At 39.9% G+C, this 121,896-nt stretch overlaps 1 protein-coding gene across 1 annotated transcript; it reads left to right on the top strand.

Annotated features, from left to right (window-relative positions):
* The first annotated feature begins 3,915 nt into the window (after window positions 1-3,915).
* LOC140725572 (solute carrier family 12 member 9) lies at window positions 3,916-116,079 on the top strand. Its single transcript, XM_073041191.1, has 13 exons — window positions 3,916-4,273; window positions 6,368-6,502; window positions 7,939-8,076; window positions 15,320-15,619; window positions 16,295-16,402; window positions 16,792-16,903; window positions 36,005-36,162; window positions 38,775-38,857; window positions 61,631-61,755; window positions 89,972-90,164; window positions 91,654-91,828; window positions 107,921-108,067; window positions 108,212-116,079. The coding sequence occupies exons 1-13, from the start codon at window positions 4,099-4,101 to the stop codon at window positions 109,048-109,050; spliced, it is 2,688 nt and encodes an 895-aa protein (XP_072897292.1). The 5' UTR covers window positions 3,916-4,098; the 3' UTR covers window positions 109,051-116,079.
* Window positions 116,080-121,896: the final 5,817 nt, after the last annotated feature.

Here is a 121,896-nt window from a genome sequence, read left to right as displayed (position 1 = left end):
ATTACTCTTTTTCCCTGCAGCCGTAATACTATCCCTGATTAGCATTGTCACTCCCCCACCTCTTTTGCCTCCCTTCCTGTGGCCCTTTTGAAACATTTGGCATATTCAGCAGCCATTCTTTCCCGAGTCTCCATAATGGCCACATTACTTCTATATATTGAAAATACTCATCCTATCAACAAAATCCTGTGTAAGAGAAACAAAGTTATCTCAGATCAGTGATTCTTTATCAGAACATACAAATGAAAAAATGCTGTTGACGTGCTCCATTAACCTTTTCTTTGACTTGATATGATGACTGCTGCAAAAGAGTTTCCAGTGTTCTTACTTTGCGTTCTGAACATTCACATCATTTTTCATTTTGTATTCCTGAACATCGGGTATTATTAAAATGACGGCTGGAAATTTCTAGATATAAGATTATGAAATCACTTAATACATCACTTAAAAGTTTTAGGAGATGATTAACTCAATTCAGCATTAATGTACAAACAAATTAGATTCTGAAGAAATATAACAGATTTTGATATTGGTCTGAAATATGTGAATAAAAGTAGGTGTAATAATGGCACACAGCTTTCAATGAGGAACTTGATAATATACCAATTACAAACTTGGTAATCTAAAACAATTGCAGTATTGTAAACAGAATATCATTCTCTGCTATGGTGTATTAAAGGAAACTTTTATCTCTAACATTGCATTGTTAGCTTCTGATAGATGTGACAATCAAAAGACAATCTGATCTGAGTATTTTACAGTTTCCAGTGTTGCTTTATGGACCTCTGCAGAAACCTGTGCATTGTATTGGAGAGATGTCCAGTCTGTAACGTATTGCCTGGAAGTTGTCTCTCATTCCCAGTTAAGACATCCATTTTGTTCTACTTGTGCATATAATATCTACTGTGGCTGTCCTATACTGGAAAGGGTTACCTCCAATAGAAATGGAAGCATGAAAGCTTGCAATCAAATTTTCATTTGAAATGTGGTTCATATATAGGTAACCCCTCAATAAACCCATATTTAACTTTACAAATCATGCCAACTAATATGAGATACAGATTAAAATTGAACTGTCATGGAATTTGTGTCAATATTTGCTTTAGTTCCAGCTTTCATTTCTTGACATGCACATCTATGTTTTTTTGTGCTCTGGAAAAATCTTGATTCGGATGATGTTTTGGACCCCCCCCCCCTTCAGTAATGTAGGGTTTTCCCTGTATTGCCACCACCATTTTCCTCTCCGGTTTAAATTTCCAACCATCAATTTTTGAGCCACTTCCTATCCAACCCGACTGACACTAGCTTAGAGTAAGCACTTTGTTTCGGCACATGTATATTGCATCCACATGAGGCTTTGAGCACATTTCTCTGTCTGCCTGGTATTCCCTTCCCATGACCAAACTTGGAATGGTACATCTGCTTTGGGAATCTGGTGTCTGGCCTGCAAGCAATGTGGCCTGTCTAACGTAGCCACTTGAGAGTAACTGGGTCCTGGGGATTTTGGACTGGGAGAGGTTACTGATGTTGCTTCTCTTATGCTTTTAATGAATTTGGAGGATTTTACGGAGGCTATAAAGATCTATAGCAAGACTCTGGAAATGTTGACCTCTTCCTGTAAGTTGGTACCTCATGGCGAAGGCAAACATCACTGCTTTCCGATGAGTAAAATGTGATTTGAAAATCAAGAACTTACGGGTATCATGGCAGCAGTGATCTGTGCCCTTTTGAGACCTGGATTACTTTCAGTATGTACTTCAATGAACTGGAAAAATATTATAAATCTGGGTCTACAAAACCCTCCTGAACTACAGGAAGGATAAGCAAACTAAGAGTCCTCAATCAGCAAATATTCCCAATAAAAAGACACAGTTACAGCTGTACAATGACAAGTAAACTATGAGGCAAAGTAAATTGTAAAGTACTTTATTAAAACTGTTATAGCACAGGAGTATTTAAAGTTTTACTGCAGGCATTCTGAGTTGGATGGATCTGTGCCTAATTTTTAAAAAAATTGTTATGTTAGCTCATACTACTACATATTCGACAGATAAAATGGCCTTTTTTGTTGATTTTAGCAAAAATTCCTTTCCAACCAGAGATCTACATGGGCCATATATAAGTGGCAATGCAGTGTGATGGAGTGGTAGCTCTGTGTGACTGCCCTTGCACCAATCTAAAATGCTTTACTACATCAGTGGTGAGAATAAAGCATGTATGCAGATCTTGCAAGTGTTTGATCAAGAGTTTAAAACTACAAATGCTATAAAAGTCTGCAGTAAGTAAGCAATGTGGACTTCGCCTGTATGGAAGGAAGCAACATTTTAAATTTACTGATTTGCTCAAATGTAGATTAGTAGATGCTTCTAGTGAGTTAATGTCAGAAACGAGTCACGCTCCCAAATAATGGCTTCAAGACAAATTCAAGGAAACAAAGTTTATTAACAGTTCTGCAGAGCTGGCCCCCCTCAGAGAAGGGAACTCTGAACCTTACAGGGCAGCAGGTTTTATCCTTCTTCCTTATCACCCCCCCTCCCTGACTCGGGAGGTACACAGTGTTTTCCCATTCCATATTTGGAGTTGTTTTTTTACACATTTCTGTAAAACAATAGTCCATATCTCAGGACTTCAATGATTCCACAAACAGTTAATCTTGTCAGGGCTTCTACATTCATAATTAAATCACATTTGTTTACAGACTTTAACCCAGACATAATTAAATCACATTTGTCCTTTGACTTTAACCCAGACCTCTTTCAGAAACGCACATCTTAATTTTGAATCTTACAGTTAACAAATGAAACATTTTGCTGATGTATAGATTAGCAAAAACTTCAGTTGAGGAACTCAAAAATGTTTTTGAATATTGATTTTTTAAGGAAGAATTAGCTACATCCAACAGAGTATGCAGTAACAGATAGGCTGTAAATATTTAAAGTCATCCACTGTGATATGAATAACCTCTGCATGCTAATAATAACAAAACCTGAGAGTAGAAGTATATGGAAGAGCTGCAAAAGTCTTCCCACAGTCCTCATGCATGATGAATGCTGATGCAGCTCGATACACCTTCCTTCCATCAAGTGGTCCGAAGTAGCTGATGATTGCACAATTTTAAGACCATTAAGACATAGGAACATCTTAAATTCCAGTTGCAACATAACATGAAGCAGTCATAATAATCTAGATATAGGATGATTTAGTAATTAACATTTGCTCTACAAAGTTGACAGGAAATAACCTTTTCTAGCAAAAGAACATCTAACCACCTCGTTTAGTACCATAACTGAGTTGCCAATCATTAATATCCTGAGGTTTACTGTTGACCATAACTTCAAGTTTATCGTCAGCACAGGTAATATATGTACATCGAAACATACAGTGAAATGTGTTGTTTGCATCAAAAACCAACTCACTCAAGGATGTGCTAGGGGAAGCCCACAAGTGTCACCTCACATTCCAGCCCCAACATAGCATGCCTACAACGCTCGGCAGAACACAACAGTAACTTGTTTGGACAAAGAAGCCGACTGGATTGACACACTATATCCCGACGCCAAACGTACAATCTGTGTACTCCTTGTACACTAAGATTGACGTCTCTACCTAAAGCAAAATTCACTTTAAGAACTCGCCGAAGGCACTCCAATGGAACCTCCATGGCATCAATCGCTAGACCAAAATAACAGGTGCATTAACATTGAACGAGAAGTGTTTTGTGCAGAACTGCTGCAAAACCCCAAAACCTGAACCTCTTTACGAGACGTCCTGCTTGTTAACTAACTGAAAACCAAAGTGGTTTAGGTGCATAATTACTTTTTAATACATTTGAAAGTGTTATTGCAATCGCTAAATCTACTAGTTGTTTAAAAACTACGCATCAAGTAGGAAGTAATGGAGCAATAGTGAAACTGAATGTGGCTGACGTGACGTTTCCTTCAAATACCGAAGCCGTTCTTTGCACTCCTCACAACAGCAACGAGAGCGGCGGAGCAGCAGGCGGCGGCTGTCATGTGACTGGTCACATGAGTGGCGACTGAGCCGGAGTGGAGTGCGGTTCCGGCGTGGGTTTTGTGAGTTTGTCGGCTGTTTGCAGCCATGGCTGAACGGACTCCCCTGCTCAATTACAGGTTGTACGTGGCTCCCGATGCTGGCAGCCCCCGTGGGCGGAGGGACGGCCAGCAGGCGTCGGCTAAGAAGCTGTCCACTTTCTTTGGGGTGGTGATACCCACCCTGCTTTCCATGTTCAGTGTGGTGGTTTTTCTGCGAATAGGTAAGTGCTGGCCCCAAAGTTTCTGCCCGACCCCGAACTTGCTGCTGTCCGGTTGATTGTTGTTTAGCTCGGTCACAAAATGGAAATTCCCTTCTTGCCGTCAACCACAGTCGGATGAGACCCGAGGTGGCTCTGTTGATGCCCGACTATCTTACTATTTCTATCACTGTTTTTATTCTCCAGTTTAAAAATACTAATTCAAATAATCTCTAACTTAATACATATTATTTAGGGTAAATTTTACCTTGACAAAACTAAATTAGCATGCCCTAAACGTAAACAGTTAGGGCGACTACTTAATAGCCTTTTTGAACTAGCCGAGTTCATATGTACGGTAGCTCACAGTCCTGCCTTCCTCAACTTTTGTGGGTATTGTACTGTTGTTCAGCTCCTTCCTGGTTCTACCTACCCACCTTTGTAAGTTCTCTCAGCCTCGCAGACTTTTGGGAATTCATTGTTGCACCTCTAGCTTCTTTGACCTGTAGTTTGTGACAGCATTGAGTTGTTCAGGCGACGAGCTTTGAAATTATGTCCCTAAAATTTGCCATCACCATGAGTCTTGTTATTTATCTGCCCATTAGTCATACGGCGTGTGATATGAAGTCACTTTCTAGGAGGGGTGTGGGAACTATTACATTGTGTTTGTATCACTAACACTCTACTGACGTTCTCTTTCAGTAATTCAGCCTCCAAAAGCATAGTTTATATTTAAAAAAAAGTATCCTCCTGAACTAGCTCGCTGATATTGACTAATGTAATGAAAAATTGCTTACAGGTGTCCCATACAAACAAAAAAGATAAATCAAAATGTGTAAGGGTTGGAGTGGGAAGTTTTTGCTTGAATGTGATTATGAATGGCCGACTTTGTTCTACTGCTTTAATGACGTCACTCTATTAAAAATACTGGTCAATGTCTTGATTGATTTCAATCTTTGTTTCTGTTGCCTTGGAAATAGACTAATGATGTGCCCTTGAGTAACTGCAAACCATAACAGACTCAGAATTATTTGGATGAGCGTCCATTTTGGCAATCCGTGTATTGAAATTTCACTTTGACTTCTTGCCTTAGTTCCTTATTTTCTCCTGAACAATGTCTGGCACAAGTGAATAAAAACTGACCAAATAGAAGATTTGATTTGTGCTTTGTGGTACTTTTTAATCTCTAAAAGGTCATGATCCCAATTTTACATATGAATTTTTGTAGAAAAGGGAATTAATGCAGATTTTTATCATTGACCAAATTTTTGCTATTTTAAAATTCAGCTTTAACTTGTAGCACTTCCCTTTTGGTAATAAAGTTGTGGGTTGGATTCCTACACGACACAAGCTAGAATTTCATTGCAGAACTGTGGGATCATTACTTTGTCATCTTTGGATGTAACATTAAGCTGAAGTCACGTTGGTTCTCAGTAATTCTACAAAACAAAACATCTACCAGCACCTGAATGATCTTCTGTTTCTGCATTCCAAACATCCATGTGAGGTGAAGATCCTGAGGTACTCAAATTTCCCCATTCAACAAAGCAGGAGACTTACCTAGTATGCTGTTTATGGACCTCTTTGCATTAGCAATATTATTTGGTTGCACAGTGATCTGCTTTTGAAACTAGTTTGCCTTGTTCTATGGACAATCTTAACAAACATCTCAAAATAAAGTACTCACATTTGCAAAGGCTCACTTTCCTACAGTGAAACTTATTTTTGCTTCTTTCTTGTTCATGGCTCTGGATTATAAAGAGCCTTGAACAAGAAAGAAGAAAAAAGAGCATTTAATAGTATTGAAGGTTATAATCTTAAATCAAATCTTACCAAAATCTGTTGATGACATTGGATGTAATTGGAATTATTAATTGATATTTTTTCTCCCAGAGACTTTTGATATCCTAATGGAGATCAGTGGGATGAATTTAACTCCCTTTGAAAAGAATTTTTCCCCTAGAAATCTATGATCAATTCAACAATTCACCGAACAGTTTGTAATATAATGTTAATGCAGAATGGATATTAATACTTTTTTCCCCCAACCAGGTTCATCATGATGCATAGCAAATGTATTTTCTTGTTTAATAACAGCCTCTATTTTTTTAATTAAAGGTTTTGTTGTTGGTCAAGCAGGACTGTACCAAACTATCCTTATGTTTGTTGTGGCATATCTCATCATAAGCATGACTGTGTTATCAGTGTGTGCTATCTCCACAAATGGTGCATTGGATGCTGGAGGTGCCTACTGTATCCTTTGGTGTGATATTTATAAAATCATTAGCTTTAAATACTGTTGTTTAGTAATTTACCAAATTAACTTTTTGCAGCTTCTAGATTTAAGAGTTTCAGTTGTACTAATATTTAGAAATAGCAATGTCAATATTTAAAAATGGCGATGATTAACAATTCTGAAAATTATTTAATATGTCAAAGGTAATTAAATTCACACCAATGACTTTTTTCAGGTTAACAAAATTCTTTGTTGAGATTAATTTTTGAACCCTTCTACTTTCCTGTTTTTTTTTTTTTGCTTGCAATCATTTGCAGCCTGTCTACATGACGAAGTGAAATTGAAACCATAGAATTTGTAGAAAATGGAATGATTATTACTGAGATTAGTGTTTTTTTTTATCAAAATAAGAACTGGCTGTTTTGTAATTTAAATCTATACCTGTCTTGAAAACAGCAATTGGGCAAAAAAAAATCTCATAGATGAGGATTCCTTATTTCCCTTATCCTTTGCATGGAAAATGTTCCTTGATTTTTCCTCCCAAATAGACTGGCTCCAGTTTTGACATTGTTCCTCGAGAAGAAGTAGCTTCTTCATGACTACCCAATGAAGTTTTATTGAATGGTGTGACAACAATTTTATCAATACAACATTGAGATTGCCGACTCCATTGCATCCCACTATAAGTTTAAAACTTTAGCTGGTTAGCCATCCCTCTAAATGGAACAGAAGCCAACCTATTGAGAGTTATCTTCATGTTTCAACCCTTGAAGCCCTCATATTGTGAATGCAGTGTCCCAAACAAGATCAGTTATTTGTACAGAAGCTTATGCCTTGTTGAGTTTAGTTACTTTCATGAGGTTTGCTTACTTAAATCAATGCTGTCTACCAGTCTGTTTATATATATATATATATATGCCACTTACCCCAAGTGGCAGAGACCAAGAGAAATAGGAGAAATTAAATTGTATTTCTCAACAAAAGGCATATTAACTGCACTCAACTTCCACAAACAAATCAGAATATTTTTTTTCCTTTATCTCTTCTGCACTCTAATGCGACAGTGAACCCATCCTTTTAGCCTGAGAATCCAGGTAATGCTTATAAATGATGTGCTGCTGTGTGCACTTTTAAAACTTCACTAACATGGCTCTCATTTTTAGATTCAATATTTCTGAATTTTCCTCACTGTGCAAGCCAACGTTGTACCTATCTGTGGTCTGTTTTGACTCCTTCCTTTATGCACTAGTGTCAAGTCAATACACCAATTTCATATGGGGCAGAATATAAATTAAATATACCAGCATTATTGTGCATTGCACTTGCAAGAAGGTAATCACACCTGACTTCATTAAACGAGCCTTGTTTTAATATCAAATACAGACTGTATTGATTGCAAATAATCATAGGGTTTTCAAAAGATATTGCTGTTTTTCCTTAATGCTGTGGCCAGATATGATCAGTCGAGCTTTGGGCCCAGAGTTTGGGGGCAGCATTGGAGTCATGTTCTTCTTGGCAAATGTATGCGGGAGTGCTCTTTACATCCTGGGTCTTGTTGAATCTATTGTTGATGTTTTTGGTTTGCCAGTCGGTAAGCAATTTGGATTAATTCAACATTATTATTTGTTTCTGCCAATGCTATTGACTTAATTTTAGGGGATTATTTACACATTTGTTAGCAAAAAAAGCACAGGGATTAATGAACTGTAATAGAAAATGGACAACATGAGCCTTGAACTAGGAAGTCATAGTGATGTAAGCCAAACAGGCCCTTCAGCCCATCATGGCAGTACTAACTATAAAGTACCTACATGTGCTAATCCCATTTACTACACTTGGTGTGGAAACGGATCTTTGTGATAAGGATATCAAGTAGCTTTGTCATATTGCGAGAGCGTGTGTGGAATCTTTAAGGAAGTGAAAAATGATTGATACAAGAGACACTACAGGTGCTGGATATCTGGAGCAACATGCACAAAAAAGAGGAACTCAACAGATCAGGCAGCATCTATGAAGGCAAATAAATAGTTGGTGTTTCAGACAGAGACCTTCATCAGGACTGGAAGGGAATGGGGCAGAATAAAAGGGTGGAAGGAGGAGGAATACAAGCTGGTTGGTGATGTGTAAATCCAAGTAAGGCAGGAGGGTAGGGATTGAGAAGAAAAGGGAGAAGCTGGGAGGTTACAGATTCAGATTTGTGTGTCACCTGTACGTTGAAAAGTACAGTGAAATGCATCATTTGTGTTGACAGTCGGCAACTAAGGATGTGCTGGGGACAGCCCGCAAGTGTTGCTACATATTCTGGTGCCATCATAACGTGCCCAGAAGGCTCGTCGGAACAATATAACACAACAAAACCAAATGCAACAAGCAGTAAAACAAATCCCTTTTTTCCTTCCAAATGACACATACTGACAGCCCTCCATCTTCAGGATGGGTCTCCAGGTTTTGACTTCCAGACTTCTGATTGACCTTAGGACTTCGATCTTTGGTATTGACAACTGTACTAGCCAATGGCAGGACCGCGAAGTCCAGGCTCGTCCACTAAGTTACCCTCATGTCTACTGGTTAGTTGAATGTCCAATCCTGGAACAGCCCGTCATCCACGGCTGTGCTTCATTACCTCTCCATGCCGCTGGCCTTCAAGTGCAGAGCGCAGGTCTAGATTCCAGGGATCCCTTGGCTCCATGTTCACATCGCTCACCTTCAAGGGCAGAGTGGAGGCCTGGATTTCAGATGTCCATCATCACCCATCCATGTCACTGGACTTCAAATGCAGAGTAGATGCTGACCTGTAACTCCTCCACATCCCTGTTCCAAAACCCTAATCTGACCTATAACTCCCTGAGCCCCTAAACCATCCCTATGAACAAAAAAAAAACTGCGTCTAAGCCTCGGCCGTGACAGAGGCTGCAGCCCGGTGTCACCTTGACCAGAAGAAAACGGCAAAGGGCTAAAGGAGGGATCTGATTGGAGAGGACCATAGGCCATGGAGGTCACAAACTAGAGGGAAGAAGGTGAAAGTGATGGGCAGGTCATGGGGGAAGAGGAAGGATAAAGAGGCCACAGGGAAAACGGGATGTGGGAAATGGCAGTGGTTACTGGAAATTAGAGCAATAATGGAGAGATGTTACCTTGCATTCCACAAAGGAGAAGCTTTTGTTTTCAGTTTAACATTCATTTGAAACAAGCAATTGATTTCAAAAATTTCCCTGCATATTGTGAGCAAGTGAATCCTTACTCTTCTGAAAGCAAAACTGCAACCTTTAGTGTGAGCCTCTTTGAAATGGTCTCAAATCAGTACAGCAGTTGTGAGAATTTCCTCTACCTTCTCTTTCTAATATCTGGAAAAAGTACATAAGTTACTTCCTGATCCTGAGATTAAATATGCAACTTGTGTATGTACTTGTGTTGCTTTTTTGAGTCCAGCTAATGTCCTAACAAACCCATGGGGAACTTCCATCCAGGACTTCTAACTTTGATCCTGCTGTGTTATGAGGGGGATTGAACCCATCAGTATTACAGCAAGTTGCTTAAGAATACAGTACAGTGAATTCTGGTTCATCGGACTGTTGGTTAATCAGGACAAACACTTATTTAGGACAACTCTCAAAGAACAAAAACTAACGAGAAAATAGTCAGGATTCACTTCATTTATTTGGGACAAAATGCTGTTTAATTGGTACAGGCGACTGTTGCAGAACAGTTTCTAACTGTGTGCACTTGTGTGGCCGTTAGATAATGCACCTTGTTTCTAGAGCAAATAGTTTTTAAATAGCGTCAGTTGCTTGTGTTATGTTATCCATTTGGGCCAATAGCTGATTCAAAAAAAGCAGTAATTTTTTTGATAATTTTGTTTTTGACATTAAAAGATTACAGCACCACTTCCTGCAGAAAGGCAACGCAGGCAATCCATTATCTGCACGAGGAGTCTGCACTGATTTTGTTCATTTACAGTGAAAGTAACACGTCAGCATTCGGAAGAATTCCTCCATGAATAACTATTAGAAACTAATACAATTTTATAGTACTGTAGTATTGGTAATGTTTTTTATATATATAAAAACACTATCTAGTGGTGTGTGTGTGTGTATACACACACTCACTCACTCACACAAACACTATCCTTGTTATATGCGGGGGATACGTTCCTCGCAGTCAATGCATAATGTGAATAATCATTTAAATGGAGAAAATAGGGATGTGTTCTGGAGGGCTTCCTAAGTATATCTTATCCGTAGTTTATTCACATTTCCATACCAATACGAAAAAAAAAAGCAGTACTACAAGGCAACTTCCATATTATATTTCATCAATTTAAGGTAATATTCAACATAATAAATCATAGAAAGTTAATATACTAGGGTGTACAGTACTTAGGTTAGGATGAATGCTGTCCAAATGTTTAGGATGGGCTGGCGCATTGTCAAGCAACAAAAGAACTTTAAAGGCAAGATTCTGTTCCCAGCAGTAGCGTTCAGCCTCAACAGCAAAATGATTATCAAACCAATCTTCAAAGATTTGACCAGTGACCCACGCTTCCTTGTTAGCTGCCCAGTGGACAGGAAGCATACTCTTACTCAAGCCCTTAAGAGCACGGGGGTTTAGTGAATGGTAAACTAAGAGAGGCTTCATCTCGCAGCCTGCTTTGGCATTGGAACACAGAATCAGAGTCAACCTATCTTTTGCTGCCTTGAAACCTGAGGCAGTTTTTTCATCCTTACTTATGTAAGTGCGTTTTGGCATACGCTCCCAAAAAAGCCTGGTCTTGTCTGCATTAAACACCTGCTTTGGTGTGACGCCTAACTCAGCGATCATGGCCCACAACTGCAAAGAGTTCAGCAGCTTCGTGGTCAGCACTAGCTTGCTCACCACGCACAGCTAAGTTGTGAACCCTGTGATGATTAACAAACTTAGAAAACAATCCCATACTTGCATTAAAGCTAACATCATCGTTTGACACTTCCTCACTAGCCTCTGAACAAAGGCGACCATAAATTTCCAAAGCTTTCACATGAAGATTATCGGAACTGAGTGTTGTTTTTTTTCTTTGTTTCACGCTCAATGTACAAACTCAACATTTTCTCCATTTTTGTCATAATCGGGTTACGCACTTTGGTAACAATCTTTGAAGACACTTGTGATGAATCAATCACTGCACTTTTTGTTACCTTTACCTGACGCAGCCCTGTTTATAATTTCCAACTTTTTTTCAACTGTTAAAGCGGTTCTCTGCCGCTTGGCTGATGGCCCAGGACTTAACATAGGACGCTTAGGAGGCATAGGTAATAACAACAACAAAAGTTTGAGTGCAAGATGCCAAAACCAATGTGAGACTGGCAGGAGTGAGACCGAGGCGTGCGCTCGTGACTTGTATTAGTGGGAAAGCGGTGCTTCTCGTCCCAACAGCCTCGCATAACTGAGTTTTGGACGCATATAAAGAGAAGTTACTAGAAATAGGTTCGATGCGGATTCACAATTATGCATTGTTCGAAGATGCATATAACCAGGACGGCATGCGTGCTCGCAGGCACGCACACACCTTTTTAACTATTTCCATGAAACTTAAAATGTACTAATCCTGATCTGTCCCAATCAACCAGAATCCACTGTATCAGTTTTCCAGTAACCTCTGGAATTTGAATAAGTTACTTACTCAACACTGTTTTCAAAGATGTTGTTCAAAGACGAGATGGATTCTTAGAACAGCTTGTACTGGAGCCTACCAGGGAGAGGGCAATTCTAGATTTAGTGTTGTGCAATGAACCGGATTTGATCAGGGACCTCGAGGTAAAGGAACCATTAGGAGGTAGTGACCATAATATGATATGTTTTAACCTACAATTTGAGAAGGAGAAGGGAAAATCGGATGTGTCAGTATTACAGTTGAACAAAGGGAACTATGGAGCTATGAGGGAGGAGCTGGCCAAAGTTCAATGGAACAATACCCTAGCAGGGAAGACAGTGGAACAAAAATGGCAGGTATTTCTGGGAATAATGCAGAAGGTGCAGGATCGGTTCATTCCAAAGAGGAAAGATCCTAAGGGGAGTAAGAGGTGGCCGTGGCTGACGAGGGAAGAAAAGGGCAGTATAAAAATAAAAGAGAAGCATAACATAGCAAAGATGAGCGTGAAACCGGAGGACTGGGAAGCTTTTAAAGAGCAACAGAAGATAACAAAAAAGGCAATACGCCAAGAAAAGATGAGGTACGAAGGTAAACTAGCCAAGAATATAATGGAGGATAGTAAAAGCTTCTTTAGGTATGTGAATAGCAAAAAAATAGTTAAGACCAAAATTGGGCCATTGAAGACAGAAACGGGTGAATTTATTATGGGGAACAAGGAAATGGCATATGAGTTGAACAGGTACTTTGGATCTGTCTTCACTAGGGAAGACACAAACAATCTCCCAGATGTAATAGTGGCCAAAGGAACTAGGGTAAAGGATGAACTGAAGGAAATTTATATTAGGCAAGAAACGGTGTTGGATAGACTGTTGGGTCTGAAGGCTGATAAGTCCCCGGGACCTGATGGTCTGCATCCCAGGGTACTTAAAGAGGTGACTCTAGAAATCGTGGATGCATTGGTAATCATTTTCCAATGTTCTATAGATTCAGGAACAGTTCCTGCTGATTGGAGGGTGGCTAATGTTGTCCCACTTTTCAAGAAAGGAGGGAGAGAGAAAACAGGGAATTATAGACTGGTTAGCCTGACTTCAGTGGTGGGAAAGATGCTGGAGTCAATTATAAAAGAGGAAATTACGACACATTTGGATAGCAGTAGAAGGATCAGTCTGAGTCAGCATGGATTTATGAAGGGAAAATCCTGCTTGACTAATCTTCTGGAGTTTTTTGAGGATGTAACTATGAAAATGGACAAGGGAGAGCCAGTGGATGTAGTGTACCTGGACTTCCAGAAAGCTTTTGATAAAGTCCCACATAGGAGATTAGTGGGCAAAATTAGGGCACATGGTATTGGGGGCAGAGTACTGACATGGATTGAAAATTGGCTGGCGGACAGGAAACAAAGAGTAGCGATTAACGGGTCCCTTTCGGAATGGCAGGCTGTGATCAGTGGGGTACTGCAAGGTTCGGTGCTGGGACCGCAGCTGTTTACGATATACATTAATGATTTAGATGAGGGGATTAAAAGTAACATTAGCAAATTTGCTGATGACACAAAGCTGGGTGGCAGTGTGAAATGTCAGGAGGATGTTAATAAGAATGCAGGGTGACTTGGACAGGTTGGGTGAGTGGGCAAATGTATGGCGGATGCAGTTTAATGTGGATAAATGTGACGTTATCCACTTTGGTGGCAAGAACAGGAAGGCAGATTACTATCTAAATGGAGTCAAGTTAGGAAAAGGGGAAGTACAACGAGATCTAGGTGTTCTTGTACATCAGTCAATGAAGGCAAGCATGTAGGTGCAGCAGGCAGTGAAGAAAGCTAATGGCATGCTGGCTTTTATAACAAGAGGAATTGAGTATACGAGTAAAGAGGTCCTTCTGCAGCTGTACAGGGCCCTGGTGAGACCCCACCTGGAGTATTGTGTGCAGTTTTGGTCTCCAAATTTGAGGAAGGACATTCTTGCTATTGAGGGAGTGCAGTGTAGGTTCACAAGGTTAATTCCCGGAATGGCAGGACTGTCATATGTTGAAAGTTTGGAGCGACTGGGCTTGTATACACTGGAATTTAGAAGGGTGAGAGGGGATCTGATTGAAACATATAAGATTATTAAGGGATTGGACACACTGGAGGCAGGAAGCATGTTCCCGCTGATGGGTGAGTCCAGAACTAGAGGCCACAGTTTAAGAATAAGAGGTAGGCCATTTAGAACAGAGATGCAGAAAAACTTTTTCACCCAGAGAGTGGTGGATATGTGGAATGCTCTGCCCCAGAAGGCAGTGGAGGCCAAGTCTCTGGATGCATTCAAGAAAGAGTTAGATAGAGCTCTTATAGATAACGGGGTCAAGGGATATAGGGAGAGGGCAGGAACGGGGTACTGATTGTGTATGATCAGCCATGATCACAGTGAATGGCGGTGCTGGCTAGAAGGGCCAAATGGCCTACTCGTGCACCTACTGTCTATTGTTTCCAGATGTTTAATGGAGTTGCCAGTGGTCACACCATTTAAACTTCTTTTTCATGTGGGAAGAACAACTCTAATTGTTTAATTCCAATGTGGTAATGAGCCAAAGTGTCTGCTCTATAATTTACTGCTGTGAAGCGTAGTGACTTTTCCTGTACAGAACATGTGTGAATTACATGACCTAATGAGAGATGTCCCATGCATTCATAGTAGGTGCCAGCACTAACTAGACGATATTCCTGTGGACCCCTGCATTCACATGCATTGCTCCTGCCACTGTTTGTCCCACTCCCATCAGGGAGGAGGTGACATAGCATCCATGCCAGGACCACCAGACTCAAAATAGTTACTTCCCCAAGCATTAAATCTGTTCAATACCTTCACCGTTCTTTTATTATTTCCCCTCATTCTGTTTATGTACAGCCTAGTGTTACTTTATGGACATACAATCAATCTATGTATACAAGCTGTTGTGTTGGTGTACTTATTGTTTATTTTAAAATTATTCTTGTATTTTTTTTGTGCTGCATCAGATCTAGAGTAACAATGATTTTGTTCTCCTTGTGCTTGGGTACAGGAAATGGCATTAAGCATCCTTAATCTGAAATAGCATTGACACAGAAACTTGTATAGAAACAATATTTAATGGAACTAAGGAATTCTGCAGTTGTCGGTATCATATGTTAAGATGTAGTTCCTTTTATGCGAAAGCAGGTTGCTAATTGAACCATTTTGGTTTTTAACAGGGCAAACCACAAGAAGTGGCATTCAGGTTCTTCCTCATTCGTACTGGTATGAACTTCTCTATGGCACAGTGATTCTCCTCTTATGCCTTCTTGTGTGTTTGGTTGGAGCTGATATCTATGCCAAAGCTACCTTCATCATTTTCATCATTGTTATAGTGGTGCTCAGCACAATATTTATTAGCTTCTTTGCAGTGTCACCTAGATCTATTAATATTACAGTGACATCAGGGAATAACACAGAATTTCGAGAGGGTTTATTTACTGGATTTAATCTGTCAACTCTAAAGAGCAACCTTCCACGTAAGTTGATGCAAAAATTACTTGTAATGAAAATTGATGAATTCTAAAGGCCATTGTTGACTTAATTGCATTTATTTCAGTTTATTAATTGCCAGAATTTTAAAATTAATCTTGCATGTAAATATGCATTTATTCTAATGTAGGCAATTAATTTACATTTGCTTAACTATTTCTATATTTTGATAGAATTTTGCTCAGAACCTTACTGGTTTTTAAGTGAATCACTTGTCACAAGGTTTTTGGAGAGAGTTGGATTTGTATATGCTTTCTGGATTTTGCTTTTCTGTGGTCAGCTATTCATTGAGCAACGACTAATTTTACTTAAGATTGTTTCCGTAAGATTGGATGCTATCTACATTAGAAAGTTAGGGATGCAAGCTCATTCCAATTTGCTATTAATCTGATGTTGACTGACATTATGTTTTTGTTATTGCTCAGTCATGAAATCACTTTACATAGAGTTGGATCAATTCCGTGAGCAGGAAGCTCAAGAAATGCTCTACTTTTATTCTTGAGATTTTTTTCTGATTATGCCGAAATGGTGTGGGAAGATTGCCATAAAATGAAAAACAAACAGCTACTTCCTTTTTCCATGTATCATGGACTCCAATTGCTCTAAATTGTTTAGGCCTGCACTATTATTCACATTTTTAAAATCTTCATTTTTCTTTGCAGCTAAGTATGTAGCTGACTACACAACTGGTACGAAGATGACTTTTGCTGCTGTATTTGCTGTTATGTTCAATGGATGCACCGGTATTATGGCTGGATCCAATATGTCAGGTAAGGCTCAAACCAATATTTGAAGTGTAAATTATTTCCATAAAATTAATAGTACATTGTTTGCAATCAAATTATTATATGCAATCTCTGTTATGAAAGAGCAGCTTGATACAGAGCATTATTAACTAATAAATTTGAACTGTAAAGCAAACTATTTGCCTGCATTATGGTATCAGCAAGATTTATTGCCTGATAAACATGTTTATGACTGTACTTTATCAGTGTCTGTTGATTGGAATTAAAAATGTAATGAACAAAATGGCACTTTGCTGAATTGTTGGTTGTAAGTGTAATTTTATCTCTGCATCAAGCAGCATTCAATAAAGTTTGGGTTGTTAAAAAAAAAAGTTAACTAAAATCATAAATCCTTGTCTTGCTGTCATTACCAGGTGATTTAAAGAATCCCAGCTATTCTATTCCCAGAGGCACAATAACAGCTGTAATTTTTACATACATTGTGTACAATATTTTATCTGTCATGGTCAGCTGCACATGTGACAGGTGAGTCTATATTTCTTAAGACTGATTTTGTTTCATGCTGGACAACTCCCAAGTGGTCAGCCCTTTGTAATACAATTACAAAGTGAACTTGATAATTATATATTCATTCAGTTTTGCTTGTAGAATTGCCATTACAATTTTGAAAATACTGAAGAAACTTTTGATTCAAGAAGACAGTGATGTATCAATTACCCAAGGTTTTATGTGTGACCTTTGTCATTTTAACTGTTTGCTCATTCCATGTTTGAGTTGGAATTACTGCCAGCAATTTCAGTAACAATCCAACATTACACTTAAAAATAAAATATTGCTGAACATAAGAGTTGGATGCTTGTCAACAATGGTTGTGTTTTAAAAGTTTTGTGGTTAGAGTACTCAATAACGTCGATGCTCCTATTAATATTGTCAATGGTTTAATATATATTGTTACCAAAGGCACTGTCTTGTTAGTGTTAACTGATAATGCTATTGCATTCGGAAACTGCTGTGCAGTAAGTATTTATCGATGACTTAAAATGAAAACGCTTCACAGCAAGTTCAAAGTTGGATTTTGTACTCAGACGACAAAGCAATGCAGTTTTATAACTAGTTGGTTTTCATTTGAAGTTTAACTTTTGAGATAAACATTGAAAGTATTCCTTATTAGTTTCTTACTGCTACAATAATTTACCTTTTTAAATAAGCATTTCTTAATGTAAGGTGCATTCAAAAGCACTTTTCAGATAGAAAGTAAATCTTCCAGAGGAACTCAGCAGGTCAAACAGCATCCGTTGGGGGGAATGGTGGGAGATTGTCTGCATCAGGATTACCCTGAAATGGCAGCATTTCCCTTTCCCCTCTGAAGTGCTGTTTGATCTGAGTTTCTTCATCAGTTTTCTCTCTTCTCCCAGGTACCATGGTCTTCAGCCTTTTGTTCTTAGAAAGAAAATTTCCTTAGTTTCATATCCAGGAAAGACTGAGTTTGAATTTAAAGGAGAGGAAGATCTTTTAAACGAGAGAAATAAAAATGAGAAATTGTTTTCTCTAATGAAAGCGATCTAACTGAGTTCCATTGGGTTAAATTTTATTATATACAAATCATATTACATGGACAAATATTTGGTGCACAATTTGCTAGTCTTTGACAGCAACTCTGAGCATAATTTCCAAACTTGTGGCCAAGAAATGGAATTAAGACAGGAGAAGAGCTGTGTTTTTTTGATATTGCAGACGTATTGCTTAGGGACGATGTACTTAGTGGTGGCAAGGGGATGAGAGAGAGTCATCTACTGATGGTACATGGACGGAACTTCAAAATAAGAGGATGAATGAGGGATTCTGCAGATGACGGAAATCCAGAGCAACACGCAGACAATGCTAGAGGAGCTCAGCTGGTCATGTAGCATCTATGGAGAGGAATAAACAGTTGACATTTATTGAGACAAGACTTTTCATAAGGACTGGAAAGGAAGGAAGGAAGAAGCCAGATTAAGGGGGGAAAGGGAAAGGTGAATAAGTTGGCAGGTGACAGTGAAGCTAGGTGGGGGAGGGAAATGAAGTGAGAAGCTTGGATAAGTGGAAGAGGTAACATGCTGAAGCAGGAACCTGATAGGAGGGGATAGTGGACCATAGGAGAAAAGGAAGGAGGGAGGTGATGGGCAGGTAAGGAGAAGAGAAGGAGTAAGAGGATGATTACTTTGCTGGGACTATTATAGACCAACCAATAATCCTTGGGACTAAAGAGGAGCATGTACCTGTATGTATATAGCTGTAAGAATATTAGGTTGTAATGGTAAATGACTTCAATTTCCTCCAATGACTAGCACTGTTATTGCAGAAAGCATTTAGGTAGGACAGAAATTGTTCAAGAAAGTTTTCTCACACAATATATGGCTTTACTTAGGGAGGGGCAACATTAGATTTTCTAGGGAAGTGAGGTAGATCAAGTTACTGAGAAGCACTTTGGGGCCAGTGGCCATAACTCTATTCACTGAAATGAATTGTTAAAAAATGTAGGGCTGGTCTACAAGTTGAAGCTTTAGATAGGGGAAAGGTAAATTTTAAAGGCATTAGACAGGGTCTTGCAAGGGATGACTGGAAGATACTGTTGGCAAGTAATCGGACATCTGGCAAGTTTGGCTTTGAAAAGTGTGGTGTAGAGAGTTGGGAGTAAGCATGTTCTGGTTAGACAGCAAAGGACAAGGCTGACAGGATTAGAAAACTCTGAGGAAGGATATTGAGGATCTGGTCAAATTATAGCTGCATACAGGCTTCAGTGAGACCACACTTGGAGTATTGCATGCGGTTCTGGTTGCCTGGGTCTTGGAATGTGTCGATAAAGGTGCAGGAGAGATACACGGGGACATTACCAGGACTGGAGGACTTGAGTTGCAGGGGGAGGCTGGGTAGTTTAGAGCTCTATTTTTATATTGATTCTCCTTGGAGTGTAGGTGGCTGATGGATGACATTACTGTGCTTTATGGAATCACGAGGGTCCTAGATGAGGTGAATAGTTGGTCATTTTCTAGGATGGTGGACATAGATTTAAGGTGAAAGGAGACAACTGGCCAGACAATTTTAGAAGTAGTAATTTCTACTACATTATTGAAAAGTTTATTCAGATGCGAGCTTCATTGAATGTTAGGTCTTTCAGTAGAACCAGTGCTTTGGCCAATTTTGACTGCTACCAGCCCAGACTTACTTTGCAGAGCCTGGGAGTAATTTAACAGCATCTCTTTTCCCTCTGACTCTGCAGTATTCTAGAACAGCTGAGGTCAGTTTGACTGAGATTGACAATTCATTTTGACCATAGAGCATAAGATGTAGAAGAAATAGGCCCATTGAGTCTGCTCCGCCATTTCATTATGGCTGATTTAATTTTCCTCTCAGCCCCATTCTCTCACCTTCTCCCTGTCTCCCTTCATGCCCTGACCAATCAATCTACCCCTCAACATCAGCAAGACAAAGGAATTGGTTGTTGACTTCAGAAGGTGTAGCGGACCGCATGACCCCCATCTACATTGGTGGTGCACAGGTGGAACAGGTCAAAATCTTTAAGTTCCTCAGTGTGAATATCACAAATGACCTGACTTGGTCTAACCAAGCAGAGTCCACTGCCAAGAAGGCCCACCAGCGCCTTTACTTTCTGAGGAAGCTGAAGAAATTTGGCCTGTCCCCTAAAACCCTCACTAATTTTTATAGGTGCGCCATAGAAAGCATTCTTCTAGGGTGCATCACAACCTGGTATGGAAGTTGTCCTGTCCAAGACCGGAAGAAGCTGCAGAAGATCGTGAACATAGCCCAACACATCACACAAACCAATCTTCCATCCTTGGACTCACTTTACACCGCACGCTGTCGGAGCAGTGCTGCCAGGATAATCAAGGACACGACCCACCCAGCCAACACACCTTTTGTCCCTCTTCCCTCTGGGAGAAGGTTCAGGAGCTTGAAGATTAGTATGGCCAGATTTGGGAACAGCTTCTTTCCAACTGTGATAAGACTGCTGAATGGATCCTGACCCGGATCTGGGCCGTACCTTCCAAATATCCGGACCTGACTTACACTACCTTACTTTCACTTTTCTATTTTTCTAATCATGATTTATAATTTAGATTTTTTATTATATTTACTTGGATTTGTACTTCAGGGAGCACGAAGTGCAGAATCAAATATTGCTGTGATGGTTGTACTCTCTAGTATCAATTGTTTGTTGACAATAAAGTAAAGTAAATCCATCAACCTCTGCTTTAAATCTGGATAAGGACTTGGCCTCCACAGCTGCCCATGGCAAAGAAATCCACAGATTCATCACCCTCTGCCTAGAGAAATTCCTCCTCATCTCCATTTGAAAAGGATGCCCCTCTATTCTGAGGCTTCTGGTCTTGGACTTTCCCACCGTAGGAAACATCCTCTCCACATCTACTCTATCAAGGCCTTTCACCATTCAGTAGGTTTCAATGAGATCATCCCTCATTCTTCTGAACTCTAGTGAATACAGGCCCAGAGCTATCAAACAATTTTCATATGACAAGCAATTTAATCCTGGAATCATTTTAGCAAGCCTCCTTTAAACTCTCTTCAGTTTCAGCACATCCTTTCTAAGATAAGGGGCCCAAATCTGCTCACAATACTCCAAGTGAGGCCTCACCAGTGCTTTGTAAAGCTTCAACATTACATCATTGCTGTTATATTCTGGTCCTCTTGAAATGAATGCTAACATCACATTTGCCTTTTTTACTACAGACTCAACCTGCAAATTAAATTAATCTGTAGGGAATCCTGCACAAGGGTTTTTGTATTTTCTTTCCATTTAGAAAATAGTCAACCATTTCTTCTGCCAAAGTGCAAGACTATACAGCCACTTCTTTCCCCATTATCCTAATCTAAGTCCTTCTGTAGCCTGCTTCCTCAAAACTACCTGCCCCTCCACCTGTCTTCATATCGTCTACAAACTTTGCAACAAAGCCATCAATTCCATCAACCAGATCATTGACATATAACATAAAAAGAATCGGTCCCAGCGCAGACCCCTGTGGAACACCTCTAATCATTGGCAGCCAACCAGAAAAGGCAGCCTTTATTCCCTTTTTTTTGCTTCCTGCCAATCAGCCACTGCTCTATCCATGTGGGAATCTTTCCTGTAATTACATCCTTCTTCATGTAATACCATGGGTTTGTACCTTATTAAAATCCTCATGTGGCACCTTGTCAAAGGCCTTCTGAAAATTCAAGTACACAACATCAACCGATTCTCCATTGTCTATCTTGCTTGTTACTAGTTCAAAGAACTCCAAAAGATCTGTCAGGTAAGATTTTCTTTTGACTATGGCCTACTTTATCATGTTCCTCTAGGTACCCTGAGGACAAATTCCTTAATATTAGACTCCAACATCTTCCCAACTACTAAGGTCAGACTAGCTGGTCTATAGTTTCCTTTCTTCTGCCTCTCTCCTTTCTTGAAGAGTGAAGTGACATTTTCTACTCTTCCAGATCCATTCCAGAATCTAGTGATTCATTAATAATGCCTCCACGATCTCTTCAGCCACCTTTTTCCGAACTCTGGAGTGTACACTAGCGAGTCCAGGTGACTTATCTACCTTCAGACCTTTCAGTTTCCCAAGAACATCGTCTCTAGTTATGGTAACTTCACACACTTCATGACCCCTGACACCTGGAACTTCTACTGTATTGCTAGTGTCTTCCACAGTGAAGACTGATGCAAAATTCTTATTCAGTTCACCTGCCATTTTGTTATCCCCCATTACCACATCTCCAGCATAGTTTTCCAGTGGTCCGATATCCACTCTCGTCTCTCTTTTACACCTTATGTATCTGAAGAGACTTTTGGAATCATCTTTAATATTGGCTAGTTTCCTCTCATGCTCCGTCTTTACCATAATGAATTTTTAAGTTGCCTTCTGTTGGTATTTGTAAGTTCCCCAACTTCCCACTGATTTGTGCTCTATTTATTTCCTTTCTGTGACTTTTATGTTGGCTTTGACTTATCTTGTTAGCCATTGTTTTGGCATCTTTCCTTTAGGATACTTTCTCTTTGGGATGTATATATCCTGAGCCTTCCTAATTGCTTCCAGAAATTCCAGCCATTGCTGCTCTGCTGTCATCCAAGCCAGCTGGCCAACTCCCCTCTCATGCCTCTGTAATTCCCTTTACTCCTTTGTAATACTGATATATCAACATTAGCTTCTCCTTCTCAAATTTCAGGGTGAATTTGATCATATTATAGTCACTTCCCCCTAATGGTTCTTTTACCTTAAGGTCTCTGATCAGTTCTGGTTCATTGCACAACGCCCAATCCAGAATAGCTGATCCTCTAGTGGGCTCAACCACGAGCTGCTCTAAAAAGCCATCTTATAGGTACTCTAGAAATTCCCCCTCCTCAAATCCAGCACCAACCTGATTTTCCCAATCTACCTGCATATTGAAGTCACCCATGACTGTTGTAACTCTGCCCTTTTGGCATGCATTTTCTGTCTTGTTGTAATTTGTAGACAACATTCCTTACTATTGTTTGGAGGTCTGTATGTAACTCCCATCGAAGCATTTTTATCCTTGCAGTTCCTTGGCTCTAACCACACCAATTCAACACCTTCTGACCCAATGTCACCTCTTTCTAATGGTTTGACTTCATTTTTTTTTACCAACAGCAACACTGCCCCCTCTGCCTCAGCTGGAGTGAATGCTGCTGCAAAATGTGCTGAAACAATTGAGATAGTTAATAAGCTATCTAATTTATGCTCCCCCCCCCACCCGAGTTCCTTAGCCCCGATTGCAACATTCCTGCTCCTATTTCTTTCCCGTTATCGTTAAAGACCGTTGCTTGATTACACCAACGTTTAATCTATGAAGTATGCTTGAAAATATCATTGTGAATGTAATTTGTTCTTGGAAGTTAGAACCAGAATTTTCTGATCAATTTGACTTAATGCTGCTGCAAAGTGTGCTGAAACAATTGGAGCCAAATCATGTGTGTCCACAAATAAGCAGACACTTTCACACGATTGCATCAATCCTAATGGGCAAAGTAATAGATGTAACATTCAATCATTTTGCATTTTGCGACTTTATATGTTCTTCTATTAATGAAACTGAATTGAAATGCATTCCTTCTGTTGAATTGATTTAAAATGTGTGACAAAGCCATGTAATTTTAGCCAAGCTTGTGCCATTAGCGAGAAATGTTATTCTGACCACACATTATTCATTTTCACACAATGCAGTCAGGTCGTTATGCTCCCTTAAAAGAAAGCATTTAACCTCCTGTGCTTTTATACGCCACCTTTCAGTGCAATTACATTCTGCTGTAGCAATGCAGCATTCTTGAAATGATGAATGCATTTTCAGTTTTTATCTACTCTCTCATGTAGGTCACCTTCAGTTGTTCTGGGATTAAATTCTGTTAATTAATTATTGCTCTGTTTACTGAATATGGTTATAAATCAGAAATAGTGGAAGAAAGCAGCTAATAAATCAGCATCTGTGGAAAGAGAAATCGGTTAATGTTTTAAGTGTTGCTTTGTTTTCACTTTCCACAGGTGCTGTTTGACAGGCTGAGTTCTTACATTTGTTTTTGTTCCAGATTCCAGCACCTGCATTTTTAATTTGTTACTCATTTCTGAACTAGCTGGTAGGTTTGAAAGAAGAATGAATGTTATGCCGATTTTAAACAACATCCTTAAAATGTTGTGAGACATTCATCTAATTTTAAGTGGGCAATACTTGAGTGGCTTGTAGCTTAATTGCTTTAAATTGCACCAAGGTGATCCTGATTGCGAATCTGAACCAACTTTGTGCTATCTTTGGAGGTTTTGTAGGTGGTTAAATAAGTTTTGATTTCAAGTACTGACTGACCTAATGTGTAGATTTTTCCATTGTTTCTCCTGAGCATATGACAGGGATGTATCTTATTCCTTTCTGTTGCTAAAACTTAGAAGAAATTAAATGCAATATGCTTCAATTCTCCAGTGATACACTAAAGGCAAATTTTGTGCAAAATGTAGTGTGGCAATCTGATTTTTTTACACTGCATTTTTCTTGCCATGCTGAGTAAATTGCTAAATTAGTCATGAATTTATGGATGGTTTTGCATCTGAGATGAAACTAAAGGCAAACAAAATGCAGACTGACATCTCCATCCTTATTAATGACAAATAGAAGGAGCTGGTAGATTTCTTCATTAAGGTAGAATTCTTTCTTTCCTTTCTCCCCTTTGCCTGTCTTAATTTCCTGAGCCAATTCTGTTTCTCATATTTTTCCTGGTTTGTCAGATTCATCTTATTCAAAAGCGTTCTTCTGTTGTCTTGATCCCACTCAAATTCTTACTGGCTTCCTTGTTGCCCAGCATTAGAATTGGTACCCTTGCATCAGCTGCTGTTCAATGGTTCCTGAAAAAAAATTTGCTCAAGCTGCAGTACATCTAAGTTTACCATCACTACATCACCAAGCTTATTGAAAGTATTGTCATAAATTACACTCACTGGCCACTTTATTAGGTACCCCACTTAATGGTGGCCACTGAGTGTATGGTCAACATCTTCCACTGCTGCAGTCCATCAACTTCAGGGTTCGTGTTGTAGGTATGTTAGGTGATGCTGTTCTGCACACCACTGTTGTAACACGTGGCTATTTGAGTTACTGTCGCCTTCCTGTCAGCTTGAACCAGATTTGGCCATTCTCCTCTGACCTCTAACAAAGTGTTTTCAACCACAGACCTGCAGCTTGCTGGATGGTTTATGTTTTTCGTGCAATTCTCTAAGTTCTAGAGACTGTTGTGCATGAAAATCCCAGGACAGTAGCAGTGTCTCAAATCACCCTGTCAAGTCAATGACCCAGATAACTTGCAGCAAAACAGAGGAAGTTTTATTTCTCTTTTTCATGAAATGTAAAAAAAAAACCACACAAAATATATTTCCTAAAATACCTGGAAATTGGCAATTTGGAGCTTAGTCTCTGCTCAAGTTATAAATGCTCAACAAATACAATGAGCAGTATAACTCTCAGACACTTCTTACCTACCCCTTGAAAAGAATCCCACTCAGGACCATCAGAAGATTGTCATCACTAACCTCTTCAACTCCGGAGAACTCCCATCCACTGCTAAACTCAGTTAGTTCCCTGTCCTGCACTGCTCGTTTCTACCTCCTACCCAAGATTTACAAACCTGACTGTCCGGCTAGGCCCATGGTCTCTGCCTGCTCCTGCCCCACAGAACTCGTGCCAACATACCTCAACTCCATTCTATTCACCTTATTCAGTTCCTCATCTGCATCTCCTCCATTTCCCACACCTGCACTCACCCCAACTTCCCACTGCCTTAAAAAAGGCAACTCACAGGATGTTTGGAAGCAATACTCTGGAGACTAACAATTGCAGATTCTGAGTGAGGTGCCCAGTCATATGGATCTAATCAGTTTCTTCTACAGCGGTCAAAATCTGATTACAAGCAGTGAGCTCTGGAAGAAACTAATCACCAGAGTTAAAGTACAAAGTGAGTCTTTGAGATGTTTGAAGCAGTGGCAACTAATAAAGTGTAGTTATTGGGTAAAGTCATTTCGTGTGTTTTATCATTTCGCTGATAGGGCAGCAGAAGAGGGGAAAGCCTCTGTTAATGAGGAAGAAAATTTCAAAGCGAATACCAGAGAGATGAAGGATCTCAAAATGGAGAGGGCATATAGTCAAGATAACAGTGTAAATCTGTTGGTTTGCAATCAATGAATGTTCAATGGATTTTCAGACATTGAGGGAGTCAATACTGACTGAATCAAAGGATATTGGGTAATACTAGAGCATAATACCAAGGTGAAAGATCAGCCCAGATTTTAATGAATGCAAAGCAAACAGGGTCAGATGATCAACTGTTACTCTTACACTGTTGCCATTTTAGTAGGTTCATTAATGCAAATATTTAATCAGTCAATCACAGGCAGTAATTCAGTGCATTAAAGCATGCAGACATGATCACTAGGTTCAGTTGTTGCTCAAACCAAACACGAGAGTGGGGTAAAAATGTGATCTTTGACCATGAAACAGAAATGAAACTTCTGTTTTATTGCAAGTTATCTTGGTCATTGAATTTTCTGGAAGGAATTGTATTCAGAATTACTTGGACTAACCAGCAGAGGGCACACAGAATAAGTGTTTCTCAGCTAAGGCAGCAAAAATTTGTTCAAGTTGTAGAAAAATTAATTTTAAAAATGTGAAGGATAAAACATTACCATTTTATTTTTTTCAAACTCTGTACCCCTTGCACACTGGATGGCTTTCTTTTCCTCAATAATTGTTTCCAACTCTTGCCATTCCAGCTTCCTATATTTTCTGTGAAGTTCTGGAAACCTCCCGATTAAATTCAGATTGAGGCTTCACTTGCTGTTTTATTCCAACATTCTATACACAGTATAATAATAAGTTGCAGCAGCAGTAGAATTTAACAATCTTGTTTAAATTATGCATCGAGACTTCCACCTGTTTCATTTATTGTCAATATATGCTCATTTTACAAATCTTAAGTACATATTTGAAACTTACAAGTGGGATTAATATTGAAAGTAGTAATACATAACAGGCAAACTGGTGTTTGAATTAAGTATGTAAGAACCTTAGTTATGATTGGAATCAGTGGTGTAATAAGACTAGATGTTAAGTAAAACTCTTGGGTGCTTGGCACCTCACCACACCTTCCGTGAACACTCCAACCCTCCCCTCTCCAGGGGCACCACCAGCTCTTCCTTCCCCCACACTGCCACCCCAATCCCAGCTGTAATCCTTGCCGTGTTTTCGCCATTCCCTCTGACCTTCCCCTCTCTGAGACGGAATGTTCTGTCCTCAGTAAGGGCCTCGCCTTTGTCCCGCTTTGCCCGCACCTTAGTGAGTTCTGTGCCCGCCACAACACCCTTCTCTTCCTCCATCGCCTCTGTTTCCAAAAGAATTCCATTGATGACCCCTCCCCCATCTCCAACCTTCCTCCTGTTGGGCACCCTGACCTGATCTTTTCGTCTCGAATTGCCAAAGGGGATCAACTGGTTCAACTTCAGCACTCCTCACTCCTCCTTGAACCTTGCTCCCTCTGAACACAGTTCTCTCCACTCTCTGTCAATCTCAACTTTACCAGCGAACCCACAGATAAAGTGAGCACTGTTTTAGTGTGGTGAACTAACCTCTACCAGGCTGCAACTCTCGGGCACCTCTTCATACTGATCATCATTCCTCATTCCTGACCATCAGAAAACTGCCTCCAACACTGTCATTGACCTCATCAACTCTGGAGATCTCCATCTACTGCCACCAAACCTTAGTTCTCTTACCCCGTACTGCTTGCTTCTACCTCTTTCGATCTGTAGGCCTACTGTCTTTAACTGCTTCTACCCCACTGATTCATGTCCTCATAACTCAACTCCATTCTATCTCTCGGTTCAGTCCCTTGTCACCTACATCTGTGACACTTCTTAGGCTCTCGGTCTCCTCACTAACTTTCAATTCTTAGCCCTGATTGCCTCACTTTCACCATGGATGTCCAAACCCTATGCACTTCCATACCCCATTAAGGCCTTAATGCTCTCCGCTTCTTTCTCAATAAAAGAATCAGCCAGTTCCCCTCCACCACCACCCTCCACAGTCTGGCAGACCTGCTCCTCCCCCTCAGATTTTTCCTTCAGCTCCTCCCTCTTTCTCCAGACTTGAGGGGTGGCTATGGGCACCTGAATGGGCCCCAGTTATGCCTGCCATTCTCCAGGTCTTCGCCAGGTGATGCTCCCCAATTCTTCTTCTGCTACTTCTTCCCACCATCTCCTGTAAAAATGCTGTTCCTTTTCCCCAGTTCCTTAGTCTCCACTGCATCTGTTCCCAGAATGTGGCATTCCTTTCCAGGACATCAGAGATATCCTTCTCCTTCAAAGAACAGTTTCTCTTCCTCCACCATTGACGCTGCCCTCACCCACATCTCCTCCATTTCTTGAGCACCTGCGCTCAGCCCATCTTCCGACTGCATCTAACAGTGATACAGATCCTCTTGTCATTATTTACCACTTCATGAGCCTCCACGTCCAACACATCATACTCTACAGCTTCCGCCATCTCCAAAGGGATCATACCACCAAACATATCTTTACCTCTCCGCCTGGTTTATATAAAAAAAAAATTGCCCCTCCCCATTCCTCACTCTGGCCCCTTTCCTCTTCTCACCTTCCTCTGGGTTCCCCCCTCCCCTTTCTGCTATGTTCCACTCTTCTCTCGAAATCAAGTTTAATATCACCAGCATATGTTGTGAAATTTAACTTTGTGGCAGCAGTATAAAGTAATACATGATAAAATAGAAAAAAAAACTGAATTACAGTAGTATATGTATCTGTGTGTATATAGGTGTGTACATATATATAGACGTGTGTGTGTAATATAAAAATGTGTATATCAACTAGTAATATTAAATAAGTATTGCAAAATAGCAAAAAAAAGTTAGTGAGATAGTGCTCATGAGTTCAATGTCCATTTAGAAATTGGATGGCAGAGGGGAAGAAGCTGTTTGTGAATCATTGAATGTGTGTCTTCAGGTTTCTGTACCCCCTTCCTAATAGTAACAATGAGAAGTGGGCATGTCCTGGGTGATGGGAGGTCCTTAATGATGGATGCCACCTTTTTGAGGCATCGCTCCTTGATATCTTGATATGTTAGCTAGTACCCGTGATGGAGCTGACTAATTTTACAACTCTCTTCAGCTTGTTTCGATCCTGTGTTGTGGCAACCCCCCCCACCCCATACCAGACTGTGTTGCAGCCAGTCAGAATGCTATCCACGGTACGTCTGTAGAAATTTGAATGCTTTAGGAGGCGTACCAAATCTCGTCAAACTAATGAAATGTAGACACTTTCTTGCCTTCTTTATAGATGCATTGATATGTTGGGTCCAGGTTCGATCCTCAGAGATATTGACACCCAGGAACTTGAAATTGCTCACTCTCTACACTTCTAATCTATCTGAGGATTGGTGTGTGCTCTCTCACCTTACCCTTTCTGAAGTCCCCAATTGGATCTTTGGTCTTGTATTGAGTGCAAGCTTGTGCCGTGATGCCGCTCAACTAGATGATGTATCTTGCTCCTGTATGTTCTCTTGTCATCTGAAATTCTGCCAACAAATTATTGTATCAAAAGTAAATTTATAGATGGCATTTGAGCTGTGCCTAGCCACACAGTCATGGGTGTAGAGAGAGTAGAGCACTGGGCTAAGCACACATCCCAGAGGCGCGCCGGTGTTGATTGTCAGTGAGGTGAAGATGTTAATACCAATCCTCGCAGATTGTGGTCTTCCAGTTAGAAAGTCGAGGATCCAGGTGCAGAGGGAGGTACAAAGACCCATGTTCTGTAGCTTTTCAATCAGGTTCCTTCCTCTCCAGCCCTTTATCTCCATTTTTCCTACCTCCCTGGCTGCACCTATCATCTTCCAGCTAGTCCTCCTTCCCCTGTCCCCACATTTTTATTCTGCCATCTCTGTCCCTTGCCAGTCCTGATGAAGGGTCTCAGCCTGAAACATGGACTGTTTATTCATTTCCATAGATGCTGCTGGCCCAAGTTCCTCTGGTATTTCATGTGTTGCTGTGGATTTCCAGCGTCTGCAGAATTTGTCATGTTTATGTGAAGTAAAACTATTAAGGATTGTGCTTTTATGCTTAAATTAGTAACTAAGTTATGTATTGAAGGTATGACGCAAATGTTGATCCATGATAGAAATTTGATCTATTTTTGACATTAAAATTCTTTAGGAGTACTTGTTTGTGTTTAGTAGTGCTCCAAATTGTTTAAAATGCTTTGCTTTGATTACAAAGCAAAATAAGTGGGTTTTGGAAATGTGTTGGAACGACTGAACAGGTCAAAGAGAGAAAGAGACTTGTTCTGGCACTGAATAAATGGTCAGGTCAAAAGTCCAATAAGCTGCCCTAAAAAGCCATCTAGACATTCCAGAAATTCCCCCTCTTTAGATCCAGCGTCAACTTAATTTTTCCAACCTACCTGCATGTTGAAATGCCCTATGACTATCGGAGGGCTAACTCGGAGGAACAATTCTGACCGAGGTTAGATTCCGAATAAAAAATTTCCACACTTATATCACTTGCCGATCACAATATAGTTGTTCATTGGACTGCAGATGTTTAAATAAGCTATTAAACTGTAGATGTGCTGCCAGTTGATCTTGTATTCCCAGGCTGTGTAATGGTTACGAGCAAGTGAAGACCCTTTACACTGATCAACACTGGGAATGACAGAAAATTGTACCTCCAGTTGATTTCCATCCATAATCTATGGCTTAGGTTCTTTCCCAGAGCTTAAAATGTGCGATGGCACCTGTGGCTTTGTGCCAGTATTGCTGCAAGTCCGTGCTTTGCACACCCAAACACTGTCTTCAGTTTTAAGAAAAATAAGTTAGTAATCAATCCATCTTTGTCACTTCAGGCAAATGGGCATTGACTTCAGTTGCAGAAATAAAATAGCATTTGCCTCACCTTGGATAGCTTGATCGGTGTTTTTTTTTTCAATACAGATGTTTTGTTTTGGACTTGATGCTTTCATGTTAAAATGTAAGTAACATATTTGCTGAAGCTTAGCATTTCATTTTACTGAAAAGTTACTTTGATCCCCGCCGTACCCTTCAGTCCATCTCTGCCTGGTCTTTCCCCCACTGCCTCCCCTCCGTCAGTCTCTGTGATTCATCCCAATTATCAATAGCCATCAGTATTGTTTTTGTCGTGGACTGGCTTTCATGAACTTTAGTTCTGAGTGTTATTTATTTATTTTTTATGTTTGCATGATTTGTTCTTTTTTGCACTTTGGGTGTTAGACAGTTTTTAATGGTTTCTATTGGTTGTCTTTGTGGTTGCTTGTAAGACGACGAATTTCAAGGTGGTATATAGTATACATTGAAAATACACACTGAAGTTTGTAGTGTACTGTTGACTGGTGATTTTGCGATGCATGGCAATATTTAACCTTTTTGCATCTGTTCTAAGTCACTGAAGCAAATGAGAATTTGCTGATGATTCAGACAAATTGTGAAGAATTAAATTGTCTTCAGATCATAGCAGATTCAGAGTGTATACAGTGAAACAAAATTCAAATCTTGCTTTCATAACCCAATATTTTGAGTGGTCCTGGAAGAAGAGCTTTTCATTTCATTTTTCAATCTTTCTATGATTTTCAAATAAAGAATATACAAATCAGAGGAGGAGTTTGGCAAACAGATAATATAAAAGACATAAACAGCAATAATAAAAACAAAGTATATAATGTCAAAATCAAATAGGTAAAATATTATACTGTTATATATACAATGGTCAAAAAAACTACAACTCATAGCAATCATTTAAAAAAATGGAAATTTTATTGATAAAGGAAAAAAAACACTAAACTGAAACAAAAAAAAGAGAAAGAAAAAAAGAAAGAAAAATAAAGATTGGGCAGTCCAATTGAGGATAAAAAAAATTTGAAAAGAGAGAAGAAAAAACCATCCTTCCAGTCATCTCCGAACCTTCATGGATAAGGATCTTCCCCAAAGAGAATAAAGAAAAATAAATAAATAAAAATAAATTAAGTCACGTGAAAATATTGAATAAAGGGTTGCCAGACTTGTTCAAAATTAAAGTATGTATCAAATGTCTGGCTTCTAATTTTCTCCAAGCTTAGACATGACATAATGGAGGCAAGCCAATAAAAAACAGTAGGTGGGTTAGATTCTTTCCAGTGTAGCAAAATAACTCTCCAAGAGCTTTTTTTTTTAAAAAAAGAAATAAATTGGTGTTTATACTTGATTTAGCACTTTTGCTGTAAAGGACTGCTGAATCACCAACAAAAATTACAGTTATTTGAGTAAATGTATTCATTAGTATTTTTAACTGATTTCTTTTTTCCCGAGATTCCAATTTAATTCAAATTTTAACATTGTAGCAAATTTAAATAGGATGACTACTGTAAAAAAAGCAGGTGGTAAAATGATGCAAATCAGCTTGAACAGTTTTCAACCGAAGTTATCGTTAATTGTTTGAATAAAAAGCAGAAGCTTGTTGCACATGGTTGAATAATTTTTAAAGCTCATCTTCTTGGAGGTTTACGTTTTTCAGTTTAAACTGTAGCTAAACAAGCTGTGATAAATCTTTAATGTCAGTAAGAAGAAGAAAAAGTGTTTAAAATAATTTCAAGGAGGAAGATTAAGCTGGTTCTGTTGGCATATTGCAGAAAGGATGTTCTCTTTATAAAGAAATTTTGCCTTGTAGATTGCAACTCAATGTAATTTCATTAGAATTTCATATGCAAAGTCTTTTAACCCCATCTCAACTCTGCTGTTAGACTAAAAAATGGTTCCCTCGTAGGTTAAAATTGGCTCTTGGCCTCACAATCCACCTCTTGATGATCTTGCACCTTATTGTCTACCTGCATTGCTGTTGCTCTGTAGTTGTTGAAATTTATTCTGCATTGTGTTGTTTTTACCTTGAAACATCATGATGCACTGTGTAATGATTTGATCTGTACAAAAAGAATGCAACGCAAGATTTTCACTGTACTTTGATGCATGTGACACATCTATGATACATAGATCACATTTTTATTCTGCCATCCCCCTCCCTTTCCAGTCCTGATGAAGGGTCTCAGCCGAAACGTCGACTGTTTACTCTTTTCCACAGATGCTACCTGGCCTGCTGAGTTCCTTCAGCACTTTGTGTGTGTTGCTTGGATTTCCAGCATCTGCAGATTTTCTCTTGTTTGTGATTGGAAAAGGCAGTAGTTTGGCCTTTACTCCTGCTACCTTACAATTAAAAAAAAAAGTAAGAGCACCATAAAGACTTGGAGTAATTTATCCGGTTTTAGACTTGATAATGGAAGATGGACATCTTTGCCATGAAGTTGATTCGCTGAACTGGTTTCTGTGCTGAGTGTGTTGTCCTGTGAGGGAAAGGCAGCAATGTCAGCTTGTAGTCTGCGAGGTGAAGGACAGTGGGGCAATCACATTGTGATCAGTTGATTTGGAAACCAGCATTTAGATACTAGAAATATTAAACCCACCCGTCTGATGATGCGGAACACTATAATTTGGCATGAGGTCATGCACAAAGAACCTACCATTGATCTCATTGTTCGCTTCACTATTTTAAAACAAGAAAGAAGAGTTTGCATTTCTGCAGGACCTTTTGTACTTTAATGCTCCATTCTACTGTAACACTCGCTTTGCCTAGTGGCATGATCGCAGGGTGATATCCCCCCCCCCCACCCCCCGCCCGGCCAAACCTTAGCACAGTCATTTGGGTGGATGCTGCGTGTGGCGTCCCCTGTGTAAAATCAGTACCCCGAAATAACCAGCAGTACACATTGTGTGGTTAAACGATTAAGATTTTATATTTGACTATAGGACTAGTAGAGAAACAAAATATAAATTGGCGCCAGTAATCTCATTAGACAGGCCAGTGCACAAATCGTTGGAGCTCACTGATTTTTCTCTTCACTGATCCTCCTTCGATGATCGCCGACTCTGGGCTGCTGCCCTGAACCCAGGGCCCAGAGGGTCTCGCCACCCACCGTCTCCTCAAGCCACGTCTTCTCTCTTCATCCTCCTCGTACCCTCTCCCCAAAGCCCGTGCAAACTAACAGCTTTCATACAAACATGTCTGTCTGTTTGACAGAAAGAATAACATGTCTTCCATTTGTTAACACTGAATTCCAAAGCCCCATTACCAGTTATAACCCAAACATGCTGCTACACAAAGAACAGCAGTTAACATTACAGAGAAGCCATTTTATTATAAGCCTTAGCAACTAACATGAAAGAAGAAACCCTTTCTGAAGCAAATTTAAAGCAAATGCTGTACTTACTTTGGGCATCTCTTCCAAAACAAACTTTAATCAATTAATTCCACAAATCTCACAAAACAAATGCAAAAATAATGCTTTTAGCTTCCTTTTCCAGCAGCAGATAGGTTTTAAGTGTGCTCGAAAAGACTAAGAAATGTTGTTCTAGGTTGTAATCATTGTGGTCTTCAATACCTGTCGCAGGCATCTGTTTTCTGCAGGAAGCATTACAGCTGATAAATGTCGAGCAGAATAAATAAAATCGCATTGATGTATGAAGCGTATTTTGTTAAATCAAACAAAGGGAATGATGGAAGCTTTGTTTTTATTATAGTTTGCTGCAAGCAATAGCTTAGTGGCAAAAGCAATTTGTAGGACGTGTAGAACCAAAGTGTACAGTAATGTTGAGTCATCTTGGCTGGCCTGCCACAAAAGCCTTTTGTACATATGTATGCACGTCACGTGGGAGACTGGATACATGGAATCTTAGATGCACAAATAGGATAATGAAAATTGAATGGCACACTCCACTCTTCCTGGATATGCCTTGTGTGCCTCATTAGTTTTATTAGCTGCACTTAGAAACGCTGACTTGTAGCATTTTGAAACTGGAGTTGGAATATGCAGTTATTTTAAGCTCTTTTGATAGCTTATTTTCTGACTAAAATAGGTGTGTTTGCTACTCTAAAAATGTAATGTTTTCCCAGAGTAAAGTAACTGAAATGAATGCTTGGACCATACATATATAGTTATTGAGAGGTTTATGTTGCCAAGATGTAAGTATTGTACATAGTGTAATCTATTACTGCATGATTCTGATCTCTCGGTTTTTTTTTTATATTGTTATTTTAAGGTAATGAGTTGCTCTGATAGTATGGTAGTGGCTGGAAGTCCAGGTATGCCAGGTTCCTTTTCCTTGGAACCACAAGATACCAAAATGGAAAGTGATGGAACTTTTACAGGCTGCTGCCTAATAACCTTTTCTGGAAAGTGTTATGTGTCCATTGGGTGAGGGCAAATTAGTTTATTTTTGTGCTGATGACTTGCTCTGCTCTGACAGCTTTTGCAGCAGATTGCACATGAGCAGTGTGTATTTGAAAAGGCAATGACGATGACTGCACTCACTCAGGGGACTTGGTTATTGAAAGGGGTGGAGAAGGTTGGGACTTCTTAATTGGACCATAGGAGAATGGGGATGTGATCATGTCGAAGTGTATAGAATTATGAGGGGCATAGACTAGGTTAATATGCATGGCCTTTTTCCCCCCAAAGTTGAGAAAGCAACAACTAGAGGGTATGGCTTTGAGGAGAGAGACTTAATAGGAACCAGAAGGACAACTTTTTCCACCCAGAAAGTGATCAGTGCAAGGAATGAGCCGTCAGAGGAAGTGGGTGATGCAGGCAACATTTGCAAAGTACTTGGATAGATACCTGGATTACAGGGACATGGGCAAATTGGCACATTTGGCAGAGCCTGTTTCTGTGCCAATTAACTTGATGATTGGTATTCATGGAATTGTGCTTTTTAAAAGAGTAAGAGTGAAAGTTGGCCCTTTGAAGTAATTGGTGAGTAGGACCCCAGAACTGTATGAACTTTGTTGCATATTTCTTTGTATTACTTGCCTTCTAAATATTGTTCAATTGTACAACTGCCTGTTGAGCTATCACCATCTGACTAAATCCAGTCAGGTGGCTCAGCAGTTGCATTTCATAGAATAGACTTTTTTTTTGTTATCTGGGTGCATGCTTCTTCAAGTGTGATTTTCTTTCTGTTTTTTTTTTGCAGATTTCTTCTCCAATATAATTATGGCTTCCTTGGAGACATTAACGTCTGGGGTCCTTTTGTCATAATTGGAGTCTACTCTTCAACTTTATCAGCCGCCATGAGCACACTGATTGGAGCATCAAGAATTCTCTATGCTCTCGCTAAGGATGATATATTTGGCAAGTTATTTGAAGCTATTTTCTGTTTACGAAATGAGTGCATGGAATCAAAGCTGTGTTGAAAATTTAGTTGGTATTAAAGTTGCATTTTTATGCAAAATGTTATGCTTGTCTTGTGCTTTTTAGTATATGAGTTAGTACAAGCAAAAGAGATTCTGCATTCTGCAGATTTTGGAAATCCAGAGCAACACAAAATGCTGGAGGAGCTCAGCAGGTCAGGCAGCATCTATGAAAATGGAAAAACAGTCAATGCTTTTATCAGGACTGGAAAGGGAGGCAAAAGAACTTTCTTCCCCCCTCCCAATCTCCTTCCAGTCCTGATGAAGGATCTTTGCCCTAAACATTAACTGTTTATTCCTCTGCATAGTTGTTGCCTGATCTGAGCTCCAGCATTTTGCATGATGTTAAAAGTGTGCTGTTCAGGAAACTGCTTATTTAAAGCAGTGCTCAGCTTTAGGCAGTAATCATTACATATTTGCATTATCTTTTAAAAACTGTATGTAGATTGAAAAAATAAGAATATTAAGAGGGGGCAAAAATGTGTAACATTTTGGGAGAATGTGGGGAAAGGAATTTGTCATGTTGATATTAGTCTTTTACATAGATAACGGTATATTTGCAGTAAAAAATGAGAAACTTAGCAGATTAGACCTACACTTTGGAGATTAGAAAAATAGAATTAAGGAAGCTGATCTTATGGGATGCAAGGAAAATACTTGTCAAATCTTTTTTTTTATCCTTTTCCTGTAAAATTGCTTGATGGTCATAAAATGCTTATTCCAACAAGTAAAACCAGTTGTAAAGGTTAAACTGTGTTATAAATTTTGTGATATTTGAAAGGAATGTGGCCAGCTCTAAATGGTGATGCGAGTATTGCAAGGTCACTTTATAGCCTCAATACTGAAGTTTTGAATCAAACATGCAACCTTTTTGCTAGACACAAAGATAGGAGGGGGGGGGGGGGGGGAGAAAGTAAGTGATGGAATTTCTGTGAAATATCCCAAATGAGGACAATAAGCCAGGCATTTTTGTTTGAATTGATGAATTGGTTCCATTAAACTATTACATGTGATGACATACTGCCTTCCTGTGCACCTGAGGTGAGATTCTGAACCAGCTGTGATCACTTTTGATTCTAATTCCTGTCATTAACTATGATTATTTGCACTGTAACCTTATTCTGAATATTCTTCATTAGCTTTTAGCTTCACAAGGACCGTTGCCTCCTGCAATTAGTGGTTTAATCACTGGTAATAAATAACCATGAGGCTTTCAAAAATGCTTTTAACATTTACAGTAATGTTTCTAAATTAAAGAGTGAAACAAACATTGTTAATAATGACTGCAAAATTAATTTGGTGGAAACTGTTTCCAAAATTCACCATTTAATCAATTTAACCCATCTTAATCCAAAGTAAATTTAGAACTCACATTATTGAGCCATATAGACTACAGTCAAACTCCATTAATCCACAAGTATGGTTGTCATAGTAATAGATTTTCCAGATTATTTGATATTGAAACCCCTATTTTTAATTCATTATTTTAAAGGTGTGACAAAAAATTAATAATCAGAACCCATCTTGAATAAAGGGTTCAACATTAATGAGAGATTCTGCAGATGCTGGAAATCGTAAGCAACACACAAAATCCTAGAAGAACTCAAGTCATGCAGCATCTATGGAGGGGAATGAACAGTTGTTGTTTTGGGCTGAGGGCTTTCTTTAGGACTGAAAAGAAAGGGAGGAAGAAGCCAGAAAAGACTGTGGGGAGAGCGGGAAGAGTACAAGTTGGCTAGTGATAAGTGAGTGTGGAAGGTGGGGTGGGGGGGGATGAAGAAAGAAGCTGGAAGGTGATAGGTGAAGGGCTGAAGGAGGAATCTGATAGGAGAGGACAGAAAACTGGATGAAAGAGGAGGACAGGCAACAGCTGGAGGTGATGGGCAGGTGTGGAGAAGATGAGGGGTAAGAAGGGAACAGGAATGGGGAAATGGAAAAAGAGAAGGGGGAAGGGAAGAAATTCAATGTCCGTGCCATCAGGTTGGAGGCTACCCAGACGGAATGGAATTTTTCTGCTCCATCTCAGGTGTGGCCTCATTGTGGCAGTAGAGGAAGCCATGGACCGACATGTTGGACTAGAAATAGGAAGTCAAATTGAAATGGGTGGCCACTGGGAAATCCCGGCTTTTGTGCTGGATGGAGTGAAGTCGCTCAATGAAGCAGACCACCAATCTATGTTGCCTCTTTCCAGTGTAGAGTTGCCTGCACTGGGAACACTAGAAGACCCTGACAGGCTTGCAGAGATGAGTGCCAGGAGGGAGATCAGTGGGGAGGGATAAGTGGACCAGGGAGTCATGTAGTGGGTACAACTGTTTCTTGTTCAAAAGTAATAAATGAGATATCAGAGTTTATAATAATAAAGTGAGCTTCTTGATAAATTTACTGACTAGTAATTAATATTGCATGAAAACTTGTAATGAGCATCTTCAGATAAGTAGGATTTGTTTTTCTGAAATCCTTTTGCTGTTTCAGAAAGAGAAACTGCAGGTGAATGTGTTCATGCGCTAATACTTCATAAAGTAACAACAAATAACATTATTTTCCACATTTTAGGTAAACTTCTCATGCCTGCAAAGAAAACTTCATGTAGTGGAAACCCCTGGGCTGCTGTTCTGATATCATGGGTGCTAGTGCAGGTACTTCTGATTGGTTTGTTTTGATGTAGTCAATGATGCACAGAAAATTGAATATCTACAGAATTGTTTTTTTGTCTTCTGTGGGAGAAATATCTTTTGATTGCTGTTTGTTGAATTGTTTCAAGATTTGACAATCTATGAAACTTTGTTCATATGGAACAATTTGTAGAAGATTGATGTCGATCAATTTTCCACCTGGATTTTATTATGCCTCCTCTTTCAGCAACCAAAAAATAAATTTTATTTAAGCCAAATGGCAAACTTCAGTTACTGTTTGGCCAAAATCATGATTACCATTTAATATTTTAGGTAAAACAGATGAATTAGATTGCAGTTTTGCAGTTATAATATTTGTGTATGTGTGTGTATATATATGTGTATATGTGTGTGTGTATGTGTATATATATATATGTATATGTGTATGTGTGTGTATATAGATATAAAACGTACACACAAAATCCTATGTTTTTTGCAGAATAATACATTTTAATTGGTACTTAATTCCTTTTCGTCCCCCCAAAAAATTAAGTTTAAGGTTGCATTTGTTAGGCTTTTAGACGCCAGCCCACACAACACTTTCCCTTCCAACATGGCATTTTGAGACATCAGCTGTGTGAGAGCCATGTCTGGGTTTAAATACTGAGAGATTATCTGCAATGATCTTGTCATTAAATTTGGATCAATTGTATGAGGATCTGGACGAATTAACTCGATCTTTTTTTCTGTATGCCATTATTTGAAAGAAGCATTTGTGGCTCTGCCTCTGCCCCTGCCCCCATCCCCCTTCCCAATGGACATTTCTTAATGAATAGTTAGATAAGTTATCAAAGTTTTTGTGAGCAAAAGGACAGAAGGAAATCGGAACAGATGAAGGCCAGCTGGCCCTTAAATCTAACCTGTCATTCACTGTTCATGCCTAATCAGCCCCGCCTCAGTTTTCCTTTGCTGTATCCACATTGTCCTCAACTCTTTTATCTTTATATCTAAAGAAAAACTATTGATTGTCTTTTAACACCTCCATTGATTTCACTAACATATTTTCTTGAAATAGAGAATTACAGAGTTTCGCTATCCTTTGTGAGAAGAAATTCCTATGCATCTTTTTTACTGACTGCCCCCTTGCATGCTTGTGATAATTCTGCTTTGAGACTCCTACTGATCGGTATAATTCATTATCTACCCTGTCATGCCCCTTAGTATCTTGTATGCTTCAATCAAGTAACTCCGTATTCTTCTAAACTCTTAAACAACGGGCCAGACTATTTCACCTTTTTGTGATGGTACAACCCTCTCATCCCATGAATTAACCTGGATTATCTCCAATGCTAATGTACCCTTCAGGAGCCAAGTGAACAAGGAAATATTTGAGTAAAAGGCACTTCACATTATTAGAGGTTTAATGCTGCCAGAAGTCGATAGAATTTTTGAAAAATTAGATTAAAAAAGTGGTTAATCTTACATTTAATGAAGTAATTAGTCATCAGAGTGGGTCATTACCATAAAGAACACGACTCCTTTTGTGATCTATGTTGAAAGATAGATTAAAAGGTGTTGAATGATTGAAATACTTGTTTCAGATCATTTTGAGTTCTGATCGAACAATATTTATCAAATTAGGCAAGTGAATATCAATAACAAATTTATCTTGTACTGATTCCAAATTTAGATTTTATTGAAGGTTGAATACATTGCCAGTGTCACCAAATATGAGGGACTATATTAATAATAGGATATTTGAGATCAGAGGAAAGGCTTATTTTTTAGAGATTGCTAGAATGAATTGAGAAATCCTATTTCCTCACATTAGGAAGTTTTTGAGAGAAGGTATTATTAACCTACTCTGCTAGTAGGTGGCATAGAGTGCTGCATCTGTAGCACTGCTTTGTCATAGCACCAGCAACCCAGATTCAGTCTTGACCTTGGACAATGTGTGCTTGGAGCTTGCACATTTTTCTTGTGACCAAGGGGGTTTCCAGCAGGGGCCCTGAGAGCATGCAAAGTTGTGATAGGCTGAATGGTGGCCTCCTGCACTGGAGCTTCTGTTCAAACGTATCAAGAGTGAGGTTTTCACAGCGTCATTGGGGAAAGAAATGCATTGTTGTGGGGAGCGATTGAAGTAGAGACCATTGCTGCTTGTGGGAAATCTGAATAAGTGTTGAAGGCAGGGAAGGATGGCATTCAAAGGGAAAGAGCAGCACGATGTGATTAGTCTTGGATTATTCCTGTGTAAAGCCTTGTGCAAACAGTGATGCTGCTGATCTACCATCTGATGTGCAAACTTGTACACCTTCAGTAAAAGCAACTGTTAACGGCTGACTATATAATCAAGCACTTCTTTATCGGTGCCATTTCACAATAATTGCTTCTCACAAGGTGCCGGAACCACAGTCTTTGTATTTTGGTGCAGTAATTGAAATGAATGAGCTAATTCTTTCCTCCCCTCTATTCCCAGGGAGTGCCCAGTCCCTCTTCAGTCACTTTCCCCTAGTCAGAGCATTTTGCTGTCCCTGTGAGATGGAACAAGATGGTATCTCTGGTTGCCCAGTTGGGAAGTTAAATTTTCTGATTGAATGCAGAGATGTTTTAATAAGAAATCTTGAAATTTGCAGTGATAGAAGAGGAGAAAGAATTTATGGGTCTTAGGAGTTCGGTGATGGGCAGTAATTATCAGGTGGAGGGAGGCTACCTACTTTCACAGATCAGAAGTAATTCACCGGACTGCTGGAAGTGGCAGACTACTGAAGCCTCTCGGGATTTCAAGTCAAATCTCTTGCTTGTCCAATGAAAGGAGAATGCTGCAGCAGATTGATGGAAGGTTTAGTGACATTGCAATGAATGGCCCTGCAGAATGCTTATTTTAATGAGTTTGATCCATTCTGACCCTGAAGTGGAAAGGTATGATCGTTTCATGATACAGAGAGCAATGAGATAATTATCTGTTGCTGTATACAGAATTTTTCAAGCACATAAATCTTCCATGTGTTCCAAGTTTACAATGGAGCTCAGCAGATTTCTCCCCCCCAAGATTTTAGTCAAGAACAATTTGCATTTAAATTGTAATTGAAAAGCAAAAAAATTGCAGTTGCAGAAAATCTGAGCTAAGAACAAAATGCTGGGAGTGCTTGAGGCAAGAGGCACCTGTGGAAAAAGAAACAGGTAATGTTTCGAGCCACTGTTTATTTTGTTTGCAAGTATGATCCCCTTCTTTCTTCAGAGATCCACTTTAGCTTGATTGCTAACTTCCATATCAAAAGCACCCTCAACGGCCACAGTTTCTCCTTATGAGCTGGACGTGACATGTTATTAATGAAGGGAAGCCTGCCTGACCTGAGCTTGCTTCCATGAGGGAATATTCTTTTGTTCCCTCAAATGAGGAATGTGAAGAGATTTGTTAGAAGTGTATAAGGTTATAAAGGGCATAGATAGAGTGGACAGCCTGCTCGTTTTTTCCAGGGCTGTCATGGCTAATACTTGAGGACATCCTTTTAAGGTGAGTAGAGCAATGTTTAGGGGAGATGTCAGGTAGGTTTTTGTAAACACGATGGTAGGTGTCTGGAATGTACTGGCGGGGTGGTCGTCGTGGCTGCTATATTGGACATTTAGGAGGCTTTTTGTTAGGCACGTGAAAGAAAAACGGAGATTTGCACTCTGTGTAGGAGGGAAGGGTTAGATTGATTGTGGAGTAGGTTAAAATGTCAGCACATTGAGGACCAAAGAACTGGTCACAGGCTGCTCCATTCTAGCTCCAGCAAATTTCTTGGTCAGTATGGATGTGTAGGGCTGAATAGCCTATTTGTATGCCATAACACTCTAGAAAATATGTAGAACATGGAAGATTACAGCACTTGATAGGCCATTGAGCCTGTGATTATGTATTTATCTTGATGCCAATTTGTACCAATGTATATCCCTCCATTCCTGTCGTAAAAGCTTACATAAAAGCCTCTTAAACTTCATCAGAGTGCTTGATTCCACTGGTAACCTGCTCCCAATATGTGCCACTTTGAGGCCCTCTGTTAGTTGGTGTTGACCATGGATGTTGTGTCCCAGCTGTCTACATGATAAACAAGCCAGGGCAACACATTATGGAGAGCACATGTAGCAGGCTCCTCCTCCACACAGCTGATGAATCCGAAGGAACGGTATAGTTTGACACCAGTGGGGTCACGGGAGTTGCCAGTCAGAGTTGAACTCAATGCAGAGCTGCCTCTTGGGGACTACAGCTCCGGATTTTTCCTCAGGCTTTACTCCCGGAACTTTCCCTGTGAGTGGATATAGTCTGAAGGCGGCGGCAGCGGTTTGAGATCAAAGTTGTCTTCCTAGATGAGCTCCCAGCCACTGCTGACCAATTCCATCTGCCTGAAGTGACTGGTTTTAAGTAACCCACCTTTGTCCCTTCTCCTGTCAGTTCTGCCGGGGTTAGTAGCTAAGCCAAATGTGAAGGCCAGGAGCTGGACGAAGTTGATAAGTAGTGGAAGCTTTATCCCCACTACCACCCCTGCCTATAACAACTTTAAGGAACAAACTATCACCGCTATCCTCAACTACCCCCTCAGATCTGAAAAGCATGTCCTCTGGTTTTTGACATTTCCATCCTACCTATGCCTCTCAATTATAAAAACCTCTTCGGTATCTCTTCAACCTCCAAAACTGTAGGGTGAACATCCCAAGTTTGTCCATGTGGCTCATACCCTCAAATCCAGGCAGTTTCCTTATAAGTGTCTTCTGGCTGCTCTCCACAGTCTAATAACAGGGCAACCAGAACTGCATGCAATACTCCCACGTGTGGTCTCACTGATATCGCTGCAGCATGCATGTTTTTTACTCTTGTACTCTACTCCCTTGCCAATGAAGGCAAGCATGCTATATGCTTCCTTTACCACTTTATCCACTTGTGTAGTTACTTCCAGTGATCTATGCACTTGGGGCCCCCAGATTCTACTTTACCTCGATACTATTAAAGGGTTTACCATTAACTATATACATTTTCCTTTCATTTGACCTCGTGTGCAAAACCGCACACTTGCCCAGGTTAAACTTCTCTGCTGATATCTATAATTGTATTCCACTCTATTTTTTGATAGTTATTTACACTGCCTACAACCCCATCATTCTTGGAGTCATCCACAAACTTGCTAATCCACCCATCTAAATTTTCATCCAAGTCGTTGGTGTATATCACAAACAACACGTGTCCCAGCACCCTCCCTTGTGGAACACCACTGGTCGCGGACCTTCTGCTTTAGAACATTCTTCCAGCTCTACTTTCTGCCTTTTATCGGCGAGCCAGATCTGAATGCAAACTTTCAGTGCATATCCCATGCCTCTTGTCTTCTGAATCAACCCACCATGAGGAACCTTGTTGTTATATGGCCGGCAACAATGAATATAGAATTGAGTCAGGTTTGATAAACAAACATAAACATTTATTAAACTCTGCTCAACAAAAGTGAAAAATAAACAAATGACTAACTTAACCGGAAGTTGACTGCTACACGGCAAACAGCCAAACTCTGGAATAGTTCTTAAAGTGGTAAATTCAAACACAGTCTTAAAATGGTAAATTTGAAAGTCCAAGTGATTTATACAGTCAGTAAGGAGAGACTTTACTGCAACAACAATTTCTTTGAAGAAAACGACGAATCTGCTGATCACAGTTAAGAGATGCCTTGTCCAAAGGATTCACGACAGCTTAAAGGAACTGACATTCTGCTTGGCGAATGAACACTGCACAGACCTTCCTGATCTTACAGGGGTTATCTCAGATGCCGGTCACTATTTCTGAACGAAGATTCAATAAGGTCGGTCCTGTATTAAACCGCCGAACGACACCAACTTTACTCAATCCTTCAGATTCCGTACTTCGGTAAAGTCTTCACTCTCCAACTCGACTGTAAAGGTAAATCAAAGATGCAACAAACCAGAACCGGCAGCGATTGGTGAAACTGCCGGCACAACGGTTTTTACTCCTTACAATAGAAAGTAGAAACTCCACTTTAAAAACGAAACTGCGTCATGAGATGAACATGCAGCAAAACTAACTAACGAACTACCTGGAATTAACTGCATCACAGCAGGGGTTTTCCCTTATATACCTGTTGGAACATAACATCATGTGACCACACACTGGTGGGAAAATTACATCATGTGGCCTCACACTGGTGGGAAAATTACATCACCGCACCATCACAAGACACTCAATTACATCATGGTCATAAGACAGTCACAAGATACCCACGGGGTATGAAACACTTGTCAAATCCCTTAATTAAGTCCATGTAGATAACATCAGCTGCTATAGCCTGGCCTCATCAAGCTCTTTTGTCACATCCTTATAAAAACTCAATCAAATCAAGTTCCTAAAGCATGACTTGGCCTGCACAATGCGATGCTGACTGTCCCTAAGATGGCCTTGCCTTTCCAAATGAACATAAATCGGCATCCTCTGCAGTAGCTTCCCTACTACTGATGTGAGGCTCACGAGCCTGTAGTTACCTAGATTATTCGTATTTCCTTTCTTGAACAAAGGCACAACATGTGCTACTCTCCAGTCTTCTCCTGTTGCTAGTAAGGACACAGATCTTTTTCAAAGCCCCAGCAAACTCTTCACTTTTGATACTCAATACTCTATGATGATGGTTTTGTCACCCCAAAGCTATCTTGGCTAGTGCTGTGTTTCTCTGAATGGATTTTAGCTTATCCAAAAAAAAAACACCTTAATCAACAAATCTGCACCTTCCAGATCCCTCTCCAACATGTGAGAGTGAGCAGACAGAAGTCGTGGTACATATTGGCATCAATATGAGGAAGTTCTTTCACCAGAGGGTAGTGAATCTTTGAAATTTGTTGCCACAGACAGCTGTGGAAGCCAGTTTATTGGGTGAATTTAAAGCAGAAGATGATTGGTTATTGATTCGTCAGGGTGTGAAACATTCTGGGGAGAAGGCAGTAAAACAGGTTGAGAGGGAAATGGGTCAGTCATGATGAAATGGCAGAACAGACCTGATGGGCAAATTAGCCTAATTCTGCTTTTGTGTCTTATGGTCTTATCTATGAAGTTAAACCTCAAATTTCTTAACACTAACTTATCAATGCATTAAAAGTGAAGAATGGAGGTACTTCTCTTTCCCATATTCTGGATATGAAGAGATATTTATCCTACAAGTAACCATTGAACCACTCGACATTAGTCAGAAAGCCACAGCAAAGATAATTGTATATTAATCTCTTTTGCTTTGCAGCTACCTGCAGGGAAAGAATGCTTGAGTTTTTAAACAGGAATAGTAAATAAGCAACACACACAAAATGTTGGTGGAACACAGCAGGCCAGGCAGCATCTATAGGGAGAAGCACTGTTGAAGTTTCGGGCCGAGACCTTTCGTCACGACTAACTGAAAGGAAAGATAGCAAGAGATTTGAAAGTAGAAGGGGGAGGGGGGGAAATGTGAAATGATAGGAGAAGACCGGAGGGAGTGGGGTGAAGCTGAGAACCGGAAAGGTGATTGGCTAAAGGGATACAGAGCTGGAGAAAGGGAAGGATCATGGGACGAGAGGCCTCGGAAGAAAGAAAGGGGGAGGGGAGCACCAGAGGGAGATGGAGAACAGGCAGAGTGATGGGCAAAAAGAGAGAGAGAGAAAAGGAGAGGGGGAAAAACTAAATATTATCAGGGATGGGGTAAGAAGGGGAGGAGGAGCATTAACAGAAGTTAGAGAAGTCAGTGTTCATGCCATCAGGTTGGAGGCTACCCAGCCGGTATATAAAGTGGTGTTCCTCCAACCTGAGTGTGGCTTCATCTTAACAGTACAGGAGGCCATGGATAGACATATCAGAATGGGAATGGGACGTGGAATTAAAATGTGTGGCTACTGGGAGATCCTGCTTTCTCTGGCGGACAGAGCGTAGGTGTTCAGCGAAATGGTCTCCCAGTCTATGTCAGGTCTCACCAATATATAAAAGGCCGCACTGGGAGCACCGGACACAGTATACCACATCAGCCGACTCACAGGTGAAGTGTCGCCTCACCTGGAAGGACTGTCTGGGGCCCTGAATGGTGGTGAGGGGGGAAGTATAAGGGCAGGTGTAGAACTTGTTCTGCTTACAAGGGTAAGTGCTAGGAAGGAGATCAGTAGGAAGGGTTGAGGGGGCGAATGGACAAGGGAGTCGCGTAGGGAGCAATCCCTGCGGAAAGCAGAAGGGGGGGAGGGAAAGATGTGCTTGGTAGTGGGATCCCGTTGGGGGTGGCGTAAGTTATGGATAATTATACATTGGACTCGGAGGCTGGTGGGGTGGTAGGTGAGGACAAGGCAATTTGGAGAGGAAACATATTTTGCACTGCTTTCTCCAGGAAAAAATAATAGAGAATTTATTCAAAGATGGAAAAATTTTATACCAATTTCCCACATTGGGATGATGGGAAAACTGGATGGAATTAAACAAGGTTTTCTATTATTCATTTCCAGTTTAATTCAGGACAGATGGTCAGTTTTAAAGTGAGGCTTATTGTTTGTTGGTGATGGCAATTTTGTCCCTTTTGAATTTGACATAATTGTGACATTTATAAGTTGCAGCATCTCTTGGAGAAAAGGAGTTGCTTATTCTACCTTCACAACCACTCCCTCCACTACTGTCTTCACATCCTCAGCTTCAGTCAGGGTGTAAACGTACAAATAGCAGCTGGATAAGCTCCTCTGCTCTACAATTTTTGGAATGCAACTTTCCTAGGAATGTTCATCTTGTTAAATAAACAAAAACTTGGAAGTTTTTTCACGTATGAAAGAATTTTGTGCTTTGAAGACCATAAAACATGGGAGCAGCATTAGGTCATTCAGCCCATTGAATCTGTGTTGTCATACCATCAATGCTGATTTTTCCTTCTCAGTCCCGTTTTCCTGCCTTCTCCCCTTGACGAATCAAGAACCTATCAACTCCTGCTTTAAATGTACTTAGTGACTTGGCCTCCACAGATGTCTGTGGTAATGATTTCCACAGATTCATTAATCTCTGGCTAAAGAATTTCCTCCTCATCTGTTCTAAATGGATATCCCTCTGTTCTGAGGCTGTGCCCTCTGGTCTTAGACATACCTACTGTAAAATAAATAAATAAATAAATAAATAAATAAAAATTCCTCCTCACATCCACTCTATCTGCACCTTTCAACATTTGATAGATTCCAATGAGATCGTCTGTCCATCACCCCCATTCTTCTAAACTCCAGCAAGTACAGGCCTAGAGTCATTAAACACTCCTCATGTTACCCTTTAATGCCACATATCAGTCTTGTTTACTCCTCTTGACCCTCTCCAATGCCAGCACATCTTTTCTTAGATAAGGGGCCCAATAATGCACTCAATACTCCAAGTGTGGTCTGACATATGCCTTTATAAAGCCACAGTTTTCCAACCTTGTTCTTGTATGTTAGTCCTCTCAAAATGAATGCTAACATTGCATTTGCCTTCCTTACAGAAACCCAACCTGCAAGTTAACCATGAGGGAATCCTGTACAAGGATTCCCAAGTCTCTTTGCACTTCTCATTTTAAATTTTCTCCCCATTTTGAAAATAGTCTACGCCTTTATTCCTTCTACCAAAGTGCATGACTTCCCTACACTATATTCTATCTGCCATTTCTTTGCCTATTCTCCCAATCTGTCTGTCCCTCTGCAGACTCCCTGCTTACTCAATACTACTTGTCCCTCTACCCATCTTCGTATCGTCTGCAGACTTGGACACAAAGCCATCAATTCCCTCATCCAAATCATTGACATATAGCATGAAAAGAAGCAGTCCCAACACTGACCTCTGTGGAACACCACTAGTCATAGGCAGCTAACTAGAAAAGGTCCCCTTTATACCCACTCTTTTTCTCTCCTGCCAGTAAGGCAATCTGTCCATGCTATTATCTTTCCTGTAATGCTATGGGCTCTTGTTTTGAAGCCTCATTTGCTGCACTTGGTCAAAGGCCTTCTGAAAATCCAAATAAACAACATCCACCGACTTTCCTTTCTCTGTGCTACCTGTTATTTCCTCAAGGAATTCCAGCATATTTGTCAGGCAAGATTTCTCCTTAAAGAAACAATGCTGACTCTGGCCTATTTTGTCATGTGCCTCCAAGAAGCTCAAAACCTCAACTTTAATATTGCACTCCCAGCATTTTTCTAACCACTGAAGTTGGACTAGCTGGCCTGTAATTTCCCTTCTTCCATCCCTTCTTGAAGAGTGAAATGACATTTGCAATTTTCCAGTCCTTCGGAACCATTCCAGATTCTAGTGACTCTTGAAAGGTCATTATTAATGCCTGCACAACCTCTTCAGCTACCTCTTTCAGAACCCTGCTATGCAATCTATTTGGTCCATGTGACTTATCTACCTTCAGACCTGCCAACTTCCCAAGCACCTTCTCCTTAGTAACAGCAATTACATTCACCTCTGCCCCGTTTACCATTTCTTTGTCCGCCGTTCCCTGCTCTCCAGCATTGTTTTCCAGCGGCCTGATATCCGCTCTTGCCTCTAGTTCACTTTTTATATATCTGAAAAATCTTGAGTTATCATCTTTTATATTGTTGGCTAGCTTACTTTGAAAGGCAGGTGTTCAAACCATTTTCAGTTGACATGGTTAGAAGTTGACATGATTTTAACTTTGTTTGAAATATGATTATTTTGCCATCCATTGAACCGTTCTTGTAATTTAACCATAACCGGTCTAATTTCTCATTCTCAGGACTGTTCTGCTCGTGTACTGATGGTTGTATCATCAGTACTTATTATCTCTTTATTTATTGTGATGATGAGGTGCTGTTTTATGCAGCATAAAAATAGACATTTATTTCAAAATTACTTAGTTCCGTTTTTGAAAAGGGTGAAAAGAAGCTTCATGTAAAACTGTGTTCGAAATGGAATTCTTCACAGGTTGCTTCTGAGTCCATGAAAATCACAGCATGCCAGAGGACATTACCCAAGTCCCTATATAGAAAGTATTAAAAGACAGAAATGTGATGCAGGAGTATTTTTCCGTAATGTGGAGGTCGTAAAATTGATCAGTTGGTCCCATGTTTAACATATCTAAGAGAACCACTGTTTCCTTGTAATTCAGTGTAGCCAAATCACAAAAAGAACGGTGCACACCCTTGTGTTTCTGTTTATAATTTCATGACATCAAGTTGAATTAAAGATTTTTGGATGATCTATGACAAATATCTTGCTCAGTTTTACTTTGGTAGGAATCACAATAATTATAGTTTTCTTAAGATGAGAGATCAGCTACATTTGACAATCATACCCTTCATTTGAACCAATTTACATGTTCAGGGCTTTTATTTACAAACTGTATATGGTTTCCACTTGTAGCTTGTGCTTTTAAAATTACTCTTTGAAAACAGGGCCCCTCATTGATCTCGTTTTCAAAATATTGGTCTTTTGTTATACAATCCAAAGAATATTACGTCAAAATTTAATTATTCATGTCTAAGTATCTGGATTAACAAAAGCACAGTTTCTTGAGTTGGATGTTATTGTTATTGTTATGGAACATGTTATTTGTAATTTTTCAAAGTCTGGATATATAAATGTACCATATAAATGTGTCAAAGGTTTTAAAATCAGAAGACTTGATTTTGCTTAGCATTTTGGTGTATATTGTGCACTTTGAAGATTAAAATGAACTGAAATTTCCTCCTGCTTAAATGATGGAACAAAAAGCACTATAAGAAATTGCTCTTTGCGGCAGTGAATTGACAATCATTTTCAGAACCTAATAAGTTGCTCTAAGCCACCAGAGATTTGAAAGCCTCATGTCACTCATTTGCCCCTTTGTCTGCTCGGAAATGCTTTGAATGATAAATGTGGAAGCTGACATGCAGAAAAAAATTATATGGTCCAGTCAAGTAAAGATAACCGTTCCAAATGTTACCGTAGGGTCTTGTGTAATTTCATTATGTTGGACTAATGATTAATGTGCCTAGTATTATTAATTTATCCCTATTTTGACATCTACATGCAGTCCTCCTGATTTAACTGCTGCTTAACCAAGATGCTCTATTATTTGCATTTATATATCCAACGCTTAACTCCATTGGTTCAGTCACGGCATTTACTGTAGGAATTCTTTAGCCGACTGAATAAATATGGTCTGATCCATTGGCCAGTATTGAAGCTCAGTATATAATTATTTTTCTTTGAATATCCTGCAGACTGAAGCCCTCTGGATTTGTAATTTTAGAATCAGAATTAAGTTTTATTTGAAAGCTTCAAAAGATTATCAATGCTCCACATTCATGATAATCTTTGTTCAAATTGTTTTATTTTTCTCAACATTTGCAATTTTTCAGGGTGTGGATTGTTATAATTTTCTCTCATTGTGGGGATTGCTGCATTCATTGAGATAGAGCACACCCCACTCTAGTTTGCCAATCCATTTTTGTGTGTGTGTGGTGGAGCAGTTGAGTTGTGGAATTGGTTGTTGGCAAAACTATACTTATTGCCTTTACCTCATCCTACATCTGTCCAGATTTTTGGGGGTTCCTCTTTTTGTACCATTGCACTTGAAGATATGCATTGTCAACGTGGAATCCTAATTTCTCCACTTGTCTTCATAAATTAGCAAGAAATAGAAATATTGGTTATAAAAGCTTACTGTGTTGTCACACTTTTAAAAAAAAAAGGGTAAAATATCTACATTTTAAGTGTCGATCTATACTGCTAATTTGTGGAGGAGAGGATTAGACAGATAATTTCACCTGAGAGTTGGAAACCTTTGCAGCAAAGCTGGAGGACACAGAAAACAGAAATGACTTAGAAATAGTACCATCCAAGTTTATTGGATCATTGAAAAGGAGAGACTAGAGACCACGATCCAACTTGTTGAGATGTTGTCATTGCTTCAAAATCAGTTCACTTGATAGCTGAAATGTAATTTGCTTTATAAGAAATCTTCCTCAATTCTCTTTTCAAACCCATGCTGCTGTTGCTGTTTTTTTTTCTGGAAGTTGGGCACACCTTCACTGAATGAGTCAATCTAGAAATGGCTCAATCTTGGGTTGCAAGATTGCAATATATTGGGTTGCAATATAATTACCAACTGTGGACTCATGGATAGAAGTGCAATTTTAAACAGTTATTTGAAAATCCTTCTGTAAAACTGGAAGAAATTCCAACTTATTCTTCACTGAAAATAAACACTCCTGAATTATTATTACATTGTGCAAAATGGGAGCTACACTTTTTTAAAAAATAGCTTGCAAAAGCAGTTTTTAAATTAGTAAACTTAACATGACATGTTACACTTCTAGTAATGGCAGCTGAAGAGTTGGAATAGTTCAAGATATAACCATTTCTCATGATTCAATTTTTTGGATGATTATGTTGCTAATTGTATTCTCGGAAGTGGCACTAATGCTCGCTGAAAGCTGTCATCTAGTAGATGGCATAATTTCATTGAAATGCTGATGCAAAATGCTATAAATATTAATAATAATGGTCAAGTTGATTAATTGAAGTCCCCAGAATTGATCACAAGGTGGTAGCAGGGCTGTTCGTAACCAAGTTACTTCTGCCATGAATTCTAATAGTACTCTGTTCAGTGACATGAATTGCCACCAGCCATATAATGTGAGAATACAGTGTCTTTCTTTAAAACTGCCATTTAGGTGGGGAATGTGGAACATTCAGTTCTGTGTTGGGAATAAATTGTGTGCTCTCATTCTTGGATTTTTAAAAAAATAAAATCATTTTGTAACATTTTAAATCAGTCTTGGGTCTCTTTGAGAGCACGTATTATAATACAGCTGTGTTAAAGGAAATCTAAAACCCCGAGGAGGGGGAAAGCTATCTTGCACTTATGGCTTTTGATATATAATATGCAAACTATTTAATCTCACTCCTGGTGAGAGGATATGTAACTGCCTGCAGATGCCAAAATCTGGACCTCAGCAGCTCAACGGCATTATTGGAAGCAAGGGGCCATTTGATGATTTTGGTTGAAATTCTGCATTAGGGCAACGTCTAGTGGGAAATAACCAGTATAAAGACGAGGGGTAAGGGGTGTTTAGGATGTTTTGCTTTGTTTTGGGGGTATGGTTAATGTACATATTCTTGTGGATATGGTTGTTGTAGCAAGTGGATCTAAATAGATTCCTGGCCATTGAAGATGTCGAACAGTGACTAAAGCACTTCTGAAAGATGAATTTTAAGAGGAGTTGTAAGGAAGGCGAGGGAATGGGTTTTTAAGATGGAAGGCTTTCTGGCACAGATGGCTGAAAACATTCCTGCTCGCGTTAAGTTCAGTGGAGTTTGTGAAGTGGATTTCAGAAGTTTCATTACAAGCAATTAGAAGTAGGGCTTTTCAAATCACCACCTCCTGTCTGTTTTTAAAAAAAATTAAATGTACAAGTTGAAAGAAACAGCCATCTATTTAATAAGATTCTTATCTAACTCGTGCCTCCACAGAAATATTTTGTGATGTCTGGTTGTAATTCAGCATTCCATTTTCCTTAAGTTGCTGGTGGTCAAAGTCTTTGCCTGGTGGCCATTCTAAATGACTTTACACAGTTCTCACACCCAGCCCCTCTGAATTTGCAAGCTACTGTCCTAAACTTAATTTAAATCCTATTGAAGCAAGCATTGATTTGGAAGGCAGTCTTTTCTCAATTATAGTTGGGTTTAATATCATGGACAAACAAGATGAAATTTGTTGTTTTGTGGCTGCATTACAGTGCAAAAATAAAAATACTGTAAATTAAATATATCCAAAAAATAGTGGGTTACTCGTTCAGAGATCTGAGGATGGTGGGGGGGGGGGGGGGGTAAAACTTGTTCCTAAAATGTTGAGTGTCTTCAGACTCCTGGACCACCACCTTGATGGTAGCAATGGCCTAAGTGGTGGATGCTGCCTGTTTGAGACAATGCCTTCTGAAGATACTGTCGATACTGGTGAGAAAGTGCCCGTGATGCAGCTGGCTGTATTTGCAACCCTATGCAGCTTTGCAGTGACCCCTCCATACCAGACAGTGATGCAACCAATTAGAATGTTCTCCACAGTGCATCTGAAGGAATTTGCGAGAGGCACTGGTGATGACCCAAATCCCCTCAAACTCCTAATGAAATATAATCATTCTTGTACCTTTGTAATTGCGTCAATATATTGGGCCCAGGATAGATCTTCAGAGATGTTGACACCCAGGAACTTGAAACTGCTCAGTATTTCCACTGTTGACCCCTTGATTGAGCACTGGTGTGTGTGTTCCCTTGACTTCCCCTTCCTGAAATCCACAATCAGTCTTATTGTCATTGAGTGCAAGGTTGTTGTTTTGACGCCATTCAACCAGCTGATCTGTCTCACTTCTGTATGCTTCCTCATTATCATATGCCATTATTGCAACAAAAGTTGTGTCATCGGCAAGTTCATAGACGGGACTTGAGTTGTGCCTAGCTACACAATCATGGGTGTGAAGAGAATAGAGCAGTGGGCTAAGCATACATCCTTTAGGTGGACTGGTGTTGATCATCAATGGAGAGCAGATGTTAGTTCTTATCTACACAGACTGTGTACTTCACTTTGCAAATAGATTCTTGACTTCGTCAGTGACAGACAGGGCAAAGTTTTGAAGCTTGTTGATTGGTACTGAGGGTACGTTAGCATTGATCACTGAGCTGTAATCAATAAACAGCAGCCTGATGTCGGTATTGCTATTGTTTGGGTGCTCCAAGGCCAAGTAGAGAGCCAGTGAGCTTGCTTCTGCTTTAGACCTATTGTGGCAGTAGGCAAATTACGGCACATCCTGGTCCCTGCATACACAAGTTAATTCTGGCCATGGGTGCAACTTTTCTACCCCTAAAACTTTTAAAGTGCTCCATTGCCACAATTGTTTTTGTCTGGTTCTCAGCATTTGAAGATTGTCCATTTTTCAGTTCCTCTCTTCTGCATTCTCATTTACCTTTCTGATAAACGCCATGTTGTCTTTCTCTTCAGTAAATACATTGCGCTAGATCTTTCAATTTGAGATGATGTAATTACGGACGCTGTGCTAGTCATTTAATAAACTGCTAGCCATTTGCGTTATGAAAGTAATACACTTACAAATTTCATAAATCATTACCAAAAAGTTTGCAATTGTGGAATAAAATATGGACTCTATGAATTTGTGTGAGGAATAAAGATCAATTAATATTTTTTTTACTTAATGCATGCACAGATGTTATAGCTTTGCCTTACAGAAAAAGTGAGATGGTTATTTTTCTAGGGATGCAACAATCCATGTGGGGAATTGCCTGTTGTTTATATTTGAAATTTAAATTAATTTTGTTAACAAATTACATATAATGTCATCATGTATTACCTTGAGATTCATTTTCTTACAAGCATTCATTATAAAGAAACAATGGAATCATTGAAAAACTGCACACATCAAAGATACACAAACAACCAATGTGCAAAAGATGAAGAGATTTTAAAAAAAAAATCAAAATAAATAAGCAACAAATATTGAGAACATGATTAAGTGAGTCCATAGTTCAGTATTGGGGTGAGTGAAGTTATCCCTCTTGTTCAAGAGCCTGATGGTTGAGTGGAAATAATTTCCTGAACTCGATGGTGTTGAGTTGAGAAGTTGTGCCATCATTCAGTCAGATTTTCAATCTCCTATATACTGATTCGACTCCACCTAGCATATAACATGGCTAATGTTTCTGTGTAGAACGTTTGCCAATTTGATTTATTTCTTAATAGCAACAGCAGTGAGGATACTGCTGGAGAAGAGTTGTCTATTTAATTTTGATCTCTGAAGTCTATGTTAAGATAACTAAATGCCAATTCACATTTAGAGGATGCATATTCTTTGGTCCATCTCTTATCCAGATAAGGAGAGACTTTGGAAGTGCTAATTTAAAAGATTGTCAACTCTAGAAGTATTTGCATGAGTTGTCCACACTATTGCTCACAGGACATTTTGTAGGCAGATTTGAAGATTTCATACCAGATAATTGGTTTAAAGTTAAAAGTTTATGGAGGCACAAAGCAAAGAATATTCTTGAATAAATATGCCCTCAAATTGAAAACCAACAAATATTTTGTGTGGGTATACATTTCTCACTGGAACATGAAATTACAATGCATTAATGTTCCTTTAACACTGTTGATAACTATAGGTGCTTAATAGACTTTTTAAGATTTTTACGCTGTTGGGCCATGTACAGTTCCTTCTCAAATGGCAAAAGCACTTTCTTACTTGAAGGATTTGTATCATATTTGATTTGTTTACACAGGATACTTGTTCACTGATACTTTCATTCACTACCTCATAGCTATAGCTGACCCTTTCCTGTTTGATGCAAGTTAGTGTAAATTTGAGCTAGCATTGTTTCATTGCGATGGTATTGGGTTTTTCTGCCTGCAAAGTCCTAACTCCAAAGATTTTACGCCCAATCCCATATAGTTAATCACAATAGGGAGGTTATACTGTATTCAGCTACTCTTCAAAAACAAACTTGCTTCCCTGTCAAGTCTCTGTGACGAGGTCTAACTGCTGGCTACCCACTGCTCGAATGGTGGGTCCCACCCCCACCACCACCACAAGGAGGAGATATTTCCACTAATGAAGTAAAAACCATTTATTGTTAATAATACATATTTAAATTTAGACTTATATTTGTTTACACACATCTAGCACACAGAGTATTTCTGGTTTCTGAATTACAAAAGATTTATAAACTACAAATGATTTCCAAACACAGGTACAATTCTTAAGAACTAAAATAACATACCAATGAATTGCAGGCGAATGAATCATCTGTCACAGAAACAGAAGGTCGAGGAATAAATTCTCACTCTATTTTCTGTCATTCTGTCTTCCTCCTGTACATACCTAACAATCGCCAATGCTCTCCAATATCACTTTACAAGCCATATCTTGTTCCTCCATAAACTTTTAACTTTAAACCAATTATTTGGTATGAAATCTTCAAATCTGCCCACATTACGTCCAAATTCACTGTGAGCTATAATGTGGACAACTCATGCAAACCATATATCTCGAGCAGCCAGCCCCTGCTGTAGGTGAGCATCCCGTGCTCTGTAACCAGTGCTGTTGCTAAATTGTGCTTTTAACTCCAAACTGATTGCTGTTTGCAATTTACCCATATTAAGAACTGAATACTGGTTCTTGTTTACAACAAGATACTGGGCAAGGTATATTTGTTAGAAGATTAACTTTGTCGCGAGCACCTGTGACCCTTTGGAAAGGTCATGCTGCTGTGCTGGAAAGCTGAGGATAGAATTGAATATCCTGAGAAGTGAATATCCATCACGTCACAACACGATTTAATCTCCATTAATTACCTCTTCAAATTGCTTCAGCACTCAGATTTCAATAAGTGGGCATTTTTAAAACAAAATACTCTTTTTTTTAACAGACACAAATCAATTAGATAAGCAACCTGGTTCAGAAGAGAAGAACAGTAAGTTTGAGTGGCAGATTGGATGAAGGGCATGCTTGTATCCCTAGCTTTGCATCTCATTTATATACAAAGCTACATTGGGACTGAAAGTGAAAGTCAGAAAGGGCAGCTTTTGCAACTGATGTGTTCTAAATAATGAGGCCAAGATTAGAGAAAGGCAGTAATTGGACCAAGGATAGAACAATATGGTATTCTACAAGCAATTTGACTCGTATTCTGCCAATCTAGTTGCCAATGTATACAAAGTGTTCTTCACCTGTGTATTGTCTATTCCCTTCATTTTTATGTGGCTGTCTAAAAGCCTCTTCAACTCCAAACCTCCTGCTTCTGCTACTATCCCTGGTAATCTATTCCAGGCACCAATCACTCTCTGTCCCTACTTCTGAAAAAGGAAATTTTCCCTTCATGTTACTTTTAAACTTCTCCTTGCCCCCAGTACTAAAGCACGCCCTCTATGCTTGACATCTCTACTCAGGAGAAAAGATTCTGACTCTTCCAAATGTATGCCCCTGATGATTTTAAAAGGCTCTATGAGGTCTCCCCTCTGAGGAGAGCAACCTAAGTTTGTCCACCTTTCCTTGTAGCTGATACCCTCTAATCCAGGAAGCATCCTAGTAAACCTCTTCTGCACCTCCTCCACAGTTACCACAGTCATTTTATAATGGGCCAACTAGAACTGAACACAATACTCAAATTGTAGTCTGACAAGATTTTACATAGCTGCAGCATGACTTACTTGCCCTTATACTCAATACATTACCATCTTTGTTCCTAGTAGAATATGTCGATCTTGAATGCTGATCAGCAGGCCTTTAACAACTCCTGCATATCAGATGTGAAGCTGATTGATGGCAGTTTATTTCTTCAATAGTTCAGTGGTGACTTGCAAATTCAAATCCTATTAAAGCAGCTTTAGAATTAGAGTTTTCTAAAATGCATTAAATTATTAATGCATCGATGATGCTGTCACACCTTTTTTCAAAGGCATCTGTTTCACTGACTGTTGCAGAGAAAAATAAAACAGGTCAGTTTATTCAAACGAGGGCAAAGGTAAAGCTTGCAAGAAATGCCTCAGTCATATCTGTTTGCTGGAGCTAAGGCAGATAATGTTGTCACCCAGCTGAGCCGTGCATCAATCTGCCAGTCGTAATCGCAGACTCACAACTCATCAATGTCCCAGACTACTCGAGACCTCCAGATGTGATTATCTCAATGCCAGGATAGTGACTGAAATTGGATGTTCAGTAATTCATTGTCGGGTGGGAATAATCCCAGGAATCCGCAGGACTGACTGGGAACTTTGCAGTCTCAAAGCTTCAGGCTGACATAGATGGAAAATATCTTTGTTCATTACCATCTTTTAATGATAAATGAGGATATCTTTCTGTTTGGTTTCAATGGTTCAATTTAATATCAGGTAATGTATACAGTATGCAACCAGAAACTCTTACTATTCACATACATCCACGAAACAGAAGAAAACCCCCAAAGAATAATAGAGAAATGTAGAACCCCAAAGCCCCCCCTTCCCCTTCCATGTACAAACAGCAGCAGTGTCAACGCTCCCCTCACTTATTCCAGCAGAAAGTATCAGCCTCCTCCACCACAAGCAAGCAATCGCAAAGCCCCCAAAGAGATCATGATACCATGATTTATAGTGCATCAAGAATCACTGTTCATCCCAACAGTTTGACATCCCTCTCCCTCCCTCCTGCCACAGTGAGAGGGGAGGCCAGCGGCTCTCTGTATGTGTTACAGTCTGCAGTGTCGCTTTGGAGTTCCCCGACTCAAGAATTGACAACAAACTCTCTCTCACTGTTGAGAGAGAGAAAGGGCGATTGCTCGAGTGCAGAGGCCTCTTGACAGCCGCATCCCGAAGGCGCACGTCTTTCAAGCCACTCCAGGAGATGTTGAAAAAGCTGGGCCACTTGGCAAGCTCTGAGAGTGGGAATCCGCTGCTGTGAAGAACCACAGTTGGAGTGCAGTTCTAGATCACAGACTGACAGGACCTTAGCCACCTTGAAAAGGAAAGAGACAGTAAAAAGAAGAATCTACATGGGTTTACAGATAAACTCAAAGAAGTTGCCTTCTGATGCTATCTGTAGCTCCTCCTCCTGAGATTTGTTCTGAGATTATTTGTCCTCCATAATTTAGTACCGTCCTACCAGATCTGATTTTATCCATACTGGTATTCATCTTAAAACATGTTAAGATGTGGTCACTGTTCCAAAATGTTCACCCACTGTCGTCTGTCACCTGATCTGGCTCATTTCCCAAAGTTTTCTTTCTAGTTGGACTCTCCACATATTGTTCCTAGAATCCTCCTTGGATGCACTGGAGAAATCCTATCCCATCTAAGCCTCTTTTAAGTAAGTTCCAATTAATATTGGAGAAGTTAAAGTCCCCGCTATGACACCCTGTTGTTTCTGCACCTTTCCGTACTCTGTTTATGTACCTGGCCTATCACATCTCAGTGGCTGTTGGTGGTGGGGAGTGGGGTCCTAGACTATTCCATCAGCATAATTTCCCCTTCCTTGTCTTTGAGCTCCTCCCAAAGTCCCTCCACTGTGTCCTCTCTGAGTACTGCTGTGACATACTCCCTTAGCAATAATGCAACCCCTCCACCTCTTTTACACTGCCCACCCCCCATGCCCGTCAAATCTAAAACAACAAAACCCAGCAATGCTGAGCTGAGCTGCTAGTCTTGTCCCTCGCACAACCAGGTCTCTGTAATGGCAACACCGTAGTTGCATGTGTTGTTCCAGGTTCCAAGTTCATCCTCCTCACCCGTAATTCTCCTAGTGTGGAAGCTTTTCTCGTGATTCTGTTTGAGAAAGGTCGCTGATTTTTTTCCTCTCTTCCTCAACTTTATTTTCCCTAAATGAGCCGAGGGTTTGTTTAGGGGCCATTGTGTTTGTAATGTCTTCCCAGTCTGCTTATCATTCGCTACCGCATGTCAGGGTTGCAAATTGGCTTCATACACTGCATGACTAGAGCAGCCATAAATGCTCAAAAGTTTACTTCAATGTTAAAGTATTAACAGTTTTTTTTTTGGTTTGTGTAACCCATTGAGAACAAAGAGTTTTTGTTTGAATCAAGCCTATTCTTACTGACTCCTGATATTAAAATTTGACTTTTCTCAAGTTAAAGTAATATTAGTATTAGAGCTGTACCTGAATTAAAAACAGTTGAAATACTGTGTGCAATGTCAATACACTCCATAGTAAAACTGAAAATGGGCAGTGCCGATACAACAAGGTATTATCAAAAATGGGCTCTCTATAACTTTGTATGTTTGGACTTTTCTAAATAGAGCTGAAAAGGCCATCTGATGGGATCATCTGATGACCTGAAGTTAACTCACCAATTATTGCAAACAATTGAGTATTTATCAACTGAAATGCATACATTTCAAATGTTAGCAAACGGAATTTTAAAAAAATTAGAAAAAGGAAAAGTGGGAAGAATTTGGAACTATCTGATGCCAAGTGCATTTATTACTGGTAAAGGGTTGCTCAGGAAAATGAAATGTGAAGTTTTTTCAAGTCAGAATTTTGTAGCAAAATAAATTGGCAGTGATACAAAAGACACAAGCTGAAGCCTGAAAGCACATGCCATCAAGCTCCAGGGTAGCTTCTGTCCCGCTGTTATCAGAGTCTTGAATGGACCTCTTATATGAGAAAATGTACTCTTGACCTCACAATCTGCTTCGTTATGATCTACCGCTTCATGATTATCTGCTCTGCATTCTTTGGAGCTTTTACACTATATTCTACAATGTTAAGGTTTTACCTTGTTTTTCCACAATGCATCATGTCGTGATTTGACACTTTTGAAAAGTATGCAAGACAAGCTTTTCACTGGATCTTGTTATATTTGACAATAATAAAGCAGTACGAGTGAGTTGGTGAGGAATTTTGGTACTGCTTCGTGTGTCTATGCCTATGGTCAGTGGTTTTAATAGGTATTTTTAAAATGCCACTTCTTTGTTGATAAGTATAACTTAAACATCACCATCGTAGAGCATCTCATTTGTAGCAAATGATGTATTTGTATAATATACAATAACTTACAGCAGTACTCATTTACTCACATTAATATCTGCCCTTTGGCAGTTGGTGTGTCATAACGATTACAGCAACTGAGGGAAGAATTCTTGACCTTTTTAAAATATCTTCTTGAATGTTGCCAGAGGCAAATTGTCTCTACCATTTTAGAAGGGAAAGCTTTGGCAAGCATTGTCATTTGATTTTTTTTTGTGTGTCCATGGTTTCAGAATAAGTGAATGCTCATCATGATGTTAAAACGTACATATTTTGTTTTGACAGCTTGTGTTGTTTACTGGCAAACTGAATACTATTGCTGGAATAGTGACCGTCATTTTTCTGTTGGTCTATGCTGCTGTGGATCTAGCCTGCCTGGCACTGGAATGGGCCTCAGCACCAAATTTCAGGTAGGAAAGAGATTTTAGAAGCTCATTAAAGAATAAATGTATGCAGCATTGTCACAGCATGTATTGCGATTTCTATGTTCTCAACTTAAAATTACTTTGCAAGAAATAAGAGTCTGAGAAACAGGTTTTAAAATAGGTTCGGCACGGACTAGAAGTGCCGAGATGGCCTGTTTCCGTGCTGTAATTGTTATATGGTTAAATGCTTTAATATAATTCTATAAACTTGAAAGAAATGAAAGTGAAGTTTAAAATATGCTATTTGGGAGGTTACTGGACTTCCATGGAAAGAGAAATTTATGCCAGTAACCTTCTGTGTGACTTATATTTGTCTGGGAGGTACATAGATGATAGGATTTGCAAAATGAGAGAGCTGTAATTCTGAGTCAAGCTATGTATTATTGTTGCATGCTCAACCACCATAATAATATCAGATGTTAAACTGTTTCTTGTTCCAGATATAATATATATTCATTTTGAAAAGGTTTATAAATAATTCCACAACCTTAGATATGGTCGCATATCATGTAGTTTAAAGTATTTCATGATTAAGTAATGCTTTTGAACGAGGTTATGTAAATTTTACTCTTATAGAATCGTAGAGTAATACTGCATTGAAACAGGCCGATTGGCCCATGTGGCCTATGCTAACCACAGCATCCTCCCTGCTAATCCCAGTTGCCAAAGTTTTGGCCATAACCCTCTATGTACCTCTCCAAATGCCTCTTAAATGTTGGAAATGTACCCACTTTGACCATTTTCTGTGGCAGCTCATTTCAGGTACTCCCTACCCTCTGTGTAAAGAAGTTACCTCTCAGGTTTCCGTAAAATCTTTCTCCTCTTGTATCTGTGCCCTCTAGTTTTGGACACCTTATCCCTGCGGAAAAGACTGTGACTGCCCACCTTATATATACCCTTCGTGATCGTAGAAACTTCTATTAGGTCATCTTTCATTCCCTTACACTCCAAGGAACGATGATCCATCGTGGCCAACCTGTTCTTATAGTTCAGGCCCTTTAGTCCAGTCAGCACTCTGAATAAAATGCATGGATGGCTTTGAAATAGTCAGTCAATCCTTGTCAGTAGCAAACCTAAGTTAGAGGGCTTTCTGTTGATTAAATTAGAGGTCAATTATCAGTTGGCTGTAGTGCTTTCACCTATTTCCATTGCTCCTTAAGTTAAATTTCTTTTTCTTCAACCTGAAATTACAAGCTCTGCCCAGATTCTGTCCTTTCTCCTTCAATAATATCCTTGTGTCATTCATCTGACTCGCATACCAGTTTCTTTGACTCTTTTCCATTGAAGTCTTGACTGCTTAACTTTTTAAGTCAAGTCACTTTTTATTGTCATTTCGACCATAACTGCTGGTACAGTACACAGTAAAAATGAGACAAAGTTTTTCAGGACCATGGTGTTACATGAGACAGTACAAAAACTACACTAGACTATAGACCTACCCAGGACTGCATAAAGTGCACAAAACAGTGCAGGCATTACAATAAATAATAAACAAGACAATAGGCACAGTAGAGGGCAGTAAGTTGGTGTCAGCCCAGACTCTGTGTATCGATGAGTCTGATGGCTTGGGGGAAGAAACTGTTACATAGTCTGGTCGTGAGAGCCTGAATGCTTCGGTGCCTTTTGCCAGATAGCAGGAGGGAGAAGAGATTGTATGAGGGGTGCATGGGGTCCTTCATAATGCTGTTTGCTTTGTGGATGCAGCACATGGTGTAAATGTCTGTAATGGCGAGAAGAGAGACCCCGATGATCTTCTCAGCTGACCTCACAATCTGCTGCAGGGTCTTATGATCCGAGATGGTGCAATTTCCGAACCAGGCAGTGATGCAGCTGCTCAGGATGCTCTCAAAACAACCTCTGTAGAATGTGATGAGGATGGGGGGTGGGAGATGGGCTTTTCTCAGCCTTCGCAGAAAGTAGAGATGCTGCTCTTTGATGGGCTTTCTTTGCTATGGAGCTGGTGTTGAGGGACCAGGTGAGATTCTCCGCCAGGTGAACACCAAGAAATTTGGTGCTCTTAACGATCTCTACCGAGGAGCCGTCGATGTTCAGCGGGGAGTGGTTGCTCCGTGCTCTCCTGAAGTCAACAACCATCTCTTTTGCTTTGTTCACATTCAGAGACAGGTTGTTGGCTCTGCACTAGTCTGTTAGCCGCTGCACCTCCTCTCTGTAAGCTGACTCCTCGTTCTTAAATCTGCTCGTTCAAGTTCAGCTTTTGTCATTCAACCACACACACGTATACCGCCAATTGAAACAGGTTTCTCCAGACCAAGGTGCACAATGCAGTACATATAGCTCACACACATAATGCATCAATTATATTAGCACAAAAAAATTAGTATAAGGTGCACATATGGAACAAGTTTAAAAAGTAAACAGTATAAAGCTACTGATACTTCGTGCATGATGAGACCTGGATGGTGGCAGGGAATTCACTATCTCTTGGCCCGGAGGAAGAGCTGTTTCCCATTTTAACAGTTCTTGTCCTAATACTACAATACCTCCTGCCTGATGGTAGGAGGTCAGAGAGATTGTTGGACAGATGGGAGGGCTCATTGACAATGCTAAGAGGCTGCATCCTCAGCGCTCTTGATAAATATCTCCAACGAATAGAAGATGATCCTCTCAGCCGTCCTCACAATCCTTCGTAGGGTCTTGCGGCCAGATACCTTGCAATTCCCATACCAGCCAGTGATTCAGCTGCTGAGCACACTCTCAATGGTGCTCCTGTAAAAATTGGTTAAAACGGAGGTGGGGGAGCCTCACTCACCTCAATCTCACGTCGGGAAATGGAGACGACGCTGTGCTTTCTTGACCAAAGAGGTGGTGTTGAGGAACCAGGTGAGAATGCCTATTATGTGCACTCCCAGAAACCTGGTGCTCCTAATTCTGCCCATGGAGAAGCCATGTAGGTGCAGTGAGGAGTGGTCAGCCTAAAGTCCACAATTTCCTCTTTGCTCTCGTCAAGTCGTTGTTCTTGGACCATTCTACCAGTCTCTCTACCTCCCCTCATCACTGTCTCATTGTTGATGAGGCCAGCCACTGTTGTGTCATCTGCAATGATCCGGTTTGCGCTGGATCTAACAGCAGAGCCACGTGTCTGCAGTGCGAACAGCAGTGAGCAGAGTGTGCAGCCCCGGGGAGCGCCAGTGCTCAGCGAGATGGAGCTGGAGATGTTTCTTTCTACACGGACTAACTCTGGCCTTCCTGTCAAGCAGTCCGGGATGCATTTACAGGGAGGAGGCCTGAGACCCAACGAGGACACTTTACCCTCCAGCAACAGAGAAATGATTGAACACCGAGCTAAGGTCAATAAACAGCATCCTGGCATATGAGACTCCTTTTTCCAGCTGGGGCAGGACGGAGTGGAGTGCAGAGGCTATAGCATCATCAGTTGCATTGACTTCATTTTTACGAGGATGTCTTGCTGCCACAGTTGCCTTGATGTCAAAGCCAGGAACCTTCACCTCCACTTGTTTTTGGAATCCATGTTATTTGGTTGGTTTTGGACAGAGCCTGCAGTGAGGTTTACTGCCAAGTGGTGAAGGTGAAATCTAAACTTGAGCAAAGGTTTCCGTTGACTCCACGATGGTGTGTTGGAGGCTTTAGTGCAATTTTATAAAACTGTCAACGATGCTTTCGAAGAGCAAGATGAGAGCAGACTGGGCAGTAAATAGCACAGTTGGATTTTTCAGTTTAGTGCCCTTGACATAACTGGGTTGTTCTTCCACAGCACAGGGTAGATGCTGGTGTTGTAAGTCGATCAGAGCAGTTAGCCTTGAGGCATTACTAGTTCAGGAGCAACTTTTCAGCACTGCAGCCAGGATGTATATTGGTCCCATGATTGTTGCTGTATCCAGGGCTATCAACCATTGCTTGATACTGTGTAGAATGAATCAAATTGACTAAAACTGACTGCTGAGATGTTGGGAGCATCAAAGCAAAATAGATCATCTGCTTAGCACTGCTAAGTGAATGTGGCTATAATTGCTTCAGCAGTTGCCACTCAGCCATAGGGCATGGCATCCTGGAGGCTGCTGCTTTCAATCGGATGTTTAATTAACTACCATTTTTCATAATGGAATATAGCAAGAGGTGCCACAGTGATGAAATTGCGCACACTGAAGTGTTGTATTGCATTCTGCACACTTCCTTCAACCAGGATTGTTTTCTTGCATTAGTGAAAAGGAACTGGTGAAGTGCATGAGGTTACGGATTGTAATGTATGGTCTGGCTGGTAGCTCCAGCTGCAATGTGGAGGTGATTAGTTTTGATCTGTTTAAAATTTAACTCATTTACATGATGGTAGTGCCTCAGCATATGAAGCTGGATCTCTTCCGTGTGTGCACAGGTCTCAGGTCTCCATAAGGGGTGCAGCATGATAGTTATTTTAACAGTACAATTAAAGGCAGACGCATCTGCCACAGATAGATTGGTGCGGATGAGGTTCGATCGATTTGTGTATCAAGTCGCACACTAGTTTCAATTTGGCAGCACTGTCCTCCAGGTTTTGTTCAGACCAATACTGATGGTGCTAACAAGCTGAATTTGGTGATCGTTCTCTCCCTGCTACCTTGTCTTAACACAGAACAGAACAACAATGGACAGGCCTTTGTTGTGCTGACCTCTTAACTCGCTGTACAATCAGAGTTGGACTGCGACCAATCACTGAGCGGGAGTGTTTGACCTGAGCTAGCTTTTCAATCAGGTTCCCACTCGAGATTTAAAAAAAGCAGAACTTCGCAGCAGCTTTTCGGAGTTGGACTGTGACCAATCACTAAGCGGGATTCATCAGAAAAGGTGAATAAAAATAACTCAAGCGCAAGTGGAGAGGCCATTGCTGTGAATGGCTTTGGGCCAGGTAAGTATCTGGTAAGCTTCTCTTTTATTAATTCTTCATTCCTCGGCCGATAGGGCATAGTAGTGAAGCGAGAATGGCTCCATTAGCAGTGTTTTGTACTGGGTGTGAGATTTTGGAATTCTGGGAGACCTCCAGTCTAACGGACAAACACATCTGCTTCAGCTTTTCGGAGAACGTGTTAAGGAACTGGAACTGCAGCTCGATGACCTTCAGCTCATATGGGAGAATGAGGGTATGATAGACCGGAGCTACAGGGAGGTAGTCACCCCTAGGTTGCAGGAGGCAGGTGACTGGGTGACTGTAAGGAATAGGAAGGGAAAAGCACAGCCAGTGCAGAGTCCCCCTGTGGCCGTTCTCCTTAATTATAAATATACCACTTTAGATACTGTTAACAGCCTACCGGGGGAAGCCACAGTGACTGGGTCTCTGGCACTGAGTCTAGTGCTGTGACTCTCAGAGGAGAAGGGAGGTGAAAAGAACTGCAGTGGTGATAGGAGATTCTATAGTCAGAGGAACAGAGACAAGATTCTGTGGGCACAGTTGAGACCCCAGGATGGTATGTTGCCTCCCAGGTGCCAGGGTCAAAAATGTCTTGGATCAGGTCCACGGAATTCGAAAGAGGGGCGGTGAGCAGCCAGAAGTCTTGGTACATATTGACAGGCAGTGGCACGTGTTGGAAAAGTGAGGAGGTCCTTAAGAGAGATTTTTGGGAGCTAGGTAGAAAGCTGAAAAGCAGGACCTCCAAAGTAGTAATCTCTGGATTGCTGCCTGTGACATGCACCAGTGAGGGTTAAGAATAAGTTGATTTGGCAGATAAATGTGTGGCTGAGGAACTGGTACAGGTGGCAGAAGTTCAGATTTCTGGATCATCAGGATCTCTTCTGGGGAAGGTAAGACCTATAAGAAAGAGACAGGTTACACCTGAACCTGACGGGGACTAATATCTAGCTTTGTTAAAGCTGTTGGGGAGAGTTTAAACTAATTTGGTAGGGTGAAGGCAACTGGAGTGTTAGGGCTGAGGAGCTGTAAAGATAAAAAGTCTTTTACAACAGGAAATAGAAAATGCATGTCAAAAGGGCAACGTTATGAGAGTCATGGGGGATTTCAATATGCAGGTAGATTAGGAAAATCAGGTTGGTGCTGGATCCCAAGAGGGGGATTTTCTAGAATGCTAAGAGATGGCTTTTTAAAGCACCTCATGGTTGACTAGGTGGTCAACTATTCTGGATTGGGTTTTGTGCGATGAACTAGAATTGATTAGTGACTGTAGGATAAAGGTACCCTTAGGGGCCAGTGATCATAATATGATATAATTCACCCTGAAATTTGAGGAGGAGGAGAAGCTAAAGTCAGATGTATCAGTATTACAGTGGAGTGAAGGGAATTACAGAGGCATGAGAGAGGAGATGGCCAAAATCAATTGGAAAAGAACACTGATGATGGTAGAGCAGCAATGAATTGCGGGAATTTCTGCAAGCAGTTCGGAAGGTGCTGGATGTATACATCCCAAAAAGGAAGAAGTATTCTCAAGGCAGGATGACCCAGCCGTGGCTAATGAGAGAAGTTGAGGCTAATATAAAAGTCAAAGAGAGGGCATATAATAGAGCAAAAATTAATGGGAAGTTAGTGGATTGGGAAGCCTGCAAAAGTCAACAGAAGACAACTAACATAGTAATGAATAAGGAAGAATGGAAACCAAAAGTTTCTTCAGATATATAAAAATGTAAAAGAGAAGTGAGAGTAGATATCAGATCGACAGAGAACGATGCTGAAGACTTAGTAATGGGGAACAAGGAAATGGTGGATGAACTAAATAAGTATTTTGCATCAGTCTTTAGTGTGGAAGATTCTAGCAGTATGCCAGAAGTTTGGGAGTGTCAGTGCAGAAGTGTACGAAGTTACCATTACAAGGGAGAAGGTTCTTGGGAAACTGAATGGTCTGAAGTTAGGTAAGTCACCTAGACCAGATGGTACATAGCCCATGGTTCTGAAAGAGGTGGCTGAAGAGATTGTGGAGGTATTAGTAATGATCTTTCAGGAATTAATTGAATCTGGCATGGTTCTGGAGGAATGGAAAATCGCAATGTCACTCCACTCTTCAAGAAGGGAAAGAGGCAGGAGAAAGAAGACTATTGACCAGTCAGTTTGACCTTAGTGGTTGGGAATATGTTGGAGTTGATTGTTAAGGAGATGGTTTTGGGGTATTTGGAGACACAAGATAAAATGGACCTTAGTCAGCATGGTTTCCTTAAAGGAAAGTCCTACCTAACAAATCTGTTGAAATTCTTTAAAGAAATAACAAGCAAAGGACAAAGTCGAATTGGTGGATGTCATGCACTTGAATTTTCTGAAGGCTTTTGACAAGGTGCCACACATGAGGCTGCTTAACAAGTTAAGAGTCTGTGGTATTACATGAAAGATGCTGGCATGGATACAGCATTGCTGATTGGCAGGAGGAAGAAGAGTGGGAATAAGTGGAGCCTTTTCTGGTTGGCTGCTGGTGACCAGTGACATTCCACAGGGGCCTTTGTTGGGTCTGCTTCTTTTTATGTTATATGTCAATGACTTGGATGATGGAATTGCTAGCTTCGTGGCCAAGTTTGCAGACGATACGAAGACAGGTGGAAGAGAAGGTAGTTTTGAAGAAGTGGGAGAAGCTACAGAAGGATTAGGAGAATGGGCAAAGAAGTGGCAGATGGAAGACAGTGTTGGGAAATATATGGTCATGCACTTTGGTAGAAGAAATAAAAGGGTAGACTATTTTCTAAATGGATAGAAAATTCAAAAATCTGATGTGCAAAGGGGCTTGGGAGTCCTTGTGCAGGATTCCCCGAACGTTCTTTTTCAGGTTGAGTCTGTGGTGAGGAAAGTAAATGTGATGTTAGCATTCATTTCAAGAGGACTAGAATATAAATGCAAGGATGAAATGTTGAGGCTTTATAAAGCACTGGTGAGGTGTCACAGAGTATTGTGAGCAGTTTTGGATTCCTTATAACCATATAACAATTACAGCACAGAAACAGGCCATCTTGGCCCTTCTAGTCCGTGCCGAATGCTTACTCTCACCTAGTTCCACCGACCTACACTCAGCTCATAACCCTCCATTCCTTTCCTGTCCATATACCTATCCAATTTTACTTCCATCTAAACAAAGATGTGCTGACATTGAGAGGGTTCAAAGGAGGTTCATGCAGATGATTCTGGGATTGAAAGGCTTGCAGATGAAGAGTGCTTAATGGCTCTGAGCCTCTACTCACTGGAATTCAGAAGAATGAGGTGTGACCTCATTGAAACCCATCGTGTGGCGAGAGGCCATGATAGAGTGGATGTGGAGAGGATGTTTCCTACGATGGGCAAGTCTAAAACAGAGGACACAATCTTAGCATAGAGGGATGTCCTTTTAGAATGGAGTTGAGGAGGAATTTCTTTAGCCAGAGAGTGGTGAATCTATGGAACTTGTGGAAACCAAATCACTGGGTATATTTAAGTCAGAGATTGATAGACTGTTTATTAGTCTGAAGGGGTATAGGGAGAAGAAAGGAGATTGGGGCTGAGAAGGAAACTGGATCAGCCATGATGAAATGGCGGAGCACACTTGATGGGCCAAATGGCCTGATTCTGCTCCTGCATCTTACAGTCTTCCCTGCCACGTCATCATGATTATGTACCGTGTCGTATGACATGGGTGATCATGGTCTATGACCATGATTATACTTGGCAATTTTTCTTCAGAAGTGATTTGCCATTGCCTTCTTCTGGACAGTGTCTTTACAAGACGGGTGGCCCCAGCCATTATCAGTACTCTTCAGAGGTTGTCTGGCATCAGTGGTCATGTAACCAGGACCTGTAATATGCACCAACTGCTCATACGACCATCCACCACCGGCTCTCCTGGCTTCACGTGACCCTGGTTGGTGGGGCTAAGCAGGTGCTACACCTTAGTGGAGGCAAGGAGTGCCTTACACCTGCTTACACATAGCCCACTGTTTTTCTATGTACGTATCTAAAATTCCCCTAATGTAGCTGCCTTTTCCACCAGCCTTGGCAATATGTTCCATGCACTCACTGTTCTCTGTGTAAAACACTTAACTCCAACATCCCTCCTCTTTCCTCCAATAACTTTAAAATTATGCCCCCTCGTAATTGCCTTTCCCACCCTGGGAGAAAGCCAGTGGCTGTCCACTCTATCTTTGCCTCAAACCATCTTCTACGCCTCTCTCAAGTCTTCAACATGAATGATCAGAAATTCAGGAGTTAAAAGAACGATGGATTGTATTTAGTTGGTTTTCTTGTCCACATTTTGCTGGCTGCCATGAAACTTCATTGATTATAGGGCTCTTACCTGTGTGGAATTATCCTCCAGAAACCCCTGGAGTGCTAAGTACAAATATACGAGTTGAAAAATACAGTTGAAAACATTGTGGAATCTGACTGAAGGAAATTTATAATTCACGAGGGAATAGTGAAACGCTAAACTTGGCCATAGCAAAAGAAATATGGTACAGGTAGCCAGTTAATAAGGCAAACTTGGCAAAGCTAGCTGATCGAGCAGTCATACTGGCAGATTGAGGATCAGGTGGGAGGTCTGAACATTGATACTCAGTTATGTGGCCCAGACCAGTTGCAGTTTTATTACATGACACATCTACCAGATAAGTAAAGAAAATGTAATTGAATAGTTTGTGATTTGTAATAGCGGTGAAACTGTTGTTGGTGTTTATAGAACATACAATCGCACCGAAGTTAGCTGGTTACAGAATCCTAGTCACCTGTCGTATAAATCACAATATTGAACTTCCAGAGCATGTGAAGGGTGCTTCAGAGGAACAGTTCTTTAAGAATGTGGCAAACGTAATAGTGTTCCATGTCTCAAGACAAATAATGACTAAAAGCACTCCTAAATCATGTAAACTGATTTCTGTATAGATTGCAGACAAGGTGATGTGGGCTGCCCAGGTGGCTGGGGCTGAGGCAGAAGAAACAGGAGATCAGAGTTGCTGGATTGGATCAACAGACCGTGATTGACTAAACAAATGACAAGTGGAGAAGGGAGGAATTTTCAAAGTTTAAAGTAAAAGTTATCGGAGTGCGTATATGTCGCCACATACAACCCTGAGATTCTTTTTCTGTGGGCATACTCAGCAAATCTACAGAACAGTAACTGTAAACATCAGATACTTCTAACTGTAAACAAACTGCAAATACAGATATAAATAAATAGCAATGAATAATGAGCATGAAATAACAATATAATAGAGTCCTTAAATGGATGTACAGTAGCTATCCCCTTTTGTTCAAGAGCCTGATGGTTGAGGGGTAGTAACTGATCTCGAACCTGGTGGTGTGAGTCCTGATGCTCCTGTACCTTTTGCCTGTTGGCAGCAGCAAGAAAAGAGCATGGCCTGGAGTGGTAAGGATTTTTGATAATTGATGCTGCTTTTGTACAGCAATGTTTCGTAAACAGGATTGCAGAAAATTTGCAGCAATTCATCTATTAATAAGAGAATTAGAAGAGGAATTCTCAATCGAATGTCTTTGGTATTTACTCTGATGTAGCAGAGGTTGCCTGAAGAAACTAAGGACAGCAAAGGGTATCTGATAGATGGAGCATAAGGTCAGGAGTACAAAAGCATAAAAGGATCATGTGAAGGCAAACTCTTAAGTGATTAGGGAGGCCGTGTAGAGCAAGAGGCAAATTATATAATTTAAACAGCAGGCACACCAACACCCACTGGAATCTCATGAAGGCTGGGAACCCCTGTTAATTTGTAAGGTGGGCAGGCTCTCAAGTAGGTGATAGAATAGGAAATGAGCAGGCCCACATACTGCCATGAGTCCTTTATACAGCATTATAAGTACACTCCAACAACCGAATGAGGTAAAAGGGGAATCTTGCAGGATGAGATTCTCATGCCATATATGAGGATGAACAAGAGATCTGCAATTTACCCAAGCCTCCAAGGTGTTTGGGAGTTTGCCTTCAAATTGAAAAATACACTGAAGGACCGAGTCTTAAGTTCAGTATGACTGACCACAAATGGCAGTCCATGGTAGAAATGGACAGTAACTAGCAGCATACGGAGTCCTCAGGAATTTCAGGTCCCTTCTGTGGTCTGCTTGGGAGGGTTTGAGGAGGAATCAATTCCAGCAGGCCCCAAGGTTCTGGTTGCCACACTATAGAAAAGATGTTGATGAAGGTGCAGAAAAAAAAAATCTCAATGATGCTTCTTTGATTGAAGGGATTAACGTATGAAGAAGATTGGATAGGATGTGTCTATCTTCCCAAGAGCACTACAAGCTGAGATAATATGATAATTATGTGAGGCAGAGATGAGTAGATAACACAATCTGTTTTGTTTGGTATTTGTGTCTGATAATAAAGGGATAGGTTTAATTTGAACGAAAGGTTTAAAAGGGGATCTGAGTGGTAAAAGTTTTACATAAGGAGTATCTGGAATGATCTGCCAGAGGAGATGGTGGAGATACAAATAAAAGCAACATTTAAGAGGTATCTGGACAGAACAAGGAGAGGGATATGGAATTAATGCAGACTCATAGGATTGGTATAGACGAGCATGATGAGAATATATGGATTTATCTACCTACTGCCATTATGCCGCTGGTGTTTAGGACAGCAATGAAGGATCTCCTCTTTCAGCATTGTTTAGAGCTTTCTTCATCATGTCAGTAGCTCATGACAGTCATGCAAGTTCTGTGTAGAGTCTCAGAGATACCATTGCCCTCAGATGTTTTATCAATCAGGGTTGTTAGCCCTGATCTGAACCCACCCACCCCCCCGAACCTGGAGGACCAGTGGACCACTTTTAATCTGACCTCTACCCTTCGACTTGTTTGGCATGGGTGACCCTACCAAGAGCCAAAGCATAAAGCCCTGACTCCAGCCAACATATCTCTCCAGGTCATTGAGGCACACAAGCCTCCAAACCACAACAAGGTTGTGGTCTTCTTGGAGGATATATGTTTGTGGTAGAACAAAATTTGGAGAGTGAGAAGATTAAGAATTTTATTTATAAAGAGTGTTACTAATGGTTTGGGAACAAGATAATAATAATGCTAAAATATTTTGTGCTAATGTGTGAAGTTAGTTTGGACTAGATGTGGTTAGCTGCAAGGAAATAGCATTTCATGAATGAGATGGGGGTTTAACTACAAAGGGGAGAACAAATAAGGATCTGATAGTTTACCAGAGTGGAGCAATCAACAGTTTCATTGTCAGTGCAGTATTGGCACAGAAATATCCCAACAATCTATTTAAACTTGGGGTAATGAAAGGCTGCTGGTGGAACGAGGTTTGACGTCAACTGATAGTTCTGAGAAGATCTCATACTTTGCTTAAAAGTAACATTTTTGTCCTGTTACTTTCAAACATTGCTGCTTTCCTCTGTGACAATTTATAAGTGTTGTTCTCATTTTAATTGTGCTTGATCAGGCGTTGACTTTGCTGCCCCTCAGTCGTTGAGGGTTTATATTATAGCTGTTCTATCTCTTCCTGCTACTGCTTCCTGCTGTTTACCTCCAACATATCTGCTTTTGACTTGCAAATTCTTCTCAACTTTGCAAGCTGGCTAAATGAAAAAGCATCACATTCCAGCTACACAGTTACTTATTTGAAAAATCCATATTTTTGTCTTTAACCATGTTTTGCTTTCTTGCTGTGACGAGGATACAGTCAGAGGTTTGTTCTGTTATCTTTCAAACCAGCTCTCTTCCACAAGCTTAATCTGCATGTTATTGCATTGTTTATAACATTAGGTTCTCTTTCAATGTTAGTGTATGTTTTCCATATGTAAATATTACTCGTTGTTTGGATTTCTCGTGAACACTTTGTGAATTTCCAAATAGAAGTGTAGTTTTGTAATTGGCTGGTTTCTTGGGGTCATCTCTCCTGGGACTTTGAAGTTGATAGCTAGTGGATCTGAGCCCAAGGTGCCATGAATGCTAAGTGCAACCTTCAGGTGAAACTGGAGTTAAAAATAGGAGATAATTTTACCTGTAGATTAATATTGAGGAAATGATACTGTAATTTTGAGGCATTTCGACAAACATTTGAATAGGTAAACCACAGAAGGATACAGGCAAATGACATAATTGTAGATGGCCAAGATGTTTAGCACAAACATAGTGATGTACAAATCTGTGACTCTATTTTGAATTTTTAAAAAATAGTTATGATGAATTATTGGACTTCTGAATTCAATGTTTTGGACTAATAATTTGGTGATTGCAAGTTCAAATCCTGTTAAAGCAGCTTTAGAATTTGAGTTTTGTTCATTAAATTATTAATGCATCGATGATGCTGTCACACCTTTTTTCAAAGGCATCTGGTTCACTAACTGCTGCAAAGAGAAATAAAACAGGACAGTTTATTCAAACAAGGATGGCAAAAGCAGAGCCTGCAAGAAATGCCTCAGTCATATCTGTTTGCTTGGAGCTAAGGCAGATAATGTTGTCACCCAGCTGAGCCGTGCATCAATCTGCCAGTCGTAATCGCAGACTCACAACTCATCAATGTCCCAGACTACTCAAGACCTCCAGATGTGATTATCTCAATGCCAGGATAGTGACTGAAATTGGATGTTCAGTAATTCATTGTCGGGTGGGAATAATCCCAGGAATCCGCAGTACTGACTGTGAACTTTGCAGTCTCAAAGCTTCAGGTTGACATAGATGGCAAATATCTTTGTTCATTACCATCTTTTAATGATAAATAAGGATATCTTTCTGTTTGGTTTCAATGGTTCAATTTAATATCAGGTAATGTATACAGTATACAACCCAAAATTTGTACTCTTCACAGACATCCACGAAACAGAAGAAAACCCCCAAAGAATGAATGACAGAAAAATGTTAGAACCCCAAGCCCCCCACCCCCAACACACAAGCAGCGTAAAAACATCAACCCAACCCCAATCCCCCTCCCCCCACAGCAGGAAACAGCAGTGCTTGCTACCCACCAAGCAAGTCCCCCTAGAGAGACCATGATCTGCAACAAAAACTATTGTTCACCCAACAGTTCGACATGCCACAGGTGCTCTCTCTCACTGACAAGGGACAGAAAGGTGTCAGCCTTCCACAGCGAGAGGGGAGGCAAGCAGATCGTTTCGACGTTACAGTCTGAAATGACTCCTGGTTGAGCTCACCTGATTAGAGAACTAGCAGACTGTTCTCCCCCCCCCCCCACCCCCATCAAGAGGAGAGAGAGTGTGATCAATTGCTCAAGTGCAGAGGCCTCCAACAGCCGCACCCACTGTCTCAATGTTCTGATCTCCCGCAACACTTCAGTTGGCGACAACAGCAAGGAATCGAGTCCACAGGTACTGCACCACGATGGCACCGTCTTCCAGGCTGCTCCTGGAAATATTGAAAACAGACAGTCGGCAAGTGGGAACCCATCACCGTGAATGACCACAGTTTGAGTGCAGCTGTAGATCACAGGACCCCAACCACCTTGAAAAGGAGAAAAAAAAGACATTAAAGAGAGGGAATTAAGCTGTTTCGCAGATGAACTTGAAAAAGTCATCCCCTGGCCCCAGAAGAGTAACAAACAAGCTGATTGACAACTGGGTTATTATTTCAGCCTTCACTGTGTTTTCCTCTTGTGGGCAAACATGGACATTATGGCGGGAGTAACCAGCAGATGATCCAAATGGAGACTTAAGTTCTGTCTTCACACAAGGTTATTTGGTACTACTGCTTTGGTAAATAGTACACATTCCGAACAGGTCTGGTAGTTGGAAGTTGGTCATCTCTTAAGGCACAATGCCATCTGCACAGATAAATTTTACCAGAATCTAAGCTCTTGGCCAGTCACATCCTCAATCTATCAACATTTTACCATGAACTAGCCAGATGATCTGACCTTTTTCAGTCATAAGTGAAAAAGCATTCTAGTTCTGCTCTACATGAAAGAGGTGGTAAGCTGGAAACTATGCACATTCCGAAGGAGTGACTACTACATGTATAATTAATCTCAAAAGCTGCATAATCAGGCCAACTCTGTTTGGCCCTGCAGCCTGTTGCAAACAATCCTAAGCAATAAGGTACTAACAGAAAAGGAAAGTCATGGAAGTCTTCATTCTGTGGGAGTGCAGGAGGCAAAGTTAAGAATATTTCCATGATCTTCAGCGAAATGATTCTGGTCCTCTGTAGGAGCTCCTCACTGCAACACTTGTTAGTCAGTTACAGAATTGATGTGTTGAGACACGTAATGACTGATGGTACTGGGAACATGGGGCTGGATGTTTTGGCATAAAAAGATGTGCCAGTAATAACTTGTAATAGTAGAAAACTGCACCACACCACTGTGTAACTGCATTGTTTGCCCATCAGAAATGGAGAATTTCCCTGCAACACACACAAAAGGCTGGAGGAACTCAGCAGGCCAGGCAGCATCTATGGAAAAGAGTACAATCGATGTTTCAGGCCAAAGCTCTTTTGCAGGACTGGAGAAAAAAAGCTGAGGGGTAGATTTAAAAGGTGGGGAGAGGGGAGGGAGAATCACAAGGTGATAGGTGAAGCCTGAAGGGGGAATGATGAAGTAAAGAGCTGGGAAGTTGATTGGTGAAAGAGACTGAAGACCATGGAAGGATTTCCCTGTTTGTGGAGTCATTGTCAACTTATGATACAGAAGGAGGCTGATTAGCCAGTCTTGTGTATGTTGGTCGATGCTACTCTCCAGCCTAATTCTGACTTGCAGTTGTTGGTCCATGGCCCTGCAGGTTATGATTTTTCAAGTACACATTTACATGTGATGAGGTCTTCTGTTTGGCAAGCAGTGTGTTCCAGACCCCTACCATCATCCACTGCAAAAATACTTCATTCAATCTGTTCTTTACTTAAAACCTGTGCCATTGGTTTTGAATGTTGTGGATAAATAAGATAAATAGGCCCTTCAGCTGTCATAATTGTGTCCAGAATTAGAAATCACTTGGTCAAGTGTGAAAAGATTAAAAAAACTTAAAATAGACTTAAAATAAGGTACACAGTATATATGGACTTACTAAAAAGGCATTTAATAAGATGCCTCATCATCAAGAATTAATCCAAAGAGGCGAGAGGAACGTGGGAAAAAAATTAGTTGAGTAACAGGACGCTGTAATAGGACACTGATTTTCTTGGGTTGAAGTTGGGAGGGGCGAGTTCCATTGGGTGCAGCACTTTTCTTAATTTGAATGGCAATCAGTTTCTGAATTTGTAGGAGGCAAAATTCAGAGTAACGTGGGGAGAATGCATCTTTACGCATCAGGTGGTTAGGGTCTGGAATGTACTGAAGGGTAGGAGAGCAGGCAGTTCCATTGTACAAAGCTGGATCAGTATCTGATCGGAAAGAATTTGCCATGCTGTGGGGAGAGGACAACCTTCTTTTGATAATCATTAATGTGGACCAGTTTGAGTAGCCTCTAATCTATGCTGTACGTGCTTTGTGAGATCAATGATAATTCTCTTGTCCATATCTTTCAGTAGTTATGTATAAATTTAGTAATAAATGTATCAGGACTTACGTTTTAGTCAAGATTTTGTAGTTTGGAAACCAGGCATCTTTCACCGTTGAGGATGAAGAAAGAAATGCAAAGCATCGAGTATACGATGTAACTATAGTTAACCTGGGCTTTAGTAAATCAAGCACTGCTGACGATGGTGTCATTCCTCAGGTAGATAAAGTGAAATGCTTTCCAAATCTCCTTTCAGTAGATCCATTAGCAAAGTTACTTTCCAGAGTAAATAGCCTAGCAGATTACTCCTGGTGAGATTAAAAATTGTGCAGAACGTGCTGTTCCGACAACACTAAATGTGCTATGTGTGACTTTGAAGTCAGTATACCAAAGAATCAACCTAGGTAACTCTCAGCTCAAAATTACCTTGTAGTTTTTTTAATGCATGCGTAATGGCTAGATATTGGTGGGACGGGGGGGGGGGGGGGGGGGGGGGTGGTGAAGGAAAATAGCAACTGTAAGCCAAACAGCCCTGGGGTATGAATCGTCCTTCAGTGCTATGACTAATGCTGCACCTCAAGTCCACTTTCATGCCACTATCGCATTGTTCACTTCATAGCTTTATCTACCTGGATGGCCACTGAAATCTGCTGCATCAGGCGGGGTGTTAGAAGCACCAACAGGCATTTGAAATCAGAACACACGACCATTTTGCTCAAGTGGCACAGGCAAGCAAGTTGAAATCCACTGCAGTGTGTGCAGTGTGAATGAGTAATTTGCATAAAACAGTCTATTTCTACTATACTAATTTTGTAGAGATAGAGCACAAAATAAGCTATTCTTAAAATATAACAATAATATAGTCTTGTAATCTTATTAAATAGTAGCATAAAACATAGTTTTAATTGACAAAATGTTAGAATCTTGATTTCACTTGACAGATTACCGAAAAAGCGAATAATTCCCGGTTAACTGGAAAAGCCTTGCAGAAACCTGTAACACAAAGGGAAAGGGTAGAAGGGCAACAATAAGGATATTATTTCCTTAAAGCAACTTCTCTTTGCTTGGCGTAGAAATTCAATTACTGAAATGTATCGAAGTATGTAGAATATTCTTTGCTAAGTGCAAAACAATTCTTTGAAGTAAATCACAGTATAAAATATGTCTGTTTAATGTGCACATAAATTAACTGTAAATTTAATTTTCCACTTGTCGCACAGACGTAGCATAGACACCAAAAGTGTCACGCTGAAGTGATGCTTTAATGGAGAGTGACCCTGTATTGCCACAGGCCAGCCCAATTCATGGTCCATAAAATAAAACTGAACAATCAGCTTCTTTAAGTGGCTTTCTAAATAATTGTTTTTGGCCCAGGTATGGATAATATCCTTGAACAAGTCATCTGCAAATAACTATTAATTCAGTTTGAATGCACTAAGCATTTAAAAAAAAAACCTGGCTACTACAAAGGTTCTTAAAACATAAATAATAACGCTGCTTAGTGTAGAAAAGCACCTCTGAGAGGCTTTCTCAGCTTTCATTTTTACTACAGTCTTCGCAGTTGGTTGCTTTGATTACGGCAAGTAGATTGTATGATAATGACATCAAGCAAGATTTCATTTTGAGGCTGTTTTTGGCTCATCACTGTACATTGGGGAAAAATAAAGAACTGATGGGATAGAAAACTGAACAAAACTGCTTTCTTTGAATTAAAGCTGTTTGTAACTCAGGTATATTTTGTTTGCTTGCTTTGCACTATCAGGTGTAAGGTGACAACCTCAGGATAAATGGTTATCCTTATTATTAGTCTGTCAAAACTGCTCAGTTAGTAACATCAGTGTAGAAAGTACACAGGACATGGCTGTAATTTGGCAGTAATTTGTTAAGTATTGGCCTTTTTGACAGTACCTGATAAATACAGTTGTTAATAGCATCACGGTTTCCTTGAAGTGTGTAATTGCTGGTACACTAATAATCTGGGCATTTTTTTTTTACAGGTGTGCTACACATCATTCTTCTTTTTCTAAAGGAATTACTATTAAATTTAGCAAAGAACAACCATATTTTAAAATCTACAAATTGAATCATAAGATTTATAGCACTTGAGGATGGAGGCTAGTTGGTCCATCTTGTCCTTGCCAATCAAAAATGTTAGTGTCACCAGCACTCTTCTTAAATGTAAGGGCCATGTAGTTAATGCATATTACATAAAGATGGGGAGTAATACTAAACTCTCCAGAATCCTACTCTGAAGTCCTCTGCTTATTAAAATTCCTGTTAACCATTACTCTTTACTGTGTTTCAATGAGCCTGTTTTTAGCCTAACTTGCCACTTTCCCTTGCAACCCAAGAACAATGCCCTCTGCTAAAATCATAGCTCTGCCCTCATCAACCTTTTTGTTATCTCATCAAAATAATTGGATAAGGTTAGTCTCTCTCTACCTCCTTTCTCAAATCCATCAATAATTAACAATTTGCTCTAAACTTGCTTACACTCTCCTTTTGAATTCCATCAGTTTGTCCATTACTGACACTGGGCTGACTGAGAAAATGACTTGGCCTGTCCCTTTCTCCTTATTTAAATAATAATCCTCCATTAGCTGTATTCTACTCTTCTGGTACAGTGCCAATAGCCAAGTGGATTGGAAAATTATAGAAACTGTTTCCCCTTATGCTTCTTATAGGACACTGGGATATATTTAATCTCAACCTGAGATTTATGCACTTTTAAAAAATCAAAGCCTCAGGATATGTCCACTTGTACATTTGTCACTATGATCTTTCACAGTGACAAATTCTGCATTATCCTCTCATTGCAGCACCAGTTCATTTAGAAATACACAGGAATTTGACTGGATTGCTGCTTTGGACTTGAATATGACCTACTCTTGTTTTACCTGCAACTATTCTTTTATGCACCCTCTGATTTCCTTTTTAATTTTATACTTACACTTTTGAGCATGGTAAAACACTTGGAGACTTGGAGGCGGCTTTTCAACCCAGTACGTTCATGCCAACTGAGAAATCCCTTCCATACCATTCCTTGTAGCCCCTTAACTTACGTTCGCTGGATCATTTGTAGGCCCTAGAATATTTGTCTTAAGCTTATCCTTTTTGGAGATTCACATTTGGAAGTTTCCCTATCTGACTCCCTCACAACTCGCCCCTTTTTTGCATAGAGAACATATTTGGTGTGAACCACCGTTTTAATGTCCTTGTTGTGGTTCTCTTGAATTTATTTTAGTAGCTTTTCCTCTCCTTTTGTATTTAATCAACTACAGTCCCAATTAATGTTAATGTGGTTTAAATTCTGTATATTATGGGTCTTTTATTTTTTCACGTCTCTCAAGGACAGCATGTATGATGGCACAACAGTTAGTGCTGACATCTTGTACTTCTAGTGGAGTTGTTCAACCTGCTCAGTTCCTACAACAGTTTAGTCCTGATCCATAAGATCATAAGACCTAGGAGCAGAATTAGGCCATTTGGCCTATCATGGCTGATCCTTTTTTCCCCCTCCTTAGCCCCACTTCCTGGCCTTCTCCCTAAAACATTTGATGCCGTGTCCAATGAAGAACCTATCAAGCTCTGCCTTAAATACATCCAATGACCGGGCCTCCATAGCTGCTTGTAACAAATACCACAAATTCACCACTGTTGCGAGGCCTCACCAGTGCCTTGTACAGCATCCCTGCTCTTTTATTTTAGACCTCTTGAAAGGAATGCTAACATCACATTTTCGTTCCACACCACTGACTGTAGCTGCAAGTTAACCTTTAGATTGTTCTCCACGAAGATTCCCAAGTCTCTTTGATAGATAGATGGATACTTTATTCATCCCCATGGGGAAATTCAACTTTTTTCCAATGTCCCATACACTTGTTGTAGCAAAACTAATTACATACAATACTTAACTCAGTAAAAAATATGATATGCATCTAAATCACCATCTCAAAAAGCATTAATAATAGCTTTTAAAAAGTTCTTAAGTCCTGGCGGTTGAATTGTAAAGCCTAATGGCATTGGGGAGTATTGACCTCTTCATCCTGTCTGAGGAGCATTGCATCGATAGTAACCTGTTGCTGAAACTGCTTCTCTGTCTCTGGATGGTGCATCTCAGATTTTTGGATTTTCTCCCCATTTAGAAAATAGTCTGCACATTTATTTCTTCCACCAAAGTGCATGACCATACATTTTCCAACATTGTATTTAATTTGCCACTTTCTTGCCCATTCTCCTAATCTCAGTCTTTTTGCAGCCTATCTGTTTCCTCAAAACTACCTGCTCCTTTACCAATCTTCAAATCATCTGCAAACTTGGGAACAAAGCCTTATATTCCATCATTAAAATCATTGATATACAGCATAAAAAGAAGCTATTCCAACACCAATCCCTGCAGAACACACTAGTCACTGGCAACCAACCAGAAAAGGATCCTTTTATTGCTGCTCACTCCTTCCTACCAATCAGTCAGTGCTCTAACCATGCAAGTAACTTTCCTGTAATACCACGGGCTCTTAACTTGGTGAGCAGCCTCATGTGTGGCACTTTGTCAAAAGCCTTTTGAAAATCCAAATAATATAATATCCACTGCATCCCCTTTATCTATCCTACTTGTAATCACCTCAAAGAATTCCAACAGTTCATCAGGCAGGATTTTCCCTTAAGGAAACCATGCTGACTAGTCTTATCTTGTCCTGTGTCACCAAGTACTCCAGAACCTTATCCTTAGTAATTGACTCCAACATCTTCCCAACCACTGAGGTCAGGCTAACTGGTCTATAATTAACATTCTGCTGCATTACTCCTTTCTTGAAGAATGGAGTGACATTTGTAATTTCCAGTCCTCTAGCACCATGCCAGAGTCCAATGAGTTGTGAAAGATGCTTTCACAATCTCTAATGCTACCTGTTTCAGAACTCTCTGGTGCAATTCATCTGGTGACTTGTGTACTCATATGTCTAATACCACTGTAATTTCCTTTACTCCACTGAACTAGTGCTTTGTCAAACTTCCTTCCTATCAAATTTCAAGTTGAACTCAATCACATTGTGATCATTGCTTCCTAAAGGTTCTTTTATCTTAAGCTCCCTAATCACCTCCCTTCCGCAACACTTACAAAGCTCTCCTTCGCCCAGCTTTTGGAAAATCAGATCACTCTTCAATCCTGCTTCTGCCGATGTACAAGCAGAAGCTGAAACAAGAGGCGGCCATAGTTAAAACCGTCCACTGTTGGTCCGACCATTCGGCCTCCATGCTGCAGGACTGCTTCGATGACGTTGACTGGAACGCCTTCCATACGAGGATGTCTCCAAGTTCACAGATGGAGTCACGTGCTTCATTCGGAAGTGCATCGATGATGTTGTCCCCCAGTCAGGGTCTTCCCGAAGCAGAAACCCTGGATCAGTAGTTCCGTGTGAGCAACACTTACAGCGTGACTTCGTGCTTACATTACTGGAGATCGGCTAGAGCTCAAAAAAGCAGTTACAATCTGCATAAAGCTATCAAGGCTGTGAAACAATACAAGGACAAGACTAAGTCAAGATTCACAACGAATAGCACACGAGAATGGTGGTGAGGGTTACATATCATCACAGACTTCAAAGCCAAACATAGTGGTGCCACCAACATCACGGCCTCTCTCCCAGATGAGCTCAATGGCTTTTACGCTCAGTTCGATGTAACTAACTTCCAGCCTCTGAGGAAAGCCACCGCTACAACCTGCAATCTGGTCATCTCTGTGGCTGAGGCACGCAGATGTTTCCAACAAGTGGACAGTCACAAGGATGGTATCCCAGGACAAGTATTCAGGATGTGCACAGCACAGCTGGCAGGTGTATTTACAGATATTCTTAATCTCTCCCTCTCCCAGTGTAGAGTGCCCTCCTGCTTCAAATTATTCACCATTGTCCCTGTACCTAAAAAGACCAAGGTAACATGCCTGAACAACTGGCGTCCTGTCGCACTCACCTCAACAATAAGCAAATGCTTTGAGAGTCTGGTCAAGGATTACATCTGCAGCTTGCTACCACCCAAACTGGGCCCCCTATAATTAACCTAACGACACAACCGATCAACAGACGACGCAGTAGCCACTGCTCTGCATACCGTCCTTAAACATCTGGAGAAGAGAAATGCTTATGTGAGAATGCTGTTCTTGGACTACAGTTCAGCATTCAACACTATAGTTCCATCCAGGCTCGACAGGAAGCTCAGAGACCTCGGCCTTCACCCTGCCTTGTGCAGCTGGATCCTGGACTTCCTGTCAGATTGCTGGTAGATGGTAAGAGTGGGCTCCCTCACCTTCACACCTCCGACTCTCAACGCAAGAGCCCCTCAGGGCTGTGTACCAAGTCCCCTCCTTTACTCCCTGTATACCCATGATCATGTCACCACCCACAGCCTTAATCTGCTCATTAAATTTGCTGACGACACTACATTGATTGACCTAATCTCAAACAATAACAAGGTGGCCTACAGGGAAGAAGTCATCTCTCTGACATTGTGGTGTCAAGAAAACAATCTCTCCTTCAGTGTTGGAAAATCTCCTTCTGCACCACGGACCTATGCTCAGTGTCGGTGACCTGGTGTCCGGTCTCTATGGCATTCCCCTGGAGGGTCATCCCCCACAACAGCATCCAAAGTGGTATATTTATTATTTAGAGGAATGGCCACAGAGGTGCTCTGTGCTAACTGACTGTTCACATTTGCACTTCTCCTGACAGTCACCCAGCAACTCACATCCTGCAACTTTGGGGTGAATGCTTCCCTGAAACTCTAATCAATGATCTCCTCACTCTCCCGTACAAGCCGAAGATCATCCAGCTGCTGCTCCAGATCCCTAACACGGTCTTCAAGGAGCTGCAGCTGGATGCACTTCATGCAGATGTAGTTCTCACAGGACTCCACCAGCCGGCATGAAGAACACATGACAGCCATTTACTACACTAGGTACAATGAGAGGAAAAAAAGGGAACCTCAGCAGAAACTTACCCAGAGCCAATGGCTCTTCCGAATGAAGCCTCCTTTGAGCCAAAGCCTGATACTCCTGCTCTCACCACTGGCCTACTCCCAACAATGGCCGCCTCGCTTGTTGCTTCTGTACTTTTAAACAAGCGTTACTGAGCTGGGAGAAACCTTGTCACTGTGGCCTGCTCCTGTCGCTGACTGGGCTGCCGGATGAAGGGTCTTGGCCCGAAACGTCGACCATTTTACTCTTTTCCTTCGATGTTGCCTGACCTGCTGAGTTCCTCCAGCATTTGGATTTCCAGCATCTGTAGATGTTCTCTTCAGTAGTTTGTTGCTTTTTCGCTGTTTAGTGAATTGGTTCCTGTAAATTATCACTTACCAGAATCCAGATCAGGTGTAATATCACAGACATATATCATGAAATTTGTTGTTTTTTGTGGTAGCAGTACATTGCAATACGTAATAATGGAAAAAAACATGAATTACAGTGTGTGTGTGTGTGTGTGTATAGAAAATAGTTGTATTAAATAAGTAGTGCAAAAATAGAAATAATAAAAGTAGTGAGACAGTGTTTATGGGTTCAGTGTCCATTCAGAAAACAGATGGCAGAGGGCCTGAATCATTGAGTATATGCCTTCAGGTTTCTATACCTCCCACCTGATGTTAACAGTGAGAAGAGGGCATGACCTGGATGATGGGGGTCTTTAATGATGGACGCCGCCTTTTTGAGGCATCGCTTCTTGAAGATGTTCTGGATAGTGCCCATGAGGAAGCTAATTAAGCTTACAACTCTCTGCAGCTTATTTCTATCCTGTGCAGTAGACTCCCTCCCCATACCAGACAGTGACACAGCCAGTTAGAATGCTCTCCGCAGTACAACTGTAGAAATTTCCAAGTGTCTTTGGTGACATACCGAAATCATCTCAAACTCCTAAAGTAGCTGCTGTCGTGCCTTCTTTGTAGCCGTATCGATGTTTTGAGTCCAGGTTAGATCCTCAGAGACATTGATACCCAGGAACTTGAAATTGCTCACTCTTTCCAATTCTGATCCCTCTGAGGACTGGTGTGTGTATCCTCATCTTGCTTTTCTGCAGTCCACAATCATTTCTTTGGTCTTACTGATGCTGGGTGCAAGGCTGTTGCTGCGACATTACTCAACTAGTTGATAAATCTTGCTCCTTAACCTCCTCTCATCACCATTTGAAATTCTGCCAACAATGGTTGTATCATCAGCAAATTTTTAGATGGCATTTGAGCTGTGCTTAGCCACTCAGTCATGGGTGTAGAGAGAGTGGAGCAGTGGGCTGCATATCCCTGATGTTATTTCCAATCTGCACAGACTGTGGTCTTCTGGTGAGGAAGACGAGGATCCAGTTACAGAGGGCCATGTTCTGTAGCTTTTTGATCAGGACTGGAGGAATGATTGTGTCAAACGCTGAGCTGCAGTCAATAAACAGCGTCCTGAGATAGGTATTTGTATTGTCCAGGTAATCCAAGGTCACGTGAAGAGCCGATGAGCTCATTCACCGTGAACCTATTGTGGCGATGGGCAAATTGCAGTAGGTCCAAGTCCTTGCTGAGGCATAACCAACCTCTCAAAGCTTTTCATCACCGTAGATGTGAGTTATACTGGATGATAGTCATTCAGGCAGCTAACCCTGCGCTTCTTGGCTACAGGGATAATTGTTGCCCTTTTGAAGCAGGTGGGAACTTCCGACTTTAAGGATGCAAGATTGAAAATGTCTTGGAACGTCCCCACAGGTTTTAGAGTCCTTCCAGGTGTTCCATTGGGGCCTGTTCACCCTCTTGAAGGACAGTCTGGTGTTGGCCTTTGAGACAGAGATCACAGGGTCACTGCATGTTGCAGGGATCCTCTTAGCTGTAGTTTTATTCTCCCTTTCAAAGCGTGCTTGAAAGGTGTTGAGCTCATCTGGGAGTGAAGCATCACAGCCTTTCATGATGTTAGGTTTCGCTGTAGGGTGTAATGGCCTGTAAACCCTGCCAGAGCAGACGTGCTTCCAATTCTGTCTCTAATCTCATTTGGAATTGTTCCTTGGCTTTTGATGTAATCGTCCGCAAATCGTACCTGGTTTTCCTGTACAGACCTGGGTCGCCAGGCTTGGATGCCACAGATCTAGCCCTCAGCAAACTACGAACCTCCTGGTTCATCCATGGCTTTTGGTTTGGGTATGTACAGTATCTTCCTTGTAGGCACACACTCATCCACACACTTTTAATGAAGCCTGTGACAACTGTGGCGTACTCATTCAGACTCGAAGATGAATCCCTGAATACAGTCCAGTCTACCGATTCAAAGCAGTCCTGTAAGCTCTGCTGTGCTTCCCTTGTCCAAACCTTTTTGATTCTCACTGCTGGTGCTGCAGTGTTCAGTCTCTGCCTGTACTCAGGGAGTAGAAGTACAGCAAGTGATCAGACTTTCCAAAGTGAGGGCATGGAATAGCACAGCAAACACTCTTGATGGTGGTGTAACAGTGGCCCAGTGTGTTGGTTCCTCTGGATTACAAGTGATTTGTTGGTAATAATTATTTAGAGACTTAGATTCAAAGACAGATAATCAGGAATTGAATTAGATTTGCTGGAACATACAAGCAAATAAAGTAGCAGGGTTATCGGGACTTAATGAAGAGAGAAATTGAACTGACAGGACAAGTATCCTTTTTCTTGTCAGAATAAGTAAGTACAAGTTCCCTACATAATGTGTCTGTTCCATTTTTGTTGGTGTTTTTTTGTTCAGTCAGGGGGATTTAGGGGTTGATGATCATGCTGCAGTTCTTGGTTTTGTGGCTATCTGGAGAAGAAGAGTTTCAGAATTGTATACTTCAATAATGTGAACCTTTGATAATTGCTTTCCTTTTCTTACTCTGACTGTCTGGGGGTCAATAGTGCCCAACTTATTTTCATTCTCATCTTCAAATCATAATAACTGTTATTTCAAGCAGGTCAGGTTGTTTTGCTATGTCTGTATTTGATTCCTTAACCAATATTATTTCCCCCTCTTTTAACTTTCTCCCACCCTCTGATCTTTAAACACCATAACCTGCAATATTGAGCTGCCATTGCTGAACTCCAGATGGAAATGTTTTTGCCAGCTTCCCAGTAATCCCTGTTATCAATTATATAAATCTGTGCCCCAAAGTTATTGACCTGCCCTCCCCCGCTCAAGCAGCCCACACAAAATGCTGGTGGAACGCAGCAGGCCAGGCAGCATCTATAGGGAGAAGCAATGTCGACATTTCGGGCTGAGACCCTTCATCAGGACTAACTGAAAGGAAAGATAGTAAGAGATTGTTACTTGAATTTCCAGCATCTGCAGATTTCCTCGTGCTCCCCCTGCTCTAGTAACTTTCATGTTCACTTCATCTAGACCCAACTTACACCAGATTTACTTCTTCCTTTGGTTGTGTCTGTTCCAAAGGAAACAACCCCATTGTATCCGTATTGCTAAAATGTTACAATCCTGGCTATATTGTCTTAAATCTCTTCTTCACCTTCTCCATTTGTTCAAGTTTTTGCACATATTTCTGTAGCTTGAGGTGCAAATCTGGTCACTTAATGGTTTTGTAAATTCGATAATACATTGCACGAACAAATAGTATCCATTCTCTTTAGTGCTTCCATGAAGAGCCTTGGGATACTTTTACATATTAAAGACTCTTTGTATTCATAAATTGTAGTGCTGAATAGATTTTACAACAATCATTCATTGAATCCTCTGCTATAACTGAATTGTTACTTAAATCTCTCTGTTAAGGTTTTTTTTGTTAACTCTCCTCAGGTTATAGTAAATGTGCATTTCCTGTCTACTTGATAAACAACTAGCTGCTTAGCTTTTGCTCTTATTATTGCATTGCATTTTCTTTGCCGTATCTGGCATCTCTGGTTTTATTGAATTTGCTTCTTGTGGTGATTTGACTTAGCTGGAAAAATTTCACCACAGAGCATTCAGAAAGACAGATATACAGTATGAACAACTTATAATACAATTGTTATTGTTCTGATGTTGAATTGAGCCCCTACCGAGGGAATAAATTTGTTCATATTTACTTTTTTAAAATTGGTAGCTTTGGGGCACCATACATAATGTGATGAAGTCTATTACCTAAATGTCTGACTAAACTATTGAGTTTAGAGACAATACATAAAGTTGCTTTTGTTTTTAAAGATTAAAATTTATAATCAAAAGAAATGGCTATATAAATCTTGATTTTAATTTTCCTGTCTAAAATTGTATGTATAACCTTCCTTTTATAACATTTTCAGTTCTGATTTTATGCATTTTTGTAAAGACTATTCCTGTTAATTCTAAGTCTGGATGACTTGAAAATTATATAGTAATCTGTATTAACACATTTAAATCAAACAGCACTCAAGGCTATTTATGCTTGAAAGGAATTCAAATTAATAGATAATTCAAATGAAGTGATTTTGAATTAAAAGAATTAAAAGCATAAACTATCTTGCAGTAACATTTGAAATTTCAATCAATTGCCATTCTCTTCTAGTAATATGGAATAAATTGTTTTCTTGCAAAAAAAGAAGCTGATATAACTTGTTTATACCTTATTTTGAAAAAAAGTAACAAGGCCCTTACCCCTTGTATCTCCCACCCAATATTTATTACTCAGGAAGCAAAATGCCTCCAGACTTATTTATGGAACAAAGCATACTGTTCACCTAGTAAAACGTCTGTTCTCCACCTGCTTTCAAATGTTACTGTTCTGGAGTTGTTAATTAAGTGAGATTGTGGGGGATAGGACAGTGCATAATGCAGCTTGTATTTGCTCCAGTCAATAATATTCTACTGCCCTTGAAAAATGGCATATTTAATTTGTAGAACGCATCACATTAGCTCTTCAACTAATTTGTTCTTTTCCATATTTATTTTTTCTCTTCTCAGACCAACCTTCCGTTACTTCACCTGGCACACATGCGTTCTGGGGATCATTGGTTGTGGAATTATGATGTTTTTGATCAGCCCAATATATGCTTCATCCAGTATTGCTTTCATGCTGATATTGCTGGTGGTCCTTCACTATGTATCACCCTCTAGCAGCTGGGGTTATATCAGCCAAGCTATTATCTTCCATCAGGTACGGATAACTATTATAGAAACTGTTCTGAGATGATGTTAATTCTGCAATATAATCATTTGTGTAATAGATCTCTTAACAAATCATCATTAGTACAATTGTACCCCTGATCAAATCTAATTTTAACAGTTAGCTGAGGTTGATTGAAATCTGTAAATAAAACTTTTTTTCATTACCATCACTTGATGATGCAAAAATACAGGCAGATTGGCCATTGTAATTAGCTCTAAAGTGTTGCTGGTGCTCATAATCTGAATCAAAAATACAACATGGGAAACAGGCAATATTTGCAGAGAAACCTCTCAGATGAAATTTTCTCAAAACTGGTGTTCTGTTAGTTTGTTATGGACCTGTTAATGTTAATGCAAAATAAATTGAATATTGGAAAAGTTTGCAAGATTTAATTGCACTGAAGTAGGAGAAAATATTTGCAGAAGTACGACAAGAACGTTTTCTATAGAAGAAAAGCTAATTAAACAAATTTGCCGTGGTTCAGGATTAGATCTTATTGATTGCCCATTTGGGGAAAGAAGTTACTTTTCATTTCAGCAGTAACTATGTCAAGTTTCTGTCTCAGATTATCTAGCTATCAGATTAACAGTAACATTCAGAGGAATGGACAAAGTTATATATTTTTCTACAAATGCCTATTATTGATTTAATAATCCACATATGTAAGACTGTGTGCATATTGATTGCATACTAAATAAAGGCAGATTTCATTGAAATCCTACCATGTGAAAGTCAAGATGACTAAGGAAATGGCACTTAAATGCAAAATATCAGTACAAGAATGTCATCATCAAAAGAATGAAGGAATATTTTTTGATAATTGGTCCAGATTTACAAGTGTTCCTAAGAGGAATTCGTAATCAGAATCAATTTTGATTTTCACTTCACTCAAGAAATAGATTTTTTTGTAGTTTATTCTGTGGTAATTCACTTCATTTTAGAAAAGCTTTAGAGAAGGTGCAGAGGAGATATACCAGGATGCTGACCGGATTAGAGAACTAGCCTTATAAGGAAAGATTCAGCAAGACAAGCCAACTTGATAGAGGTGTATGAGATGATAAGAGGCATGGATAGAGTGCATAGCCAGCACCTTTTTCCCAGGATGGCAGCGTCTAATACGAGAGAGCATACGTCAAAATATGTCCTTTCATATTAGCCATTGCCACCCAGTGACAATATAGGGGAGATGTCAGTGGTAGGTTTGCTACTCAGAGAGTGGTAAGTGTATAGAATACACTGCCAGTGTGCTGGTAGAGGCAGAGCTATTAGGGACATGTAAGAGATTCTTCGATAGACACCTGAATGAAAGAGAAATGGAAGGCTGTGTGAGAAGGAAGGGCTAGATTGATCTAAGAATAGGTTAAAAGGTTAGAACAACATAGTGGGCCAAAGGCCCTGTACTGTGCTGTACTGTTCTGTATTCATACTGTTAATATATTTATGCAGTGAAATTCTGAATTCTGTTATGTGTTTTCAGGTCAGAAAATATCTTCTCATGCTTGATGTTCGGAAGGATCATGTCAAATTCTGGCGCCCACAAGTTCTGCTGATGGTGGCCAACCCTAGAACAAGCACTCAACTCATAAGTTTTGCAAATGACCTAAAAAAGAGTGGATTGTATGTCCTTGGTCACGTTCAGAAAGGAAATTTGGGTAGGCAACTGTTTGCTCTTAATTTCCCAATATGAGTTTTAAATTTGTTAAAATGCTGTGTTTATAGTGCAGGTCAAAGAGATTTTCATACCTCTGATTACCCAAAATGATACTAATTTTATTTTCACCATTCTTTTCAGTGCATTCCAGACCATCACAATCCATTATATAAAATTCATATTGTATAAAAAATGTGAATTCCTCTCTGTTTCTTTTGCCAGTTACCTTGAAACTGAATCATTTGGTTCTGTCTTAATAGAGACAATTTCTTCTTTCTTTATCATAGCCCTCCTAATTTTCAACACCTGGATTAAGTCTCTGCTCAAACTTCTATGCTCCATGGTAAACAATCCTTGCTTTTCTTGTCTTTAACGTTATTGTGAAGTGAAACTCTTTTTAAGTTTTTTTTTGACTGAAGAAATGCAAGTTTGGATTTAACATAGATTAGAGGTAGATAAAGTCTGCCATGTCGATTTTGACCCTGTGAATGTCTCTGCTGTGCTTGTGTGATGTTTTCTATACCAAGTTATCTCAATCTCTTTATGTTTGAAAACTTTGTATTCTACATCCATCACTTCACCCAATGAATCTCGCCAACAAATTGCTTATTGTGACTTTGATTTTCCTTGCTGCCAACATTCTGCAATATGTCACATTCAGTTATTCATGCTAGGATCTTGCTGAATGCTTACAAATACATTGAACCATTTTCAGGTAACAAGCATCTTATTTAAACTTGAGTAATATTTGAGTTGCACAGTTTCCTGATTTTATCAATCACTGTATTAACATACCGACAAACTACAGTTATATGTAGATTCACTTATGTTTCAAAATTTACAACTTTTTTTTCTATCAATTCACATTTATGAAATAATATTTAATTTCACCAAAAGAAAAATGTTCAATATCATACACAGATTGTTTTCTGAAACAGCTGTGAATTTAGTCAATTTTACTTTTCCTGTACCTTGCATTTCAAGTACTAATTAGTGTCCTAAAAAGTTGAGTGAATATTGCTTCTATTATTAAAAATGTATAGTAATTATAAAGTAACAGGCCATTAAATGCAGACCACTGAGCACAATTAGTCTCATAATGTTTATTCTCCATTCAAGCAAGTAGTTCCAATTACATTTGCCCACTATGTCCTCGTATCCCTCCAATTCTTTTTTTTCAATCATTTGTGCAATTTCACTTTTTTTCCTGGGGGAGGGGGAGCAAAACTGAAAAGAAATTGTTTCTGATTTGAAATTCAGAAAAATTCTTTTTGACTTCAAACTATAGATCAGTCAGTCAAAAATTGTTCCTTATTTACTTCAATAGTAATTCTGTTTTGAAAACTGTTACCAGATTTGCCTGACCTTCTGTTTTTATATGAACTGCCAAAGCTTTTCAGTGCTTCCATTATAATCAGAGCCTCTGTTCGTGGTACCTTTTCTCATTTGTTTTTTTGCAGACCTCTGGTTTTAGTATTATTCTAAATTGGGGCATTTGAAACTGAACACAATATTTTATCTACAACTGAACCAATAATATGTGTAAATCTAGTCTAATGTTGTCTCAGTATTTTATGCTCCCTTTTAAAATAAGGAGATCTATGATATGTTTTTACAGAGCCATGTTATTTAGTTCTTCTTTTCAGTGACTGTCGTGGGTAGAATTAGCCATGATTCCATATTGGTCAGGTCTTGGTGTACTTACGAAGACTCTTGGCTGTCCGTATGGTTTTGTTTTCTGTATTGCCAACAGAGGACCTGTGATCATGGTGGGAAATCCCTTGGGAGACTGAATACAAAAGGAATGCCTAATGGCAGTGTAACCCCTGATGCTGCAGTTGGGACAGGGGCAGGGGAGAGGCAGCAGACAGGGAAGTGGGGGTGGATTGGGGTGGGGCAGCAGACAGAGAGTGCAGTTGAAGGACAGCATCAACTAAGACATGAAAGTTCCCCATGACCATATTGGGGCAATGTATCATGGCACTGTCTGGATCAAGGCCTGTAGTAACTGCCCAAACAAGAATTGGGAGGAATCTTTAACTTATAGAGCTGAACAAGGCAGTAAGGTCCTGGGTAAAATTGGCAGAGAGAGGTAGTCAGGCACCTGCTGCCATACAACTTTCACTTAGAAAATGAGAAGTACTAGCAAAAACGGAATTAACTGCTGGTAGGTTTTTGAAAGGTAGCTAGAACAGGCGATGCGGTCCTGCAGAGTGAGGCAAGAAATTAAGAAGCAGGTCCCTGAGTGTAGTGTCGCCATTTTACGCTCTGTGCCACCAGCTGGTGAGGTGAGAAATAAAATCAGAGGCTGGGTAAATTCATGGCTGACAAGCTGGTTCAGGGAACCAGGAATTTAGGCTCCTGGACCATCAAGGTCTCTTCTAAAGTAGAGGTGCCCGGTACAGGAGGTTAGCATTGCATTTAAAACAGTGAGAAACCAATATAATTGCAGGGAAATTTGCTTGTGCTCACCTGACGGAGAATCTCACCTGGTCCCTCTACACCAGCTCCATTGCAAAGAAAGCTCAGCAGCGTCTCTACTTTCTGCGAAGGCTGAGCAAAGTCCATCTCCCACCCCCCATCCTCATCACATTCTACAGGGGTTGTATTGAGAGCGTCCTGAGCAGCTGCATCACTGCCTGGTTCGGAAATTGCACCATCTTGGATCGTAAGACCCTGCAACAGATAGTGAGGTCAGCTGAAAAGATCATCGGGGTCTCTCTTCCCGCCATCACGGATATTTACACTACACGCTGCATCCGCAAAGGAAACAGCATTATAAAGGACCCCATGCACCCCTCATACAATCTCTTCTCCCTCCTGCCGTCTGGGAAAAGGCTCCGAAGTATTCGGGCTCTCACGACCAGACTGTAACAGTTTCTTCCCCCAAGCTATCAGTCTCCTCAATACCCGAAGCCTGGACTGACACCTTGCCCTACTATCCTGTTTATTATTTATTGTAATGCCTGCACTGTTTTTGTGCACTTTATGCAGTCCAGTGTAGGTCTGTAGTCTAGTGTAGCTTTCTTTGTGTTTTTTTTTTACCTAGTTCAGTTTAGTTTTTGTACTGTGTCATGTAACACCACGGTCCTGAAAAACATTGTCTCATTTTTACTATGTTCTGTACCAGCAGTTATGGTCGAAATGACAATAAAAGTGACTTGACTTGCTTCATGGGAAGGTTTAAAGTAGATCGGCGGGGCCAGGAGGACTCTCAGTATGAGCAAGTCATGGCAGAAGCCAGTAGCTGTGGAGCAAGTTTAGTAATCAGGTTGGTCAGGGATACAGTAAGGGCAGGGATTGGAATACTCGGTGTTCGAGCTTTGACAGATAAGGCGGATGAACTCTGACTCTGAGGAGTGGGATGTTGTAGCCATAACAGAAACATGGTTGAGAGAAGGGCAGGACTGGCAGCTCAGTAATCCAGAATACTGACACCACAGGCACGACAGAGGTACAGGAAAGCAGAGAAGGGATGTAGCCTATTTGATAGGGGAGGATGTAAAAGCAGCACTGAGAGATGACATTATTGTGGGATCATCCAGAGAAGCCAGGTGAGTAGAAACAAAAAGGGAAGGTTCACTATAGTGGGGCTTTTATGGACCTCCAATAATCCATGGGAACTTGAGAAGCAGGTGTGCGGTGAAGTTACTCACGGTTGTAAGAAAAATTGCGTTGTATTCATGGCGGATTTTAATTTCTCCAGTATTGACTGGGCTACCAAGAGTGTTATGGCTTGGATGGGGAGCGGATTTTATAGGTCATTATATAGGTATTATATACATTGTCCATTCAGGACAGGATAATTCTAGACAATTTAAGTAACAGTGGCTGGGCAAGTAACTGAATTGGCAGTAAAGGAGCACTTTGGCTCTAGTGACCACAGTTCTGTTAGTTTTAAGATTGTGATGGAAAGGGATAGGGCAGGTCCACAAATCAGGGGCCTAATCTGGAGCGGGGCTAATTTTGTGGGAATCAGACAAGATTTAGCAGAGGTCAGTTCGCTGAGCTGTTTGAAAGGAAAGGAATTAATGGCAAGTATGATTTTTTTTTTTAAGATTGTGACAGATGGGGTCCAGGAGCAGCCTGCTCCTATCAGGGTGAAGGATAAACCTGGTAAGGTTTATTAACCCTTTGATAATGACAGATAATGAGGTTCCCATCAAGATGAGAACCTTGATAATGAGGGGGCTTAGTAAGTTGTTTCTCAGAATGAAGCCTGTGCCTGGTGGTGTGACCCAGGGATTGGTGTTGGGACCCTTGGTATTTGTTATGTATGTAACTGATTTGGATGCAAATACACAAGACTTGATTAGTAAATTTGTGGATGGTGTTTTGTGGGTCTTCAGGCTCCTGTACCTGAAGAGGGCTTGTTCCAGATGGTAAGAGACCTTAATGATGGGTGCTACCTTCTTGAGGCACCACCTTTTGAAGATGTCCTCGATAGTGGGGGAGGTTGTGCTAGTGATGGAGCTGGCTCAATCTACAACCCTCTGTAGCCCCCTTCGAAATCTCCATATCAGGCAATAATGGAACCGGTCAGAATGTTCCCCACCGTACTCGAGTAAAATTTGCAAGGATGTAAGGTAACATACCAACTCTCCTCAAACTCCTAATGAAGTAGAGCCACTGGCTTACCTTCTTTGTGATTGCATTAATGTGTTGAATCCAAGATAGATCCTCTGAGATGTTGGCTTCCTTTTCAAGTCAAGTCACTTTTATTGTCATTTCGTCGGTACAGAACATAGTAAAAATGAGACAATGTTTTTCAGGACCATGGTGTTACATGACACAGTACAAAAAAACTAGACTGAACTACGTAAAAAAAAAACAGAGAAAGCTACACTAGACTACAGACTTAGACTGGACTGCATAGAGTGCACAAAAACAGTGCAGGCATTACAATAAATAATAAACAGGACAATAGGGCAAGGTGTCAGTCCAGGCTTCAGGTATTGAGGAGTCTGATAGTTTGGGGGAAGAAACTGTTACATAGTCTGGTCGTGAGAGCCCGAATGCTTCGGAGCCTTTTTCCAGATGGCAGGAGGGAGAAGAGATTGTATGAGGGGTGCATGGGGTCCTTCATAATGCTGTATCCTTTGCGGATGCAGCGTGTAGTGTAAATATCCGTGATGGCGGGAAGAGAGACCCCGATGATCTTCTCAGCTGACCTCACTATCCGCTGCAGGGTCTTGCGATCCGAGATGGTGCAATTTCTGAACCAGGCAGTGATGCAGCTTAAGGAACTTGGAAATTTATCAACTCCAATCTGTACTTTTAAAATGGGCGTGGTTGCTGTTAATTAGCCTTACAAGGACATTAATTAACATTCAGAAGTATAATTTTATCTCATTGCCAGCTCTAGCATTTAGGTTGTTTGGACAAGTTACTAAATGTATCCCAAATGTCTGACCTGATCTGTTACATTGAGATGCTTATATAACCATATAACAATTACAGCACGGAAACAGGCCATCTCGGCCCTTCTAGTCTGTGCGGAATGCTTACTCTCACCTAGTCCCACTGACCTGCACTCAGCCCATAACCCTCCATTCCTTTCCTGTCCATATACCTATCCAATTTTTTTTTCAATGACAATTTCGAACCTGCCTCTACCACTTCTAGTGGAAGCTCGTTCCACACAGCTACCACTCTCTGAGTAAAGAAGTTCCCCCTCGTGTTACCCCTAAACTTTTGCCCCCTAACTCTCAACTCATGTCCTCTTGTTTGAATCTCCCCTACTCTCAATGGAAAAAGCCTATCAACGTCAACTCTATCTATACCCCTCATAATTTTAAATACCTCTATCAAGTCCCCCCTCAACCTTCTACGCTTCAAAGAGTAAAGACCTAACTTGTTCAACCTTTCTCTGCAACTTAGGTTCTGAAACCCAGGTAACATTCTAGTAAATCTCCTCTGTACTCTCTCTATTTTGTTGACATCTTTCCTATAATTCAGTGACCAGAACTGTACACAATACTCCAAATTTGGCCTCACCAATGCCTTGTACAATTTTAACATTACATCCCAACTCCTATACTCAATGCTCTGATTTATAAAGGCCAGCATACCAAAGGCTTTCTTCACTACCCTATCCACATGAGATTCCACCATCAGGGAACAATGCACCATTATTCCTAGATCACTCTGTTCTACTGCATTCCTCAATGCCCTACCATTTACCATGTATGTCCTATTTTGATTAGTCTTACCAAAATGTAGCACTTCACACTTATCAGTATTAAATTCCATCTGCCATCTTTCAGCCCACTCTTCTAACTGGTCTAAATCTCTCTGCAAGTTTTGAAAACCTACTTCATTATCCACAACGCCACCTATCTTAGTATCATCTGCATACTTACTAATCCAATTTACCATCCCATCATCCAGATCATTAATGTATATGACAAACAACATTCGACCCAGTACAGATCCCTGAGGCACACCACTAGTCACCGGCCTCCAACCTGACAAACAGTTATCCACCACTACTCTTTGGCATCTCCCATCCAGCCACTGTTGAATCCATTTTACTACTTCAATATTAATACCTAACGATTGAACCTTCCTAACTAACCTTCTGTGTGGAACCTTGTCAAAGGCCTTACTGAAGTCCATATAGACAATATCCACTGCCTTACCCTCGTCAACCTTCCTAGTAACCTCTTCAAAAAATTCAATAAGATTTGTTAAACATGACCTTCCATGCACAAATCCATGTTGACTGTTCCTAATCAGACCCTGTCTATCCAGATAATTATATATACCATCTCTAAGAATACTTTCCATTAATTTACCCACCACTGACGTCAAACTTACAGGCTGATAATTGCTAGGTTTACTCTTAGAACCCTTTTTAGAACCCTTTTTAAACAATGGAACCACATGAGGAATAAGCCAGTCCTCTGACAACATCCCTGTTTCTAATGACATTTGAAATATTTCTGTCAGAACCCCTGCTATTTCTACACTAACTTCCCTCAAGGTTCTAGGGAATATCCTGTCAGGATCCGGAGACTTATCCACTTTTATATTCTTTAAAAGCGCCAGTACTTCCTCTTCTTTAATCATCATAGTTTCCATAACTACCCTACTTGTTTCCCTTACCTTACACAATTCAATATCCTTCTCCTTAGTGAATATCGAAGAAGAGAAATTGTTCAAAATCTCCCCCATCTCTTTTGGCTCCACACATAGCTGTCCACTGATTCTCTAAGGGACCAATTTTATCCCTCACTATCCTTTTGCTATTAATATAACTGTAGAAACCCTTTGGATTTATTTTCACCTTACTTGCCAAAGCAACCTCGTATCTTAGCCTTTCTAATTTCTTTCTTAAGATTCTTTTTACATTCTTTATATTCCTCTGGCACCTCATTTACTCCATGCTGCCGATATTTATTGTAGATCTCTCTCTTGTTCCGAACCAAGTTTCCAATATCCCTTGAAAACCATGGCCCTCTCAAACTTTTAACTTTTCCTTTCAACTTAACAGGAACATAAAGATTCTGTACCCTCAAAATTTCACCTTTAAATGACCTCCATTTCTCTATTACATCCTTCCCATAAAACAAATTGTCCCAGTCCACTCCTTCTAAATCCTTTCGCATCTCCTCAAAGTTAGCCTTTCTCCAATCAAAAATCTCAACCCTGGGTCCAGACCTATCCTTCTCCATAATTATATTGAAACTAATGGCATTGTGATCACTGGACCCAAAGTGCTCCCCAACACATACCTCTGTCAATTGACCTATCTCATTCCCTAACAGGAGATCCAAAACTGCCCCTTCTCTAGTTGGTACCTCTATGTATCGCTACAAAAAACTATCCACATATTTTACAAACTCCAAACCATCCAGCCTTTTTACAGAATGGGCTGTAAAAGGGCTGGATGTAGAATGGGCTTATTATCCACTGTACTAGTTCCATATCCAAGGATTTGTTTACAGTTAACACCTGTACTATTTGTTCTTTCTGTCTACTCTTTGATTCACAATTTTGTGGTCTGCTGCCTTTCGTAGAGTTTCTTTCTCCCCTGCAACTAAGATTGTTTATTATTTCAGATTCTTGACTTTATCCTTAAATATTCCATTGCCACAAACCTTTTTGAATTGCAAAATACTACTTTAATATCTTTGGTCTTATGCTTTTCTAGTCAGCAACAGAGCATGATTTTCCCTTGACTTATTTGTCATAGATTTCTTGTCATTTCTCCCTAAATATTTATATGTTCTCTCTTTTTCTCTACTTTCTGAGTATAAAACTGAGGTTCTAACAGACATCTTCAGCATCTCGGGAACTGTCCACTGTCCCCTCAGACTTCAAGGCAGCCTCCATCATCCCAGTGCCCAAGAAGGCGATAGTAACCTGGCTCAAAGACTACCACAAGTGGCACTGACCTCAACAGTAATTAAGTGCTTTGAGCCACTGGTTATGGAACGCATTAAATCCCTTCTTCTTGCTGCATTGGACCCTTTCCAGTTAGCTTACTGCCCAAATTGGTCTCCTAATGATGATATAGACTCTACTCTCCATTCCATCCTGTCCCACCTGGAAAATGGTGCCCTATATACCAGGATGCTGTTTATTGACCAGCTCGGCATTTAATATGATCATACCTCAGAAGCTGGTGGGTGAACTGTCCACGCTGTACTTCAACACCTCTCTCTAACTGGATCCTGGATTTCTTGACAAAAAGGCCACAGTCAGTCTGTGTTGGCAGAAACATCTCTAGCTCCATCACTATGAGCACTGGCATACCCTAGGCTTAATGTTCAGCATGCTACTGTTCACATTGGTAATGCATGATAGTACAGCGCAATCCAGTTCAAACTGAATCATCTAGTTTGCTGATGACACAATAGTTGTTGGCCTCAACCACAACGACAAGAAGACGCCATACAGGTATGGGATAGAGCAGCTGGTAGAACGGTGTGAACACAACTTAAGCCTCAACTAAAGAGATGATTGTAGACTCAGAAAGGTGCAAGCCGATCACTCCTCACTGCACATACACAGTGACTCCGTGGAGAGAATTAGGAGCACCAAGTTTCTAGCAGTGCATATAATAACCAATCTCACCTGGTCCCTGAAAGCACAACAGTATTTCCATTTTCTGAGGAGATTAAGGTAAGTGAGGCTCCCCCCCGCCCACTCCATTTTAACCAGCTTTTTACTGGAGCACCATTGGTAGTGTCCTGACCACCTGGCCAGCTACATTGCTGTCTAGTATGGGAATTAAAAGACATCTGACTGCAAGTCCCTACAAAGGATTATAAGGACAGCCAAGGGGATCATTGGGGTCTCTCTTCCACCCATTAGATACATTTATCAGGAGCACTGTGTACACAGGACCCTTATACATTGTTAGTGACCCCTCCCATCATCCAATAATCTCTTTAACCCCCTACCATCAGTCAAGAGGTAATGTAGTATTAGGTCGAGGACTACTAGGATGGGAAACAGCTTCTTCTCCCAGGCCATGAAACTACTGAACTCCTGGCCACCACCCAGGTCTCATCATGTATGGACCGTCAGTAGTGTTATCCTGATTACTTTTTAACTTGTATCCTATACTGTATGCACCTTATTATATGCTAATATTGCTGAGGTTATATTAGCTTGTGTTATGTGTGAGTTATTTGTACTGTGTTGTGCACCTTAGTCCAGAGGAATGTCTCATTTGGTGATATATGTATGCACAGTTGAATGACAATAATCTTGAACTTATCATAAATACAGGCTTCAGTTTTGTTTCAGATATCATTTCTAAGTTATTTTGCATGTTAATGACTGTTCTCATTCAGTTAAATATAGTTTTGTGGGAATATGTCTAGTTTTAATCTAAACTATTTTATGTTTGAAAAATGCCTTGGCCACTGTCTTGTAACGCTTATAGTTTCCAGTTCTTCTGCTTGAGGCTCTAACCTTAAACCGAATCTAAATCTCTTTTGGTGTACTTACTACCTGCAGCTTTATGCATTTTGCTCTGTCATAAAGATTCATAGACGCATTGATTTATGTTAAAACCCAGTTCACGGCCAATTTATAAATGCGTTGAATCATTGCAGTACCCTTTTCTTGCCAATAGATTGAAATTCATCTGTGGAATGAGCTCCAGTATTTCATTAGCAAAATACATCAGGTGCTGGAAATCAGGTCTTCTTCTTCATAGATACCATTTAACTAGTTAAGTGTTTCCAGTATTTTCTGACTTTGCTTGAATATATCAAGTCTATTCCATAGCTAACATGGTGTTGCAGTTTTGACCAAGAGACAATAATTCACAAACTGTAATGTTTGAGAAATCCAAACCAAGTTTTTATTGTACATAAAGTATAACAATAGTTTAAAGATAAAAGTTTAAAATGCCTCCAACTGTAACACATAATGGAGCACTTACTAGAAGCTTTAAACATCCACTTTACATTTTTATTAATAACCACCTGACAGCCCAGAATGACCTTGAAACAGATAAATGATAGAGGTTCAGAGTGATTGTGAATACCTCACTAAGTGTTGGCCTTTTTCTCAACTATCATATGTTAAAGAAAATTCTTCCTCAGCTGTAAATCATAAAACAATGAAACATTTTGTTTGAATTATTCAATTTTGTATGAATACCTTGAGATGTATTTTGGAGAAAATGAATTTTACACAAATATGGCTACACATCTAAGAGACTACATGATTCAGAAATAAAATAAGAGAAATTCACATTTAATTGTGATCACTGAAGGTATGCACGAGTATTTGACAACTGCTATTATATTTGTTAAACACGCGGTCAGTTTCATAGACTTCAGTGGATCCATGTGTAACAGGCACAGCAGACCACGTGTTTAGCAGTCCCAGTCAAAGACACATATCTCTCACAAAGTATTTTGGATTTTGAGTTGATATTTGCAGAATTGGCAAATTCTCACAGAATATCTATTCCCAATCAAAAGGTCAGCTATGCGAAGGAGAAGTGCAGTTCATCCCACTGTCCTGTTCTCTTTCCATAGTCCAATGAAATTTCTTGATACCTCTAATGAGTCGTCCATTAACCACCTTGTCTTTAAGAAAAACAACTGCTACTATCAATCTCTATTCTTAACCATCAACAAAATGATAGATAGATGGCATCATTGACAATTATTAGTCTCCAATCGCCAGCTCACTGGTGCTCAATTAGTTGTTTGCTAAGACCATATCGCCCTGGACCTCATTACAGTCTTGATCTTAACATGGACTAAAAGCTGAATTTGAAATATGAAGGGTGAGTAACTACCTTTAACAGTATAGAGTCGTGATTAAAAATTGAAGTCCAGGGAGAAAATACCTCCCTAGATTACTCCAACAGCATCCAAAATCTATGATCTCTACTGCCAAGTAAGGCAAGGCCATATGGGAATGTTGCCATTTGCAGCTGCTCTGCAAAGTTGCATGCCAACCTGACTAAGAAATATTTTGCCATTCACTCATTGTCACTAGCTCAGTGTCCTGGAACTCTGCCCAATGGCATGTGAGAAATATCATTATAAGGAAATCCACAGAGGCGCAAGAAAGCCATTCACCACCAGCTTCTTAAGGGCAGTTAGGGATGGGGAATAAATGTTGGTCTCTGCCACTGAGGCACAGATACCAAAAAATAGTTTTGCAAACATGTTATTTTGTCAAACAACTTGAAATTTCATTAAGCATTCTTTTATTGCATTTTGTAGATCATTGTTTATTTAATGTTCACTGAACCATGTGCACTGAACATTAATTTTTGCTTCAGTTTGCCTCTTGTCCTGCTGTTTTGCTGCCTAATTGGTGGCTTTTTTCTTACATTTTGTGAATAAGAGTATAACATCTTCATCTCTCCAGTACTACTATACCCAAGGTGTGTCCAAAGGTTCAAAGGTCAAATTTAATGTCAGAGAGATGTATACAATATACATCCTGAAATACTTTTGAAGTGTGTCCCCAAGAATGAACGACATTTAAACGTGAGAACCCCAAAGTCTGCCCCAGCTCCCCCCTCCCCCTCCCACACGTAAACAGCAGATACCCCCTTTGGGGTACCAGCCAAAAAAAAACGCACATCGGTGCCATCACCGAGCTCAAGCGTGTGCTAAGCAATAGCAAAGATGCAGACCAAAGTTACCCCAAAGACTTTGCACTTCATCCGACATTCGACAAACCACAGGTTCTCTCTCTCCCTGGCAAGGGAGAGGGAGGTGTCCCCCATTTTCACAGTGAGCGGGAGACATAACAACAACCCACTGGTTTTTGATGTTAAAAGTCCGTTTTGTTGCTTTTTTTGAGCTCTGTGTCTGAAGATTGCAAAAACCTCGGGTCTTCGGGCCTACAGTGAAAGATTTTCCAGCCTCCCGGACGACACACAAGTCTCCTGCTGTGACACCGACCCTCGATCCATCCGTCTCCAGAGCCCCGATAACTTAGGCTTCCAAACACGATCGAGACTCTCAGGCCAAACCCTTGGCATGTCGAATAACGGCCAGTCATGGAACCCCAAGAACGGGTCCCATTCCTGCAAAGAACTGAAGTCAGCGTGTAACTCCAGGTCAGGGTCTTCAAAAGAACCCTGAAAGGGGAAAAACAGAGATATTTAAGGTGGAAATAGAGCTGTTTCTGAAGATGCAAGCAAAGGATTCCTAAGCTCCACTGGAGTGTTGTAAGATTCCAGCAAAATCTTTTGCCATTTCTGGAACAGCGTACGATGTAGAAGCAGAAATATGCCACTTGGCCTCTTGTGCTTGTTCTGGCGTCCACCAAGATCATGACTGATCTTTTGACATCCTGCCGTTTTCCTTTACTAAAAGTCATTTGGCTTGATTTCCTTAACATCCAAAATCTCTCAATCTTCCACTTTTGTTTTGCACAGTAACCTCAACCTCCTTGTGAACTTGTGGATGATATAGTGGTATCATCTGCAACAGGGGTTCCCAACCTGGGGTCCACAGCCCCCTCAGTTAATATTAAGGGTCTGGAGAAAAAAAGATGAAGAGAAGATCTACAAGATTGCAGATTATACTACCGTAGTGGGCTTTATCTCAAATAACGATGAGTCCAAGTACAGGAAGGAGATAAGAGAGTTTAGTAACGTGGTGTCAGGACAACAACCTTTCCCTCAATGGCATTGAGGGGAAAGGTTTAATCAAGACACCATTTTATTGGTTGATTGGTTGCTGATTTCAGGAAGGGGGGGCAATGCAAATATTCTGGTCTACGTCAATGAACTGACGTTGAGAGCTTCAAGTTCCTAGGGGTGAACATCACCATGTAGACACCATGACGAAGAAAACTCACAAATGCCTCTATTTCCTCAGGAGGCAAAAGAAATTTGGCATGTCCTCATCAATCCATACCGATTTTTATTGATGCATTATAGAGAGCATCCTGTCTGGATACATCACAGCTTTTCCCCTGATTGAAAGAAATTGCAGAGAGTTGTGGATACAGCTCAGCTCATCAAGGACCACCCCTGCATGGGCTCTGTCTCCTCTTCTCACTGCCTCAGTAACGTAGCCACCATAACCATTCTCCCCTCTCCCATCAGGCAAAAGATACACCAGCCAGACTCAAGCTATTGTAAGACCTCTGGTAACCCATATTAAAATAATATGGACTCTAGACCTCAATCTATTATGATTATGATTTCGCACCTTATTGTTTAATAGCACTGCACTTTCTCTGTAGCTGTTATAATTTATTCTGCATTCTGCTGTTTTTTTTAAACCTTGTTCCACTGTGCAGTGACCTGATCTATATACACAGTATGCAAAGAGAAACGTATTTTGGTGCAAGTCCAGTCTTTCTAAAGTGTCACTAAATCTATACTGACTGAAAAGTTAGGAATCACTGGTCTTGGGAGCTCTAATTTTGGATGCATTCGCTTTCATGTTAAGAGCAAGATGGCTAATGAAAAGATAAGACTACATTATCTGGTTAAAGGCTTCCTTCTGCATATTTTCTGTTCCACCTGTCAATACTTATTCCCAGTCCATCTGCGCCAGATCATTTTCACTTGCTGAAATAAAGTATTTTTGATAGTTTATTATCTTACTTCATGATTACTTTCCACCTGGTATGATATTTTCATCATTAGTCCTCAAATGATTTCCCGATGAAATGCTTGGAATTAAATCAAAAAATCTGTTCTTTCTCATTGGGTAGACATAAATTGATCTCGACAATTTGTTGTGCACTTTTCAGGAATTTCTTCTGCTTCTGCTGTGCATGTACTTCTGAGTGACTATTGAGTAAATTAACACCCTCCCCCTCCACACACACACACCCTGCATCACACCTCCAGAGGCAGCACTGTTTTATTTCCTGAGATAAACTTATCTGTTTCTCACAATTTTGGTTCTGTGCGGAGCTTTTGTAACAGTATTCTAGTTTTTTTCAGTTATACCCAAATAGAACCTTTGCTGCTTAAGCACGTCATTCATTTCCAGGAGCATAATATTATTTTTGATGAACAACCTCTCTTCCATTTGTTCCTCCTATGTTCTGCCAGCCCTCTCAGCTCTGTTTGTCATTGAATTAATTTGTTCATTTTTCATAAGTAACCCTTAAAAATAAGCATTTGTTTATCTGAAATAACCACAGGGCAAATAATCATTTCAAAAACAAGAAATGTACTTTTATCACCACATTGCAATTTGTGTATAACCTCGCAGCATATGAAACTGTCTGTGCTGATTTATTATGTCAGCATGATGCACGCCATTTTTATTGCTGGGCCAGGTTCTACAAAATTGCATTTGTTTAAAATATATTTCATCGTGCAGCTAACATTTGATAAGTTTGACTTGTGAACAGTTATAAATCTGAGTTTGTTATTATGCATATTTTATCCAGTATATTACACGAATGGCGGTCACTCTTATTTGAGAGTTCACTCAGGTGGCAGATTCAGCGGCGTCCTTTGTTTCAGCATCGTGATTGGGAGACTGATATGTGTTGATGAGAGGAGTATGGTGGGGGGTGGTAAAATCTTGAAGGCTAGCAGTGTTTTTTTCCCTTGATTTGGTAACCAGGGTAACAAACATTCAATTCAATGTTAAATATTTGCCTCAGTAGTATAAATAAGCAACACTTTATACTACAAGATTTTGCCAATATATTGAAACTCAGCTGTTGTCAATTCAGTGCCTTCCAGCAACCAGTAAATGCAACCATTAATCACCTGAGTAAGACAGATAATTCAGTAGTAGCCAGGAGGAAGCAGCAGTTCCCATCAAAGTTTTCTCATTTATTATAAAATCTTTTCACCATTCCAAAAGTATTTATCAAATTTGCTGTTGTGTACAGTGCTTCGGGTTAATTGGGCTATCTGTTAATAGGTGAAGCTGCAAATTTGCAAAAACTAATTAACTTTTATTTGGGACACTATGCCACTTAACTGGGAAGGAGACTATTGCCGGACAGCTTCTAACTAGTGTCACTTGTGTCTGTTTGTGTTCAAAAAGCAGTGATATTTGTCACCGATAGTTGGCAAGAAATTATCAGGAAGATAATTCCAAACTGTTTTGCAGTTTCAAGCATTCTGGCTTGGAGATACCAGAAATGGGCAGAAGTGAAAATTAAACAATTTCACTACTTCAACAAGTTAGGAACTACAAAGTATTTGAAGGTATCGATGATCATCTTGAATGTTACAATGAAAATGAAGATGTGGAGGATGCAGTTGTCAACAGAATTGTATGAAGACAGTCCATTATCTGCACTGATTTTGTTCACGTGTACACTAGATGAATTCCTCCATCAGTAACTATTAGGAACTAATATACAGTTTTATAGTACTGTAGTACTATTGGTATTTGTTTTATATTTCATTTAAATGCATAATTTACTCAGTGTATTTTAATACTTTTCTTAACCATTTCCATGAAACTTTGCTAACTTGGCCAAAATATACTGGACCCCAATGAACTGAATACACTGTACATTTAGAATGATAGTGTGATTTCAGTTTGCATGTTATTAATGGTTAAAAAGGTTTCTGTTTTGTAAGTATCTGGATAAATATTGGGTAAATAAAAGTCTGTATAAACAAGTAAAAGTAACTTAAATACTCCCATATTCTGCCTTTTAGATGAGATGCCTTCTGATCCTCTTCAGGCACAGTATGATTCCTGGTTAAGCTTGGTTGATGTGTTGAATGTAAAATCATTTGTCAGCCTTACACTCTCTGATTCAGTGCGTCATGGAGTACAACATCTCTTATTCATCTCTGGTCTAGGTAAATTTTAAAAATCAATTCATTTTAAACCAATATTCATAGCAATTGTTTTATTCTTGGATAATCAGTAAAAGCAAACCTGCATTGATATTTCTATCTTAGAGTATTAAGATCCTGTCTTTATACTGCCCTGCTTTTTTTTAGGTGGAATGAGACCCAATACTCTTATCCTTGGTTTCTATGATGACTGTGTTCCCGAGGATGGCTTACAACAAATCCCAGCGTTTGCAGATAATTCTTCTATCAACAGTGATGATAATTCCAGCCTACTGCCACATTTCCCTGCAGTCAGACGTCGTTCCTCTCCCAAGGCACTGTCAGGCAAAGAGTATGTGGGCATTATCTCCGATTCCATTAAAATGTTAAAAAATGTTTGCTTGGCCCGATACTTCAACCAGCTCAACAAAGCTGATCTGTTCAACCGCAAGAATTATGAAGTCTCCATTGATGTGTGGCCACTCAATCCACTACGTCCTGACAGTGCTAATTATGTAGATACTTGTAGTTTGTTTCTGTTACAAATGGCATGTATTCTTAACATGGTACGTTCCTGGAGGACAGCCAAACTACGAATCTTTTTGTGTGTTGAATCTGGGAACAGTGCTGGAGAGCATGAGAAAAAATTAAAACTGCTTTTAGGTCAGCTACGTATTAAAGGTTCAATTAAAACCCTGCATTGGGATGATGTTGCCGCATTACATTGGCACAAGCAGATGCCTCAAGTGAGTCAAGAAGAGGGTAATTTTGTAAACAATTTCCCAACGAATGCAATGAAAATCTCAAACGATTATCTGATAGCTGTAAATAAGATGATTTTAGAGCAGGATACCCATCCTGCAATCCGCTTTCTTTACCTGCCACGGCCTCCCGCAGACATTACTCTACATGAAAGATACCTAGAGCAGCTTGATATCTTGACCAGGGACCTGGGACCTACTATGTTAATTCATGGAATTAGTGCAGTCACCAGTATTGATCTTTAAATACTGCATTTTATGCTGTTGATTGTGGTGGTAACGAAGAGGGTGTTGCCACTAATAAAGGTGCAAGGTTGGGAAACAATCTAATGATACTTTAGATCAGGGTTTTCTAGCCTTTTTTTATGCCATGGACCAATACCATTAAGCAAAGAGTCTGTGGACTAAAGGCTGTAACCAGTGCTTTAGATCCAAATCTCTGAAAATGAACAGAAGGATTGATGTTCATTGGCTCTGCCATCGCTATTAGTAGTTTACTTTCTTCCTCTGCATACAGTGGCAAAGGTGAAATCCACTGTATCCAGCAACACAATCAGCACTTCGAGATTTGAAGAAGCCTCACAGGAGTTGTTCTACAAAATCTTAAAACATACGTCAAATGAGAGTTATTTCTAACAAGTTAGATTGTGCTTCCATAAAGTATCATGAAAATATTGCAAACCACTAAAAGATCTCCACCAATTTCTTCCATCAGATATGAACAACTTAAATTTTATTTTAACCAGAAGAAATACTTAATCTTTGCAGCAATAATCTGATATTTTAAATTGGATTATTGCTAAATTTACAGGTACCTTCCTGTATTCTGAAATTGTGATTTTTTTCGTCCACAAATTGTAATTGAAACATTTCAACATGACTAATACTACATGTTGTTGATAAATGGTCGAAGACAAAGTGTATCCTTAAAATATATAGTTAAAATATTTTGCAGTGAGGAAAATGGATCCTTAAGTTAAAGACAATGCCACTTGGTTTACGTTTTTAACCATGACATTTTCTTTCCAATATTTTTATTAGTTTCTACATAGAAGAATACAGAGTACAAGAAAGTGTATATAAAAGGTCAAAAAGGATTTTTAAAAACATTGTCTGTTCATAATAACAATCACGTTACCCCTTATTCATAAGTTAATCAGTAGTTACATTGAACTATACTAACCATGACATTTTGAGGGCTTTTTTTAAAATAATCTCTACAAACTTTTAGGTAACGTTTTCTTGGTCACTTGAGGTGTAAATTATACTCTTTGATCTGTTGGTTCAGTTTTTCTAGTTCTGTATTATCAGAGCATTAGGTTTAGAATTATCACACTGAAGGTTGTGATTGCAGGTTAACCAATAGCAAAATAAAGCTGTAAACACCAATTTATCTACCCGTTATACAGTGCTTTTCCAGGATTTTAGGGAGAATTGTTTAACAGAGCATACTAAGTTTTATTGTTATAAATGGGCATACAAATTTAGTGTATTTCCTGATTTTTTTTGATATATCAAGCAAATAGTGTAAAATTTTAAGAAAAAACAGCAATCCTGGATATGTTCATCATTTCAAGCAGCATCTGTGTGAAGAGAGTAATGAAGTTGTTGCTATTGGTTTGTCATTGTCAAAAGTACTGAAATGAGTGAAAAGCTTGCCTTGCACTTCATTCATACAGATCAAGTTGATGTTTTCAGTCAATAGTCTGTCATCATAATTGTGAAAAGTTAGAAATGGAATTAGATATAGTTGCAAAGAAAATGAAGAGGGGTGGAGAGAACAAAAGACTAAATGAAGGTGTGTTTAGTGGAGGTACCAAAAGGAGGGTGAAAACAAATGCTGTGTATGTGAGATGCACATTACTAGAATGTCTGAGCATCTGGAATTGTTGAATTCAGTATTTAGTCCAGGTGGTTCAAAAGATATGGCAAACATGAGGAAATCTGCAGATGCTGGAAATCAAGAGCAGCGCACACAACATGCTGGAAAGCATTCTGTGTGTTGTTCAAATTATATGGTGCTATTTCTCAAGTTTACATTGGTCTTTGTTGAGACAGTGATGAAGACCAAAACACAGATCTGAGTGCATGTGGGATAGAGAATTACAGGAAGTTCAGGCTCATCTTTGCAAACTGGATGGAGGATTTCTGCAAAGGAGATATCTTCTAGTTCCCCATTACAGAGGAGACTGGATGGAATGCAGTGTAATAAATGTAAAAACGTGTTTGGGTTCTGGACGGCAAGAAGTGAGGCGTAAAAGGGCTGGAGTGCATTTGCCCCATTTGAAAGGGGCAAACAAGTTTTGAGTTGGAGAATCGTGACTGAGGACAGACGGGTGTGAGAGGGACAGAGATGTTTGAGAACCTTGCAGGTTTAGTAAAGGGAAAGCCGTAGCTGAGAGAAAGGATAAGCACTGGTTATCCTGAGTATTTCCAGCATTTTTCCACTGTTGTTTTGATATATTGGGAATGCCAAAATGGAGGTGCTGAAAATAATTATTGAGGATCAAATAAAAATACAGGAAGCTGACTTCTTGGGGGAGGGGGGACGCTATTGTTTCAGTGGCTGCCACTGTTGTTACATCAGATCAGCCATGATCTTATTAAATGGCAGAGCAGACTAATAAGTTAAGTGACCTATTGCTGCTCCTGATCTTTGTTTGCATTTGCTGTTCATAGCTTCTTTAAAAAAAAATGTAGTTTGGGGCATATCCTACATTTTTTTTGCATTTTGTATCATGAAGTCATCAGAACAGATTGGTTAAACTGTAGCTAATGAATAAAAGAGCAGATTTATGACTATGTATATTTAATTTTTATGCTCTATGCTTACTGCAGGTTCTCTTTCAGTTACAAAAATACATTTTTTTTACATTTATTAGTAATGACTTTGCTTCTTGACTTTTGCACAACAAAAATGTGTGGTGTAGGTTAATCTCCAAAAAGCCCTCAGTTGTCCATCAATGGAACCAGTGAGCTGATGAATAGAGAAAAATCCCTTTCCCGGCAGGGTATTCTGTTCTGAAGGCTCATTAATTTAAGATCATTGCTGAGATTTGAAATATGACTTGTTTATTTAGGAAGAGGTTCAGGCATGGACTGTTTTTCTAAAGGGAATAATTGAGCTCTGGACCATTGCATATTTTAATTTAAGTGTGGATAAATATTTGAAGCAAAGTGAATTTACTAGAAAGAGCAGAGCTCTGGGTTTAGTTTTAGATTACTCTGGCAAAAAAAGTGATATAGACACAGCATGTCTATTGAATTGTATCTAATCCTGCTGTGAGCTCTGGTTATGAATTGAGAAATTACTACCAACTATATTTCAGTTATTCTTTTGATGCATCCTGTTACTATGAGAGCCATGTTAGTTGGCTCTAAGTTTCTAAGGCTTTTAGAACCAAGAACTTGGCTTGTTTAAACTAAAGTAGATTGGCTTTGGTTACTCTGGAACTGTATTCTGTTAAAGGAAAAACTCCCAACAGTTACTGTGGCTGCTTGTAGTCAGCTATTGTAACACTAATTTTTATGGAAGCTCCCACTGGCACATCATTCTCTCCAACCCAAAAAGGAGAGCAAAAGAAAAGAATATATTAATCTAACTTCCAAAATCTCATAACTAGGTGTTAAAATATACATTTGTAAAATGATCTGAAATAATAGTCTAGGGATCACTATTTATGAAGCTGTATTAAAACATCAAAAATAGTACCTGCTGCACAGTCTTGAATACCAATGTTAATCAATGCAACAAGCAATTGTTTTTATAGAAAAACTCAATGGCTGCAACAATTTTAAATAAATTTCCTATTGTCTACATTTGGCATTTTTGATTTTATTTTCTAAATGAGCTGTATTTGGAAATCAAAGCTGGGGTGGGGGTCTTCAAATATTTAAAGTGATAGTTTTTCTAAAAGTTCAGCTTTACATGAATTATCTGTAAGTTCACACTTAGTTCAAAATATATCTCCTAGGTTAGAAGAAAATGTAAATGAAAATGGTATATCTATTTAAAATGATCCTGCATGCCCTGTGATGCCATATGAAGATATGGGATTCTTGCTGAACAAAAAAATGCATTTAGTATTTATATTCTATCCCATCATTATTAAACAGGAGCCCCTTAACACATTAATTTTAATAAGTTACCCGCAAGTGCCTATCATTTTGATGCTAACACAGAAGACAATTGAGAATTAATGCTAATGTCACTGTACAAGTTATTGATCTTGATCTTTGCCTCAGGTTATCTTGTTTAGTTTCAGAGTTGTATACATGTTAATAATTCAGTTGCTGGGATATTAATACTGGAGCAGATATTCTGCAGTGAGCATGCAGAAGTATTTTAATTGACTTTTTGAAGCATCATAATTCAACATTTTATTACAATATTTAATGACAGTCTTTCATATTCAAAATCATACCCTTATTTCAGGAAGAATTAAATGATACCTGAAGACTGGCTCTCATGTAAAAATCAATGCTTGCCAATCTCAATAACAAGCGGCTTAATTTAAAAAAATTCTACAAGTTTCCTTAAGAATGTTTATTTCATCATTAATATCCAAACAACTGAATTATTGATAGGTGTGCACTTCTGAGAATTAAACAATATAACCTCATTTGATCTATAATCTAGAGTCACAGAAAGATAGAGCATAGAGACCAGACCTTAAGCGCAGTGAGTCCACATGCAGCATCAACCATTTACTTTCATTTTATTTTATTTTAATCCCATCTTTTAAATTCTCGTCAGCTCTCCCTAGATGCTATCAGTCAGATGGACACTAGGGGCAATTTATAATGGCAAATTAGCCTACTATACCACGTCTTTGGGATGTGGAAGGAAACCGGAACACTCCGAGAGAAACACTTACAATCACAGATCACGCAAGCTCTCACAAATCGTACCCAAGGTCAGGATACCCTAACACTGTGAGGCGGGAACTCCTCTTGCTGTGCCATGGTGTCACACTCATCGGTAGCTTTATTGTTCAGTCATTAACATAATGCATGAGTTTTTAATGGCTAAGAAATTCTATTCGTACTTGGTAAAACTAGTGACTGGATTTCTATTGCAGTCTTTTCTGGCATGTTAAAGAAAGCACTCACGCTAATACAGTATCTTAAGCATACATGAAAAATTTACAGCATTGAAGGTAACTTGAACCCTAATGCAAGAGATCAGTGGTATATTGTGAATGGTCAGGTACAAAAGGTTTGCTAAGTGATGAATTGTACTTATAATGGAACGGAATCTTCTGACATATAGAGAGAAGTGACTTGATAAGAAAAGCATAAATTTTTGAGTAACTGCCCAGGTTACAGTCTACATGTTTTAAATATTTATCCTGACACGATGGGTTTCTCTAATTGCACAAGTGTGAAATGGTCACGGTCCAGTTTAACTCCTAATTTGTGCTCTCAGTTCATTTTCAGTCAGGTTGGCTACAGATATGCTATATCTAACCTTGGTACCTCAAGGGTATGAAAGTGAAAGTTGTCAGAGTCTCTTTTTACAGTTCCTCAGTGTTATGATTCATGTATGATGCTTTTGATTGAATTTGACAAAAGTTACTTATGCATAAAAGCATGCAGGCATGGTCAAAAGGTTCAGTTTTTCAGACCAAACATCAGAATGGGGAAGAAATGTGATCTAAATGACTTTGACCGTGAAATGATTGTTAGTGCCAGATGGGATTGGTGGGTGGGGGGTGGGCATGGTTTGAGTATCTCAGAAACTGCTGATTTCCTAGGATTTTCACGCACAGTTTCTGGAGTTTACAGAGAATAGTGCAAAATACAAAAAAAATCCAGTGAGCAGCATTCTGTGGGCAAGAATCCCTTAATGAAACAAAGTGTTCTTATTAAGTTTGACTAGCTAGATTTAGGAATACTGTTTCTGCATGCTGGGCTCTTTGGAAATAGGTTGTTAGTCTAAAAAAAATCATGTAGGACTAGTATGAGAAAAAAATATCTGCGTCCAGAAGCTGAAGACTAAGAATTTTCTGCTGAAGAGCCGAATATTTTCAAGGCAAAGATTGATAGATTGTTTGATATTAGGTATATATGGAATTAGTACAGGAAAACGGTACTAAGGTAAAAGATTAGCTATGATGTTATTGTACAGATGCAAGGGGCCAAGTAACTTGCTCCTTTTCTGTTTCTTAAGTTTTTCTTATATAAAGAAAGAGGCCATGAAATCTGTGTATTAGTTGGTTTCTATTAAGGCACAGCATATATAGTGCATATTTACCTTTAGGATATTATAAGTTACTTAAAAAGCACTTGTCAGTAAATTAAACACTTTTCTTTAGTGCTGATTAGACTGAGAAGTATCAAACTTAGGAACTTTAGTCTTTCCAGAGCAGGAAGGAAAAAGGAAACAATATGGTTCCCTGCTTTGTGTGAGGAAATATTTGGCTCCTCCTGATTGCCTATTTTAAGAACTCATCAGGTATAAATTAATATGCATGAATCTACTGTTTATATTCTGTCCCACTATGTGTTGTTAAATCCAATGATAAGGTATCTGAAATGTAAATTCTGTTGCTTCCACACCAATTACTGCACATGGTGTTCTTTCCTGTGGGTTAAAAGCATTTGCAGTGATCCATTTCCATTCCTGGTGTACATCATCACAACATGATTGTCTGGGTAAATGTCACTTACTGGTACTAAAATATAATCTACTTAATTAATGCGATACAGTGGAGGAGTTTTATATTTTGTAAATATGTACAGGTTTATTAGTTTTAAGTAGCTAAATGGATGTTTCTGGATTAGAATACATTTTAATCTTTGACACAGTCCCCTCTTGTATAAAACAGTGCTTAAATATGTTTCCAGAATATTTGAAAATATCTCAAAGGAAAATTGAATAATGGTTTCACTGAGCAATTTCTATATGCCAGTGTGATTTAATGTTGAATTTTTAATACCTTAGTGTCTCAAAGTCAGAGTGTGCTATAACAAAGTATTTTCTCCTAGAGACAAAAATGCAATGTAGTAAACACATTAACTAATTACTTCTATGCTAATATCTCCATGCACTGAAATATATTTCTACTAAGAGTCAACAGCTTGATCTCAATTCATATTGCCCTGGCGTGAATATTGGCATGAATATCAACTGAATGTAAACAACTAGAGCACAACATCCATGGTCAACCTCAACCAATGGAGGGCCTCTTCATTAAAAATCAAAGATAATTTTGTGTGCCTTATGTATACTACTAATTGCAAATAAATGTAATGCTGCTGAAGGTGAACAGACTTTGTGTTTTGGTTTAGGATGCTTTCAATTGGACGACAAGAAATGTTAGAAATATTTCAAGAAAAAAAATACCTGGTTCTGGATCATAGGTCAAGAGTCAGTGATCCAAAAAATCAATTTTGAATATCTTTCTGTATTCTTATACTTTACTATTTACCCTACACCCCTTCCCCCAAAAGGAGTTCCTGTGGATGTGAATGGGACATACAAATGGTATTTTGGCTCCCAGGTGCCTGGGTCAGGGACATCTCGGATCTCGTCCACAGGATTTTGGAGTGGGGGGTGAGAGCAGCCAGATGTATTGGTACCAATAATATAGGAAGGAAAAGCAAAGAGGTTCTGAAGAGAAAATTTAGAAAGTTAGCTCAAAGCTGAGAAGCAGAACTTCCAGCATAGTAATTTCTGGATTGCCTACCTGTGCCATGCAGGAAAAATGAGAAAGGTGCAGGATAGATGTATTCCAAAAGCAAAGGAATATTCAAATGACAAAATAGTACAACCGTGGCTGACAAGGGAAGTCAAAGCTAATGTAAAAGCAAAAGAAAGACACACAACAAAGCAAAAATTAGTGGGAAGATAAAGGAATGGGATGCTTTTAAAAACCTACAGAGAGCAACTTAAAGAATCATTAGGAGGGAAAAGATGAAATACGAAAGCAAGCTATCAAACTGAACAGTAAAAGCTTTTTCAAGTATGTAAAATATAAAAGATGAGAGTGGAACAGAACCACTAGAAAATGAGGCCGGAGAAATAATAATGGGGGCCAAGGAGATGGCAGATGAACTAAACGAGTATTTTGCATCAGTCTTCACTGCTAATATTGCATCAGATATTCAAGGGTGTGAGGGAAGAGATGTTAGTGCAGTTACTATTACAAAGGAAAATGTGCTCAAAAAGCTGAAAGACCTAAGGGTACATAAAGTCACCAGGACCAGATGAACTGCACCCTAGGGTTCTGAAACAGGTAGCTGTAGAGATTGTGGAGGCATTGGTAATGATCTTTCAAAAGTCATTGGACTCTGGCATGGTGCCAGAGGACAGGAAAATTGCAAATGTCACTCCACTCTTTAAGAAAGAAGGAAGACAACAGGAAGGAAATTATAGACCAGTTAGCCTGACCTCTGGTTGGGAAGAGATTGGAGTCTATTGTTAAGGATGAGGTTATGGAGTACTTGGTGACACAGGACAAGATAGGAAAAGTCAGCATGGTTTCCTTAAGAGAAAATTTTGCCTGACAAACCTGTTGGAATTCTTTGAGGTGGTCACAAGTAGGATAGATAAAGGGGATGTAGTGGATGTATTTGGACTTTCAGAAGACCTTTGACAAAATGCCACACATGAGGCCAAGTTAAAAGCCCATGGTATTTCAGGAAAGTTACTGGCATTGTTAGAGCATTGGTGATTGATAGGAGGCAGCATGTGGGAATAAAAGGATCCTCTTCTGGTTGGCTGCCAGTGACTAGTGGTGTTCTGCAGGGGTTGGTATTGGGACCACTTATTTTTAATGTGTATTATTTAGACAATGGAATAGATGGCTTTGTTGCCAAGTTTGCAGATGATACGAAGATTGGTGGTGGGGCAGGTAGGCTGCAGAAGGTCTTAGATTAGAAGAATGGGTAAGAAAGTGGCCAATGAAATACAACATTGGAAAATGCATGTCATGCATTTTGGTAGTAGAAATAAATGTGCAGACCATTTTCTAAACGGGGAGAAAATCCAAAAATCTGAGATGCAAAGGGACTTGGGAGTTCTTGTGTATAACACCCTAAAGGTTAAATTGTAGGTTGAGTTGGTGGTGAGGAAGGCAAATGCAATGTTAACATTCATTTCAAGAGGTGTAAAATACAAGAACAGGAATGTGATGCTGAGGCTTTATAAGGCATTGGTGAGGCCTCACCTTGAGTATTGTGAACAGTTTTGGGCTCCTCATCTAAGAAAAGATGTGCTAGCATTGGAGAGGGTTCAGAGGAGGTTCACAAGGATGATTCAGGGAATGAAATGGTTATCATATGAGGAACATTTGATGCCCCTGGGCCTGTACTCACTGGAATTTAGAAGGATGAGGTAGGATCTCATTGAAACCTTACAAATGTTGAAAGGCCTAGACAGAGTAAATGTGGAAAGGGGGTTTCCCATCGTGGGGGAGTTTATGTCAAGAGGCACAGCCTCAGGATAGAGGGGCATCCATTTAAAACACATGCAGAGAAATTTCTTTAGCCAGAGGTGGTGAATTTGTGGAATTTGTTACCACAGGCAGCTGTAGAGGCCAGATCATTGAGTGTATATAAGGCAGAGTTTGATAGGTTCTTGATTGGACATGGTATCAAAGGTTACAGGGAGAAAGCCAGGGAGTGGGGCTGAGGAAGGGTAAAAGGGATCAGCCATTACTGAATGGCGAAGCAGACTCAATGGGCCAAATGGCCTAATTCTGTTTCTATGTCTTATGGTCTAAGGTAATCATAGTGACAAGCTACAACACTACTTTCTAAAGATGTAACTACAACTGAAATGAAATTTAAGTGACTAATCCCAAAATTCAGCCTATTTTGATGCATTTCATTCTTCTAAAAGCAGGCCCATATGTTTAAAGAAGTTAACAATTTGTTTCACTTTTGGTGGACATCAATCATGGGCAGTTCCCTCCTACTGAAAGCCCTGAAATAAGTGATTGCATTTAACTGCTTGTCCATCACGTGCTTTATAATGCACCATTGGTTGTGATTTGTGAAGTATTTCAATCAGACTTTTCTTTCCATTTTTCTCATCTCTTCCATTTAACTACTGCTGCTCTCCAAGTGGTAAAACTGGAATAACATGTCCTGCCCCAAAACCTTAACATCATAACCAAGCGGTTAATCCTCAATATTATTTCCAAATCTACTGATTTAAAAACTGAAAAACAATTCCAAAGAAATAAATTGTTACTGAGCTGATCCATTTAAAAAAATTCTTTGAAGCATGGTCTGCCACTGCTGCACAAGACCCTTTTCTTTTTCATACTCTCCTTTGTAAACCTGGAATCAATTTCTCTAAATTCCTGTTCGATCTCATAGGCTGCGTACAGATAGTATTCCATAGACTTACTTGCCGGGTGAACCCCCAAGATTTCTGTATCACCACTAATTCCAGGTAATTGAGTACCATTGCCTTGGTTTCTACCATATCCTCACCACTCCTGTTCTCTGCCAATCATGTAGTCAGAAGCAAGCAAGGAAAGACATTTACAATGGCAACCTCAGGACATTCCAAAGCACATTATGGCCAAATGGGGATTATTGATGATTAATATTATAAATTGGGACGCGCGCACACACACACACACATCGTCTTTCATGTGTACTGAATTATTGAGAACCACATCCTCCTTCATCCTTTTTACTTTAGGTAAAAGATTCTAAACCAATGTCTGGGTTTATAAAGCATGTACAAGGTGAGCTAAACAAGACTGTCAGGGAAACAGACTGCAGGAACTCATATTAGTGATGATCAATCCAGTGCTTGTTAAATCTTTCTGACCAGAATATCATCCTCTGGAGATCACATGCCATGTGTGGTAGAAAACATGAATGCACATGCATCACTTGTTTTGAAGAGAATCTGGGAGTTATCCCTAATGTCCTGATCAATATTTCATCTGGGAACCGTACCTGCCTGGTATGAGAACTGTACCTCCCTTAATCGCACAATTCTGCAGAGAGTGGTGCAGACAGCCCAGTGCATCTGTAGTTGTGAACTTACCATGATTCAGGACATTTATAAGGACAGATGTGTAAAAATGACCTCTAGGATCATTGGGGACCCAAGTCACCCCAACTACAATCTATTCCAGCTGCTACCATCCGGGAAATGGTCCCGCAGCATAAAAGCCAGGACCAACAGGCTCCAGGACAGCTTCTTCCACCAGGCCATCAGACTGATGAACTCATGCTGGTTTGAGTGTACTCTATGTTTCATTGACCGTTCTATTTATTATAAATTATCATGAATTACTATGATTGCACATTTAGACAGAAACGTAACAAAGATTTTTACACCTCATATATTTGAAGGATGTAAGAAATAAAGTCAATTCAATCTCCAACATCTCCAGAACATAATTAGGTTACTTAAAGATTGAACCCCACCAATGAGTTCCTGCAATTTATCCATTGGCTGCCATTTTTCCAAAATTATAATGTGACCACACCTAAAAAATAACTCAGTTGATCACAGATGTCCTGAGATTGTGAAAAATGACATCAATCAAAGACTTACTATTTTCCTTTTTTTCTGAAAATTTAAGGTTGGGTTTGAACCAGTTGGGTGGTAAGGTAGTACTGAAGGTGCAGAAACCATTAATACATGTGGGAATTGTTACTACATGGAGCTTCATGGCGAGCATAGTGACTGAGATTCATGTTTCCCTTATATACCTCAAAATTAATTATATTTTCCTTTAGAATCCTGCTGCTAACAATCATTCTGCCCTCAGTCCTCTTGTAAGAAATTAAGAAAATGAACTTGTACTTTTTTCTGAAGAAAAGGAGGATGAGAGTTGACTTGATACAGGTGTAGAAGATGATTAGAGGTATTGATAGAGAAGACAGCCAGTGCCTTTCGTCCAGGGCGGAAATGGCTAATATGAGAGGGCATATCTTTAAAGTGATTGGAGGGAAGTATGTGGGGGCAGGGAAATGTTAAAGATAGTGTTTTTTTTACATAGAGAGTTGTTGGTGCATGGTTCATTACACCAGGGGTAGTTAAGGCAGATACATTAGTGACATTTAAGAGACTAGTAGACAGGCACATGCTGGAAAGTAAAATGGAGGGCTGAGCAGGAGTGAACACATTGGATTGATCTTGGATTGGGTTTAAAGGTTCGCACAACCTTTGTGCCGAAGTATGGGCCTATGGGCCGAAGTAACTGTGGTGTGATGTATGGTTCGAAGTTCAATGTTCTCCGCAATAGTGGAAGGAGTGTGTCTTCTCCACCGTTCACTGAAGTCATGGCTGATCTTTTACCTCTGCACCGCCCAGAGAAAACATTCCTGCATGTGTTAAGAGCTTTGTACTTTACAGGGAAATTATCCTTCCCTCCTATAAACCCCAATAAGTAAAGGCCCAACCTGTTTATTTTCTTCTCACAGAACAATCCACCACTGATCCGATTCTTTTCCCCAGTCATGCAGGAAAAATGAATAAAAAGCCAAAGGCTACATAACTGAGAGAGCTGCAGTCACAGAGGCCTTAGCCTGTTAAAGTAAGGGAAGGGTTTTGAGACGGGTTAAGTTAGTAAATGCTGATGGGAGTGCTGAGCAGGCTTCATGAAGAATTACAAGTCAAAAACATCCATCATCACTAAACTCCCCTCAGCCCAGAGAGAGGCAGGCTCTCTACCTGATTGCACTTAGCTTGTTGTTGAGCTTCCTGGTTGAATTATATTTTCAATAACTGCGTTCCACTTTCCCATTTTGTTCACATTTTGCACAGTAATTTTGCCAATCTAATGGATATATAAATCAGCCAACCTGTGAAACACTTGGCTACCAGTCAGTGGGTGCAAAAATAATTCAAAGTGCAGTCAAATTCCCAAGGGCAAAAAGCAACATGTGCGAATCATTAGACTGTATCTTAAGTTATTACGATCGTTGATTTGTTTGGTTAACTATTGCCCAGGTTTCTTCAAAGTATACCAACACAGGAACGTTCATCTGTTTGCAATTCAGATGAGGTTCTAATAAGCAGCCAGTTGCAATGTTCTCTGTCAGTTTGTATTACATGAAGGTGATCACATTTAGAGTTCATCATAAGGATATTTTCATTTAATCATCCAGACT

The sequence above is a fragment of the Hemitrygon akajei genome, chromosome 3 (assembly GCF_048418815.1).
Source record: "Hemitrygon akajei chromosome 3, sHemAka1.3, whole genome shotgun sequence".
Classification (NCBI taxonomy): domain Eukaryota; kingdom Metazoa; phylum Chordata; class Chondrichthyes; order Myliobatiformes; family Dasyatidae; genus Hemitrygon; species Hemitrygon akajei.
Note: the sequence above shows the minus strand (reverse complement) of the source record. Positions and strands in the feature narration are given on the sequence as shown.

What these genes read in the sequence shown, in the direction of transcription:
- LOC140725572 (XM_073041191.1), top strand. Translation starts at nt 4,099, where the DNA reads ATGGCTGAACGGACTCCCCTGCTCAATTACAGGTTGTACGTGGCTCCC. An exon ending in TGTTTTTGGTTTGCCAGTCG is followed by an intron (nt 8,077 to 15,319) that starts GTAAGCAATTTG and finishes GGTTTTTAACAG; the next exon opens with GGCAAACCACAAGAAGTGGC. An exon ending in CGTTCAGAAAGGAAATTTGG is followed by an intron (nt 91,829 to 107,920) that starts GTAGGCAACTGT and finishes TCTGCCTTTTAG; the next exon opens with ATGAGATGCCTTCTGATCCT.